Source organism: Sciurus carolinensis, chromosome 17 (genome assembly GCF_902686445.1).
Source record: "Sciurus carolinensis chromosome 17, mSciCar1.2, whole genome shotgun sequence".
NCBI classification, from domain to species: domain Eukaryota; kingdom Metazoa; phylum Chordata; class Mammalia; order Rodentia; family Sciuridae; genus Sciurus; species Sciurus carolinensis.
In genome coordinates, this window is record NC_062229.1 from 3574528 (window position 1) to 3675502 (window position 100975).

The 100975-nt window shown below is 53.0% G+C and overlaps 3 protein-coding genes and 1 non-coding gene across 8 annotated transcripts in view; 2 read left to right on the plus strand and 2 right to left on the minus strand.

The window, feature by feature from the left end:
• Positions 1 to 8201: 8201 nt before the first annotated feature.
• Positions 8202 to 21508, plus strand: LOC124968970 (long-chain-fatty-acid--CoA ligase ACSBG2-like). Its single transcript, XM_047531802.1, has 12 exons — positions 8202 to 9068; positions 12054 to 12142; positions 12585 to 12705; positions 14278 to 14358; positions 14524 to 14673; positions 14784 to 14990; positions 17720 to 17901; positions 17983 to 18216; positions 19557 to 19774; positions 19930 to 20069; positions 20593 to 20839; positions 21426 to 21508. Exons 1-12 carry the CDS (start codon positions 8202 to 8204, stop codon positions 21506 to 21508), a joined length of 2619 nt encoding a protein of 872 aa, XP_047387758.1.
• Positions 15455 to 15527, plus strand: Trnap-agg (transfer RNA proline (anticodon AGG)). The gene has a single exon. It is a non-coding gene; the product is annotated as a tRNA-Pro (tRNA).
• Positions 21509 to 24644: 3136 nt separating the features above from the next.
• On the minus strand, positions 24645 to 83061 carry Mllt1 (MLLT1 super elongation complex subunit). 3 transcript variants are annotated; one of them, XM_047531198.1, is made up of 12 exons: positions 82933 to 83061; positions 73705 to 73885; positions 66166 to 66248; positions 43691 to 43834; positions 40143 to 40268; positions 35895 to 36449; positions 31819 to 31906; positions 30131 to 30239; positions 27730 to 27829; positions 27523 to 27594; positions 27257 to 27328; positions 24645 to 27168 (listed from the first exon to the last, which is right to left on the minus strand). In XM_047531198.1, the coding sequence occupies exons 1-12, from the start codon at positions 82942 to 82944 to the stop codon at positions 27040 to 27042; spliced, it is 1671 nt and encodes a 556-aa protein (XP_047387154.1). In that variant the 5' UTR covers positions 82945 to 83061; the 3' UTR covers positions 24645 to 27039. The 3 variants fall into 3 exon arrangements, with proteins under 3 accessions (XP_047387154.1, XP_047387155.1, XP_047387156.1); XM_047531199.1 differs by lacking the exon at positions 82933 to 83061 and adding an exon at positions 80385 to 80706; XM_047531200.1 differs by lacking the exon at positions 40143 to 40268.
• Positions 83062 to 91393: 8332 nt separating this feature from the next.
• Acer1 (alkaline ceramidase 1) overlaps positions 91394 to 100975 on the minus strand; it is a 23149-nt gene continuing 13567 nt past the window's right edge. For 2 of the 3 annotated variants that reach the window (XM_047532474.1, XM_047532473.1), the window contains exons 2-6: positions 97018 to 97132; positions 96793 to 96934; positions 95935 to 96072; positions 92784 to 92921; positions 91394 to 92553 (exon numbers count right to left, since the gene is read on the minus strand). In XM_047532474.1, coding sequence (XP_047388430.1) covers positions 92385 to 92553; positions 92784 to 92921; positions 95935 to 96072; positions 96793 to 96934; positions 97018 to 97132 — 702 coding nt within the window. In that variant the 3' untranslated portion in view covers positions 91394 to 92384. Of the gene's footprint in view, positions 92554 to 92783; positions 92922 to 95934; positions 96073 to 96792; positions 96935 to 97017; positions 97133 to 99311; positions 99455 to 100975 lie in introns of all 3 variants that reach the window. The other variant, XM_047532472.1, reaches the window with a different exon arrangement.

Sequence of the window (100975 nt, forward strand, 5' to 3'; positions counted from 1 at the left end):
GCTGGGCCCCCTGGGTTAAGTTCAAACTTCGGAGGCTCAGAGGTTTCTTAATCCAGACAAGTAGACCCCCATCGCAGGCTGGCCGGGAAAGCTGGGTGAGATGACGTACAGGGATCACAGTGACTGACCTGCAGGTCCTCGGTACGGGTTGGGGTCACTGCCACTGGCTGTTGGTAAGAATGACGCTTGACCGCTCCGTCCTTCAGGATGAATTCTGCTGTTGTCATAAAGTCCCAAATAACCACCACCTGAAGATCACCGCCTGCCTGCTCCTCTCTCATCCCGAGCCCACCGTGAGCAGGCTGTGGTGTTAACCAGCTTCCCCTCACTGTGACAAATGACCTCAGGTGGTCGATTAAAGAGGAAAGGCTACCCTGGCCCCTGGCTTGTGGCTGTAGAGTCTGCAGCCCGGGGCTGCCTGGCCCTGTTGCCTTCGGGCCTGTGGAGAGGCAGCACCCCACCAGGAGCGCGGGAGCCAGGAGGCAGAGGGAGGAAGTGGAGGGGCGGCCGGGCCCCGAGAGCCGACTCCCCACCCCCAGTCGCACCTCTCAGAGGGTCCACCACCTCCCAGTGGCACCACCCTGGCGACCAACTCTAACACGTGAGCCTGTGGGGACATTTAAGATCCAAACGATAGCAAAAGCCAACTAGAAGGGAGAAGGAGTGACAAGGTCAGGAGGACGGAGTGGCTGCCAGTCAGCAGAGGCCAGAGGGGGCAAGAGGAAGGCTGCTGGTGTGGGAGGAAGAGGAACTCCAGCTGGACCAGGTGGCCACCCGTCACCAGGGAGGGGCAGGTCAACACCTGTGCCGCAGACGTTTCTTCACCTTTCTTTCCCTGCAGAAAGGGAGAGGGATTTGAGAGGAAAAGATGTGGCCATGAGTTCGCACCAGCACACGGAGCGCAGAGCTGGAAGTCCCTCCCGCACCAGCCTTACAGCCACCACCACGCAGAGCGAGGGGCCAGGGTCCCAGGCAGGAGGGGATGGAAAGGGCTGACTGTCTAGGTGGCATCCGACGCAGCACGCTGGGGAGCCCGATGGCAGCAGTGGGGGATCTCTGTCCAGGGCAGCTGGCGGGGGGGCAACGTGAGCAGGCTCGGGATGGCCCCCATCTCGCCCCGCTGGATTCAGAACTACTGATCTAAGAATTCAAGTTTGCTGCCATCTTCCTCTTCCGTGGTGATCGCTCCATTTGAGGGTGAGGTCGCAGTCACTTCATGTGCCCCACGGCCTATACGGTCACTCCTTCAAGTTAAAACAGGAGTGGAGTTTGGCTCCGCTGGGTTTTTGAGCTCAAGACCTAGACTGCTGGGAACACCCCGGCGCCAGCACACGGGTCCTCTGGGTCGTCCACGTAACCAGAGCAAGGCCTGAGCCTGGTCCTGAGTGGCCATCAGACAGACCAAGCTGAAGTCCAACCTGCAGAGTACGTTCTGAGCTCTGTAGGATCCAGGAACATGAGACCCGAGACCAGGAAAGGAGAGGAACCGCTCAGAGAGGAGCTGGAGAGGCGACACCCGAGAGCAGGAGGGAAGGAGGTGCGGCTGCACAGGGGCAGCGGGAGAGGCACGGGGTGCTCTGAACCAGTGCTGGCTCCCTGGTGTGGGGGGCCACGTGCTGCAAGGCAGAAAGTGTCCCCATCTGGGGACACTACATGCTGGCAGGTACAGAGGAGAGGGCACGTCTGCGGCTTCTCTGGGGTGGGGTGGAGGGCAGGACGGGGGGAGAGGCACCAGCTTCCCGTTGCTGTGGAAACAAAAACAACTCCTGGGGCACCAGCCTGTGAGGAGGGAAGGCTGCCGCTGCCCTGGGCGCCCGGTCGACGGGCTGGTCCAGGGTGGGTCTGCTGCCCTGGACCGTGGCAGAGCCCGGGCTGCAGCACAGCTGCTCCCCTCATGGCCAGCAGCAGCCGTGGGCAGGGAAGAGACCAGGGTCCCCCTCTCCCTGCCTCCAGGCCTCACCGTGTAGAGGCTCCACCCTCCCTGCACGTGCCAGCCCAGGACTGAAGCTTTAGCAGCTCAGCCTTTGGGGGACGCTGATGGGCAGCAGGAGAGGCAGGAAATGCGTCTCGTGTTAACAAGTAGTGAATCTCGGCAGAGGACGTGGGAGGTCTTTGTGCTACTTTGGCAACTTTTCTGTAACTTTGAAAATACTTCCACACATTATTTGGAGACATATTCTAAAGCCTGTGGCTGATTTTTAGCCACTTATTTTGTGAGCAGGCACGGCACGGACATCTTTCTCTGCGGACAACTGCCCCCTTCTTTCTAGCTCCTGCATAGTTTGCTGCAGCATGGACTGTGCGTGGCTTGCTGCCTGTCCCCCATGGCTGGACACTTAGGTTGCTGTCACTTTGTCACACCGCAGCCAGTAGCCTTGATGTCACCTGTGCACAGAGCACATCTATCTCTCAGTCCTTCACTACGCCAAGTATCCCGCTGCCATCTCAGCTGCATTCCCAAAGGCCAGGCTGGGCTTCAGCTGACCAGGCACAGAAGCAGGGCACCCTCCACAGCTCGAGCAATGCCCCCTGCCCTGGAAATGCCCCCTCCATTCCCAAGACCCCAGCCCAGGCGAGGGAAGTGAGGGCACGTCTGCTGGAGTGTCCAGGCAGTCCTCTCGAGGGACGCCGGGGGAATCGGCACACTCGCGGTGGCTGAGAAAGGCGCTTCCTGCATGCCTGCCAGTCCTGGTGCTGGTCCTACGGGGACGAAGCAAGCTAAGCTGGTGACATCCCTGCTCCTGTAGCCAGACTCACAAGTCTCTCCCTGTGGCAGCTAGAACAGAACGCTCTGGACGGGGACATGCTCACCGGGCCGCCACGGACAGTCATGCGGGATGGCAAGGCGAGCACCAGAGGCCCCGTGTGAAACACAGAAGCGCTGGGCAGCCAAGCCACGGCCACTGCACAAGCAGCTGTCCAGCCCGTCACCATCAGCTCTTCCCTAGAAGCACATTTCCACACACCTGGGTCTCCCGTCCTGTCTCCAGGTGTCCTCTTTGCTCTCTCGGCACCCACCCCTCCAGGTGTGGGCGGGACCACGCGCCCACCTCCACACATCAGCTGGTAAACAGGGCTTCTCCTTCCCTGGTGAAGCTCCTTCGGAATCCAATCCCACACTGGTCCCCAACACAAGCTAGCCAAGTCCTCTAAGCCACTTGCCAGTCTTCACCTTCAGGTTTTGACGTTGTGATCAGCCTCTGGGGACGTCCTGAGGCCTGACTCCACTGAGATAGGAGGCCATGAGGAGGGCACTGGTGGGTAGGGCAGGAAGACTGGCCAATGCTGGGAACACAGTGCCCCAAGGTCACCAGAGGCAGTTTCAGCAAGGCAAGACCAGCTTGGGCCTGGAGGAGGGGCTGCTTTGCTAGCATGGGCAGCTGGCGGGATCTGGGGACTCAGGGCACCCCGCCATCTGAGTCCTCCCAAATCACACCGTTCCAGTTCTCGGCACCACGCCTTCTCAACGCCCTGGCTCTCGTGAGAAGAGCCTGCAAGGCTGTGAATCTGCTCTACGTTACCCTTCAGCACCTGCAGCTGCGAGGGGCACTCAAGGCACTGCAGAAGACCCTCTGAGCAAGCCCAGAGGTGAGCCGGGACTGTTAAGGTCCTCTGGTGTGGTCATCAACACTACCCACAATCCCAGGGCCAGCTCTTCCTTCCCCTCAGTCCAGACCTTTGCCTGGGACAGAGGAGCAAGGGCAGCACACAATCCAGCATCCCACTAAGGGCAGACGTGCAGACCAGCAAGAGCAGGGTCCAGAGGTGAAACGCCTCACTTATGACCAACTGGTGTGGATAAGGGGGCCAAGGCAGTCCAACAGTGCAGTGGGGGAAGGACGGTCCTGTCAACTAATGGTGCTGGACTATGTCCAGAAGGAAAAAAAAAAAAAAAAGGATTTAGGCCTTTACCCCACACCATACACAATTAGAGAAACATCATAAACCTCAATGCAGAAGCTGAAATTATAAAATGCCCAGGAAAAAAATGTAGGAGAAAATCTAGATGCCCTGGTATTAAGTGAAGATTTCTTAGACATGATGCCAACGCACCAACCAGAAATTAAAAGAACTGACAGAACCAGGTTGCGCCAGCATCAAAGTCTCTCACCCCTCAAAGATCCTGTCAAGAAACCATCAACTTGGAAAAGGAAAGCAGAAGTATTTAAGAGCCATGCAAATGTTAACCAAATTTTTTGCTGCCTGAATATATAACGAACTCTTAGTTCTCAATGATAAAAAGAACTGCATCCAACTGGAAGAAACAAGGTTGACGGGAAAACAGTCTGAAGACACCCTGCTCCCTGACAGCGAGCGTGGCTAGCCTGTAGCCAAGACGACCTGTGGCCCCAAACGCTCTCACGTTTCCAGTCGGGTCCAACCGTACCCACAGTTCAAACGAGCTTGGTTTCTAGAGTCAACAGTTACCATGTAGGTACTTTTACAAATAGCACGAAGCAGGAACTTGACACACCTGAACTTGGAGGGAGGAAAGAGTAAAGGGAGAAGGTAACGTGCAAACCACACCTGAAAGTCACCTCAGCGTAACACCGTCATTACAATGATCTCATTTACAGACCCAATTTAAAAATGATAAAGGATTGGAATGTGTCTTATTATCATCATTATTATTTTGGTACCAGGGATTGAACTCAGGGGCACTCGACCACTGAGTCACATCTCCAGTCCTATTTTGTATTTTACTTAGAGACAGGTCTCACTGAGTTGCTTAGCATCTCACCTTTGCTAAGGCTGGCTCTGAACTCATGATCCTCCAGTCTCAGTCTCCCAAGCTGCAGGATTACAGGAGTGCCCGGCTGGAATGTGTATTTCTATTTAAAAAAAAAAAACAAAAAAAAACAAAAAAAAACTGGTCAATAAATACATGAGAAGATGCTTGACAGCCTCAGCCATCAAGGAAAGGCAACCGCCACCCCCACATGAGACTGTACTTCACTCTTCTAGCCTTGCTAAAATCCTCTTACACAGGGGGAGATTGAACCCAGGGGCACCTAACCACTGAGCCACATCTCCAGTCCCCACGTTCATATTTTATTGAGAGAAAGTCTCGCTAAATTGCTGAGGCTGACCTTAGAGGCTGAGATTACAGGTGGAGCAACTGCACTCAATCTAGCTTTGCTAAAATTCTTAAAATGTGGTGATACCAAGGCAAGGAGATGGAGGGACAGGGACTCTCACACATCCCGGTGGGAATGCAAATAGCCACTTTGGAAGTTTATTGAAATGTTAAAAATGGAGGTACTAAATGGCCCAGCAATTCAGTTTCTAGCTACAAAAATAAAAACAACTTTGTACCCAATGGCAGGAGGACATGTGAGAGGGAATCACTGGTGAGCCAGGAAGCCACCCTGAGGGAAGGGGCTGTTTTTACAACTCACTCGCAGGAGAACTCTCAGGGTTTCACTAGCCTTACCTTAACCTCCAGGGCATGCACTCCCAGTGATCTGACCACCTCCTACTAGGCCCTACCTCTTAAAGCTTCCCTCACCTCCCACACCGGGGACCAAGCTGCTCACACATAGGCCCTTGGTGGCAGTACTGGATGCTTGGGTCAGAGGAACCCCCAGTTCCCCAGTCAAGAAGGCTTGTGTCTAAGAGCTGCTGGGTCAGCAACCTGCTGGCCAAAGCAGAAGGCTGATGTTGGCGCTGCTGGCCCCAGAACCACACTGCTTCTGACAGGGCCCACCCTGGCTCCACCCCTCACGTGACTTACTCCCATCAGTCATGACCAGGGGAACCCGATCACGTTCAGAACCCTCCTGCATGGAATTCGAGGAAAGCAGCTTTCAGCTTCCTGGCCTCTGCTGCTGGAGGTGGGCTGGGCTCTGTCTTCCTGCAGGCCACTCCCATTCCTTGAACCTGTGCTTCTCGCTCTGCTTCGCTGAGCTACATCCAACATGCCCCCTTTTGTGCCTGGCTCTTCCCCCCAGTGTGTCTCCATCTGCGCGGTACCAGCGGCCCCTTCCTTCTCGATGGCTGAGCAGTGGGCGCTTGTTGGGCGGTACCACCTACGTCCACACGCATGTCTTCTTTGAAGAAATGTTTGCTCAAATTCTTTGCCCATTTAAAAGCAGGGCCATTTTTTTTTTTTTTTTTTTGAGTTGTAAGGGTTCCTTATGCCTCGTGGTAACGACATCCTTGTGCTTCTTTAGTTACTAGTTTTATAATAGAGTTTGATTTCGGTAGAATAAGGTCTTTTGTTTAAATCTTTTGTTGTTGTTGTTGTTGTTAAATTCTGAAACCAATTTGTCAAGTTCCTTAAAAATTCTTAAATTCTATTGACAACGTATTTGGGGGACACTGGGAATGCCGCTCAGTGGTAGGGTGCTTGCTTAGCATGCACGGGCCCTGGGTTTGATCCCTAGCATGGCCAAAATCAAAATTAAAAGGCCATTTTTATTGATTAATCTGAAGGAGAACATTGTTTTCAATACTGAGTTTTCCCATTCATTACATTCATTAATACAGTATCTGTTCCAAACTTTTAGCATTTTATCCATAACTGCCTTGAACAGCTTTTGGCCGACTTAATTCTGGCTACTGTTTGTTACAGCTGAGGCTTTCCTTCTTTTGGAGTGTTTAGGTGGTTGTGCTGGCGCACGAAAAGCTGCTGGTGTTTCTGTACGCCTGCAACGCACTGCTGGTCTACTTCTCAAAATGCAAACGCTTTTTTGCAAAAAATAGGCATATCTTGCAAATATTTTTCTCTTCCTTTTCAATCTTGGTTCCTCAAGAAAATACAAGAGGAAAATAAAGCCCTCCACATCAGTAGAGGAATCTGTGCATTTTCTATGATGGCTCGCTGTTGCCTTCTCTTCGTGGCTACCCTCTGAGAAACGACAAGAAGCCATTTGCTTCAGAAAGGTCTTTTGAATTTATTTTTAAATTGTGGTAAAATATACATAAAATCCACCATTTTAGGGCTGGGGTTGTGGCTCAGTGGTAGAGCGCTTGCCCAGCATGTGTGAGGCACTGGGTTCGATCTTAGCAACACATAAAAATAAAAAATAAATAAAGGTATTGTGTCCATCTACAACTAAAATTATTTTTCAAAAATCCACTATTTTAACCACTTTTCAGTATACAGTTCGGAGGTACTAAACACACTGCCCCTCTGTGCGGCCGTCCCCGCCACCATCTCCAGAACCTCCTCATCGTCCGGAACTGACTCTGCCCCCTCAACACTGACCCCATCTTCTCCCAGTCCAGCAGCAGTGCACCACTTTCTTCTCGGGCCACTTTAAACCTCCTGAGTGGGGTCAGAGCACCTCTCTTGCTGTGACTGGCTTCCTTCGCTCCACACAATGTCCAGGTGTCCGGATGTCCTTCCTGTCCTACCACAGTCCACTTATCCCTCCCTCTTGTTGGCTGCCACCAGCCATGAACGTGAGTGTGCGGCTCCCTCCAAGTCTCTGCCCTCGTCCCCTTGGCCACATACCGACGGTGGGACTGCAGGCTAAGATGGTCACCCTCTCTACGAAGACCCAGGAAGGCTTTTAAATGATTTCTCAGTTTGTCAGGCTCAAGAACCTCCACCAATATTTGCAATCTGTAACTGATCACGCTTTGGGAACCTGCTATTCGAAGTACAGACCACACCTGGTGGTCAGGCTGGGCCTCGAGGGGGCTAGGGCTCTCTGCTTAGCCTCTGGGACACTACACCTTTCTCACTGGCTCACTCTTTCCACTTCAGGCTCCACAGACAACAATGCACAGCAGTGACTCGAGTCCCTCCAGCTGCCAGACCTGAGACCAAGCCCCTGCCCCCAGCTCCTCCCTGAGCACCATCCCCTTGGAGACCCTTGCCTAGGGGGTGTGGCAGAAGTCCTCTTGCAGTGGACCTCCCCTTGTCCCCGGAGACTGGTCTCTGTAAAGGGACAGTAATTCAGGTTGCCATCATGGCCCTGGGCCATGGAATCAAGTGATGTCACAAGGGTTGGCCATCGATAGCAATGTTCTGGACCTCCAGTCTGGACACTGCCTGTCCCCGGTGGCTAGAACAGGGAGGGTGACAAAGCTGACTAAAAGAAGCTGGATACAGGAGTAAGCACCACCCTGGCAATGGCAGAGAGGGGTGACAAAGTGCTGTGGGTGGGAAGCAGGGGTCGGGGGCGTGTGTATTCCGGCTGCTCCTGGATGGGCCAGCAGCCCCCGGTGGGGGAAGGGCACAGAACTAGAAAATGATGCACTTGCTTCGCTTTCTCTGTGCTCCCCCTCCTCCCCGTGCCGGTTCCAAGGCCTTCACCAGGCGCTCCCTCTTCCAAAGGCTCCTGCTGCAGCTTTCCCGGGCCAACTCCCACCCACTCGGGAGGGAGCCTCCCCTGGCCACCCGTGACCAGGTGAGAGGCGCACCTCCGGATGGGTGCCTGCGACTGATCGTGTGCACGTGGGTCTGCCCAGCCCCTGGGAAGGGAGGCAAAGGCGCTCTGCACACCATGTCCTCCGGCAAGAGTCACAGGGCAGCAAAGAAGCGCCCTCAACACCCAGAAAGTAAAACCAAAGGTTGGGGCTCCGGGGCCGGGGCAGGGGGAGGTCTGGGCTCCCGGGGGCACTCGGCCAGCGCTGCAGTCCGGGGGTGCGGCCTATCCCTCCATGCAGGCGACCCCGGAGGGGATGCTGGGCTGGGCACGGGAGCGGTGGTCAGCGCTTGCCAGGCTGCTGGCCCCTGCGGGAGCCCAGGGAAGGGCCTGCGGGCCTCAGGCGGCTTCCTCTGCCTCGGGCCAGTGCCGCCCGTCCTCTGCCCGCCCTTCTGTCCACCCGCTTTCTCCGCGGGCCTCCGCTCGCTGTGGGGCCCGCTGGACATGCCCTGCCCGCCCGCAGGCCAAAGCTACTGGACCTCGGACTGCGATGGCCAGGTGCAGCTGCGGCTGAGCAAGAACTCGCTGAACAATGAGGCGCCGCTCACCGTGCACGACATGGTCATGGACACGGCCATCAAGTACGCCAACTACATCGCGCTGGGCTCCAAGCACAGGAACGGCTGGCACACACTCACCTACATCGAGTACTACGAGCAGTGCCGGCGCGCCGCCAAGGCCTTCCTCAAGGTACCGCCCGCGCCGCTCCTGCGCCTGCGCGCCGCTCCTGCGCCTGCGCGGCGTCTGTCTCCACCGCGTGCGCCTGGGCTTTTCTCCGAGGCCCCCAGAGAGCTCGGGATTGACAGCCAGTCTTGGGTCTTGGGTTCGAGTCCTAGCTCCGCCCCGGTTAGCTTCTCTGTGCCTCGGTTTCCCCATGTGAAACCATGTGGAACATAGAGATTTTCTATTAAAAAAGAGGTAGAATGTATAAACAAATACGTGCAAAATGTATTTACATATAAAATGGTTTATGTTATACATACATGAAATGCATTTTATATCTTATGCAAAAATTAAATTCCATAACTAGAAGAGTGAGGAGTTGTACTCCATTTATGTATGATGTGTCAAAATGCATTCTACTGTCATGTATAACTAATTAGAACAAATCAAAAAAAATTCCATGTTTTATGTTTTATATGTATAATATGCACGTGTGTTGTATATGTAGATATATAATAGGAATATTTTATATTCTATATACTTATGCGTATTCATGTATTTCTATATTATACACTTACATGAACATAATTTTATATTATACATGTATTTTATAGATTATATATGTATATTTGTTTTATATATTAGACATACATTTCTGTGTGTCTGTGTGTGTGTGTGTGTGTTTAACAGTACTGGGATGCAGATTACTCAAGCCCATGAGCATTCCACATTTTAAGACAGGGTCTTGGAGCTGGGGTTGTGGCTCAGTGACAGAGCGCTTGCCTAGTATGTGTGAGGCATTGGGTTTAATTCTCAGCACCACATGAAAATAAATAAATAAAATAAAGGTATTGTGTCCCTGTACAACTAAAAATATTTTAAAAATTTAAAAACAAGACAGGATTTCACCAAGTTGTCCAGGCTGACCTCAAACTTACGATCCTCTTGCCTCAGCCTCCCAAGTAGTTGGGATTATGGATGTGTACCATCAGGCCTAGCTAGATTAATATATATCATATGTAAATATATTATGCCTTATATATTATGCATATGTTTCTTTTATATATTATACATGAAAATGTTTCATATTTCTACTTATAAATATTTAAAATACATCTACTGTATACAGTATATCATATGTTTATGCATTAGCCTTTTACATTTGGAACTTGTGTATTAGACTTAGTAGATACCGTTGTTTACACATAAATATCTGAACACGGCAGCACCTAGCTCCCGGGTGTGCGGCTGCTGGCGTGCCTGGTGTAGCTCCCACACACGCCAGACTGGACATTGCCACCAGCTGCCATTCTGATGGTGGTTGCTCCTGGGTCTCTTCTCTGGGGGCATGTCCTTAGCCAGGTCTTTCCTGGCTGTCCTATCCCCCTCTGTCATGGCCCCTTTGTCACTGCCCAGCCCTGTGGCCACCTGATCCTGTGGTCATTTGTGTGTTTGGTTGGTCAGTCCCAGGAGGAGGAGAAGAGGGGACTGCCTGGTTCTAGCGTATCGCCACCTTCCGGTGTGTGTTGAACGCCTGTCTTTCAGGCTGGGAAAGGGACCCAAGTGAAGCCAGTCAACATAATGAGCGTCTGCCGTAGATGGACAGTGACCTGTGATCCAGGGGAAACTCAAGCAGAGAAGGGACTAGAAAGAGACAAGGATGGGATTGAAATTTTTAAATAGGGCCAAGGAGAGTCTCACTGACAGGAGGTGATGTTTCAACAAAGACCATAGGAAGCTGGCGAAAGAGCATGGGGAGATCTGGAGGAAGATGCAAAGGCCCTGAGGTAGGGTTGTCTGGCATGAAGGAGGGTCAGCAAGGAGCCCCTGTGACTGGAACAGAGGGAGCCGGAGGTAGGGAAGGAACAGGGCTGGTCCTGCAGGGCCTGTGGGCTGCAGAAAGGACTTGGACTTTGACGCCAAGGGAGGTGGAAGCTGTGGAAGGCTGTGGGACTGTGGGCAGAGGAGAGACAGGACTTGGCTTAGGTGCCCACAGGTGTCCACTCTGGCTGCTGTGGGAAGGAAAGCATGGTGGAAACCAGACAAAGTGGAGATGAAGATTGGCAGAGATGGAGGGGGCGGGAATGATCAGATTCTGAAGGTGGAACCAACCGAATGTTCCATGGGGTGAGCGTGTCAGACAACCGAGATTGACCAAGATTTCTGGTCTGTGCGCTGTGGAAGGTGGAGCTGACCATGACTGAGGTTGTGGAAGGTTGGAGGGGAGGGAGCCGGCTTGACAGGGGGAGGCATCAGCACTTCCTTTGTGCTGTGTGGGGTCTGGGCGAGGAAGCAAGAGGGCAAGAGTCTGGGATGGAAAGGAGAAGCCCTGCCTAGATCCCACGGGCCCGTTTGGTGCCCGGCGAGTGGAACCCCCGGTGCGCCATCTCGGAGTCTCAGTACGGCGCACAGGCAGAGCTTGAGCAACAGGGACGTCCACACCATTTTATCTGGTGAAAGTGAAAACAGTACAAACCTAACAACAGGAAGCCACCAAAACCTCGGCCGAGAGGGGGAGACTGAAATGACCATCTCTGTCTCCTGCACCATGTCCCTAAAGGCTTGGAAAACAGTCCAGGCGTGTGGCTTGTGACCAAAGGCAGGTCAGGATAACAGGCGCAGAATCGCCCGGCTCCCCAGCACTGTCCGCGTGAGAAGCCGGGGCGCTTCGCCCGAGTCTTCTTGAGCCCCTCAGTCTGTGCTGCTGGGCTTCGGGTCCAGAACTTGCTCTGTGGTGGACACTGACCTGGGCGGGTGGCATTCCCGCCCACAAGTTTTGACAGCAAAAAATGTTTCCAAGTGTCACCAAATGTCCCAGGGGGCAGAGTCACCCTGGCTGAGACACCCGAGGAGCATGTGGAAGCTTGTCTTTCAAGTGGGCGGCTCTCTCAGGGAAAAAGGATCAACGCTCCTCTGAGTGGCGGAGCCCCGGCTTCCCGACCCCAGGCTCGGGCAGGTTGGGGCTGGGGACAGCTGAGCCTGTCTGTGCCTCACAAGCTGTCCCTCCTCCAGCTGGGCCTGGAGCGCTTCCACGGCGTGGGGATCATGGGGTTCAACTCAGCGGAGTGGGTCATCGCCAGCATCGGAGCCATCTTGGCAGGGTAAGGGCACTGGTCTCTCCCCGAGCCGTTAAGGCAGGAGGTCTCACGGTAGAGTCCCCAGGACAAGGAGCTGACCCCCTCCAGTGTGGTCTTTGCTCAGTGGGATTTGTCTAAGTCCCAGTCCCAGGCATGCTCAACTCACCTTCCAGACATTCTGTCCCCAGCAAACTCATACACACCCAGCGAAGCCCAACCCTCGTGTTCCCTCCTCCAGGAAGCCTTCCCCACTCCCCAGTCCTTGGGATTCCCCCGCACCGAGCCCTCCTCCAGTAATCCAGAACGCTGGCAGAATCCCTTCAGGACAGGGCCCAGGCTGGGGCTGTCCCTGAGTCCCGCCTTCAGGGTACCTCATGGATGTTGGGGCATCGGTGACTCCCAAGACCCCTGCAGTTCCCCTAAGCCCTCACCCAGCAGGCCTTCAGCTCCTGGATTCTGCTTCCAGAGGTTTCTCTGTTGGCATCTTGTCCACCAACTCCCCAAAAGCCTGCCAGGTCATCGCTGAGAACGTGGAGATAGACATCTTTGTGGTGGACAGCGACAGGCAGCTGCAGAAAGTCATCCAGGTTAGTGACGCTCCGACCTGCAGGAACCCGGGGGCACCCACTGGGGCACAGGCCTTGCCTGGTGAGGAAGTGGAGTCCAACGTGTCCTCCAGCTATGCGAGAGGCTGTGGCAGAGGATCCTAAGTTCAAGGCCAGTCTCAGCAACTTAGTGATACCCTGTCCCAAAATTTTAAAAAGGACTGGGGGATGGCTTGCCCAGCATGGGTTCAACCCCAGATAAAGGAAAAGGAGAAGGGGAAGAGGAAGAGGAGTCAGAAGAGGGGGTAACAGGGAAGAGGAGGAGGATGGACCGGAGGGGGCTGATCCACTGCCACCAGCCTCGCTCTGTGGCCTGCCACCCTGGAGGCCCATCCTGAGGAGATCTGAGCCTGCCCAGCGTTGGCTCCGGGGCCTTCTCTGCAGCCCACCCCAGGGTGGGGGATGGGCCGCCACTGGGTAGATCAAGGTCAACTCTAACCCCACTAGGCGAGGGCAGCCCAGAGAGTTTAGGAACACCTGCCTATTAATACTGGTGGGGTGGTGACCTGCGTGGGGCACCTGCTGCTTACCAAGTGCCAGTGAGGGCTCTGTCTCCCGGGCACAGTCTCGTTCTGAGGCAAGCCTGCGCCGGAGCCCGCCTGACAGAGCTCAGGGACACTCTGATGCCTCCTGCTTGAGGCCGCGTGGCAAACAGAAGCCACCTGGCTTTCGACAAGCTAGGTGTGATGCGCCACTTACGATGGCACTGCGTAATCCGTATGGCTGGATCACTGCTTCGGGCTCCAGAGCATTGTCACTGCCCTGAGGGGACACCCCTGCCCACCAGCAGTCACTCCCCAGCCCCGGCAGCCAGGCTTCCGCCCTGGGACTTGCTTGTGCAGATTTGTCATCTAAATGAAGTCACGCAATCAGATCCGCCTCGGGCAGCTGACTGTCCATGGCCCCAGGCTGATCCGGTCCAGTCGCTCTACGCAGGGGCTCTGAGGCCTCCCGCCCACCTCTGGGTCTAAACCCAAGAGAACTGAAAATAGAATCTTGAAGAGATGTTCCTGCCTCACCCCGAGTCACGTCAGCCTGATTCATGGCATTCAGGAGCTGGAAGGAACCCAAGTGACCATCAGCGGATCAATGGACCAGTTCAGCGTGTCCACCCGCACACTGGAGGATTACTCAGCCATGAGAGAGGCCAGGCTGTGGCACGCTGCTGTGTGGGTGGACGTTGAGGACTTCGCCCTCAGTAAGGACCAGATAGACACAAAAGGACACACAGCGTGTGGTTCTACTTATGTGAAATATCTGAAATATATAAATCCATTTAAAAAGTGGACTTGTGTTTACCAGGGACTCAGGCAAGGGGAACAACTGCTAATAGGTATGGGGTTTCCTTTCTGGATGATAGAACGTTCTGGAATTAGGTGATGCACGCTACATTTTAAAGTGCTCCTGACTCATCTGCTTTAAAGTGGTCAAGTGTAGAACGATCACATGTTTTACCACATTAAGAACAAGGGGACCCCCTTGTCACCTGTGGAAGAAGCTCCGGGCAGCCGGAGCCTGCCGCGGTGCCCCGCTGAGCCCAGCCGTGTCTTCCAGATCCAGAGCTCCCTGAAGCACCTCAAGGGCATCGTGCAGTACACGGAGGAGATTCAGATGGTGCAGGAGAATCTATATTCGGTACAACCCAGCTGGGGAGGGCAGGGTAGGCAGCCACAGCTGGGCCGGGACCAAGAGCCCCCAGCCTCCGGCCTGGGGTGGAGGCTGCTGGGGTGTGCAGGGCACTGGGGGCCCTTCCAGGAGCCACTCCTGCCCCCAAGAGCCTAGCCACAGGTCTCTCTGCAGTGGAAGGAGTTCCTGAACCTGGCAGGTGACATCTCAGATGAGAAACTTGACCAGGTCATTGACTCCCAAAAACCCAACCAGTGTTGCACCTTGGTCTGCAGCGTGGGGTCTCTGAGCCCCTTGAAGGTCATGATGCTGAGCCATGACAACGTGAGTGTCCCGCCTGGGTGGGACTGGGACCCGGCTGTCCCCACTGGCCTGTGGCTGCTCCTGGGGTTGAGACTGAAAGGGCCTGCAGGTGATACTCAGTTGCCCTTCAGATTACCTGGACCACAGCAGCTGCCGTCCAGAGCCTCTGTTATAAGTGTCCCCCAGAAGGGCAGGAGGTCCTGGTGAGCTACTTGCCACTCAGCTACATCGGGGCCCAGATTTTCGACATGTGGGTGGCCATCTTGGTGGCTGGGACACTGTACTTCGCCCCACCAGAGGCTGGGAGAATGGGCATGATTCCACGTCCCCCTGGCACGGTGAGTCAGGCAAAGGCAAGCTCGGCGGTGGTGAGGGTGCTCGGGGCAGGGGGCTCGGGCCAGAACGGAAACCCTCACCCTGCACCCCACGCTACACGGCTCGGTCCGTCCCCTCTCTGGGCCTCAGTTTCCCCACGTGTGAGGCAGGGGGTGGAGCAGGCGGGAACCAGCCTCACAGGGCCTGGAGGCACGTGGGCCACAGAGGCAGCCAGAGCAGAGTGGACACAACCCTGGCAGGCCTTGGTGAAGAAGCCGATCACATCATGTGGTCCACCTGGGCGTGAAAATGTCAGCCTTAAAAAGGAAGGAAATTTCGAGGAGCTTGGTGGCCACGCCTGTAATCCAGTGGCGGCTCAGGAGGTTGAGGCAGGAGGATCGTGTGAGTTCAAAGCCAGCCTCAGCAATTTAGTGAGGCTCTGAGCAACTCAGTGAGACCCTGTCTCTAAATAAAATATAAAAGGGTTGGGGGTGTGGCTCAGTTGGTACAGTGCTTGCCTAGGATGCACGAGGCCTTGGGTTCAATCCCCATCACCACCAAAAAAAAAAAAAAAAAGAAAGAAATCTAAGTAAAATATAAAAGGCTGGGATGTGGCTCAGTGGTCGAGTGCCCCTGAGTTCAATCCCTGGTACCAAAAAAAAAAAAGGAAGGAAATTCTGACACTAGCTACATGTGCCGGACCTTGAGGACACATTGCTCAGTGGCAACCAGTCAGAGAAGGACACATGGCAGGACCCACCCTTGGGACGTCCCTGGAGGCTCTAGACCCACAGACGGGAAGCGGCATGGAGCAAGTCCATGTCGAGTGGGCACTCTGGGGAGGACGGTGGGGACGGCCGCATGGGCAGGCCACTGTGCTATTGCCACTGAACTCAGACACAGTAGATGAGGCTGGCACGGTGGCAAGTGCCTGTGATCCCTGCTGCTCGGGAGGCAGGACTGCTTGAGCCAGGAGTTCAAAGCCATCCTGGGCAACATGTTGACAACCTATTTCAAAAAAACTTAAGAAAAGAGGAAGTGGAAGGAGAGGAGACGGAGGAGAAGAAGCAAGCAGGTCAGCATGGTGAACTTTCTACACGACCATCAAAAAGAAAAGTAGCCTAGGGGTCCCCAGCACTCGCCCAACACCCCTCCCGGGTGCCCATGCTGAATACCCAGGTCGGTGCCCGTTACCGTCATGCGCCAGGCTGGCTGTCCTGGGGACCACGGGCCGCAGGCCTCCAGCGGAGGAGCAGGGAGTAGACGATTTCAGCTCTCTGGGCCAAGAGACCAACCAAAGGTGTTTTAGGGAAAGAGCAAATTTTCACACATTTCTCAAGGGGAGAAAGGCACATTTTTATGGACAAGAACACTGGAATTTCATATGGCTTTCACTGTCGTGGATGATATCCTTTTGCAGCATTGGGGGTGGAGCCCAAGACCTGGCGCACGCTAGGCAAGCGCTCTGCCCCGGGCCCCAGCCCCTCTATGGCAATATTCTTTTAAAATTTAAAAAGTGATTAATTGGGGGGATGGCTGGGGTTACAGCTCGGTGGGCAGAGCCCCTGCCTGACAAGCGCTGGCCCTGGTTCCCTCCCCAGCACCTCATGCACGTGCGCACACACACACACACAAGTTAGATTTAAAAAATTACTTTTAACAATTTTAAACAATACATCGCTGTCCGTGTTTACGAAGTACAGTGTGACAATTCAACACGTGAATCAGTGTGTGCAGGTCGAAGCGGGGCCATCAGCATTTCTACCTCCTTATGCGCTGGTTGTTTCTGGGTTGGGATCCTCAGGCAATTTTTTGTTTGTTTTTGTACCAGGGATTGAACCCACGGGCACTCAACCACTGAGGCACATCCCACACCTTTTTATTTTTTGAGACGGGGTCTCGCTAAGTTGCTTAGGACCTTACTAAGTTGCTGAGGCTGGCCTCGAACTTGTGATCCTCCTGCCTCGGCCTCAAGATTCACTGGGACTGCGGCCGTGCGCCACCATGCCCGGCTCTTCTGGCCATTTTTAGGAAGCACTTAGAAGTTCATAATGAAGCACTTAGAAGTTCATAATGGCAGAGCGCCACTGGGCCTGGCGCTGTGGGCTTGCGCCAGCCCGGGCGGGTCTGGGTCCAGCCTGGGTAACATCTTACTCTCCACCCTTCTGTGCTAACATTCTGACGAGGTCATGGCAGAATCTTTCCTCGTAAGAGAAGGCTTGAAAACGTGACAAAATCAGAGTTATCCCACCTCCGCTTCCCCGTCTCTCGCTGTGTCACTGTGCGTGTCTGTCCCCATCTTAGCCTGTGTCCCCTTCTTGGCGTGCTCTGTCTCTGCCTGTAACTCTGCCTCTCTCCCTCCCTCTCTTCTAGCTGCTCCTCTGTCTCCTAGCTCCTGTGTCTCTGTCCCTCCCTCCCTCTCTCCTCCTCTCCCCTTCCCTCCCGCTCCCTCCCTCCCCATTTCTGTCTTCCTCTTTCCCTCTCTCCTGCCCCTTCTTCCCTCCTCCGCTCTCTCCCCTCCTCCCTCCGACAGCCTTCACAGTTCTGTCTGGCTGCATCTCCTGCTCTGCCAGGGCAGATGCTCCTGGAGCCTGCTCCTGCGCTGGGGGTGGCCGCCACCCTGTCCCTGACTCCCTCCAGCCCCTACCCCAGCTCCTAGCCACCATCCTCAGGTTGAGGACTCCAGGCTGTGCTCCTGGGGGTGGGTGCTCAGCTGGGGACCGAGGCCGCCCCTCCACCCTGTCCCACGCAGGGCTTCCTGATGGACATGCTGCGGGAGGTGCAGCCCACCACGTTCTACGGCATCCCGTGGATCTGGGAAAGGATGCTGGACAACCTCAAGACCAGCCACCTGGACTCCTCTACCTTCCGCCGGAAGCTGGACCGGTGGGCCATGAGGCTGGGGCTCCACACCAACAAGCAGCGGATGTTGGAGTGAGGCTGGGCCCCCGTGGGGACACGGCGGGCAGGCGGGTGGGCGCGGCCACGCCGGGTCCTGTGGGTGTGCTTCTCCAGGCAGGTCCACCCCCCGCTGTGCTTCCGCCTGGCCAAGATGCTGACCTTCGACAGAGCCAGGAAGTTCTTGGGCCTGAGTCACTGCGAGCAGTTCTTCAACATGGGCATGGGGCTCCCCAGGGCCACACTGGACTTCTTCCTCAGCCTGAACATCCCCATCTTCGAGATGTACGGCCTGTCTGAGAGCACGGGCTTGCATGCCCTCTCCGGCCACCAGGCCTTCCGGCTGCTGAGGTGGGTTCTGGCAAGGACCTGGGTGCACTGGGGCGTGTGCAGGTCCCAAGTGCGGCTGTTACCCCAGTCAGGCCCCCGTCTAAGGAACTTGTGTCCCAAAGCACATGACCAGTACCCTTGCTAGGGAGGCCCAGAAGCCCCTTTGGGTTTGTGCTTTGATTTGAAAATCATTATGTGATTTTAGTTTTACTAAAGGCGCGTCATCTGGGACAACCTGGTATCTCTACGCGCTGCTGTGTACAAGTTACTCCCAGGCTCAGTAGCTCGGGACAGTGACCGTTTTTCATCTCATGGTTTCTGTGGATCAGGAATCTAGGAGCCACTTCCTAGTTCCTGAGGTTGGGGGCAGACTGCTGGCCAGGGCCATCTCACCTAAAGGCCACTGTGGCTGGAGGGGTCTCTGCTGAGAGGAGCCCTTGCATGGCTGGGGCTGAGGCCCAGCTTCTTGCTGGCTCCTAGCAGGAGGCCGTTCCTCTGCCTGTGGGCCTCACCACAGGGCTGCTCGAGGGTCCTCCTGGCACGGCAGCCAACTTGCCCCAGCAAGAGAGATGGAGGTGAAAGCCATAGTGCAAACCCACTCTGGTTGGGTGGCTGACCAGGGCGCTCCCAGCTGTGGGACACTGAAGGCGGCGGATCCTGACCGCAGTGGTTCATCCACCTGTAGGGGACATCCTGGGGCTGGGCCTGGAGCAGGTGTGGTCAGGCCGCTCGCTGTCCCCCTGCCCTGCAGCCTCAGCCTGATCCCTCCGCTTTCTTTCTCAGTGGCTTGCAGGTGGCAGGCCTCTCACTGCGTCCTCACGTGACAAAAAAGAGGTGGAGCGTCCCCTGAGGCCTCTTCCGTCTGGGCACATGTCCTACCTTGGGCCCCCACACAGCCTGATCTAACCCCGCCTCCTCCCGACCCTGTCGGCAGGGACCACCCCTCGGGGGCTCAGGGCTTCAGCACATGAGTTTTGCCAGAGAGGACACAGTTGGGGCCATAGCAATCTGGGGCGGGGGTGTCCACGTCTCCTGTAGGAACCTGGAGCGTGGTTTCCAAGGAGAGCAGCAGGCGGGCAGGCCCCTGTCCTGGCCTGAGTCCTATTTCCCGGGTATTCCAGAGTGGAAACCTGCAACAGCAGCTGGTTCACCCTTCAGGTGTCTCGCAGGGTCCCCTGGGCTGGGTGCCATGCGGGTGGCCCTGGCAGTCTCCCTTCTACCCTTGGCTCTGTGCCCTGTGGGACTCTAGGACCCAGAGGAGGCCAGGAACACTGTGCTGTGCACGGGGTGTGGGGAGCTCCTGGCCCTCCCTCTGGGGGAGGGGAGCCTCTGGCAGTGCCTGACACCCCCCTCCCCTCCAGCTGTGGGAAGGGGCTCCCCAACACCCACACCAAGATCAAGGAGGAGGATAAGGAGGGCGTTGGGCACATCTGCATCTGGGGCCGGAACATCTTCATGGGGTATCTCAACGACAAGGAGGGCACCCAGAAGATTATGGACTGCTACGGCTGGATGGACACGGGGGACCTGGGCTTCTTGGACGTTAACAGCTTCCTTTATGTCGTGGGCAGTATCAAGGGTGAGACAAGGTTGGGCCTGTAGAGCCGCCCTGGACAGTGGTACAGGAGGCAAACAGCACAAGGCCCCGTTAGGGCCAACACTCAGCGTGGGGGCAGGGGCACCCTGGCGTCCCCCGCCTGATGTGGATGTGACCCTCCTCCCTCCCACGTGCAGATACCATCACGCTGCGCTCGGGGGAGAGGATCAATCCCTACCCCATCGAGAAGCGGGTGAGGACGCACCTCCCCATCGTGCGCTACGTGGTGGTGGTGGGCCAGGACGCCCCGTACCTGTGCGCCCTCCTCACGCTGAAGGTGCCTCGGGACGCTGGGGTGGCGGCTGGCGGGCGGGAGCTGCTGTTGGCTCGGAGCTCAGGTGGCAGCTTGGCTCTGGGGGCAGCAGGGGGCTGGCATTTGTCCTACAGCCCTTCTTGGGGAGGGTGGCGGGCCACTGCTCTAGGGACACCAGGGCCAGGACCTCAGCCACACTGGTTGTCGGGGAGGCTGGGTTGGGGACCTGAGATGCTGGCCTCCAGGGACGGGAATTCCACCCATGCCAGGCGCGTGCCCTCTGCAGGTCTGTGCAGGGGGACGGTGCCCTCCCTCCCTCCTGGAGGCAGCGAGGGACTGGGTCTTGTGGCAGTCGGTGGGCCGGGCGGGGCAGCCCCTCCTGGGCAGGCCTCCCTTTGGTCACCTGTGCAGTGTGTGGTGGGGACTTGGCACCAGGACAGACGTGCCGTGACTGCTGATGGAGGATGTCGAGCCCCGGCGTGGCGCGGTGGGGGGGTGGCAGGTGGGTGCTGCCTGGGGAACGGCCTGACCCTGGCCCCTCCCGCAGTGCCAGATTAACTCAGAGACGGGAGAGCCCCGGACGACGCTGACCAGCGAGGCCATAGCTTTCTGTCGGAAGCTCAGGAGCCAGTCCACCAGGCTGACGGACATCCTCCACAGGCGCGACCCCTTGGTCATGGAGTTCATCAGCCAGGGCATCGAGGCTGCTAACGCGGAGGCGCCCTCCGAGAGCGCCAAGATCATCAAGTGGACCATACTGAACAACGACTTCTCTGTGGGCGGTGGGGAGCTTGGTGAGCAGCAGGTGGCAGGGGCTGGGCAGGCGTCCTGGCCAACACTCACCTCCTACCAGCTCCCGGGACACAGGCTATAGGACCTGGCCACCTGGCCTTGGCCAGCTAGTTCAGCAAAACACACCCCAACCCAGAGCATGTGTGGGGTGTGTTGCGGGGACCCCTGGGCCCGTTCCCGGGGCCTCCCCTGGAGTGGAAGAGGAGCTGCCCCCAGCGCTGCTGCCCACGGCGCGTCCGCCACGTCTGACCCCTGACTTTCACTGCTGTCTCCACCTAAGAGTGTCCAAGGAGTCTGCATTTTGTCCTTGAAGAGTGTCCCAAGGGCCATTTGCACCCTGGGCACTTGTCAGAATGCCCTAGACCTCAGATGGGGTCCCTGCATCTGCGATTTAAAGCCGCTGTGTCCCCCGGGCAGTGAGGGGTCCTGCCCCCTGCTGTGGTGGCTGTGGAAGGTGGGGTCCCCGGTGCTGTGAGGAGAACCCTCCCGCTGCCCCGGCACCTGCCCTCTGCACCCGTAACCCGGCTCGCCCTGCTGCGTGGGGACCTTCCAGGGGCAGGCCCACTCCAGACCTCTGCTCTGTCACAGGAATCACCACGAAACTGAAGAGGGCGGTTGTGGCCAAGATGTACCAGGCCGAAATCGATGGCTTCTACCAGGGATATGGTTAATGGCCAGGAGGCTCCGTGGCTGCCTTCTCCGCAGGTGGCCCAAGCCTCCTGCCTCTCTCCCTCCTGTTGACAGTCTGGCTGATTCCTGGAGGAGGGGAAGTCCTGCAGCGAGGGCCCTGGTTGGAGGGAACCTGGCTCTCTCCAGACACGTGCTCTACATTTTAAGAGAATAAACTTGATTCACAAAGCGGCTCTCGCCTGGGTTGATTCTGCCCCCAGGGGGTCTTGGGTAGTGTCTGGGGACCTGTGGCTCTCATGCCTGGACGCTGCTCAGTAGGAGGAATTGTCTGCCCAGCTCCAGAAGTCCCCGTGCCGAGGGGACCCCGAGCTAAATGGAGACCTCACCCTGGCTTTGAGTCCAGGTTCTGGGAGACCCAAGGACTGCCGAGATGGAGCCCACGGCTTCTTTTCTTACTCCTAAAATAACACATGTGAGAAGCTGCTGAGGGGCAACTGGAGGCTGGCTCTACAGACAGGAGCTGCTGCTGTGTGCTGTGTGCTGGTGCCTGAGGGTGGGCCCTGGGTGAGGGCAGAGGGCTCACCCAGGTTCACACACTGTACTCATGAGGAACGCTTGGGTACTCGTGGTTCAAATGGCGCACATTAAACCCCACCCAGCACCCAAGAAAACAGAAAAGATGTGGGAATGAGCTCAGAACCGGGCCTGGTGTTCATCCTTGTCATCCCAGTGACTTGGGAGGCTTAGGCAGGAGGATTGAAAGGTCGAGGCCAGCCTCAATAACTCAGTGAGACCAAAATGAAAAATAAAAAAGGTTGGGGATGTGGCTCAGTGGTAGAGTGCTCGTTGTACGTGCAAGAGGCCCTGGGTTCCATACCCAGTATTTCCAATGCCCCACTCCCAAAACAAGAAGACCTCAGTAGAGGCCTGTGGGGCTCAGCAGGGACCTAACTATAAGGCTGGCTCTGATGGGGCCGGGATGTGCCCACGATGCACCCAGGAAACCCTCGTGGGAGTGAGAAACACTGGGCTCCACCTAAGGTCCCACCACCTCCCAGCAGCACCACTGAGGACCCAGCCTGCAGCACAGAGCCCTGAGAGGCAGCCGCACCGAGTCAGCAGCAACGACGTGTGGAGGCCCACGTGGACCAGCTGGAGAGGCTGAGCTAGGCTGCAGGGCGGGGTGGGAGGCCCACTCTGAAGTACATCCACAGCCTCTGCTGTCCCTAGTGAAGGCCTGTCCTCGAGGGAAACTTTCACCAGCGCCTGCCCAGCCTGGGAGGAAGATGAGGAACACTTGTGAAGGCCACAGCCCTGGCACGCAGACTTAGCGCAACACTGTGCTGCGGTTTGCATGTGGTCTGTTCCCAAAGGTTCATGGACTGGAAGCTTGGTCCCCAGAGGGCAGTGTGAGGCCCATAAGAGGCGGGGCCTTGTGGGAGGGAGGTCTTGGGACCTGGGTTAGTGACTTGGAAGTGAATTGTAAAAAGAGCAAACCTGGCCCCCAGATCCCACCCGCTTCCTGTCTCGCCCTGTGATCTTTCCCTCTGGTTGGCATGTGCTCCCAGAACTGGGATGCCATCTGCCCTGAGACCCTCGCCAGAGGCTGAAGACATCATCGTCAGTCTCTAAAACAGCAAGCTAAAGAAACCTCTTTTCTTCATAAAGAACCAGCCTCAGGCACTAGGTTAAATCAACAGAAAGTGAAGCCTAATTATGGGACTCTAGAATGCTTTTCCTCCTACCACATTCTGCCATCACATCAGCAGGGTTTCTGTGTCATAAGAGGGGACAGTTGCAGATGAAAAGGACTTCAAGGCTCAGAGCCTATTTTAATAGGAATCTCTAGAAGCCCATGGCAACCGAGGGGTGAAAACAAGGAAGCCAGAAGAGACCAGAGCTTCTGACAACAGCCACGACCAGCAGGAAGCGCAGCCTGGTCCCACAGAGGTTATCCTCCCTCCAGGCTGCTTGCCTCAGTCTGTTACCAGCACGCCACGTCTGGCTTTCAACAAGGAAAGCCCAGTTGCAAGAGATGCTGCTCAGATGTGGCAGATATTCTGCAAGAATCAGAATATGGATTTAAAATAAGAATGGTCAATGTGCTGAGAGCTAGAAGGGAAATGAGGACAACATGCAGGAACGGGTGAGTCACACGAGTAGAGGTGGAAACGCCAAGAATCAAAAGGAATCGCTGGTCATCGAATTTAACCTTGAGTGCTCTCCCGCCATGGTGGGGCAAGCACTCCCCCACAGAGCCGGGTCCCGTCCTTTCCCAGCCAGGGGCTCACCTTGCAAAGGTCCCGCCTCAGTCCCTCGGGAGCTGGGATGACAGGTGTGGCCGCTGCACCTGGTTCAGAACGCCCCTGACGGTTCATGGAGACTGGATGTCACTAGGGAAGTGATCCATGAGCCTGAAGGGGCGCCATGGTTTGAACATGATCTGACCCCATCAAAGCGCAGGTTGCTAGGCTGGGTTTGCTTTGGCAGCGGCCGTTGGCATCATGGGGAACAGCTCCAGACCCTCGCTGACCCCACAGCCCAACTTCAGGAGCTGATCCAAAACCGCCCCCAAAGCTGCAGAACCTGACTCTGGAAGGAAGGGCAGAGGGCAGGGGAGGCCGCAGCCCTGATGCGGGGACTGTGCTGTTGACTTGGAGTAAGAAGACATGCCCCTGAGTGATCCAGGGCTCGGCTGTGCCGTCCTCTGGCTGCCACCTGCTGACGAGCGGTCTCCGTCGCTGGCTGCTGCTGTGGGCAGGGCAGTGGCAGAGGGCAGTGGCTGGCAATGTGCACCACTCAGGAATGGCACTCCTGCTCTCTGGGTGGGCAGCTCTGCTCCAACAGGACCTGGGAGAGCTCTGCAGGGTTCCACCCACAGGCGGTCTCCTGGACTCCCGACGGGGAGGGCTTTGACCCCATTTTCTTCTCCTTCCACCTCCACCCACCGCCTCCACCCTGTGGGCCTCCATCCTCCAGAGCCAGAAGCCGTGCTGCACCCGGGGCTTCTGGTGGGGCTGACTCCACTTCCCCAGGATGTCCACCCTGCCGTGCTGCCCGCCTGCCCAGAGGCCCGGCAGGGTGATGCCAGACTTCCTGCCTCTCCTGGTCACAGGCAGGCAAGCTCTGGGCGGGGTGGCACCGCAACGTGTTCTGGGCACACTCGCATGCAGGGGCTGCTTTCCCGTCTGACTTTATTCCACCTTTTTTCTATAAAACTCCTCCATAATTTCACAATTTAACAAAAAAAAAGTTTAAAATTCAGGACAGAAACAATCCTGTAACTCGTTACAAACACAATTCTCATTTCTTTTTCCCAGGAGTTGGTCTCAGGCCGATGGAGTGTCCCAGTTCCTTAGTTCCTGGGTTCCTCAGGACAGTCTGGTGGAAACCCTCAGGGTGAGAAGGGCTTCGACCCTCCCGCCATCCGGCGCCGGTTTACATTTTGCTCAGGAAAGTGAAACACAGGGATCTGCACCAGGGCAGGTGGCTGAACACAAGACGCGCGGCAGTCAGAGCGCTGGGCCCCTTCCTGTCGAGGTGCCCCGGGGCCCAGCGGGGGCAGGAGCCGCGGGAACCCTGCAGTCAGGCCCTGGCTGCCCGGCACCTCCACCAGTGGCCACCAGCCGGCCCAGAGCAGCTCTGGAGGACAGTGGCGAGGCTTCCGGTCAGAGGAGGTAACTGAGAAATGGGTCAGAGCTACCAGAGGCCACGGAACTGCAGAAAGGACTGGACACTGCTGTGGGGGCAGGCAGAAGTCCGCCCCCTCTGGCAGAGCAGTGGGCTTCCCAAGTTGCTATGTGAACCGGCCAATCTCCACAAAGGAGAAGGAACAGCCCCTGGGCGGAGGGCCCACCAGTGACCTGGCCGCCTCTGCGCAGAGCTGAACAGCTGCCATCCTCCCGGTAGCCCGTGCGGGCCAGTCTGTCCTGTCCACATCTTGGAGGTTCCCAGAGGAGGAGGCCTCCCACTGTGGAGTATTGTTGGCCTGCCCTCCTCCTGAAGGCAGTGGGCGGGACAGTGAGCGCAGGGGAGTCAGCACTGAGGCTTCCTCTGAGTTCTCAGGTCTTTCCCCGAGAATGTGGGGAGCTCCCCAGGAGAGCGGGAGCTGGGGTCCCCCCAAGGAGTGTTCAGATCTGCCCGACAGGCAGACTCAGAGCAAGGACAAGACGAGGGACCCCGGCGCCTCCTGCATCTGAACATCAGTAGGCGAGGAGGAGACAGCCACCAGCGGCTGGAGAACCAGGGGCCCACCCCAGCCCCAGTCCCCTTTCACACGTCGTGGTCAGGGTGCGACACGGGAACAGACTCTACAGCTGGGGGTGTGGTGTGGCGGAGTTGGCTGACTACGAGGGCTCCTGCGCCGGGAGCAGGGGCCGGGGAGAGGACACTGGCTCGGTCCTCAGAGAATCCCAGGCGCACAGTTCAGCTTCCGGGCTGCGCCCAGCGTGATCGCAGCCCTGGAGGCAGCCGCTGGAAGAGAGGAGCCCGAGGCCTGTGCCCGGCAGGGCCCACACCCCAGCCGCGGGCTGAGTGCACATGCACCTCCAAACCACAGACTATCCCGTCTTATTTGGCAAAAGCTCATTTTTTTTCCAAGTTCGAAGACTAGATTGACAGAAGGGGAGGAAGAGGATCCTACAGGAGGAGCAACCCCAGGGGCTCAAGTGTCTGACCCCAGAGACTGGGTGCTCACCTGAGGAGCTGCCAGTGGGGGGCGGCTCCTCCAGTGCCCTGAGGACTGGCCGCCCTGTGGTCACCTTCACTGGCCCTGGGAGCCCCAGCAGGAGGCAGTGGCATCCTTGGACCCACAAAGGGAGGGTTCCTCCATGCCCTGGGAGGCCACTGACAAGAAGAACCCACAGAGACATCTTAACCTATAAGCCCACCTTCCCCCCACCCCCATGTGCACCGCGGCCACAGAAATGCACACCGGAAATGGCTTCCGGACACACAGCGCGCACATATATATACTATACATAGAGCTGCACGGCACGCAGGCCTGGCACAGTGAGGGCCCAACAGGACGCAGTGCCGGCTGGCACGGAGGGCAGCGTGGCCCAGCCTGACGCAGACACAGACGGAGCCTTCCCAAGCCCCAGGCAGGCTGAGGAGGTGGCCCCAGCTGCTCAGAGAGGCCCAGGCAGAGAAACGGTGGCACACAGCCCCCATGGAGCTGGGGACAGAGCCACCATTTGTTCAGGGGGCTGGTCCCAAGGTTGGACAAGGGCCCCTCAGTCACACATGTTCCATGGAAGTTTCTTCCTCTTTCAGGAACGAGGCCCGGCGCTGCCTTCAACATAAACCGCTTTCCGAGGGGAGCCCCGGTGACGGTGCACATGAGGCTGGGAGCCGCAGCACTGGCCTGACGCCCGGGCCCCAGGCTCCCAACAGGGTGGTGGGTGGCAGGCTGGAAGCCCCCCAGAAAAGTGCAGCTGGCTGTGAGGGCCGAGGGCAGGGCGGTCACTAAGGCAGTGCTGCGGGCGGGCAGGTTGAGAGAGAGGAGGGCAGGCGGGGCCTGGACCTGGCCTCCCAGGACCCTGGAGGTGGGGGCCTGGCAGCTGGCCCAGGGTCATGTGGCCACGGCCTCCAGGTAGCTCTGCAGCTTGCGGACGGTCGTCTCATCCAGAGAGAAGAGATCAAAGTCAAAGGTGGTGTTGGTGACGTTGAAGTGGCCAGTCTCCTCAATCAGGTTCACGATCTGCAAGGCAGAGGCAGGCGGCCTTGGGACAGGAGGCTGAGGGTGGGTGGCCCCGCAGTACTCGCGCCCGCCCTGGGCCGGGCAGTACCTGCTGCAGCACGTTGCGCTCCCGCAGTGCCATCAGCCTCCGGTGCAGCTCCACCAGCTCGTCCGTGTAGGCCTGGGAGGGCGGGAGCCTCAGCGCAGCCCCCAGGGCCCGCCCACCCCGGCCCTGCAGCCCCTCCAGCAGAGCCTGGCCCCGGGGGAAATGCAACTCCTTGGCAGCTGTGGGGAGCCCACCCCTGCCCCGGGACAGTTCAGTTTTGGGGGCTCCGCACCCCCAGGCTGTGCCACCCGCCCCGCCCTCCCGGCCACCTTGTCGTAGGTGCCCTTCTTCAGGATCTTCTCTGGCTTGCTGCAGGGCTCGGGGCTCCTCCGGCCTGACGCCTGCGGGGACCCAAGGTCTCTGCTGAGCCTTTGCCCAGCCCTCTGGCCCACCGCTCCAGACCACCCAAGACAGCCGCCAAGACGGTGGGGTGAGTGAGCTCTCCGCACCCACCACCCTCAGCAGCCCGGGCTCACCTTGCTGTTGGGTGGGGGGGGCTTCTGAGGGGGCGGGGGCTCACGACCAGGCAGGCAGGAGTCAGCGCTGTTGTCGCTCTCGCTGTCACTGAAACTCAGCCTGGTGAGATAAGGGCAGCACGTCAGGCCCAATACCCACTGGCCTGAAGATGGCGCCCTGCACTCAGGCTGTGGGGCTGGCACCAGCCTGTTTTGGGCTCTAGGTGGCCAAGTGGGGAAAGGTGTGCCCGGTGGCCTGAGAAGTGAAATGAGGAGTCTGGCCCTACTGCAGAGCCTCCAGCCCTGCCCAGCAGGGCCCAGCACGCCCATGTGAGGTCACCACAGCCAGACAGGGCATGCCAGGAGTTTGCCCTTTAACCTGGCTCTGCCCCTTTGCTGAAGTGCAGAAGGAGCTGCTGCCAGAGAATCTGCTCCGTGCAGGGCCCTGATGCCCAGTGGGGCTGTCCAATGTGGGGGTGTCTGGTGGTGACGAGAGGCCCTGGGGCAGTTTCCTCCTCCCTAATAGAGGCTGTGTGATCACATGGGATGGTAACAAGCACGTCTACCGGGATGACAGCAGGCAGGCAGGCAGGAGGTGGCACTCCTGGGGCCCATGGCCATCACTCTCAGCCTGGCCAAAACACCCTGGCACAGCCCTGCTGGCCTTACCAACACCTCTTGCAGTATAGTAAGAGGGGTGTGTAGAGGGACCCCCAAATGGCCCTGTGGGTGCTGCCCATCCCTCTGCCCCCCATGGCAGTCTGCCTGGGATCCTTGTTCCATCCCGTCAGGGACTCTGGATGTGCAGGGAAGCCCCGACAAATGTGCTTAAAACACTTCCTCTCCTGCCTCAAACAGGCCCCCCTACTGAACAACGTGCCCAAGGCTGCGGCTACCCCTCTGCCAGGTTGGAACCAGACAGGGTGAGCGCTGAGGCCCTCCAGGCCATGGCCTGTTCTTCCCACTGAACAGGAGCAGGCAGCTAGGCTCCATCCGCAGCCCCTGCTCTGAGGCAGGGGCTGGAGCTGGAGCTCTCGTTGCCAGGGCAACATGACAGCTCCTGCTTACTCCTCACTTCTGCGTCTTCCATGTCCAACAGGTGGTGGCTGGACGCCATCACAGACCCTGGGTCTCTCCAGGGAGCACACCAGGATGGGAGGGGCCTGGCTAGCACCTGCTGCAGTCTCACAACCTGTGTGGTCTTCCCTGCCCAGCAAGATGTCACCAGGACCTTCTGCAAATACCCCTATAAGCGGACATCAAAAGGGCTTCTCATCAGGCCCCCAAACTGCTGTAGGCCCCTCCAAATGGACTGCGTCCGTCTATCTCAGCATGTGGCTCCGTGCATGCGTAGAATCCACACTCAGTGTCACCATACAAGGCAGGAGCCTGCTGCTTCTCCTGTCCTGGGGAAGTCATAGTCCTCCCTGCATCCAGAGACTGAGTCCCCCTTGGTGCCTAGGCCTGAATCTTCCTGGGCTCCTCTGTGCCCATGGGGTGGCAGGGAGCCTCAGCACATGTGGACCTGTGTACACACCCTGCTGGCCCTGGGGGCACTCTGGGGGGGGGGTGTTAGTCAGTAGCACAGAGGGCTGCACGTGTCCTTAAGCCTCCTGTGGTTCAAGAAGCCTGCTGGTGCACAATGACAGGCACCTCTAACTTAAAGAGGGAACACAGGCTCAGTGGCCTCAGCAGACCCCAGCCAAGCCATCTAGTTGGCACTCACTGCCCTGGCAGGGTCCAGAGCCTCCCACCTGATACCTAGGTCCTGAAGCCAGGCCAGAGTTTGTTCTAGAACATTCCTGGTCTGGAGGCTAGAGCACACAGCTTCCCACCCCAGATGACCTCTCCAAGGATCAGGGTATCCAAAGGACATACTTGTCCCCCACTGGGGGAAGGCCAGACACTACTCCCCATGCAGGGCGTCTCAGGTGGCCCTCAGCACACCACCCCACACCACACACGTGCAGAGGACCAGTGTGCTCCCCTCCCCGATGTGCCTCCTCCAGGGCTGGAACTTGGGCAGCTGAAACGGCTGTGCTGTCCCCAATATCCCTTCCTGGAGAATGCTGGGCTGCTCTTTGAACACCCCAATCCTTGCCAGGCAGCCACACCTTCAGGCGCAGGGAAAGATCCCTAGAAGGGAGGCCAGGCCCAGGAGGTGTCACGGCTCTGATAACTAGGAGAGGAAAGTCAGTTGACCCCAGGGCCCAGGGAAGATGTGATTGCCAGGGTCCAATTCCAGCTAGGAGGGCGTCTCCTCATGCTGGAGCCTGACCCTGGCTGGGCCCTCCCAGTAGACCTCTGGTCCTGGCCCCCCTCTGGCCTGCTGGTTTCTGCCAATGCTAGGCCCCATAGTCATAGCAGGCCCCGACAGTCACCCTGGTCACCACCAGTGCCCACTCCTGCTGGGCCCATTCACCTGGAATCCCGGCCTGGGTTTGCCTTCACGGTTGCCTCCTCTCCTGATGAAGAGTCGTCCTCGTCGGACTCCTCAGACTGCAGGTCCTCTACCATGGAGCGCAGGGGTCCTGGGGGCGGATGAAGGGGGAGGTCTCTGCTGAGCCTTCACAGCTGCCTCCACCCCAAGGCTGCACAGCACCTCTGGACACTGATGAGCCCCCCCACCCCCTGGCAAATGCAGTCTGCCCTGGAGGTCCCTCCTGCTAGGAGGGCTGCCAACCAATCCCTAAAACTGTTCCCCACCCTAAGGGACCCTCTGCATCCTCCCAGTCTCTCCCTACCTTCCTGGCCTTCCTCGTAGGTCTCAGGTCCCTGGCCTGCAGGGGGACCACAGGGCCCCTCCATCACCGAAGCCTCAGGATCAGAGATCAGAGGCTCCCGAGAGCCCAGGACAAGCCAGTCCTCACTGAGGAAGGTGCAGGGGCCAGAGTGTGGGCTCAAATGCTGTGCCCAGGGACCACAGGATCCCCCGTCCAGCCTACGCCCCTATTAGGGCCTAGCCAGCCTCACAGTAACCCTGTCTGTTGCTCCCAGCCCACCGTGGTCCTCCCCTTTCTCCAGAGGCGCCTGGTTCCAGTCCCCTACAGACGGCATCTTGGTTTATATTCCTGTTGCCAAGGCAACAGAGGGACACAAAGCCCTCAATTACCTTGGTCACATGATGCTGCTTCAGTAGGTTCCCCTCCCTAACCAGCCGATAAGAACGCTTGGATAGTGTGGGCTTCAAGGACCCCATCCCCCAGCCCACGCCTGAATTCCAGGTCAGACCCCTACACTCCCCCCCCCCCCCCCCAGGAAGGATTCCAGCCAGAGGGAGGAGAGTCTCATTCCCATCACTAGACCTGCTTCTGGTTTGAGGGTGGTTGCTGGGGTCTAGGCTGGGCCCCAGTTTTTTCTCACACCAGTGTACTGAAGGTTGCCAGTTCCCTCCCATCCTGGGGTAGCCTGTGGCGCTCAACTGGGCCTTATGCCCTCTCCCCAAAAGCCCCACATGGAGGCCTGCAGGGAGAGGGCAGACATGTAGAGCTGGTGGCCTAGGTCTAAGTGCCAGCCAAATGCCTGAGAGGCAGCAGAGCACTATGGGTCCCAGCTGGCAGATGGGGGCAGGGATAGGATGGGCAGAAAACACAAAGCTGCCCCCTTCACTTGGGAGGCACCAGGAAGGAGGGTTCCTGGTACCTCCAGGCCCCCATCAGAAGGGGCTGCAGACCTGAAGGCTATGGAATAGATGCCCGGGGCCACAGGCAGGAGAGGAGCAAAACGGCCCCAAAGGGGCACAGGTCTGAGAAGTACTTCTGTTTTGTTTTTGAATACAGATGCCCCACACCACCAAACCCCGCAGACATGGGTCCCTGGGGCCTGTGCAGGGCCAAGCTCCACACGTGAGCCGTGTCAGCCCAGGTAGGTTGCGTACTGCAGACCTGGCCTGCCCACCGTCTTCCTGCCTGAGGCGGCCGCAGCTGCCACTCTGTCCTGCCTCCTGCATCCCGGGCCAAGCCTCAGGCATGCAGCGAGCCCCTCAACACTCAGCCTCGGGAGGGAGTCCTGCAGGTCATCTCCTGGCAACGAACCATACACCTGCCAGCCTGGGGTGGGGGCTGAGGTTGCTCCACCTGCCCACCTCAGCCTCTGGACCTCATCACACACCTTGGCTGTGATTCTGAGAGGGCTCAAAATCCGAGTCCGAGCTGGAGTCCGAGCTGGAGCTGGAGTTAGACGGGCTGGACTGGGCGGACTTCACCCCCACGGTGGGGGCGGCAGGAAAGGAAGAGGAGGAAAACAGTCATCTCCCAGGCCAGAGGGGAAGAGCTGGGTACACCGCCCTCTGGCGGTGCAGACACCAACCACCCCCCTCCACAGTCTCCCCCAGGCACCCTGGCCCAGCACAGGACCCACCAGCTTGTGCGTGGAGTGGGCCTCTTTCCACCAAGAGGGCTCGGGCAGCAGCAGCTGCAGACCCCTGGGCAGCTTTCCACTGGCCTAGCTGGAGAACAGGAGCAGGTGCTGGCTGGTGCACAAGTGGGGACGGGAAAGCCAACGTAGAGACCTGGCTTCTCGTTCAGACCCATATGCCACCCTGGGTTTCTGGGATAGCAAAAAGCTCCATCTCCCACCCAAGTGTCACTACCACTCTCCAGCCACCCAGAAGCTGACCAGCAGAGTGTGCACGTGTGTGCACGCATAAGTGTGACAGATACCTATGTGGAAGCTGGCTGAGCCTTCCTCCTCTTCCTGCAGCTGTGCACCCTGACTCAGTCACCAGGGGGCAGTCAAGTCAAAGCAAACGAGGCAAGGGCAGTGGGCCGGGTGCCCAGCAAGGGGGAAGTCTGTGTGTGCACGTTCCCAGAGCTGCTGGGTGGACAGGAGTCACCACATGGGGAAGGGGCTGATCTTGGGTCTAGCCCCTCAGAGAACCTGCTCTGGGCGTGGGCTTCTGCAGATGGCTCCTCAAAGGTGTGTGTGGTGAAGCCTGGAAGGGCGAAGCTCTTAGAGCAGGAGTCCAGGCCCATGGTGCAGGGAGCTGCCCAGACCTTGGGGAAGCCACCTCAGACCACCAAACTGCAGCCTGCCCCTCAGGGGAACATGGAGCCCTCCCGCTGAAGGAGAGGGGAGGGGCGGATTCGGGAGAGAAGGAGAGGGGTGAGGAGGGAAGGGGAAGAGGCCAGCTAGTCTGGATTCTGGCAGAGGCACTGTAGCCATCAGACCTGAGAGAAGAGCCCAAGAGAGGAGTCCCTGACTCAGGGGGACCAGGACCTCGAGAGCCCAGGATTCCATGGGCCCCTCCTTTGGTGTGTGGGACCAGGGCAACCTCAGCCTATAAAAGGGGCACCAGGAAGGCACAGGTTTCTGTGCACTTGAACCCAGAGTGCAACTGGCCACCTGGGGAGGAACATACCCTGCACTCTGTTCTCCAGGGTGTACTGCAGCCTCTCCAAGGCCACATCCCATCAGTGTCCCTACTGGTCCCCGTTCCCCAAACTGCAAATGGTGTGGCCCCGAATAGTTTCCCATAGGCCACTGCTCACTGTGGGGACACTTGGGAAAGTCTGATAGCCGGCTGGGTTCTCAAGCAAAACCTGGATCCAGGACTGCCCCCGAACCCCGGCTGGGCCTGAAGCCACACGGGTCCTCCTGCACGCATCTCCTCACCCACTCGTGTGCACACATCTGAGGGTGCAGAATAAGTGAGGCACGACAGACAGCCACTGCCTTGGGGCCCTGTTCCAACCTCAGCTTTCTCTCCAACTGCCTCCGTTACTTGGGCCAAGGCAGTGCCCAGTTTTAAGCCTCAGTGTCCCCATCCGTAAAGGGCTGCCCTGCTAGCCTCTGCTGAGCACATCCAGGTTGGTGCCGAACCTCCTCTAGCTGCTGTGGCAGAGGGAGGTGTGAGCAAGGTAGGGAGCAGCCAGGGCAGGAGGCTGGTGCTGGCTCAGGCCCCTGGCACCCATGCCCATCTATGGAACAATGTGGGGGGCCAGAGGTGGCGGCCAGCCCGCAGGCTGCTCCAGTCAGCACGACTCAAAGAGGCGAGGGTCCCGGAGCCCCTGCTATGCGCTGGGCCCACCGTCGTCAGTGGAGCCAGCCACACTTGCATCTTTCTCTCACAGGAATCAAGGACAGGAAGAAAGGGAGCTGGAGGTGGTTCAAAGAGCCTTGAGGTGGCATGGCCTGGGGAGACGACACCACAGGAAGCCCAAAGTGCCAGGCCATGTCAAGGGTCCAGAAGGGGCGTGGCCTATCCTCCTCCCTTCACGGCTCTCCTGACACAAGACTGGCCCCGAGTGGACAGGACTGATTCAGGAACCCCAAGAGCCAAGGAGAACTCCAAGCAACCATTGGAGGAACTGGGGAGCTGGGCCTAGGCACAAGCCCAGCAGGCTCTGCGCAAGCTGAGCGCATCCCAGCATGGTGGGGGCAGGGGAAGGTTGAGGTGTGGTAGCCCCAAGGTTCTGGCAGAGAGGCCACCAGCAGCCTCCAGGTAGGGATGGCCTGCGATAGTCAAGAAGAGGCCATGCAGGCTGCCATCTGGGAGGCCTTACTTTGCATCTTGTGCCACAGAAGCCTGTGCTCTGCCGAAGCCCCAGGGCTGGGAAACGCCAGAGATCACTGGGCATGCTGTTGGTGGCCTAGGGATCACTCTGCAGGGACCATTCAGAAGTCACCCAGTGCATGGGCTGTTCTGTTCACCAGCCAGAAGCCTCATGTCTCCTGGGGCAGCTCTGGCCTTGGGACCACGGTGCTCTCAGGGCACAGAGCTCAATATCAAGCCCCCACAAAATGTCTGGGGGTTCGCTGATACCAGCATAGAAACCCAGAGTGAGGCCACCGGCCAGGCAAGGCCTGTGGAGCCCCGGCCTCCACCCCTTTCCGACACAGAAGTTGGGCTTTGGCTGTTTTCGCCTAAAAAGGCCTGCCTGTGAGATTGGATCTCACCTAGCACCTGCCTACCGACCATTTCCCTGGCGTGGGCAGGAAGGGACTGGGACCTGCCAAGAGCTCTGGTGGCTTGCACAGGGGTGGGGGGCAGCAGCCTCCAGTGCTGAGGAGGCTTCAGGACTTGCAGGGCAGGGAGGGTGGGCACTGAGGTGGTCCAGGGCCTCTGTGATGCCTGGGGCCCTACCACCTCTGGAGCACTGGCAGGTGACCAGCTGTGAGAAGCTGGGTACTCAGCCTTGCCAGTCTGCTATGTGCCCAAGAGCCAGGGGTGCGTGCCATTACCCACAGAAGGACAGCCATGCCCAGCGCCGTTACCTCCAGTGAGGAGCTCTTGGAAGCCACACACTCACAAAACCAGCACTGCTGACACAGCCCCTCTGACCTCTTCTCAGGAACCGCTTCCCAGGGCAGCTCCATGCCGCCCCTGGAGGAGGAGCTCCCACTTAAAGTGAGTACCATTTGGAAACTAAAAAAGCCACTGACTGGGGCCACGACCTAGTCACTTTTTCATTCAGGTAGCTGAAAGTCATATGGAGCCTTTGAAGGCAGAGCCACCACTGGAGGGTGACACAAGGTTCAGCCACAAGGCTGAGGGCTGGCTCTAAGGTCTGTGGTGAGTCGTCCCTGCTGGTGGTCTTCAGAGGGCCTCCTGGCCATGCTGTTGCAGGACAAGCCCAGTGCTTCACAGGGACAGGCTGCTCGCTGAGGGTGGGCCAACTACGAGCACCCATGTCCCTGTGTGTCAGCTGCACGGGTGGGTAGGAAGGGACCAACACTGGGTACAGTTCAGTCATCATCAACAAACATCCAGACAGGGACAGCAAGACTACACTCCCGGGTTTGCCCCGTTAGCAGAGGGAGTGAATTCCTCACCAGGCTGGCCACGAAATGGCTGCGAAGGATGGGATGGCGAGACATGGTCTCCTGCCTAGCCCCGAGGTGGCCCCTGAGGCCCTGGCCTAGGCATGGGGCTACAGGGCGGGAGCACTGACCCACTCACTACCGTCTTTATGGAGGCCGTTCTCCCAAGTGGGCCCAACTGCCTGACAGAAGGGGAGACTGAGGCCCAGTGAGGTGTGGTGGCTGGACCAGCGACACGGACAAGGCAGGACTGAGAGCTCAGCCAAGCCCTGAACTCTGGCTCTGGCCTGCTCCTCTGCCAGCACTCCAGCCATGGGCAGCCAGTGGCCCAGCGCCCCACCAACCTGCCCCGTGGGTGCCCTTTCCTGGCCGCCCCCAGCTGTGCAGACGCACAGACAGGGAGGGGAGGAAAGGAGGGCCCTCACCTCTGATTTGAAGGAGGCCTCGTCGTCTGAGTTGGACTCCTCCACCTCCAGGGCCTTCTTGGCCTCCCTGGACTCGCTCTCGGCTTTCATCTTCTCCCCTTTGGTACTGCTTTTATCCTTGGGTGGCTTCTTGTCCGGGAAAGAGGAAGACGACGTGCGGGGCGAGGTGCTAGGGGCGCCCCGGGACCCCTTTGAGCTGCTCTTCTTCTGCTTTTTGGCACTGGGCTTTGGGGAGTCCGCGGCAGCCGGCCGCTTGCTGGAAGCCTTGGGCAGGACTGGGGGCTGGGGTGCCCCCTTGGGGGACATGCTCTCCAGCTTGGTCTCCTTCAGGGCCATCTTGGGCTCCTTGAATGCGGCCTTGGGGGGCGGGGCCTTCTCTTCCTTGGGCAGCCGGCCCTCGCCCAGCTTTCGTGCAGCCTCCTTGGAGCCCTTGGCCTGCTCACGCTCCAGCTCCTTGGAGGAGCTCTTGCTCTCCGAGTCCTTGCGGGGCCGTTCTCGGTGCTCCTTGGTCACCTTGTGTGGCTTGGGGGCCTTGCTACTTTCCTTGTTGGCATCCTGCAATGCCAAGAGCAGGGAGGGCACGGGGCAGAGAGAGACATGGTTAGCTGGCATCTCGGGGCCACCCGGCTCCACCACCCCCAACCCCTACAAAGTATGATCCACCTGATTGAGACTCAGCTAGAGAAAATCTTCCATAAAGCGAAAAAGTAAGGCAGCAGGTGAGAGTTTTAAATGGAGCTGTCCCTTTAAACTACTGGGAAGTGTCAGCAGGTCCCGGGCGACTGCAGGCTAAGATCCCTTGGAACTGAGCTGACTTCCCTGAGGGATTCAAGAAGAAGAGCACAGTGAGTCAGACACGAGCAGGGCCACCTTGGCCGCCCCACCAATGCCTGTAGCTGCCCCCGGCCCAGGAGGTCCGAGGCTCGTTTGGTGCCAGAGGCCCCAGTGGCCTAGGGAGCAGGCCCTGCCCCATCTTCTCTGGCCCCAGCACACGTCCTGTGTGATCCCCGTTGATGGCTCTCGGCCTTCCTCCCTGGGCCCTGTGGGCCCCTCTCCTGCCCCCAACTCTCCAGCCTTGCTCCCGCCAGTCCTCAAGGCACGCCTGGGGCAGAGCCATTTATCTAATTTAGGCAATGAACACTTATTGAGCACCTGCTGGGTTCCTGGGTACTGCACAGAACAAACAGCTCCCAGGTCTCTCAGAATTGAACTGCCTGAGCTGTTCTCCTAAAACATGAAAGACATTCCCAGGTCTTTGCCTTGGTGAATTCAAGCATTTAGGGTGGAACTTGGATTGGGACAGATCTGTGATACTCTGGGGACAGGTGGAACACAGGTAAAAGCAGCCCTGTCCAAGTCCCCAGGGAGCCTGAGCAGCTGACCCCAACTGCGTGCATCTGTTACCTCCGTTATCTCAGAGGGCAAGGGCACAGGCCTGGTAAATGGGGAGTACTCTCGGTCAAGGGGGACACTATGGCCAGTGCCTGTGACTGATAGCATGGTCCACCACTAGGCTGAGCTCTTCTTATGTCTGTTTTGTCCCCGTGTTCCTTTCCGAACACAGCCGGTGGAGAAGGCAGGAGCCCCATCTTCCCTATCAACTCTCCATAATCACCCCACATATCCCAGGATCCTGAATGGGTGTCTTTGTTGTGGGCTGATGCAGGCTCCAGCCCTCAGTTGGAAAGGTGCACGGTGGGCCCCAGAGTTCTCCAGATGAACACTTCTCACAGGTGAGGAACCAACAGCAGCCCATAGCACCCTTGGAGGCTCCAATGAGTCAGCCAAGAGCATCATGGAGGAGAGAGGTAGACACACAGAGCAGACAGCTGGCCAGGTAAACACCCAACAGCAGGAAGGGCCTCTGCCACCTGCTCTCAGAGCCACCTGTGAATCCAGGGACAGAGAGCTATTTCACATCTCTCATCTGTGCAAGGTGCTGTGTCTTCTTGCATATCCACAACCCACATGATGTCAAAGGGTTCGAGACACATTTCCTGGAGAAGGGCAGGTCAAGTGACCGGGTCCAGCTCTGACAACCCACCGCAGTGGGAAGAGATGCACACACCACAAGCTTCCAGAGCCAGCTGAGACCATGGGCACTCCCCTTGGGGCTGGCACATGGAAGGGGACTCCAATCCCCAGCAAGCTGCGAGGGAGGCAAGAAACAGAGGAAGGCACATAAAATCCCCGCCTCTTCTCAGTGAGTGCATATGTCGGGCTACAGGAGCTGGCCCAATGTCATAGCCACAAGTGGCAGAAGGAAAGCAAACCCCAGGAGCATGCTGATGGGCCTCTCAAGTAGCTCCCCGTGGGTGCCACCAGGGCCTTCCAAGTGGGAAGAACCTTACCACGAGCCTGCACAGGTACCTGTGACCTTGGGTTCTCTGAATTCATGTTGGATTTTTAAAACACATGAAGGTAAAGATGAAGATCATGTAGTCTCGTTCTCAAAGATGCCCACGACCTCAAAATGGTTCAAAACTGACTTTGAGGGAAAGATCAACTGGACAACTGCCTGATACCCAACAAGGTCACACAGGAGCCCCTTTGTCTTCAGGTGGGCAGGTCTGGTGGCCAGGGCTCCTCCTAGTGTGAGCCCTGCAGGCAGTCCAAGGGCTCTTCAGAGGCTCACTCCTGCCCATCTTGCCACTCGGGGGAGGGAGGGGATACCAGGACCACCAGAGACTGATTCATCCCCAGAAGCAACCTCTGGATCGCCAACCGTACTCTGGCATGGGGGATTCTGATGGGTGAGGCCTAGGGTCCTTTGGCCTCAAGCATGTGGCTGGCCACGTGGGCTCCCTAGGCCCAGGTAGCAGAGAACCAATCTGGAGGCCAACAAGCCCAAACGAAGGGAGAGGCTTCTCATAGGCCTGTGCCTACAAGGATGGCACAGAGATGACAGTTCAGAGGCTGGGACCATGTTGGCAAAGCCACGGCTTCTTGGAGAGTTGTCAATGGAGAAGAGCCTTGGTGGACTCTTGCTGCCTGGGAACACCACACAGAGGCTCCTGAGAGGCAGAGGACAGAGTTGGAGAGCCTGCTTATTGCTCTGAGCCTGGCAGACATGCCCTTGGGTTGCAGATTCCCAGAGCTCCAGCAAGAGATGTGGCCCTGCCTCCCGAGCCAGCCACCAGCATCTCAGCCACCTGGGAAGGCTTTCTTCACAGGGCTTTAGGTGGCCTTCGTAGCAACTTCTTCCCTTCCTAGTTGGCATGGACTTCCAAAGAACTGTGGGGTGTCTGGAAGAGAAGCTGCTGAGATCCCTAGCAGGGAATGGTTCTGTCTGGCCCAGAGGCTGGAAGGGAGATCCCCAGGGCCACATCCCACACTCAATATGCTGACGTGTCTGAGGATTTCCGAGACCTATTGGCCTTTTGGAAAGAGCCAGATTGACCCTGCCTGGGTGGTGACTTCCCCAGCAGTGCTCATAGGTAAGACAGTTAAGACTTCCTAAGAGCTCTACTTGTCCCAGGGGGGTGCCCCAGGCTCACAGAACCCCACATTAAGTGAAGCAAGAAGAACGCAGAGAGGATAAGTGCACAGTGGAGCGGGTCAGTTACATGCTGACCAATAGCTGCCCTGAGAGCCACCCGAGCTCAGATTCCCAAGAGGGCTGAGTGGAGCAAGTGGTCGCAGAGGAACACAATGCAGGCTCATGGGTTTATATGCGTTTATAAGCACATCACAATACCATCCAAAGCATTTTCTAGCTTGTCCTTCAGGCAGCCTGAGTGCCACCAGCCCACCTGGGCCAAGATAAGATGATAGACATTTCTTCTTCAGAGGATTTCAGCTCAATCACCTACATCATGCCCCCACTGGCCACCCCCACGCAAGCTTTTCTCTGTGGCAAGCCGCTGCTGAGAAGCGAAGCCGGGAACAGCCGAGGGTGGGAACCTCACTCAGGAGACCGGAGAAGGTAGGCAGCCACAGCCTGCAATGGAAACTCTCTGTCCAACAATGGCCTTTGAGCTGAGCAGTCATAAGGCCCAGCGCTGGCTCAATGGGGAAAGGAGGGTGCTGGGTAGGGCCTACAGCCTCAAGAGGAAGGTGAAGGGCCCTATTCCTTGTGATCCTAGGGAAGCGGCAGTGAGCAGCAAGGTGGAGCAGAGAGCTCAAGGAGCAAGATGCCAGGGAGAGGCCAGGTGCACAAGGCCCAGCATGGCAGAGGGGGCGCCTGGCTGGGTCCTGCCATGGCTGGGCCCAGTGCTCTCACGTGACTGGGCCTTCCACCTCACTAACCTTGGAGCCGTGGGATGGTTTGGTCTTCTTGGGGTCAGAGAAGGCAGAGAGTGGAATTGTGGGTAACATGGGGTAGTCAGGGCTGGGCCTGGACACCGTTTCTGCTCCTTCGGGCATTACCATCACCTAGTGACAAAGAAGAGACAGATGTTATCAATGAGAAGGGGCGGTGGCAGCTGAAGGCCAAGGAGCTTGGTTCCTGGGGAGGAAAGAGGTGGAGCAGGAGCCATTTTCCCAAAAGAATCATGGAGGGGCTGGGTGCCAAGGGGGAGTGAAGCAGGCTCAGTGGTGCAGAGCAAAGAGAAGCCTAGGATCCCAGGATGGCTGGGCCCAGTGGGGGTCATATAGCCCCAGGCACGACAGACAGGAAGGCCAGGCCAAGAAGACTTGCAGAGTGTGCCAAGAGGCACTGAAGGTGGCTGCAGTCACAGCCGAGCCAAGCGCTGAGATTCAGAGCCCACAGGCACAGCCAGGAGAGGCAGAAGCTAGTCGGACACCACGATAAGTAAGGCCCACGGCAATGAGCAGCTTCTGAGGGGTCTGCCGGGATGCGAGGTCAGCAGGTCACATACGTCCTGGGGGATGAGTCTTCCTCCCTCCACCTGCAGCAGCTGAAGCTGACTCAATCAGAGCCTGAGGCTGCAGGGTCTGCAAAGCTGCCTCACACGCAGCTGCCTGCGGGGAGGGAAGTGCCGGTTCCTGCTCTTGCTTAGAAGGCTACAGACAAGGAAGGGCTCAGGTCCTTCCAGGAAAGTTGCTACCTGCCTGGCAGCAACTAGGCTTCAGTACACCTGCTGCAGAGACAGCGTGCTTGGGGCAAGGTCTCCAACACCAACACTATAGGTTAACATAGCGACGGGGCTAGCCACTCAGAGAAAGCCTTCCAGATGGCAGCGAGATGGAACAAAATAAAAGGCACTTTTAGAAGACCTTGACTCGGCGGAAGCCCCACTAACAAGCTTGAGCACCTGGGATTCCTTACAAGCCAATCCTTTCATCTGCAGATGCGATGGGACACTGGGCTTTAAATGGGGAGTACATGGGGCTGGGGTTGTGGCTCAGTGGTAGAGGCACTGGTTTCGATTCTCAGCACCACATATAAAATAAATGAATAAAGGTCTATTAACATCTAAAACACACACACACACACACACACACATATATACATATATACATAAAAAAGAGGGCAGTACAGCCTTGGGCTGTCCCATCTGGGAGCTGTTCATCAGAGCCCCAGCCCACAACACCACCATGGACATGTCTGCTCCCATCTGTGTCCTACCAGTCCAGTTCCCTGAAAGCATGCCATGTGAGATCCTCTGTGCCTCGGCTGGCAGCTCCACGCATACACAGCTTCACAGACAGAAGCCTGGCTCAGTCACAGATAGCTCCTGGAGGCTTTGACTGAAGCACTCCCAGATCTTTTTCTTCTACTCCTGTGGGAGTTCACCTTCCCTCCCTTCAAATTAACTGAACCAAATCCCTCCAAGGAGAGCATTCTCTGCCTTCCATGTGTCTCTTCTCTAACCAAGATCCTCAGAACAAAGGAGAGGGGCGGGTGCTCAGCCAGCTTGCTTCTTCCTCCACAGGGTGCTACTGTGAGGCCCTGGCTCCCTGACAGAAACGCAGGCCCTTGGCCAATGGGCAAAGGACAGAAGACAGCTCTAGGAGCATGGGGATGGCTCTGACTTGCTAGGACAGTGGGAAGCCCTGCTCCCGTTGCTCCCAAGGACAGCCTGAGTTCCAGATCACCAAGCGAGACCCAGTGAAGGGAGAGTACAGACAGCAGCTCAGCTCCTTCCTCCAGTTCTCCCAGCACCACCAGCTGCACAGACAGGGCTGGGGTCACTGCTGTGGGATGACAAACACTGTCCCTGAGGACACTAAGGAGACTGGAAGGTCTAGCACAGGGGCACAGTTACCTGGTCCTGGGAATCACCTGGGAGGGTCACCGTCCCAACCAGGCCGCTCCTAAGGCTAGAAAGCACAGCTCGGCTGTCAGCCCAGGAAGACCAGGAAGTTCCAGACTGGCCAGCCAGCTCCCTTGGGCAGTCCTCTCCAAGAAACAACAGCACCAGGCAGGGACCACTATGCAGACCACAGCCCAAGAGTCTCTCTGGGGTCCAGCAGGTGCCTTGGGCCACTTGCTCCCTCCAGACTGGCCCTTAGCAGACTGAACCAGACCTCCCCTCCCCGCCACTTGCTCACCTGCTCCTCCCCACCCTGTTTTATGTGTTGAGGTGATGCCCTCAGAGCCTCCTCTCTTCAGAGCACAGGAAATGCCTCTTGCAGAGGCCAAGAGGCCTAGGGACGCTGACTACTTCCTAAAGAAATGTGACCATGGGCCTTCAGGGGACGCCCACAAATGCTATGAGGAAAATACATGGCCACAAAAAGAAGGTGGAGAGCAGAGTGGGGAGGTGTCTGGGACCAGACCTCCCCACACCTTGGCCCCCTCTGTGTAAGCCCTCCTGTGTCTTGTGGCCTCCTCAGGCTCTCCCAGCCCTCACCGGACAGAGCAGAACCACAAACAGCGCTGTTACAGGAGCATGGCAGGATTCGGGACTTACTCAACCTTCAACCAGGGATAGACATTACTTTTATTTAAGAAGAAGAAAGCTCCTAAAAGACCCAACTGTACGAACAAGAAGGTAGGAGTTGTGCCCGAGCCCAAACGTCACCTGGAAGTGGGCCTGTCCAGCAGCACACACACACAGCCCGCACTCTTTACAACACACACAAACCACACATACATGACATACACACATCCTGCACAAATACACCGTCAACACAGCACACACCTAGGGATGCACACACCCCAAACACCCCACACAAATACCACACGATCTACCCCCCAGGCACACACACACCACACACCTGGATAGGCACACTCACACACACACACGTACACATGCCTGGCCCGACTGTAGCACGGAAACAGGACAGCACCTCAGCATGCTCGGTAACCTTGGATCACTAAAGGTGGCTTTGAAGTCCCTTGACCAAGCCTCAGGCCTCCATCTGCCTTCACAGATGGTACAGCTGGCAGCCACGTGGCCTGTCCTCCTCCTCATCAGCCATCAGCACCCTGCATGCCCTGCCTGTGTCCAGAGCCTGAAGAGGCACCTGGAGGGCTGTGCTCAGGCCACCACATGGAGATCTAGGACAGAAGTGGCAGGCAGCACATGCTGACAGGGTGCCTCCCGGATGGCTTGGTGCCCAGCACCAGCCCTGCCCCACCAGCTAAGGGTGGCACAGGCCTGGCCACGCGGATAGACAGGCCTTGCACCCGGCTTCACGCCACACGCAGGAAGATGCTAATTATCCACAGTCGCCCAGGAAACACCAGGACGGCAAGTGCCTCAACTCCTCGTTCACAGCTGCCAACACCCAGCGCTGGCTGGGGAGCCCCTGGGGCTAGCCAGCTCTGCTGGGCAACAGCTGCGCAACTGGCACTCATACATCCCAGCCCAGGAGCCAGCAGAACACCCTGGGCAGGCATGGCAGCTACTGGGCCAGGCAGGCAGCCCGCAGCGGGTCACACTCACCCCGCCAGCCATCAGGAGCTTGTACCGGAACTCAGTGGTGGGGTTGTTGAAGGTGAGTTTCTCACAGCGCAGGTGGTTCACAGGCGGGTTACCCTCCAGGTTCAGGAACAGGTCGTAGGTGAAGCACACCTTCCTCGGCTCCTCCTTGAACAAAGGAAACAAGGAAGTCCGTGTCAGGGGCGGGCAGCAGGCTGCGGCTTCAGGACAGGGAAAGCTGCCAGCTGCTGGCCCTGCTGCTCCTTCACCAGCCCTGTTTGTTTTGCCCCCAGATCCTCCTCTGCTGCTTCTCCTCTATTCCATCATTCAACTAAGCTAACTTACTACTTGCAGTGGACACAGCAAAGGAGGCCTCCCCAGGAAAAGACAGTCATCAGTTACATGTTCCCTGGAGCTTACAAGAAGTGCCTGTTGCTGGCATGCGGCCTTGTGTGAGCAGTCCCCTTCAGCCCTCGCTGCGTGGCTGACAAAAGGGAAAGTGAGACTCAAAAACACACAGTGGCAAGACTGAGGCCTGACCTGGCCAGAAGGAGCCCAAGACCCAACTCACAGGACAGGCTGCGGCCCAGAGCGACTGGCTGGCAAAGGTTAGAGAAGAGAAGTGAGACAACGCTCTGGTTTCCATGGCTCATGCACATCACCCTGCACTGGCGTCACCCCAGGCTTGGAGCAGCACCCAACGTGAAGCAGGCACTCGAGGGACTTGTGGGACGAGTGAGTGGAGCCTTCACAAGGGTAGCCACAAAGAAGCGACAGACTAAGGGCTCTGATGCCAACAAAGATCAGGGGTTTCCTAGGAAGCGAGCTCTCTCAGCAGCCCTGGTGAGGCCGGGGGTCACAGGGTCACTTTTCCACAAACCTGACAGAGCAAGTCATTTTCCTATTCTTTTTCTCAAGTCCCATCCCACCCCAATTGACATAATCTTCAGGTCCCACAAAACCTAGATCTGCTCCCGCTGCAAAGACAGCTCACTGGTTAGAAAAATGGGTAACTAGGGGAGTGTGGGGAAATCAAGGCATGAGAAGTCGCAAGGCCAGGAGGGGAATTCCTTTAACAGTCCCCTTAGCATCCATGGAGGATCGGCTCCAGCACCACAACAGAAACCAGAGTTGATGGAGGTTCAAGTCCCTCAGTCCGGTGACTGCACAGAACCTACACACACCCTCCCCTGTGCTTCCATCATCTCTAGGTGACTTCTGAAACCCAATGCCATGGAGAGTTATGTTAACAGCTGCTGCACTCTATTGTTTAGGAATGCTGACCGGGAAAACAGTCTGTACAAGTTTGCTACAGACCCACGTCTTCTTTTCTTCTGAGTATTTTTGATCCCAGGTCTGTAGATGCAGAATCTGCAGGTGCAGAACCCAAGGATTCAGAACCTGCAGATATGAAGGGCTGAGCATAAATGATGGCTATGCCTGCATTTATGAATAAGGGTGCCAAGGGACACTTCAACAGGGACAGAACAGTCTCTTCAACAAATAGTGCTCAGATTATCACTGGGTATTCACAAGCAAAAGAATAAAACTGGATCCTTACTTCAGAACATATATTAAAAAAAAAAAACTAAAAAATGAACCAGACACATAAATCGAAGAGCTCTCTCAGAAGAAAACCAGGGTACAAATCATAACCTTGCATTGGGCAATTTTTCTCACGTAAGATACACCAAAAACACAGGCAACAATAAAAAACCAAAATTAGACTTCATCAAAATTAAAAATTTTGTGTTATACACTATTCAAGAGGATGAAAAGATAAGACACAGCCGGGCATGGTGGCACACCTGTAATCCCAGCAACTCGGGAGGCTGAGGCAAGGGGGATCACAAGTTTGAGACAAGACTCAGCAACTTAGTGAGAGCCTAAGTAACTTAGCAAGGCCCTGTCCCAAAATAAAAAAATAAAAAGGGCTGGGGATGTGGCTCAATGGTAAAGCACCTCTGGGTTCAATCCCCAGCACACATATACAAAAAGACAACCAACAGAGTGCAAGAACATATTTGTAAATCATTAATCTGATAAGGGCTTACTGTTCAGAATATGTTAAAAAAATAAAATAAAATAAAAATCTTACAACTCAACAATAAAAAGACAACACAATTTAAAAACGGACAAAGAGTGTGAACAGATATTTCTCCAAAGATACACGAATGGCCCATGAGTCCATGAAAAGAAGAGCATCATGAATCATTAGTAAAATGTATATCAAAACTCAATGAAATAGTACTTCACACCCATCAGGATAGCTAAAACACACGTGCACACAAGGAAAATGAGTGCATTGCTGGTGGGAATGTGAAACGCAGCTGTCACTTAGGATAAACTGGCAGGTCCTCATCTGCTATGTGTGCAGTAACCAATGACCCAGACCATCTAGGTATCCAACCAAGAGAAATGAAGACATTATAGTCACACAAAAACATGCACACCTATGTCCAGAGCAGCAAAAGAGAAACGACCCAATGGCCATCAAAAGATGAAAGGATGAACCGTGGCTCCTTCACCCCAGGGGATATTACCAGCCTTAAAAAGGAACCAGGCACTGACATGTGCTACATGCATGACCTTGAAAATACTGTGGCTAGGAAAGAAATCAACATAGGAGGACACAGACTGACTTCACTCACATGGAGCAGCCAGAGTAAGCAAGCCCAGCAAGACAGAGGGGTTCGTGGTTGCCTGAGGCTTGGGGAGCAGGCACATAGGCAATGAATGCTGATGGGGACCAGGTTTCCTCTTGGGGTGACAGGAATATTCTGGAATTTTAAAAACTGTGATGATTACGCATTGTGAATATATTAAAACTCAAAGTGTGCGTACTTTAAAGGGATAATATTGATGGGGCATGAGCTACATCCCAGGCTATTAAAATACTGTACAACAGAGAGAAAAAACTCTGGGTACCAGGGGGTGGGGGGTGCGGGGTGGGACACTGCACTCAGGAAGTCCAAGGAGACTTTCCTGCTGCTCAGCCCAGCAGCTTCTGGGTCTGCTTTCCATTCAGCCTCTTCCTCTGGCAGCCCAAGCTCACAGGCTCATCCATTTTCTTGTGTGGGTGAAAGAGAAGGGGACAGAGTCAGGGGCTTGGGCTGCCACTTGGCTAAGTCTCCTAGGTCACTCTGTGTGGATAGGTCATGGTTTATGCACACACAAGTGCTGTTAGCCCTGGGACCAGTCATGCCTCAGAGTTAGGACTAGCCGGCAAGGTACCCATTTCAACAAAGAGAGGAACTGCAGATGACACCACCCTGATGGAAGGAGGAAGGAGCCTCCAGGAACAGTGGGTACAGTGAAGGGCAGACAGACAAGTGGATGGGCCTTCTCAAGATGACGCTGACCAGTGAGGCTGACTCTAGCCTGGTCTCGGAGGAGAGCCCCTGTTTTCAGAAAAGAGGGTTTCAACCCAGCCCAGTCCACACCAGACTTGGAAATGTCCTTTCCCTATCGCAGGTGGGCATGTGTCCTAATTTTGGGGTAGTGACAGAAAGTAAGTTGGCCTAGGGAGGGCTTTCCGTCCAAATCCAAAACAAAATTACAAGGTCTCTCACCATCTCTCTTCCTGGCAGAATGCGAAGAACAAGCAGTGGCCATCTCCACAGGATGACGCGGGAGAACCTCAGGCAGGTGAGTGCTGCCCACCCCACCTCCGACCCCACAAGAAACCAGGCCCTGGCTAAGCCCATCATGCACTTGCCAGGGGGAGACACTAGAACGTCACCAAGTCCTTCCTTCCTCTACAAAGTCAGGCAATGCTTCCTGACCAGATAGGAACCTCTCCTACACTCCCTTCCAGGTGTCTATCCATTTTACAAAGGGCCTGAGGGCTAGGAGGACTCCTCAGAGGCTTGGACAGGCTTGGAGGAGGCACGATCCCCATGGGCAAGACAAAAGGCGAGAAGCTCCAGGCCAGACCAGCAAGGAGCATGCAGGGTCTATGGAGGAAACAGCATCACAGGTCAGAGTCTCCTCACCAGGAACCCACATGGTTAAGGCTGAAAGGGGAGGATGGAGAGGGGTAGCAGCAGGGTCCCCTGGAGGGAAGGACCTCTGCTCTCTGTGGAGAGGGAGCCTGTCCCCAGAAGGGTGAGGGCATGAGCTCAGGCAAGACAGTCAGCATCACGTCTCAGAAGTCAGACCCTCTGTCCTATGTGCCAAGCACAGGTCACCGGACATCAGGGCCAGGCCCAGGGCTGGCATGACTCTGACAGGCCAGAGTGTAGGTGGCAGCCAGCACCCATCCCACCTTTCTCAGAAATGACAGCACCAGGTAGACACAGAGAAGGACAGGTGAAGAAGGCAAGGGAGGCAAGCCACACAGGTGTGTTCCGGAGAAGGCACGGGGAGGGCAGGGGCGTTGCTGTTGGGCCTGTGAGTGAGCAACCAGGGTTCCAATGTCCGCCTGGCCAGCTTCACAGACAGCACCAGACGGGATCTGCCCGTGAAGAGACTGTTTCCAGACTGGGGACCCACCAGCAGGTAGCACAGCTGAATACCCCCAGGGGGAGGAGCCAGTAAAGCCCAACAGCTCCAAACTCTTCAGAACAAGGGACCCAGCTTCTTCAGCAAAGTAACTAGCTGCAAAGGCAAAGAATGGAGGAAAGCGGGGGTAGGGGGAAATGTACAGATTAAAAGGGATCTAAGATCACAAGGTGGGGAACTACCAAGATCCTAATCCCAAAGGGAAAGAAGCAAACATTTTAAACACTGACTTATTAATGGATCAAGGATTGTTAATGATAAACTAAACTAATCAATAACAACAACAGATCACCTTTGTAACCCACTGGACCGTGACACCACCAATAGCAGGCTGGATATCTGCCTTGTCCCTGCAACCTAGACCTGAGCTAGCTCTCCTAGCTGGTGACCACTCAACACACATTCATGCAAACGTGGCGTGGGCTACAGCAGCGTCCTCAGCAGCGATGGAGCCTGAGGAGGCATGGTATCTCACCTGAGACACAGCAGGAGGGTTCAGGGTCCTGGCGGTGTTGCGCTGCTAGGACACTGTCCACCTCGGTCAGGTAACGAGGGTGGAGTCTGCACTGAGGCCAGGAGCTTTTCTGAGCACGTAACGTATGTAAGCTCTTCCACACACAGGCGTCCTACTGTTCCCATTCCGCAGATGAGTAAGTGAAGAGTGGTAGAGCAGGAGGCCTGGAGCCCGTGGAGATTGTAGTTTGTGCCCATTCAAGCAAATGCAGAAGGCAGGGGTGGCAAGGAGCAGCCAGGTAATGCTCTAATGGACACCTGAAGAACACAGCGCTGGACCAAGCAGGGAGGGCCATGGTCTGGACCTGGAGCACCAAGCACAGCCTGCCTCGGTCCTGGGACAGACTGCTGCCATAAGTCACTGCACACTAACAGTGGCCAGTGGGATTCCCTCTGGACTAACCTCAGGCCTTAGGCTCAGCATCTCTTGGGGGATTACACAGCTGTCCCTGAAATCGTGGCCTCCTGAGCGAGGGCAAGATGTGCCAGCACTCTAGGATGGAGGCCAGGCAGCTCGCCAAGTAAGGACAGGCTGAGATCAAGGTAGTCAGTCGGTGACCCCAGAAGTTCCCCTTTGTCATTCTGGCTGGACCCCAATCCAGCCCCCCTCTAAACAATGGCAGCCACCCCATCCCCAGGCCATAGGTTGTGAGCCAGCGTCTCTCCAACCTCAGCAAACTAAGATGCAGCTGAACTGGCCAAACCAGTGCTGGTGCCAAAACCCACAGTGCACACCCTGTCCACAGCATTTGGGGCTCAGCTGGGGAATTGATGCCATGAGCCTACAAGCCTCTTTGCTGAGAAGGTCATGGAAGCCCAGGTGCCAGCATGACCCTGGCGAGGCTCCTGGCCAGTGGCTAGCTAGCTAACCACACTGAGTCCTCAATGCTGCCTCCTCCCTGTGGAGGACTCCACACTGGTTCTTCTTCTCAGCCAGCCCTGGGGGCACCCAGACTCACTTTGCACACAGGGTGTGAGAGCAGAGAAGTTGGCCTCCTGGGAGGTCTCCCAGCTCCTGAGGCTGGGATGGCTCCTGGCTACCTCTGCCCTGCCCATGCAAGCCCTTGGGCCATTTGAACTTCCTCATGAGTTCCCCAGACACTCATGAGGCCTACAAAGACAGCTAAACCTGAATGCAACCATAGACCAGACCTAACTGCCACTGGAAGGAAATGCCCAGAAATGCCACCATGGGTGGCTCACATGCCTCACAACATCCCTACAAGATGAATAATCCAGCTTTTCGAGAACTCTGCATGAGGAAAGAACACATGCACACCAGGGAAGCTGGGAAGGCTCCCAAGGCAGCAACTGGGATCGACGAAAGGGGCTTACTCAAAAACAAAAAAAAAATAATAATATGGGCTGTGGGTGTGGCTTGGTGGTAGAGCAAGTGCTTGGCATGAGGGCCCTGGGTTCCATCTCTAGCACCAAAAACTACAAAAGTAAATGAACACATAGAGCAGATGACAAGGGAGACTGACATTACTGGCTAGGTGATGGGAAGGAACTGCTGACTTGCTAATTTCTAGGTATGATGATATCATTTTTTTAAAAGACTCTTTATCTGTTACAGACACTGAATTATGTACAGATTACAAGATATGATGTCTAGGATCTGCGCCCCAATGATCCTGGGGGTAGCGGTGAGAAAACCTCACACACGGCTCAGTAATTGTTGAAGCTGGATGCAGACAGAGCTGCTTGATTGCTTTGCCATTTTTTTCTAACTCTGTATATTTAAAATTTCCTATTTAAAATAATATTAAGTATATACGCTTGGCTCTGCCTCCAGCCTTCCTCGTGGCACAGCTCTTCACCGTCTGTGTCCCATTGGCCTGACTCCAGCCTGCTGCTGGGCGGTAGGCAGGGCCCAAGGCAAGCCCCTCATCCACGGTCCTCCAAGGTCACCAGGCAAATGCCTCCCTTTCTGCTGTACCACAGGATTTACACAGCGCCTGGTTTTGGCCACCAAAAAACCGAGACTGATTTGCTGTTCTAACCATATATCAGGAGGGGAAACTGAGGGGTTAGTGCCATCTGAGCATGAGTTGAAGCCACACGGAACCAATAAAGGCAAACACGCTAATCCACACATCAAAAGCCCCCCACATCCACAAGGCCTTGCCATTCCTTTGAACCAAGTTCTCCCATGCTAGGTTCTTGGGTTCCCTGGCCAGGTCCACAGCAAATGAAGGGGGCCGCTCTTGCTGCAGCAAGAAGGAAGTGGAGGTGGTTCAGTAAGAAAGTAAGGGAAAGAACAGAAAAAAGAGGTCCAAGAAATAAATGCCACCAAACCTGAAATCCCAGGAAGCAGTATGACCCAAACAGTACGTAAGCATGTAATAGAAGGACGGGGAGAGGCAGTGAGTGAGGCACTCCCACAACAGTGAGACATCTCACAGACACCAGAAAGAAAAGGCAGGAGCTCCATGTGCAGGCTCAGGAAGGTCCAGAGATGGTAAGTCTAAAAATACAACACACAGGGGCTGGGGAATGCAGCTCATTTGGCACAGTGCTTGCCTCACAAACACAAGGCCCTGGGTTCAATCCCCAGCACCATTAAAGAAAAAAAGAAAGCAACACACACACACACAACTAACTGCACATTGTGACTACTTCAAGGCCATCAAGTGGGCTGGGGAAAAGACTGCCATTCCTTACAGCCTCCACAGATCACCTCTGTAACCAACTGAACTGTGAACTCCACCATGGAGGGCTCTGCTCTGCCACCCCTGGAAAGAATTGATGTTACAGCAAGAGACAAAGAAGGCAGATTTGAGCCACACTGGCCTCTCCCCAGGTTGTGTGACTCTGAGCAGCTTATTCCTCCTGCTTGTGCCTCAGCATCCCCACCTGCAAAGTGGAAATAAGGGAACCCACTCCACATACAGGTGCTTAAAATGCTGCTTATCAGCACATACTCCATGGTAAGAGCACCCCACAGGGTGCCAGGAGAGAATGAGCTGTGAAAGAGGGAGCAGAGAGCCCACTGCTTTTAAAGAAATGCTTAACAAGTGAATGCAAGACATGCAGAAGGGTCTAGAACCTGGATAGTCAACCACTGACCTCCTGAGAAAGCAAGCAAACTAAGCAGAGCTGGCAGGGAGTTCGCGGTGTCTGCGGTACCCTGAATGTGCTCCCAGGCCCAGAAGCAATCAGAAGCAACAAGAAGGCAGAAGGGCAATCCCACCATGGCAGAGAGCATTCTGGGAATAGCCAAGCATGCTTAGGCTCCGAGTGAGCTCCCACGACCTGGAGCCCCTGCTCACTCATTTCTCCCAGGTTAACACCAAGGGGGAAGGAAGCAGCCTGAGATGCGCACGCATGTGTACAAGGGCAATGTGAGAAAGAAACCTGGGCCGGTGCCTGAGAGGGGGAAGGGGAGCCCAAGAGGAACCCCAGGAAGAGAGCAGCAGCAATGCAGCCAGGCTGACAGCACTGAACCTCAGTGTCCCTCTCTACAAGAAGATACCTCACCTGTACCACTGGGTGGCCATAAGACAAGGAGATAGGGGCCACAGCCTCTCTGTCCACAGCTCCATGGGTGCCCCGCACATGCAGGCATGTGCCCTACCCCACCCCAAGTGGCTGTCAGGCAGAGTCCAGCGAAAGGCCTGGTCCATTAAGGGCTATTGCCTGGCCTGCCTGCTCGCAGCCCCTAATCCCACTGTGGGCAGCTGCAGCTCAAGGGCCTTCAACTTGCACTTCCATTTTCTGCATGAAGCTGGTGATGGTTGCCCTCAGGCACATGGCCAGGGGAGCTTCCCTGTGGTACCCTAGCTTCCTCCAGGGACCCAGGAGGACACACTGGTGGAGGCAAGTCACGTGCCTCGGCAAGGACCACCACATAGGGCATACTGCTGGCCCCCTGTGCCTCCTCTCGTGTACTCCAAGGGCACCTTGGCCCTTTCAAGGGGCTTCTCTCCCTAGCTCCAGACCCCCACCCACCTGGAAGTATAGTAGCATCCTGGGTCCCACCTCAGGGAACAGAATGACACTACATGGAAAGACAAATCAAGTAAGTCGGCCTGCACTCATGTGGCCTGTCACAACTCGGCAGCCCCCTGACCTTTCCCTGTGTGTGCCACACAATGCCCCTTCTGTTTTGGCTCCTTCAGCAGCCCACTGGTAAGGCCTTCCCGCTCAGTAGCATCAACCAGTCAACTGTCCCTGGGAGAGAGCTGTGTAGGCTCAAGAAGGAGCTGCCCACCTCCTGAACTGTGCAGAGTCTCCAGGAGCCTGGGAGCCTGGGAAGGGAATACAGGGGCAGGGGGCTTCCATGCCTGCCAGTTCAGGGTGATGGTGAAGGGTATGCTGAACAAGGAGAACCTGGATCCCCACTTATGTCACTATGGACACGCTCTCTCCAAGGTTCAATCTAAATTAAGGGCAAGAGCGGAAGTCTGATCAGCCCTGGCCTGAGAAGGTTTTGCAGCCGTGAGCCTTTTCTATTCCAAAGAGGGTGGAGAGGGGTGCAGAGCATCTGGTGGCCCTGGCACATCACCAGCCACACCATATTGCCAAGGCAGCTGCCCATGGCTCTCCAATGCAAGTCAGCCAGGACATGTGGAGAAGAGGCCTCCAAGGGTGTCAGGGCTCTGAAGCAGCGCCATTCAACTCACTCTGCATGACACCATGCTCGCCTCCTCCTCAATATGCCAAATGCCCTTCCTATGCTTCAGAGGACTGAGTTTGAGGAAGGTCGCAGATACTTCATGACAGTGGCTCACTGTCCACTAATGGCTGGCTTTGTGAGAGGAGAATAACTAATATTAGCTGTGATGACCCATGAACTTCTTTTACATTTCAAAGTTTTCGACATTGAACTATCCCTTAAAGTCACTGTGTACATGTACCAAATGTGCCAGTGAATCCAAGGGATAGCTGGCAGTGAAAGGCTGTGCCCACAGAGGCCCCTGACAGGTGCTGTGAGGGCGGCAGCACCCAGGCCAGAGCTCACTCGAGGAACAGCCATGTGGGCACTTGGGAGGGGGCTGTGCCCCACACCAGCCGAGAAAGGACAGCAGTGTCTCTAAACTGGAACTGCCTCTCCCACCTGCAACTGACTGTCCCACCTCTCAGCTTTGTCAAGGGTTCCAAGCTGGAACAAGGAGGCAACCAGCTCTCATTTGAAAAAGAAAGCAGCAGATTTAAGAGGATTCCCAAAGGAGATTCAGTCACATCAAAAGTCCAACTGCTGGTCTTAGCTAATGACTCAAAATGAAACACAAAACCCAGCTATGCTGAAAGTGCTCCCACTGTGCCACAAAGCAGGTAAACGGTGGGGTCATGGAGTGACACAGCCAGAGGCCTCAGGAGCTGCCCCAATCAGAGGGAGAAAGGAGGGAAAGGGCAATGGGTAGGCCTGAGACTCGGGGCATGTGGCAGCAACTGGCTCCTGCCCACGCTCTTTCTCCCAGGACCAAGCCACATATGCCTGGGGACCTCCAGGTCAGCCCTAGAGCTCCCGCCCTGTGGATACTTCAGCACCCACCTTCTCCTGGCCCTGACCTGCTCTCTAACCAAACCCAGGACACAGACAAGTACTTCCTGTTTGGCAGTCACTGACTTCCTTTTGGGGAAGACTGAGCCAGGTCTGCTGTATAACATGACTGACACTACAGACGGAGGGCTGACGGGAACCTCACAGGATTCTGAAGCCACTAGATCTTATGCAAAGAGGCAAATGAGCCCGGAGGGTTCAGAAGAATCAACCAGTTATTGAGGGTCCAGAAGCAAGCATCATCACTTCACCCTAGCACAACATACTCCAGGGGGTCCCCAGTGTGTCCCCTGCTCAGTTCTCCACGTGCCCACCTCCCTTCCGCACCAACATCTGCATGCCCATCACCCTGGCTCTGCCCTTCATACAGCTGCCCCTTTGCCCAAAAGGGTCCCTGTCCTCACTGACTCTGTCACCTGCAGGCCTCTGCATCAACCTCACCTCCTACAGGAAATTCTCCCCTTTCTAGCCAGGTCCCCCAGTGCTCGGAGCACCCTACGCTTTGGCCTCACGGAGCTGAGAATGCTTTCTGATGCAGTCGCTTCCATGACTGCCTGGCTCTCCCTCGCCTTTTCAGCTGTGAACTCAAGAAATGGGGCCACATCCCCTTTGGCCATCAGGCCCTAGACTTAGTAAACATCTGTTGTGTAAATAAATCATCAAAACTCCAGCAAACGAAGGAGAATCTTAAGTAATTCCTCCTTCTCCTCACTGTACATTGAGAATTGCAAAGAGTACATGATCACCGCGGCCCTCGGAGCTCCACCTTCTAGATGGTTCCCTCTGCCTCCAGACACAGCATCTCTACATGGACTGCCAAGACTGACGAGAAGAAACCAGGGTCCTTGGGTCTGGCCCAGGGTTTTTAGATACAATATCAAAACACAACCCAGGAAAGAAAAAATAACAGTAAGTTGATTATCAAAACATAAAACCTGCTCAGCAAGAGATACTAAAAGAGAATGAAAAGATGAGTCACGGACTTGGAAAAAATATTTGCAAATTATACCCTATCAAGAACCTATACCCAGGCTAGGTAGATAGCTCAGCTGGTAGAGTGCTTGCCTCACAAGCACAAGGCCCTGAGTTCGATCCCCAGTACTGCAAAAAAAAAAAAAAAAAAAAAAGAACCTGTACCCAGGATATATAAAGAACTCTTAGAACTCAACAATAAGAAAACTAACTGAATTTTAAGAGAGAAGAAAACAGGTAAAATTCTGAACAAATACTTCATTGAAGAAAATATCTGAATAGCAAATAAGTACATGAAAGACATTGGATGTTCTCAGTCATGGGGAGAGGCGACTCAGCTCAGGAGATGCTGTTCCACACAGCACAGGGCAGCTGCCATCAAAGACAGGCCAACGACCATGAGGTGTGCAGCCTGGGCCTCCACGCTGGACAGGCCTGGAAACAGGAGCAGCCATCGTGGACACCTGGCAATTGGTCAGCTCAGCAGAGGATCGAAGGCCCCAGGAGTTCCCCTGGAGTAGATCGGTCATGGGCTGGCAGGGCACAGCTCTGGAGGCACTCCATGCTGCGGGACAGTGCATGTGAGAGGGAGGGGGTGGTGTCGTGGGGACTGCATCCCAGAAGAGCTATTTAGAGACCACTATACACCCACTAGGAAGGACAGAGGGGAGGAAGAGGAAGGAGAGGGGAGGGGAGAAGAAAACAGCACAGCCACTTTAGCAAAAGCTGGGCCACACCTTGTGAAGACTGAGAGACAACTGACACGTGACCCAGCAATCCCCACTCCTGGGTATTTTTACTCAAATAAACGGAAAACTTAAGTTCACACCAAGGTTGGAATGCAAGTGTTCATAGCAACTTTACTCATGGTTACCAAATCTGAACAACCCAGACACCCCTCTCAGGAGAAGGGACAAACTGCAACCCTTCACACCCCAGAATGCTACTCTGCAAGAGAAACAAACTATTCACTCCTGCCACAGCTCCAAGGAACTGCAAGCACATTTTGCTAAATGACAGAAACCAGACACAGGGCTACATGTTGTCAGATTCTGTTTATATGGCAATCTGGAAAAGGCAAGTCACAGGGAGGAAGAGATGAGGCGCTGGGGAGGTGGCTTCAAAGGGACAGTGTGTGGTGGTCTGAGGGCAGAACTGCTTTGCATGAAACTGTCACAGTAAGGCATGACTCCTGGCATGTCAAAACCCAGAATGGATTCCAATGAATATAAACTGAAAAAAATAATAGTGATAATAACCAGATGGAAGTGGGAAGGGACCCAAGACAGAACGTAGACTTGTTAATGAATACGTCACAGCTACAAATGGATGACAAAACACGCTGAGGAAGACTCGGGAAAGAGTTGCCACAGACACCTGGTAAAACCATGTCCTGACTAGATGCTGGGAGGCGAAGACAAAACTGCACACACACTGCACTCTGCTTGGTCTCTCTCACAGAACAGAGATAAATAAAATAGAGAACAAGAAACAATGAGGTGAATTACATTATTTAGTTCTTTGGAGAGATCAACTGAATGGGCTAAACTAAGCCCATTCTGAGCTAAACTAAGAAAAAAGTGAGAACACACAAATCACCAAAACCAAAAATAAAAGAAAGAACTACCAAGCTGACAGAAAGTGAAAGAATGTAAGAGGACACTCCAAAAATCAAATCTCAACAAATGTGAAAATGAACTATTTCTACAAATGAATTACCAACACTGAATCAAGAAGCAGTAGAAATTCCCAACAGATCTAGAACAAGAGAATGAATCAGTCATCAAAAACTCTCCCGAAAGTCCAGAACTGGATGGCTTCCCTGTGGACTCTACCAAATGTTCAAAGAAAGAGGGCTGCACTGGAGCTCAGTGGCCAGCGCCTGCCGAACATGCCCGAGGCCAAAGGCTCCATCCCTAGCTCCACACATAAAAAATACAATGAAATGAAGAATGACCACCAACCTACTCAACTCTACCAAAATGAGAAGAGGGAATCCTGCCTAACACATTCTATAATGTCAGCATTATTACCCTGAAACCAAAGCGCAAAGATGCCCAGGAAAACTACAGACCAATATTCCTTATGAACAGACACAAAAAAATCCTCAAAGAAACACCAGCAAGCCAAACCTAATAGCATCAGCCAAAAGGGACTGGTCCCAGGAATGCAAGGGCAGTGCGACAGAAAATCAGTTGACATAATACAGCACATTAGTAGCAGGAGAGAAAACACCCACAATTTTCTCAATAGAAGCAGAAAAAAAATATGAAAGAATTCAACATCTGTTCATGATTTTTTTTAAAAAAGTATACAAGTAATAGAAGATATATCTCAGTCTCATAATAAAAATGTTGAGGCACTGGGTTCAATTCTCAGCACTGCATATAAATAAATAAAATAAGGATCCACTGCCAACGAAAATAAAATAAAGAAAAAAGAAAAAAAAATGTGTTTGGTCTCTGCCCCCAGTCCTGGCACAGAGCTCCTAAAACCCTTGTAACTTCCTGGGTGATCAGGATGACACAAGCAGGTTTGTTGTGGGGAAACCAACACATTTGGTGTCAGAAATGTTGTGAGTAGAGAAAAAAAGTTTTGTTGGGTTTTTTCTCTCCTCTTAGAAGGTACTTCCTTAATCTGATAAAGGGCATTTATGGTAAAACCAACAGGTGACAACACAGTCAATTGTAAGACTTGAGACTTTCCCCTGGTGTCAGAAACTCACCAGGAAGTCCATCGTACCAGTGCCACTGGACACTGCTGGAAGCCCTGACCAGAGCAATGAAACAAAAGCAGAAACAAAAGGCAACCACACTGAGAAGGAAGAGGTCAAACTAGCTCTACTCAGAGAGAGCATGAGTCCATCACAGAAGGTCCTAAAAAGACAGACTACTAAAGGTAATGAACAAATTCAGCAAAGATGCAGGGTAAAAGGCCAACATGCAAAAAAATCAGGAGCATGTCTATCCACCAGCAATGCACAAACCAAAAAACAAATTAGGACAATTGCATTTACATAGCATTCTAAAGAACAAAATACCTAGGAATAAATTTAACCAAGGAGGTAAAAGACTCTCAAAAACAAAACGTTGCTGAAAGGAATTAAAGACCTAATTAAATGAAATGACATACCATGTTCACAGAACTGAAAGACTTAATATTGCTAAGATGGTAACAATCTCCAGATTCAATGCAATCCCTATCGAAATTCCAATGGAATTATTTGCAGAAATGGAAAAGCCAAATCTCAAATAGTCATATGGAAAGATGCTATGGTATGAATGGGGTTGTCCACTCCAAAACTCATGCTGTAACTTGACTGCCATTGTGGCAACGTTGGAGGTGGAACCTTTAGGAGGTGATCTGGTCATTAACAAGGAATAAGGCTTTTCTCATGCAACCAGGTTAACGCTGGCTCTTTCGGGACTGGGTTAGTTACTGCAAAAGCAGACTTTCATAAAATGAGGCCACCTGCCTGTTTCGTCTCTTACGCACACACCCTATTATCCTCTAACTTCTGCCATGTCTTGAAGCAGCAGATGCAGCTGCCCATTCTTGGACTTCCCAGCCTCCTGAACCAGAAGCCAAAATGAACCTGTTTTCTTTATAAATGACGCAGTCCCAGGTATTCTGTTAGAATACAGAAAACATAAAGGAGCCCAGAATAACTATAATCATACTGAAGAGGGAGGGGTAAAATCTGAAAAAGTTAAAAAAACTCACACTTCCCAATTTCAAAACTTCCTCGAAAACAACAGTAATCAAAACGGTATGGCCCTAGTATAATGACAGACATAGAAACCAACGCTATGGAATTAAGAGACTAGTTTTAAACCCAAACTCTAAGGTCACTCTATTTCAACAAGGGTGCTAAGATCACTCAATGGGAAAAGAATAATTTCTTCAATAAATGGTGCGGGTCATCTGGAAAACAGCATAAAAGATTGCAGCTGGACCCTACCTCATTCCACACACAAAAAAGTTCACTTAAAAAGGACCAACTTCATAAACATAAAAACTAAAACTCCGGGGCTGGGGAGATAGCTCAGTTGGTAGAGTGCTTGCTTTGCTAAGCACAAGGCCCTGGGTTCGATCCTCAGCACCCAAAAAACAACAACAACAACAACAAAAAAAAACTAAAACTCCGCGGGAGGCTGGAGGTGTAGAGCAAGTGCTTAGCATGTCCAAGGCTCTGGTGTGCTCCCCAGTTCCAAACAACAAAGCAAACACCATAAAACTAGTGTAAGTGAACATGAGGAGTGATTCTTGAGAACCTTGGAGTTGGTAATGGAGTCAGGGGTTTGAAACCAAAAGTGTGAGCAATAATCATGACAAAACAGACAATTGTACTTCAAAAAAACTTAATTTTGTGCATAAAATGACATTATCAAGAATGTGAAAACAACCGACAGGAAAGAAAATATTTGCCCATCACAAAGAACTTCTACAATGCAACAAGAAAAAGACAACCTGAAAATGGGCAGATGTATGCAGACATTCCCCAAGAAGGTATGCGAATAGCCAAGGATCACGTAAGAAGATGCTGAAGGTCACAGCCACTAAAACAGCTATAACGTGAGAGAAAACAAGCACTGCCAAGGACACAGGGAGACAAGAAGCTCATACACTGCTGGCGGAAACAGAAAATGGTACCCTCGAGTGCGGAGGACTTGGCAGTTCCTCAAAACTTAACGGAATCACCTCATGACCCAGCAGTTCCATTCCCAGGCATCAACCCAAAGTAGTGGAAAACTGGTACTCCAACAAGGCCACCTACCAAACAAAGAGAAGCTCCACTCACGGCAGCTAAGGAGCAGGCTGCGGTCTATCCCCGGACGGAGGTCGACATGTTGTAGAACAATTAATTCACATTATTCATGGATTCCATGCTTGTTAAGTCACCTACTCACTAAAGTTTATTTATAAACCCAAAATACTAAGGTTTTCATAGTTATTTGTAAACATATGCAGAACAGCAAAAACTCCAAGCTGCCCAAGGAACAAGGGACAAGGTGGTGCCGTCCACTTACAGCAGCTCACACTGTGAACACTGTTCTCACAGTACATTTAGTGCCACATTCTCCACATTTCTGGCCCCCCTCCCCGCCACACTCTGGCTGTTTAGAAGGAACTCCACACATACTGCCACAGCACTGTCCAGAGTTCCTGAGGCAAGAAGAGAAAATATTTGCATTCAACTATGAGCCTCGTGCAGGCAGGACTCACAGTGCTGGTGGCCACGGCTCAACATCAATGAACCAACAGTATAGAACAGGGTGTCTTTAAACAGAAACACACATAACCAAGTTACGTATTCATCAGTGGACAAAAGACTGTGACTAGAGGAACCTTTGCCTGCATTTCCCTCCGTACAACTGGGCAGTATTTGCTAATTCAGTGTTTGTTCTCAACTAATGAGAACTGACTGTATATACAGAGTGTACTCAGCCATGAAAAGACAGGTTGAGCATTTCTAACCTGAAATCTGAACCATTTTGAATTCTGGATTTTCACATTAGGGATGCTCTATGGGTGAAGTCTATACAAATAACCCATAATTCCCAAAACTCCAAAATCTGAAAAACTGTGGTCCTCAACCTGTCCTGGTACAGGCCACAACCTCAAAAGCAGGCTGCCTGAAAGCAGTCACCAGGTGCAAAACGTCCCATGTTCACATGATTCCACTTACCCAAAATGTCCGCACCCCATAAATCCATGTAACAGAAAGCAGATTAGCAGTTGCCAAAAGAGGAAGGAGAAATGGAGAGTAAAAGTTCCAGGGCACCCTCCTGGGGTGATGAAAAGCTCTGAAACTAGAGGAGAAGTGGTAAATGCCACTAAATCCAATACTTTAAAATGGTTAGAATGTGCATCATGCAAATGTCACCTCAATTTTAAAGAATTCTTTACGACACACATGCATGACCTGTGGGATCAGATGAAGGTTTCCTTGGGAGAAAGGAGCGACTTATTTGTCAAGAGCATCCTACAAACTGGTCAAAAAGAAAAATGCAGCCTCCATTAAAACCAGTGCCTGATACCACGTAAAGCATAGTTCCTTCACTTTACAGACTAAGCCACATTCAAAGGCAAGTACAAGCAAAAAGCTCATCTTTGTACTGTACAAGCTCATGTCCTGGGTCTGAGAAGGAAGCTTTTCTGCTCTGGTTATAGACCTGTCGCCCTCTCCAGAGAAGTAAAACAGCATCTTTTGGTTCCTAGGACCTCCACCTCCTTCGGGCTTCCAAAAGCCCCCAGAATTTCCTTCCCCTGCACTCCCTGCCTGGCCATCCACAGTAATACTGACTGGTGTGTGTGGAATGGCCACTGGGGTAAGGCCTCACCCACTGCCCTGAGTCTTCCAAGTTGATACAGGCACGATCTCCACTTTACAGAGAGAGAAATTGAGGTCCAAAGAGGTCCTAATTAGGGCAGAAACAGTTCCTGAAAATTGAATCCTGCTGTACCTGCCACCAACCTATGGTCTGAGTTGGTCTCCCCACCCAGGGTGGCCACTTGACTGTCTCCCTATGCTAAACTTGGTCATTGTCCCCTTTGTTTCTTACCTTACGTTCAACCTATCCTTTTGGGTCTTTTAATAGTTCATCAAATATACATTTACGATGTTACTTCTTTCATTCTTATTTAGATTACATTCAATTTTCATACATGTCTATCTTGTATTATATGTTGCATGCTTATGATAAATATCATAAAATACTCGAAGGCAAATTCTATGCCTCCTGAGACAATCTGTGAATCCCTAGTATGCTGCATGGTGTAGGCGCACACAGAACACCAAAGTTTGAAGACATGACTGATATTCTATAAGTAAATGATCACAGACTTTTATTTCATTACATCTGTATGCTACTATATATGTCCACATGCCCCCATGCAAGATACCTAATAGAGCTGCATGCCTCATGCAAGGTATCTGACAAGCAGACAACCCAACGCCAGATATCTAGCAAGCCCTCAATAATAGCTATTTGAGTATAATAGAGTTGAGTGAAATATCAATATTTCTAACTTGCTGCTGCTGAATAACCAGTAGCTTACTACCAGATACAAGCCTGGTTACCCCCAAGACAGAAAAATCAGCATACATACATTCACAATGGTCTTGGTTCAAACAGCTCTCCAAACCTAGATAAACTGTTTTTGTAATCAACCAATACTCATCTTTCACAACTGATCTTTACAACACTTGGGAAGTAGGGACTCACATTTAGGTGATAGAGGCAGAATGTAATACAAAGAATAATACTGTCTCATCACATAAGTATAAGCAAAAACCCAAATCTATTAACAACAGTCATCCTAGGTCACCTCTGTCTCAGTTATTTAAGCAACAGTGTGTCTGCTCATAGCTGGCTCCAAGCCCAGTCCCACCAATCCCTGTAGCCTTCCCCAGGAGATTTATATCCAAGAGCTCCTTGGTCCACAGACAAGGGTGGCTACCTTCCTCCTCCCTCTTCCACAGCCTGGGGTGGCTACCATCCCCCGGGACTTGTCTGGAGGCACTAGCTGGTGCACTACACACACACCACTGCAGTGGTGATTAGGGGTCTGAGTGCCTGCACCATCCGTGGCAGGGTCCCTCCTGGACTGCCTCGGTGCAGGACCCTCTAAAAAGCTCTATGGCAAAACCACAACAAAGAACACAGGATTCCCAGTGAACAGGGTGCAGAGCACGAGCAGGCAGCCAGCCCTGGTCCTGAGACTGTGCTGAGAACACACATGGCAACTCTCAGAAGAGGTGCAGCAGAATCCAGGCACAGCTGCCGCAGCCTCTGCAGGAATTGTTCAGACCAGTACCTGGCACTGGAACACAGCCTTCTCTCTTTCATTGAAACAGAAAAACTGGCCCTCCTCCAACAGGGTTCAAATAAAAACACATGCTGAGATTTAAAAAAATCTGCTACACCTAAAGCAGAAGAATTTTACTATATGTAAATTATACCTCGATAAACCAGATTTTTTAAAAAACACTCTGACCTGAAGCCAAAAGTTGCTGGGGATTGCTAGAGGCAACAGCAGTGAGCAGCACACCTGCCCTTCCAGACGGGAACTGGTGATGTGGTACTGTGTTGCGGCAGCAGCTCCGGGCCTTTCAAAGAGCAAGGCAATGGGTGCTGCAGAAGAACATGGCGTCCTGCACAGCCCACAGAAGCACAGGAGCCACCCTGGAAATGCGGCCCTGCAGGTCTTGGAAGAGTAGGCAGGAGTTCAGAGAACCCCTTCAGAGAGGATCTCTGCCTTCTTGAATCCCCAGTACGGGGGAGATGCTGAGCCCAGCTGGGGCAGTCCTCTGGCCAAAGGACTGCCCAGTCCCTTTCCCCATCAGGGGCAGAAAGTAAGGGATTAGTACCACAGAGAACTCAGGACAAAAACAGTCCTGAAATCTGGACATAAGGCCCAGGTCTGCACTGCTCCAATCTCCTGGGGCTGGGGGGGCGGATGGCCTGGGATTCCCCCCCTTCCCCCACAGGGCAAGGATGGGAAGCAGGAGTTGAACGAACAGCACTGCCAAGGCCCTGACCATCCTGCCTCCAAACACGCTGCTAGCCTGCGGAGGGAGGCCCTGAAGTCCATGTGCTATTCCCTGCTGCTGGGCCAGGCAAGAGCACAGGCCACTCCCAAAGGCCTGGAATACAATTTTCCCTCAGTGGGTTGCCCAGTCACCCTCAGACACAAGGGCTGAACAAGATGTCCATGAATGTGGGATGACAACTTGACCCTAGGGACACTCTGGAACATGGACCAAAACAAAGAAAATAAAGCAGACAGGAGAGGCCTCCTCCCAAGTACCAAGCATGCAGGCGCTGAAGTGCTCTCCCCCTAGTGAGGTGAACCTCCTTCCACTGTCCCCACTCCTGCATGTGCTGAAGAGTGGAGGACACCAGGCCAGGTCTGCTGGGGTCCCTGTCCTCAGCAGCCTCCATGGGGGCCTAACTGCAGTCTCAGAAATGAAAACACCAAACTGATTATTTCCTGTGGCAAGCATGAACCTGGACCAGGCCCTGGCGGGTACACGTACAAGATGGAAAGCAGCAGATTCCTGCCGGGAGTGGGGAGGTGAAGAGAGCTGCAGCCTCCTGGGTCTCAATCATGAAGCACTCCTCTCCCCTACAAAGGGCTCTGACTGGCTCACCAAGAAGCTGGGGCTGCTGGGCCTGTTCAGTAACAGACCTGTCTCCCTTCAGAGCACCACGCCTTCCTTCTGTTGGTATCACATGGACACCACATACGTCCTCCCACCCACAGAGAGCAGTCCAGGTGCAGCAATAGGCATACAGTAAACTGTAGAGGCCACTCCAAAGGCCAAGGGTGTCCCAGTAGGGTCCCTGCACTAGCACTGAGTGCTCTGCTCTGGAAGAGGTCGCTTGGCCAGGGTTCTCTAACCTAGCAGGGGTGATCTTCCCAGAATACAGGGTCCCCTGGGCCAGGAGAAAGGGCTCCAGGAATCAGCATCCACCCCAGCAGCCCCAGCAGGCTATGTGCTCAGCCCTAGGCAGGGAAAGGAAGGTCAAGGTGCCAGGGACCATTAAGTGTCAGAAACACAAAAAGCCCACAGTCCCATGGGACCCCAACTGCCTCTGACCTTAAAAAGGCACTCTAAGTCAAACCAGGGAAGTTTTAACCAGTTCCAGAGAATCTGTCCCCCACCACATCCTAAAGAATGCCAAGACAAGAGCACTTAGCAGATGGACTCAGTCCTCTCAATCACCCTGAAAGTCGCTGTTGGTGTTGCTCCCCCTCCACACACTCACTGAGGGGTGCTTGGAGAGGCTGGGCACAGGTCCACCAGGAGATTTGCCCCTTGGTCCTCAGGAGTCCACCTGCAGACTGGCTCATCTCTGTTCCCCATGGGGCCTAGTTACCAGCTTCCGTGGCCTCCATTCCACAAATACCACAGAACGAACCAGGTGTCTGGGAACAGTCTTTTGGATTTCAGGAGGCCTTGCATGTGAAACCTGGTTGTCATTCCTGCTGAAAAGTCATTGGGCTCCAGTCAGGTAGCACACCTGAGTGTCACCCAAGAGGGCCATTAGGCCAGGTGGTCTGTAGGAAAGTGTGATTCCTGACTCCCACTTCCCAGCGGGTGTATGTAAGGGACTCTTCACAGCAAAGTGGGTGGCACCAAGGGCCAGAGAGACCTACTTGTGGAAAGCCAGTTCAGTTTCCTGAGCCAGGAAATGCCACCTCTGGCCCCTTGATGGCATCTGTGCGCATCAAAAACAGGCTCTTTTTTCAACTACAGAGCAAAAAAAAAAAAAAAAAAGTTTTGAAACTACAGAAAATAGAAGCCCCAACATTGCATATCATAGTGAAGAAATGGTAGTCTACAGTTTATTACACATTTCAAAATAACTAGAAGAGCTTGAAGGTTCCCAACACACAGAAATGACAACATCTGAGGAGATGAAAATGCTAATTATCCTATTTGATCACCATGCATTGTAAACATGTCTCAAGTTACAACGATGCATCCCACAAATAAATGCACATTTATGTCAACTTAAAAATAATTTCAATATACTGGAAAAAATCTCCTGGAATCTTCCTGTCCATACTACCTTGTTGACATCGCTGACGCACGTAAGTCCTCCTCTCTATACCATACTCATGTCACACACGTAACTTGCTTCTTTTGTTCAATGGTATTAACAACTCCTTCCCCTGAGGGTCAAAGGTCCCACTCAGAAGAGGCACAAAACTACCCACCCAGTCACTATTGTGACACTGAGACGACTTCCAGTGGCCCAGTGACTGACCCTCCTGGACCCTCACAGAACCCGCCCCCCAGGACATGTCAAGCTTACTCATCTTCCAAGGCTGCAGTACTCCCCCCAGCAGCAGCTGCTTGCTGGCAGACCCTGCAGCGCACCTGGTGTGTACCAGCTATTTCTGCCTCTTCCCTATGAGCTGCCTGTGGCACTCTCTGCCTAGGGGTCTCTGGTGGGATGCACATCCTGCCCACTGCTCTGGAAGATCCTACCTTGTTTTTGAAGTACACCTCGATGGGCATGATGAAGCCAGCGTACCCCGACTCCTCCACTTTGTAGGGGGGCTCCTTGCACACTAAAAAGAAAGGGAAAACCATCCATCAGCCTCCTGCCCTTCCAAAGGCCCAGCCAGCAGCAGCAGCAGCTCCCCCAACCCACTGTCCTCCCTCCTTCTGGAGGCAGCTTTTCAGGAGGGCATGCTCTCCCAGGAAAGTCAGGAAAATTCCATGCCAAAAGGTGCCTGGGAAATTAAAAGGGGAAGAGCTGGACAGGAGAAAGGTAAGTGGGCCACTGGAACATCCAGCAGACAGAACAGGAAGGGGTGTGAGACCCTGTCTTCCAGGCACTTGCTCCGGCCAGAGAAGGCTGCACAAGTTCAACTGACTCAGGTCTGCAAGACCTGGGGCCTTGGTCTTCTCAGCAGGGAGCACCCTCAACAGTTCTGACCTCCTCATCACTGGCTACACCCTGTGCACACACCCCACTCTGTGCCAGGGACACGCACAACAGGAAACGCAGGGGGTCTGAGGACTCTGCTCCAAGGTTCTACTTTAGCACCAAATGAGAACAGTCCAAGTCACTCAGACAGCCTCGCTACCTCAAAAATTAAAAAATTAAAACAAATAGCAAAGTATATGTAAAATAATATATGCCTATAATCTCATCCAAAACAACCCATTCATGTTTAAAATAAAATCTTAAAAACATGGTAAATTTAAAAAATAAAAATTTAATAACAATCCATGTTCCAACATTCATTACACAATCATTATGCAAACACCATGAAAATAGTATTCCCCTGCTTTTAAGTAAAATCAGACATAAAGATCAAATGCCTTGTTCTCCATTCCTCCCTATCCAGAGGCTACCATTCCTGAGAGAAAGGAAGAATCCTGCCAATTGCTTGTGAGGTTTTTTAACCACTTTCCTGAGGTTGGAAGGATATGTGAAGTTGTGCATACTAAATGACACATCTCAGTGAGCTTGGGGTAAAAGTCCACACTCATAAAGCCACCATCACTACCAAGGCCAGAGGCATATCCTTCACCTCCCAGAGCTTCCCCCTGCCCATGGATTGGTTTTTCCTCTTCCTAAGAACATAAAACGTAAGACCTGCTCTCTTAGCAATGTTAAGTACACATTCCAGTATGGACAGTGATGGGTGCTGTGCTTGTGCTGCACAGATCTCAGAACTCACTGATCCTGCTAACTGAAAGCTTGTGTGAGTTAACCGTCACTGCCCCACACCCCGCCCCCAGCCCCGGGCAGCCACCATCTCAATCAGCTTCTCTGAGTTGGACTACTTTAGATGCAACGTAAGTGTAATCATGTAGTGTTTATCTTTCTGCATCTGGCATAATTCACTTAACAATATCAATTGTTAAAAAAAAAAAAAACCTTTATATGCATGTATCTGCACAAGTAAGTTAATTTTTAAGTGGGCCAGAAATTGCTGGAAAATAGCAGAACACGATGAAACATGACTTCTTATATTAAAACCTTAATTAGCTGGGTGCAGCGGTACAAACCCATAATTGCAGTTACCAAGGAGACTGAGGCAGGAGGATCACAAGTTCAAGGACAGCCTAAGTCACTTAGCAAAAACTCATCTCAAAATAAATGAAAAGGGCTGGGCGCTGTGGCACATGCCTATAATCCCAGCAGCTCGGGCGGCTGAGGCAGGAGGATCTCAAGTTCAAAGTCAGCCTCAGCAACAGTGAGGTACTAAGCAACTCAGTGAGACCCTGTCTCCAAATAAAATACAAAAAAGGGCTGGGGATGTGACAGTGGTCGAGTACCCCTGAGTTCAATCCCCAAACCATAAATAAATAAGTAAGACTGAAGATAAAGCTCAGTGGTAGAGCTCCCCTGAGTTCAATTCCCAGTGCAAGGGGTGAAAAAAAAAAAAGACTGTTCTTTCTTAAAAGAGAGAGAGAGAGAGAGAGAGAGAGGACTCTCAAGTATCAACTTTGTATGTATATCATGTATACACAGAAACAAAACTTGGCAAGCAAGGCAAGCCTGGAATGACTAGGGACCCTTGGAGGTAGGGCTAAATGGACAGCCTTGCCCAGAGCCCAGTCTGCACACTGCAGGGGGAAGAGCAGGGGCCTGTGGCTCCCCAAGCCTGGAGCTACAAAAACAGGCGCAGGGGTCAGCGATGCCAAGGCTCCCCATTACCCACCTCCACTGCCCCCCCCGATGCAGCCCAGGTTCCCTCAGAGCCCCAGCTCCACACCAATGCCATCACTCTCCCATCCCCTGCCTGCCTGTCCCTACAACAGTCCCGCCACTCACCTCCATGCAGTGACCTGCTCAAGCCTACAGCAGCCACCTTTGCCAGGAACTCTAGCAACTTTCACTGACATCAGGGTCTGCAGGTAAACCACTGAACTAGTGACCACACCTGCTCACTCATCCATTCCTTTAGTCCACTGCTCATGGTCTGACAGTGTCAGGGACTTGGAGGACAACAGAAGCCACATGGATACCTCCAGCTCCTTGTGGCTTACTCTTGAGGGGTTGTCACTCTCAAACTGGATAAGGTAGGAGCAGCTCTTTCCACTGGACAACCCTGGGTTAACAGGGAGAATCTTCAGCCTGGGGGGAGTTGTCCCAGGTGACCTAAATCCAAATCTCCATTCCAGCCTATCTCCTTTGGCCCCTTGGACAGCCTGCTGGGGATGTTGGAAAGGGAATTCAGATATCGCCCACCCAAACAGGCTTCTAATGCACCCCTGAATCTGCACCTCCCAGTGCACCAAGTCAGGGACCCAGGTTGCCCAATACTCACCCAAGGTCCTGAAGTGACCTAGCTCCTTCTTTTCCAGGGTTCACCTGTCACCAAGTGCTATCAATCAGGCTTTCAAACTTAAAACTGCCTGAGAATGAAGCCCTTGCCTACATGTCACAGCTCTCAGCAGGGGACACTTCCCAGCACCTGACCAGCTGCCAAGCCCTACGTTCTCTCCTGCACAGCTCCTACAGGGGCAGCCAGAAAGGTCTACACTTTTCTTTTTTCTTTTAGTTTGGAGAGGGCCACTGAGCTCAGTTCAAGCAATCCCCCAACTGAGTCTCCCAAGTAGGTGATGTGACAGGCACATGCCACCAAGCTCACCTTAAAAACAAGATACTTTTAAAAGAGAAAATAAAAGTATAGGCATGGGCTCTTAAGAAGATATTACAGATGCACACTATTTTTTCAATTCAATTGAATGAGTAGAAAATAAAGGAAATCTTCCAGGCAGCAGGGCGAAAAGACACATTTTGTAAAAAGAAAAAAAAAAAAAAAAAAAGTGAGACATGAAGAAATGATTCAGCAGATTAAATGATCCTGCTGACAGCAGCTGCCTTTCTAAGCAGCAACTATGCGGTGCCCACCTCGGCTCACTAAATGATCTTATAAGAAGATACAATTTTTCTCACTTTATAGATGGAAGATTTAAGCCCAGGGAAGTGAAGTGATGAGCATCCAAGGAGAAAAAAGAGGAAATAGACAGACGGAAGGAAACTGTCCCAGGTGTAGATAACTTTCCAGAACTAAAATAAAGAGACCAAAATGTCACGAAACACACCGAACAACAGTAACAAAAATCCCAGAAACATGTCACATGAAACATCCTAAGTGCTTCTTGAAAGAAAAACAGGACAGAGCAGCAGCACCCAGACCCACAGCCTCGAACTCTTCCGAAGGGCTGAAGGATACTTCCAGACTCCTAAACCATAAAATTCTAGTAATTCTCGGCCAGAATGTGACACCCAACCCCCCACATCACTCTGCTGCGAGGAGAGAAGAACTCAAAGAGGTCTCTGCCCACGGAGCTTTCCTAGGAAGTTTCTTAAGTCATCAGCCTCTTGGGATGGCACCTGAGAAACTGCACTAGTAAAAGGAAAAAATAAACCCAAACCAAGAGGAACAAATTAAATCCCCCAGGGGCACAGTGAAGAAAAGGGCCAGCATGAAAGTGAGAGAGGTGTCAATCTGATTAGAGGGGGAAGGGATGGAACATTCAGAGGTGAAGAAACAACATTCCCTATGACAAGTGACACAGTGGAGACAGGAGAAAACAGAAGACACAAAACAAAAAGCAGCAGCAGTTATTCAAAAAGTCACAGCCCAGGGGCTGGGTTGTGGCTTAGTGGTGGAGCATTCCCCTGGAACGGGTGAGGCACTGGGTTCCATCCTCAGCATCACATAAAAATAAACAAATAAATAAGATAAAGGTAACGTATTCATCTGAAACAGACATTATTACCTCATGTACATGCATGACTACATGACTGATGTGATCCTACAATATGTATAATCAGAAAAATGAGAGATTACACTCTTTACATATGATCTATCACAATGGATAAATGCATTCTACTGCCATGTACAACTAATTAGAATAAATAAAATTAAATATTTTTTTAAAAATAATAAAAAATAAAATAAAAGTCACAGCCCACACTTGAAGCTTGAATTGGGGCCAAATTTTAACCCAAAATGATTGAAAAGAACCAGTCTGACCTTGAGTGCTTTAGAGTTGGAATTAGGAACATGGAAAGAAACCTGGCATCCCACTCAATCACCCAGGTCAGTGCTGCTTCCAGCTTTCAGAGACACTCCCCTGAGGAGTGAAGATCTGGGTTTCAGTTCAACAAACTTAAACATGTCAAGAGCCGCCCTCAACAGAGGGGTGAAGGAGGCTCAAGGAAAAGCAGGGGCCCTTATCTCAGGTCCTTTTCATTCATGCATTCCTTCAATAAGCACTTGGTAAGGGACTACAGTGTCCTTGCGGGCACTGGGGACACAGCAGCAAACAAAATAGACACAGAACTCTTACTTACAGGTGGGGGAGGAGATAAATTAATATGTCAAGATGGTGCTAAGGAGAACAATGAAACAAGCCAAGTGGCACGAGGCTGTGTAGGTGTGTTGAGCAAAGAAACTGCAATTTAGACCCAGCAGCCAGAGGGTGCCCCAAAGGACCACAGGCTCCATCTGTGGAGGAGTCCAAAGGTAAGTGGGTCCAGGCTCACCTCATGCCAAGTCATAAAGAAGCTGCTGGAGGCCTAGCTCAGTGGAAAAGCACAGCCTGAGCATGTGCAAGGTCCTGGGTTCTGTTCCCAGCACAAAAAACAAACCCACAAACCAATGAAAAGCAAATCATTTAACTAGAAACAATGTAGAGAGGACGGTGGAGAAAAAGGGGTAATTTGGAATAAGTTCCAATCTTTCATGCTGGCAAATCAATAAACATTATTTACATCTGAAAAACAAATCAAGAAATAGTTAACAAATCAGCTGGTGTTAAGAACACACTCTGGAAAAGGCTAGAAAGATTGCTGGTGGGGTGAGGACTGGGAGGAGATGGGAATCTACCACTCTCTACCTCAACCATTTCTGCTCTGTTCACTTGTCATAAAGAATGTGTATTTGATGTGAAAGATACTTTTTAAGTACATGAAATATCATTCCAGAGGATGGAATCCTCTAAGGAGCTCACACCCTCTCCAAGAGCTGATCTACTTTACAGTGAACACTGGAAAAATGTGATTGGACACAGGGTCCTCCAACGCAGCAAAGAATGAACCAAGTATTTAGTCTTTGACAGGCTTGATGTCCTAGGCAGTTCTCTGTGATACATTTGAAGTGGCTGCCGTATGAGACACCCAGACAGACTGCAACAAATAGGTCTCAGTCACTAATGGAAAGGTGGCCACAAACTGACACTACAGCGGAATGGGCGTCACCCACCACTTCATCTTTCACGGACTTGGAGCTCAGAGAACATTCCCCCAAGCAGGTGCCTGGCCTGCTCTGTCTCATCCTTTTCCACGTCTTCCTCACAGGGATCCTGAGAGGCCCCAGACTGCAGGTCTGTCACCAGAAACACAGGCATTGACACCAGGCATGGAACAAAAGCACAATGAAGGCAAATTGGCACCACTGTGACTTCTGGAGCTGCTTGGGTATGCATGTAGGGAACTGAAGAGAAAACAGCTTCCAAGCAGATGGAAGCCATCATCCTGAGTCTGTACCCATGCTCCAAGCACAGGAAGAAGGGGAGAGGACAGGCAAGGGACCTGGGGAAGGAGAACGCAGGGGACGCTGCCAGAGAAGAGAGAGGGAGGCAGCTTAAGCTTGTGCTCTACCAGCATCACAGGTGACACCTGGACAAAGGTCTGTGGCCATGCCAATAATTAAACCAGTGGCTTGTGGCCCATGGGCAATTCGCAAACCTCCTCCTAGCCCCTTTAAAGCACGAGCAGCTGATCTGGCCCTCTAAGACTGTGTCCCCATCTGTAAAAGAGCAATGTGGTGAGAATGAACCCAGATCCTCCTATGCAGAACCCAGCGGGAAGTGCTATGTAAATGGTTCTTTTTTATTTATTTATTTATTTAATTAACAAGTGCTTTATGAGTATCTGCCATTGTCAGTAACCGCATCGGCCATCCACTAAGAGGCTCAGGAAGAAAGGAAAAGTGGAGAAGGTAAAGACAAAGCAGAAAGGAGGGAAAGGAGTGGCTGAATACTGAAGAAAGAAATTATAAGAAAAAGAGATGGCTGCCATTAGCGATGTCAACTGCACGTCCCTTCAAAGTGCAGGTTGCTACTTCCATGACATTTCATTCCCTGTTCCATAGCTAGCCACCTGCAGGCAAGTTTTGTGAACTCCTCCTGCAGCCCTGGGACCCCTGCACTGCAGGTGGAGGGGCCAGGGGCCAGCATTTGCACAGACACTTCTCTGCCATCCACACCCACTCAAGGAATGTTCGCTGGAGGCTGGGGCGTGGCCCGGCGGGAGAGCACTTGCCAAGCATGCAGGAAGCCCTGGGTTCATCCCCGGCACTGGGGGGAAAAAAGTATTGGACGCCCATAATGTGCTAGGCCCTGAGCCTAACGCTGGGGATTTGATGGTGAGAAAATCAGCTCCAGCCCCCAAAGCACTCAGAAGAGAACAACCTTGTCCCCAAAATCCTCACCAAAGCCTTCCCCAGGGTCCTTTTCCAGAAAACCAATCTATCATAAAAAGGGTTAATTTCACCTCTGCTTCATCAGACAGTGTCCTGCAGAATGGCCAGGGCCACCCTGCTACAGGTGGAGACGTGGGCGGGGTACATAAATGGAGCCCTTGTGTTTGATGAGCAGCAGCCTAAGTGGGGCACGGGGAGGGGCGACAAGACAGGGTGACAGGAGCTCTTTTTCTTCTTTCTGCTCCACAAACTATGAACTCTTAGAATGGCACCCTAATCCAACGTAGGCCCAGTGAGTAATGTCCTGATTACTCACCAGCTGGCTGCCATTTATGTGATGACAACAGTCACCACCTTCTTTCCATTCCCTTATGACCAACAACAGCTGGAGAAGGATCTCACACACTGTGTGGAGGAGGAGGAGGGCAAACCACCTCAACACCAGCCTGGGAAGGCACTGACATACATGGGCATGTGGGTCCCACGTCCAGGGAGGGCAGGGACAGACCTTTGGGGAAGAGAGGCTGGATAGCATAGCATTCAAGGACTCAAGCCTGGTGCCACTCACCACGTTTGGGTTTGGGGAAGCTGTCGTGCAGCCGGAAGATCACCTTCTCCACGAAGTGCTGGATTTCACATTGCTCTGGGCCACGAACAAACACCATCCAGTCGTGGGTGAACCCCTCCGTGGTGGGCTTCTTGCGCAGTTGGGCACGGTGCCCCAGCTCTAACTTCACCTGGACAGTGCACTGGGGGAGAGAGAGAGGTTGTAACAGGTCAGCACAAAGTTCAAAGCAAGGGACTTTGCAGAACTATCCTGCCCCCTTGCCCATAGGCACACTAGGTAAAAGCCTCTAAGCAGAAGACAGGCTTCCAAGCCAGGGAAAGGAACATGGATGCTTCCACCTGCTTCCTTCCAGGGCAGCAGCACTGTGCTGAGGGCCCACCAGTGCTGGCTCCTCAGCAAGTCAGCACAGGGCCCATGTGTCCTTCGTCCGCCTCCACCTACACAGCCTCCTCCCTGGTCTTCCTCTTAGTCAACTGACTCCTGCCCCAAGGTCCTGGCACTTGCAGGAGCTCTTCTCCTAGACTCACCTCACTAGCTCCTTTTCATCATTCAAGACTCAGCTTCACCTGAGGGAAGCTTCCCTGACCACCTAAGCTGACAGCACCCTGTCCTTCTGCATCACATACTGCATTCTTCTTCTTCTTCTTCTTTTTTTTTCATACTGGGGATTCAACTCAGGGGTGCTTTACCACAGAGACACATCCCCAGCGCTTTTTATTTTTTGAGACTCACTAAGGTTGCTGAGGCTAGTCTCCAACTTGAGATCCTCCTGCCTCAGCCTCCCGAGTTGTTAGGATTATAGAAGTGCGCAACTGTGCCTGGCTACATACTTCATTCTTCTTAGCTCTTCTGACCATCAGAGACCATCTTGCTGACTGCTGTCCACTTGCTCTCCTTTAATGTCAGCTCCTCCCAACTGTATCACTGAATACAGATATGCAACCCAGACTGCAATTCTGTGGATAAGGAAACTGAGGCTCTGAGAGCAAGCTGCTTAGTGGCACTTGTGAGGTAAGGAGCAGCAGCAGATCTGAGGCTGGGACTGTGTAGCCACAGGCCACTCCCCCGACTACTCCGCTATCCTGCATCCCTGGCAGGGGCGCCTAAGCACAAAGGCACACACACTTTCATTCTTAGGCACTTATGCGTGAGTGGGGGCCTTCCTTCCTTCCCTAGGTCATCCCTCAACACTGGTTTTCAGTTTCCAAAGCACCAAGGGCAATTCCCAGTGAGTAAGAAGCAAGGGCAGAGCCACCTGCTGACAGGACCCAGGTGGACCCACTGCCAGCAGTGGAGCTCCCTCCTCATTCACATGCATGACACCGTGTCCTGAACTACAAGGCAACTGGGGCCAGTTCCCCTCCACTGAACACAAAGCCACAAGCCTTGAAAGTACTCTTAACACCTAGGTCAGTCACCCATGGAAACGTATGGTAAACATCACTGTGGTTTGTAAAAACCTCCCCAGACATTTAATCGACACAGCCTGACACCTAGTATCAAATACAAGAATGTTACAGAATGCAACAGAGGTCAAGTGGACACTTGTTTGTAAGTACCAAGATAAGCAGGAGTGAGACATCCAGGGCGAGTCCTACGCTGCCTGAGTGACACTCCCACTCACTGGGCTCCGCCAGCCCTCCCAGGCCCTGACTCCAGAGCTCCCATCTGTACCTTCCACCTTCTTGTTCACTAAGTGACTGTGTGCGATCCCTGGCGCACCTGTCTCTGTTCAGACCTCCAGCACTGGCTGAGTGTTCAGACCTCCACCCTGGCTGGTCTCCTCCTTGCTACCCTCATTCCACAGCTTACCAGCCCTTCAGAATGAAGTGCAAGCTCCTGGCACCCCTCCTACCTCCCACCTATTTTCAAATGTCTAAAACACTCCTCTTTTTTTCACACTTTAATACTTTTGAAGTCAGAATCCAAGGCAGTTCCAGGTGTGTAAATTTCAGTTGAGGCCCCCCACCCTGCATGCATGTTCACACACGCACACACCTGGGTGCAAACACAGAAGCTGGTGCTGTCGGTGGTGTGTCTTAGAGTCCCGGGACTAAGAAAACTCAGGAGACACACACACCTCTGTCCCAGCTCCATCACAGGGCTGGCCAGCCCCAAACACACCAGAAATGCCCACCCATTTGCTCGAGTTTCTTCCAGCTCCACAGCCGAGGGTACCTTAAACTCATTTCTCTGCTAGCCAAAATTCTACACATACCTTAAGTCCCACCTCAAAGACTACTTCCTCCAGGGCCCCTTCTGATCACTGTGCCAGAACCAATCATCAATGAAGTCCACGGCCAATTCTTTCTGGGTGGTTTCCTGCTGTCCCCCTGGGGTCCCTGAGAAGTCTCTGACAGTAGGCACCACATCTTATTCATCCCTGTCACCTCTACCTCAGAAGCACAGTACACAGTGCCTCAACAACACTGGATTAATTTAGTCAGAGGACCTTCTACATCCAACAGTTCTGAGGAGCACCTTCCAAGAGGGAAGGACCAAGTGGCAGATGAGGACTGGTGGCTCCAGTGTGTGCAGAGCTGGCAAGAGGTTTGTGGTTCCAGGCACTGAGCAGCCTGGTGTAAGAAAAAGGGCAAAGTTTTGTCGATTTAAAAAATTAATTAATTTTTTAAAAAAGAAATGGGGCAGAAGGAGTTCCCCTGGCTCAGGGTGACGGTTCCTCTGGGGCTGCCAGAAAAAGAGAGCAGTGACTCACTTAGGACACTGCAGGGAGGGGCTGGGACAGAGTGGAGCGTCCAGATTGGACACAACAGGGATGATAACGGACTGTAAGTGGATGATGGACCGGGAACAGTATCTGAGTAAAAGTGCTCCGGCAATCTGTGTACAGCCAGGGCTGCAGGAAGGAAAGGCAAAGAGGCAAACGAGTCACAGCAGCCTGCTGGGAGGCCAGAAAGAGGGAACCCGAACCTGAAAAGGGAGAGCTAGCAAGAGCCCAGGGTGAGGGAGATTCCATACTCCTGAGACCTGCACAGCAGGGGTGGAGACCAAGGAGGAGAGAAGAATGAGAGGTCAGTGTACCCACACAGCCCAGGCACCTGAGAAACACGCAAGGGGAAACACCCCAGCAAATGCCAGAGATGAGGACTAACCATCTGGACAAATAAGTAACAATCAAACGAACCACAAGCATCTGTGCGAGAAGAGTGAAGAAGGGAGAATGTTCAACACAAACCAACCCAAGCAGTATCCATAGGACCCCTAAGGGCTGTAATCACTGCGTACGCCTCACACCCACTGGCTCTGCCTACTACCAGACCTGCTTCCACACTGAGAAATGGGGGTCAATCCTGAACGGCTGTGAAGGTCACAGGTGAAAATGATAACAAGGCTGTGCTGGAGAATGACTTCTGCTTCCCTGGAGTTAACTCCTGTGTGATGATGGTCTCCTCGGAATCAGTTATGCACCAACCCAGCTCCTACTCAGCCCTCGGCTGGTTTCCCGGTATTTTGATGACATGGAGTTCCCACCCAGGGCATGCCAGCGGCAGAGCAGTTATTGTGAAAGAATGGAAGACCACAGTTCCATCAGCAAGGGGGAGAGTGCAGGCGCCAAAACTGCAGTGCAGTGGCCAAAGTAAACAGGAAGGTTCCGAGGCAGTGATGGGTAATCTTTGCAGCCGGTTGGCAGTGCCCAAAGCACCACCCAGCGACATCTATGCCCCAGGGGCTGGTGCCAACTGCAGCCTGAACACCCTTGGTTAGGGGCACACTGGAGGCTTGGTGGTCAGTCTCAAGGCTCCCAGGCCCAACCTCCTGCACACTCCCCTGCAGGCTAGAATCTACTAAGAAATCAAAAGAGTGGGGTAACAGATTCTGTGCTACTGTCTTAGAAAAGGAACCACTGATTCTGTGAAACACTGGAGCCACATTACTGGAGGCCAGCAAGCTGAGCCGTGGCCAACCACTCTGACAGGTCAACTCATGATAATTTATTACCACAGTTAAGCCAATTCCACAGTCAATGGTTATGTCCCTTCCTTCCTCTTCTCCACCTGGACTCCCTCCATGGTCACCAGAACCCAAGACTTAAAGCAAACCAACCAGCTGGTTCTCAAGGAGGGCAGCCTGGCTGCAAGGGCAGCTGCTCAGGTTAAGCTCCCGACTCCTGGAATGAGTGCACTTCACCGCCCAGCAGCTTTCCCCCGCCCCCAGCATCTCACACAGATGCCTCAACACCAGCAAGTCCCTCCCAGGCACCAGAAACACCTGCTGCCTGGAGGCCACATTTGGAACTCCCAGAATGGAGGGCTGCAAGTGACCCCAAAGGGGCTCAGCCTGTGACTGTCACTTCGCTGCATATTTGGGAGTCACCTTGCTGCCCGCTCCCCAACAAAAGCCCAGAACAAGCCAGGCCTGCCCTGGAAAGTGTTAACCATTTTACTCCTGGAAAATCACCCAGAAGATAGCCAGTGGACAGGACGACCCAAGAGCTCTACGGGCCATCTGGGGACAGTTATGCTTAGGCAGGAGGCCTCAACTGGGACACTTCCCTTCATCCAGGCCAGCTGGCAGAGGGCACTTAGAACCAAAGGGCCAGAATCCTAATCCAGCAAGCCAGGTGCACAGATGCTAGAGGGCAGCTTCCCAGCCTTCTTCCACTGAAGAGAACAGCTCTCTTCAGGTGTGGACTGAAATGCCCCCAACTACCTCCACCCCCGGCAAAGAGAAAGAACCTTGTTCTGACAGTTCTATATGATTCCAGATTCCAGGCCCTTTCTTCTGATTTGGTCAGTCAGCTGGCTTCTCCTGAGTCCTGCCCCAAGTCTGGGACCCAGAAGACAGGTCTTTAGCATTGAGCATATCTTCAGGATTTCCCCTGATTTGGGAATCTGCACTTTATCAAGTGGCATAAGTACACCCAGAGCTTGACAATTGCACCTAATTCCCAGTGGCGCTCCAATTTGCTCCCCTCCCAGCAGACAGCACTAAGTCTTATCCCCCTTCAGCCCCAACTGGTTGTGCAGAGCTGTTGGACTAGTACACTGCTGGCCATGCGCACTACACACACACACACAGATGGGGCAAGGTAATGGGGCTCTGGCAATCCAGAGAATGGCAATCACCTTCTCCCTCCAGGCCCAGCTGGGGGCTCTCAAGGCAGCCATGAAATTAAAATATAAGAAGGGAGGGGAAAGAGTGGATCATTGCCTGTGACAATCTCTTAAGTGGAGGACTGCCTGTCCAGAAAGTGAGGCCAAAGCCAATCACTGTACCAATGGTCAGTGGCCAGCACCTCCATTCCTTTTCTGGCTCCATCTACTCTGGTTCCTCTGACCCAGGACACAAGGTTAATGACAAAGGGATAAGAAGGGGTTCAATGAATTTCTCTCTGGAAACCCAGGTGTACAAACCAAGTAGGTACACCCACAAATACACCCACAATCCTCAGTGTTCGGGTTCCTGGTAAGACATTACGGTACCTGACAGGGACTAGGCACTTATGTACAAGGTGCCCACTGATGTGTTGACAGGGCACCCAGTGTCTCCCAAGTTCTCCTAGGAACTAAGGGAACAGTCTTGGGGGATATTTTCTGAATGTGCAAAACCCAATCAAGGCATGTCCCCAGAGTAGGAAGGCCTGATTGCAAAGAGACTGATTCCTGGCTACTTTGATTTAACCAACAGTTGTCAAAGGGAGGGAAGAAACCTTGTGTTAGACACAAAGGGAAGAAGATACTGGTGCCTGCCCTCAAGTATTTTACAATGTAACAACTTTAGGACAAAAAACACAGTAACTTTGCAGTCTGTAGGACTGGGAGTAGGGTCAAATGTCACTCTACAGTTATTCTGAGTTTTTCTAGAAGCAGTTTGGGGAACCTCTAATAGCAGAGGTACCAGAAAAAGAATCCAACAGGACCTTGACTCATGTGGGGACCTTCCTGGGCCTGCATTTCCACACCTGTACAATGTCTGACTAAGGGGCTACTGGTGCCACCAACACCAAAAACAAACCTCCCTCTGGGAAGAGTGTCATCACAAGGCAGTCATTCTCCAGTCCACACGGTGAAGCCTTTGCATGCAAAGAATCAGCAAGCAGCAATTCCAACTTCTGATGTAACTGGGCTGTGACCACCTCAGAAGTCAGGCCACTGTGAAGGACTAGTCCTCTGTGAATGAGAGGCTACCTCGTCCTTTTGAACAGGAGACGACATGGCTGCTGACACCATTTCCCACCTCCCTGAACAACGCCAGTCCCCAACGACCTGCTCCCATATCCTTCCCCAATCTTTTCAGCATCCACTCAGTCTCCATTCCACATCACAACCCAGCCTCAGAGATAAACCACACTTCTCCCAGACATGACCCCTTAGTGAGCAAAACAAAGATCTCACTCATATCCCTGCCAAAGAAAATACAAATGCCACAGATGATACCAGTGCAGGCATAGAGAGTGAGCACAGAAGAATCACACATGTGGGTGCAGGTTAGGGCAAAGAGAACCAGAAAGATCTTTTCCTGCCCGTGGGGAAAAGATACCAAAGAGGAGATACTAGAGTAGAAAGGGAAATCCTTCTTAGCTGAACCTGAAAGGCCCCTGGGAAAGTCAAGACAATAAACAGAATCAAGGCCTCCAGGGAGCACTGTGTGGCCCACTATGAGGCACTTACAGGTCTGGGGTATGGGGGACAGGTGAGATGCTGCAGAGTCAAACTCACCTACTTAGTGACACCATTCTTCAGCCTCCCCAGGGGTCTCACTGTCAAGAGATGGGGCTACAGCTCTCCAGTCTCTTCCAAATCTGCATGAAAGCATGGCAGGAAAGGCCAACCAGACTGCAGACCCTCATCCTTCCCTCAGGGGCTGGTTTCACTTACAGATACTTTCGCACCCATCAAGACCAGTGCTGCCCAGTGGAACTTTCTACACGGATGGAAATGTCCTCTCTGTACAGCTGCACAAGGTGGCTGGCAACTCAGTGTGGTAGTTACTAGGTACTCAAAAGGGTGACTGGAGTGACTGAGAGACTGAATTTTTTAAGCTACATGGCTGAAACTTAAAATAGCTACAGGTGCTAATGAGTGGCACCCTGGGCAGTGCACAAAGTCAGTTCTCAAGGGCCTGCACCACCTGAGTAGGACCTATATCTTCTGTCACAGAGCAAGAATGTCACCTCTTTCCACCATCCCACTTACCTGACAGTCACCCAGACATCCAGGGTCCAGCCCATCACAAGGAGAATGGTCTAAGATCTCTGGGGACTAAGGAATAGGGACAGGGGCTATATTCTATGCCTTTTGTGGTACCAAGAGACATTCCCAAGGATGAGCTTCAGTGACAATAGACGTTGAAGGGACATTCCATTTGGTTAACTCAACAAGAATTACAGGCAGCAGGCTCTATGTCTCCAAAGGGAATCAACTGACACCACACTGCAAATCCACCAGCCAGTTGCCATGCCCTCTTCCTCACCTCCTGATACAGGAACACCAAAGATGGAAGGGACGCCACGGTGAGTGGGTGCCAGAAGCGTGAGCCACCTGCCTCAATGATCCTGTGCCACAGGCAACTGGACAGGCAGAAGGAAGAGTCCTTGCCCCTGGTCCCCTATACCACACAGCCACACAGCACCTAACCAGACAGAGCCGCCTCTGTGGCGCCAGCAGCCAAGGGACGCCCCGACCTGCCCTTGCTAACAGCAGAGATTTCAGCTGCCACCCCCACAAGCCCCACAATGCCTTTCCTGGCTCTGTGCCCCTGAAAGCCAGGGCAGCAGGAGAGGATGAAGACGTGATCCTGGGCTGGGGGGCAGCAGTGGCCCTGGGTTTGGAGAACAGAAGGAACCTGGATGATGAAGAGATACAGGGCTGGGTTAGAGGGGCACTGGGATCAGAAGGAACCAACAGGCAGCAGGCTGGTTTCCAGATGGAAGAGGGAGCTGCTGACAGGAGTTTAGGGAGCATGGGGAATCCACCTTGGGTTTGGACTGAGGCGCTAAGATGCTGGGGAAGAGATGGGAAATGAGGTGGAGAGGGGGGAAAAGTAGTGGTTAAAAGAGTGGGCCGGGGTTTGCACAGAGTGGGACACCCAGAATGTAACAGAGGGGCCTAGGGTTCTGGGGAGACTGGGACTGAGAAGCCAGGCCAGTGGAGGGCAGAGGAGCCAGACTGGGGGCAAGAGAGCTGGATGAGGGTTAAATGTGGGAAGCGCAAATGAGAGTGGGTTCTCCAGGGTTGGGATGGTGGGTGATCAGGTCAGAGAAGCTGCTCCTGGTTCTGGTCTAAGAGAAGTAGGCCTGAAGGTGGAAACGGTTCTTCAGGCCCTGGCGTTCAAGGGAGAACTTCCATGGCCTGATACCAGACAGGAACCAAGGCAGCATGGTGGGTCAAAGCAAGCTGAGGACACAGGTCCAAAGAGAGGGGACGCTCTACAACAGACCTGAGTCCTTGTGGCCAAAGACTGGGGTCCGGGGAAGATGAGGAAGGTCAGGTCAGGGTGCAAAAGGAAAGAGATGCTCAGGAATGGTAGGGTGGATCAGAGGGGACAGTAGCCCAGGCCCAGGCCCAGGCCCAGGCCTAGGCCCAGGCCCAGGCCCAGGCCGGGACTGTGGCCTAAGAGGGAAGGAGTGCTGGCTGAGGGCAGTTCTGGGGCGACTCAAGCCCGAGTTAAGGCTGCGGACGGAACAGGCAGCAGGTTGCGGGGAGCGGGTCAGGGAGTCTGAGGCGACTCAGGTCCAGAGGGGAAAGGAGACATGGGCTGGCCCTGGACCCGAAAAGGAAAAAGGGTTGGGCAAAATATGAGGAGGGTCCCCAAAGAGGCCTGAGAGGGCTCCTGCGCCGGCACGGGGCCCCTAGAGCTGTCTGCGAGGACGCTGGGCCGAAGGCGGGTCCCCAGAGGCACCTAAAGGGCTCCGAGTCCGCCCGGTTCACAGGGGCAGCACAGGAGTCCTGGGCCTGTCGGGGCCCCCGGGGCATCCCGGGAGCGTCTGGGTCGCACTGGAGTTCCGAGGGGCGCCCTAGGCGGCGCTGGGCCAGGCCGGGGCCCCCGGGGGGTTCCTGGGCCGCCGGGGCCGGGCGGGGGGCGCGGATGGGGGAGGGGCGCGCCCGCCCCACATAAAGGCCCGGGCAGCGGCGGGCGCGCACAAAGCGGGCGGGCGGGCGCAGGCGGGGCGGGGAGGCCGGGACCCAGGAGGGCCGGGCGGGCGGGCGACGGGAAGGAGGGAGGGGGCCGGGCGGGCTGCGCCTGGGCGGCGCGGCCGCTCCTCACCTGATTGTCCATGGCTGGCGCCCCGCCCCGCCCCCGGGCCCCGCGTCGCTCGCCGCCGCCGCCGCTGCTCAGCGCCGCCCCGCCGCCCTCATTGTCTGTCAGGCGCCGCCGCTCCCGGCCGCCCGCCCGCCCGCCAGCCCCGCGGAACCGGAAACCACCGCCAGCCCGGGCCGCTCATCGACCGCGGGCCCCCGCCGCCGACTCGGGCCCGCCGCCCCGAAGGACAGCCACCTGGGCCAATCCGCGGGACCGACAGCCGCTGGTACGGCGGGACTTCCGGCCTGGTGGGGGCTTGCGGGGCTGCTGTCGGAGGGACGAAGCCCTCAGCCAATGGGAGGTCGGGACCGGAGGGGCGGGAGGAGGGAGGGAGGGAGGCGCGAGGCCAGCGCAGCCGAGGGGAGCGCGAGGTGTGCGCCGCACGTGGAGGGGGGCGGGGGCGGGGCAGGCGCGCTGCGCCTGCGCATTGCGGCCAGGCTGCCGGGCGGGAGTGTCCCGCCTGCGCCTCTGAGGTTGCAGGTTGGATGCTCCAGGGAACGAACCCCAGGGACGCTTGTTTCCTGACTGCGTGTCGCTACTGTGTGATGGAATGAGCTCTGCAACTGGGGATTAATTTTCAACCTTGAATCTGCGTGGCAAGCCGGATCAGCCCTGTGCCCCCTTCTCCCTGAATCTCAGATTCTGCATCTGTAAAATGGAGACAGGAGTAGTAACGGCTAAAGGAAGGAAACATAGTTGAAATCGTGCTACACCAAAATAATCAGAGCCTCATTCAGTTGGGGGCAGTAAATTCTGGTATCTTTTGCACAGCAAGGGGACCATAATTAATAATGACGTACGTTTATTTATTTAGAGTCTGGGCTTTCGCTATATTGCCAAGGCTGAGTATCGAATTTCTGGACTCAAAACATCCTCCTACCCCAGTCTCCTGAGTGGCTGGAACTACGGGCACATGCCACCATGTCTGGCAAATAATGACATGTATGTAATATATATATTCGAGTGGGGGTGAGTGCAGGTTATTGGAGGGTGAACTCAAGGGCACTCGACCACTGAGCCTCCTGCCCCGCCCTATTTTGTATTTTATTTAGAGACAGGGTCTCACTGAGTTACTTAGCACCTCACTTTTGCTGAGGCTGGTTTTGAACTCACTATCCTCCTGTCTCAGCCTCCCGAGAAGCTGTGATGACAGGCGTGTGCCACCATGTCCCACCTACATATATTTTTAAATTGCAAAAAGAGTAGGGCCTTTTTTGTTTTTGGGGTTTTTGTTTTGTTTTGTTTTTTGGTTGGGAGAGTACTGGAGATTGAACCCAGGGGTGCTTTGCCACTGAGCTACATCCCCAGCCCTTTTTATTTTTGTTTTGAGACAGGTCATTAGGTTTCCCAGGGGGCCTTGAATTTGCAGTCCTCCTGCCTCAGCCTCCCAGATTGCTGGGATTACAGGCCTGTGCCACCGCACCAACAAGAGTGGATTTAAATGTTCTTGTTACAAAAACAATACATATGAGTTGATGGATCTACTGATTAACCCAAGTTTCTCATTCACAGTGTATACATGTCTGGAAGCATCACCTTGTGCCCATAAGTATATATAACTATGTCAGTAAAACTAGTTTAAAAAATCTCATTTTATTCATAAAATTTTAAATAAAATTGATCCCTCCAACAAGTGATTTTAATTTGTAGTATCACAAATTTTCAGAGGAACTTGTCAGCGGTATTTAGGTTAAACAGACACACCCTGGTCTTTCTCGTGAGTCACCAATCTTTGGAACCTTAGGACTTCTATGTGCAATTAAGGGATCCTTGTTTATGTATTTTAAATAATTTCTTATATCTAAAAAGCAGGTGGTTTTGGTTTGTCGGGGGAGGTTTGCCCTCCAATTCTCATTTAAGTATCAGGTAAGCCTTTGTTAGGTAGGGACCAATGCTTTGTCCTGAAGAACAACACCGACAGCAACGAAAAACAGTGGAATGGAAGTTAGTCCAGATAAAGATTCTAAGAAGGCCAGATCCCTGTCATGATAGTACCACCATCCTTTTTAATTTAAGTGCAGGTCAATCTGAAAATAAAAATAGATTGAAGGTGATGCTGAGAAAAGAAGTAGCTACTTTAATGTTGGTACAACTATTTATTTATTTTAGTCCTTACACCTGAATGAAGTAGATCAGTAGTTCTAGGTGGTCCCCAAACCTGCATGTCAGTACCACCTGGGAAATGTTAGAAATGCAGCTCCCATCTCCCTCCCCTGTTTATGGAATCAAAAACTCAGTGCTTGCTTAGCACTCAGTGGCTTAAGCAGTCCTGCTGATAACTGGGGTGACTGGCCTTTCAGAACACTGCCAAACCCCAGGAAAAGGGGCAGAAGTGGGGAGAGAGTAGCAGTCTGTCTCTGAAGGAAGCTTTCAGGGGAGAACCTTGAGCTACAATTGTTACAAAGATGAGCATCAGAAAGCCCTCTCCTTACTCAGCAGGGAGTTTTATCCTTCAATTAGGTTCTGAACTCTTACTTTGAAAACGCATCCCTGAGGCTCCTGCTGGCTGAGTCCAAAAGAAAAATGAGAAGGAACACCAAGTGTTGGATGGATAAACACAATGTGGTTATCCACATTGTGGATATATTCAGTGGAATATAATTCCGCCTTAAAAGGAAGGAAATTCCAACACATGCTACAACAGGGATTAACCTTGAGGGTTTCATGCTCCATGAGACAAACCAGTCACAAAAGGACAAATACTATATGGTTCCATTCATAGGAGATTCTTAGAGGAAGCAGCAAGGTGAGTGCAAGCAGCTGGGGAAGGGATGGGGGGTTATGTTGAATGGGGATAGAGTTTCAGTCTGGGAAGATGGAAAGTTCTGGGGGTGGGGGGGGGTGAGTGCACAGCCATGCAAATGTGCTGAAGGCCACAGAACTGGACTTTTGAAAATGATTTAAAAGGTAAAAAAAAAAATAGCTATAGATACATATGGAATGACTATTCAGCCCTATAAACATATAACTATCCATGAGTCCATATAGAAATAACAAAATTCATTCACAACCTTAGAAGGTGACCATTGTGTCTCTACTTCTAACTTATCATGACTTTACAGCCTGAAACCAGCCCCAGTGGATGAGCAAAAGCTCTTTTTAGAGAGAAATGCCAGCCAATGGCATTTCCAATGGTAGAAAGGATAAGAGGAAACACCACTGTGAAATCCCTAATATAATAGCTGCTCTAGGTAAGAGTCATCAACAGATGCTAAAGCCACCATTCTGCAAGGTTGAGGGGAAACTGTTTACCAAAAATCTTCCTGCAGACTGCCTGCTAGATGCCAAGAAGAAGGTAAATTTTCAACAGAAGGATCACGTTGGTGTCATCTTTGTTCCAAGAGCATTCTTAGCAACACAACATATTTGTTCATGCACCTGCAGTTTGGGCAACATGGACAGCTAGGACAGCCCCTGAGGCTGGGGAATCGCCATTCAGCATGGCTTGATCATCCACAACTGCCAAAGTTACTGCTGGCCATCAGTTCTTCCCCATCTGGTCTTCTCCTCAGGATGGCTTGGGCTTCCTCATGGCATGGCGGCTGGGTTCCAAGTGTGAGTGTCCCAAGGGAATCAGGCAAAAGCTGTGTGGCCTTGTACAAAACAACCCTGGAAGTTATGTGGAGTCCAGTCCAGGCATAGCTGGTTTCAAGGGGGATGGAACACAGACCCATCTCTTCATGGGAATGTAAAAGTTGTATTATAAGAAAAGCATGTGGGCCAGGAGGAGTGACCACACCTGTCATCCCAACGACTCGGGAGGCTGGGGCAGGAGGATTCCAAGTCCCAAGTCAGCCTGGGCAACTTAGCAAGACTCTGTCTCAAAATAAAAATTGAAAATTGCTGAGGATGTAGTTCAATGGTATAGCACCCCTGGGTTCAATCCCTAGTACCACAAAAAGAAGAAAATGGGGGAGGAGGAGGAGGAAGAGGAGGAGGAGGAGGGGGAGGAGGAGGAGGGGGAGGAGGAGGAGGGGGAGGAGGGGGAGGGAGAATGGGCATGTGGGATGGAGATACTGTTGTGATCATTTTGGAAAAATGTACAGTTTTCCAAAACATTATCTCCAAAACCCTTGCCCTGGGTAATTAAAGATGATGATTACAAAAAAAAAAAAAAAAAAAAAGATGATGATTACAAATGTTATTTAATTTGCCCTTAAATAAAGTAAATCTCAGTCTGCAGTGTGGTCTCAAGTCACAGACAGGAAGGGTGTCCTAGCGCAGACACCCAGACACCTCCCTCTTCCATCTCCCCTCATGGTCTGCTGCCTGCTACTTCCTGGACATACGGAGCAGCCTCCAGCCTTGATGTTCCCTCTGCCTGGAACAGTCTCCCCTAACATGCTACTTGGCTCCCTGCTTCACCTCCTCCAAGTCTTTGCTCAAATTGCCTCCTCAGTGAGATCTCCTCTGACTACCTTCTTTAATCCTGTCACCCCACCTTAGTCCCCCAACGCTCTGCCTCCTTTTTTAGTTTTCCCGTTTCCACACACTTACAGCCTACTGATACACAGGTGCTTATTAAGTTCATTGTCCATTTCCTTCAGTTGGAATGGTAGCTCCCAGAGAACAACAACAACAAAAAATTGTTTCTCTTTTTCACTGATGTATTCCAAGCACAGTGCCTGGCACATAGTAGGTGTTCAATAAATATTTGCATAAAATGAAATAACACTGAATAGTGAGAAACTTAGCTTCTTGTCATTTTTTTGTAGTCCCCCTAATGTCTTATAAAATAAAGTATTGGCTTGATACTTGTGCATCTTTGATGTCTCCCTAGCAACTTTTTAAAATTGCAAATTTGTGAAAGAAATAAATGAGTGTTATTTTTTTTCTAAGTCACTTGTCTTGACAACAAAGAAAACAGCCCTGGGTTCAGAGTCTGCTGTAGGTGATGGTTTCTAGCCCAAGGTTTCCCAACCTTGCCTGACCTTGAAATCTCCTGGGGATCTCAGTGCCGAGGCTCTGCCTCGGGAATTCTGGCTTTCTTCTTGGGGAGCAACAGAGAACACCCCTCTGCTCTTTTTCCAGCTCAGTGAGGGATTCCAGTGTGCAACTGGTTTAAGAAGCTCTGAGCTACAGTTACTAACCCTTTTTGTGTTATTATATCTAGTTTTTGGTTTTGGTTTTGGCTTTTGTACTGGGGATTGAACTCAGGGACACTCGAGCACTGAGCCACATCCCCAACCCTATTTTGTATTTTAGTTAGAGACAGGGTCTCCCTGAGTTGCTTGGCACCTCGCTTTTACTGAGGCTGGCTTTGAACTTGCAATCCTCCTGCCTCAGCCTCCGGAGCTACTGGGATTAAGTGCACCAACGCACCAGGCAACTGTGACTAGTTGTATGGATACTTTTGACTTATGACAAATCACGTTTCAGGATACTTTTGACTTATGACAAATCACGTTTCAGAGGATACAATGTTTCCTATTCCAACACATCAATGTAAGCATAGAGAATAGATTTATTAAAACACAGAAGAAATGATCATTTGAGGATCTATAATTGGTCATGTTAAATCTATTTAGCAGCAGCATCCTACATGTTATCTCAATGTCACAAAAAATTAAATGGATATAGGCAAGGCATTCCACCCTGGCCCCCCAGGTCGCACAGCTAGCGAGTGGCAGCGTGCCTGCTATTTGACATCTGGTCTGTATCAGAGCCCTGGCTACATTCAGTCTCTACCGCCCTCTAGTGATCGGGTTTGTTTGCACCCAAGGGGAGGACCTGCCGTTTCACCTACATTTCACCTTGTGGACAGTCCAGCCCTTGGGGAGACTTTTGGGACCCTCTCTCTGGCCTCCCCTGTGCTCTCTGTACCTCTCAGTTTTGCTGCCAGCCACAAAGGCACAAACAGCACACGTCACAATGTTGAATGTGACCAAGCTGGAGCAGAGCCCAGTGGCCAGCCAGCAGAGACTTGCCGGAGTGTATGCAGGTCTTCAATGTGGAGAAAGTCCTAATTGTCACAGCAAGGCCTTGGACACCCCATAGGCGATGGGGAACCCTGGATGGTTTGGGAGTGAACCAAAAATATATAAGCAGGAGCCATTCTCCAGACGGACTAGTACCCTGAACATTTGCAATGTCCCCACTTCAACGCCCCCGCCTTTTTTTATGGTGACGGTCTCTGATTTGGGAGCACCTTCCTCCCAGAGTCAGTGTGACCATTTAAGTCACCTCTGTGTGACGTTCTAGTGGCGGCACCCTCCTGGGCGAATGCCAGCTGATGGTAGGTCACAGGGCTTGGGAGAGGGCTGCAGCCCTCAGCTGCCCCTCCCCGACCCTCAGACCTCGTAGCCAGAGTGGCACCCACCCTGTCCCCACTCCCAGGGAGGAAGTCCAGCCCTGGACTGAGTCATCCAAGGCATATGTCCCTCTGGCTACTGGGATTGGTTTAAAGATGGGCCCATGATCTAAACTTGTCTATGAATGACTGGAGGTTTCTTAGATTTTCAACTGAGGTCAGATTTACCTGACATAAAATTGACCATTAACCACATTAAAGTGTCCAATCCGTGGTGTCTAGGACTGTCATGATGTTGTGCAAACATCACCCCGATCTGATTCCGAGATGTTTTCATCACCCCAAAAGGAAACCATGCCCATCAAGCCCTTAGTGACTCTCCTGTCCCCTCCCCGCTTTCGGCAACCACAGAATGTTCTGTCTCTGTGGATCTGCCCGCTCTGCACACTCCTGTGAACAGAGTCACCCAAAAGGTGCCCTTTTATGTCACCTATTGGTAAGGATTGTTTAGATTTTGCACCATGGCCACATAAGCCAGGAGAGATGGGGAAGAGACATGGGGAGAAGCTTCTCTACCACTCTACCCCTAGCCACCCTGGGAGATTTCTGAACTGAGGTCCTTAACTTTTTGAGGTGGGGGGCAGGTACTGGGGATTGAACCCCAGGGTTGTTATACCACTGAGCCAAGGCCCAGCCCTTTTCATTTTTTATTTTAATTCTGAGACAGGGTCTTCTTGCTAAGTTGCCCAGGCTGGCCTTGAACTTGTGGTCCTCCTGCCTCAGTCTCCTGAGTACTGGTATTATGGGTATGCACCAGAGGTTCTTAACTTCTAGGGAGTCAAACAGCCCTTTAGGGAATTTCATGGAAGCACATCTCCTATGCCCCCAAATATACCCAGACGCACGTTTTGTAGATAATGTCACAATTTTGCAGAAACTCTTCTCCTTCCACTACCTCAATCCAACCTGGCACTACATGTGAAGATCCTCTGGTTTCTAAAACTAGACAATAAGAAGGACCCAGAAGCAGGAGACCCAGAGTCCAGGTTCAATTCTACTGATGACTCAGTGTGAAGCAAAGCCTTTTGGGAAAAAGCTGACTTAGCTTCAAGTCCAGGCTGTACAGTCTAGGGCAAGACACTTGCCCTCTCTGGGCCACGACTATAATATGCGAGAATTCATGCCTATCTGAAGTCATGCACTCCAGAGGCCGAGGTGATTTGCTCCAACACCAATCTTTTTTTTTGGGGGGGGGGGTGCTGGGGTTCGAACCCAGGGCCATGTGCGTACAAGGCAAGCACTCTACCGACTGAGCTATCTCCCCAGCCCCCAACACCAATCTCTTGCTGACAATGTGAAGTGGTCATAGACACTGAAACCCATTCAGGGCTCCCAACTTAAAAACCTCCAACCATGTGCTCCTCCTCCTCATTTAAGCCTAGGTGGCAGTTTACTTTCTGTTGCTCTTGGTTGCAAGCTCACTTCCTCCACAGGGGACACTTGCCATTCCCTGGGCACCTGTCTGAGCATCCATTTTAGAGGGCTGTTCCCCAGCCCATCACTCTCTGGAACATTGCTGATCCACCTTCTCTGTGGATCTCTGCATCTCTGTATCTCTTCTCTCTGTATCTCTGAGTGTCTTGGTCGTGTGTCTTCTTGTTTGTCTAACATCTGGCTCTTTCCTTTGGTTAGGGATTCCATTGTCTGCTGTCTTGCAAAGAGCCTAGTGTCTGGCCTGTAGCTGGAACTCAATAGGTACATTTGTTGAAGGGAAGGAATGAATAGGAGGAAAACATGTGGGAGGATAACTGGATAATTTGGACGGATTAATGAGTAGACAAACAAGGTGGCTAAATTGGATGGATGGAAGGATGGACAGATGGATGGATGAATGGGTGGGTGGATGGATGAAGGGATGAATGGATGGAAGGATGGACGGATGGATGGATGGAAAAAAGGATGGGTGATGGATGGGCATTTGCAAGACTCTATACATACATCAACTTGTTTTATTCACACAGAAACCCTATGAAGGAAGAAACACTATTTATGGACAAGAGGCTTGAACTTCAAAAGTAGGATAAATCACATCCTGAAGATTATACAGATAGACATGGAATTCAAGGTTAGTCTGTGTGGCCCCAGGCCCTAGGGTTTTTTTTTTTTTTTTTTTTATTTATATGCAGTGCTGAGAATCAAACCCAGTGCCTCACACATGCTAGGCCAGTGCTCTACCACTGAGCCCCAGCCCCAGCCCAAGGCCCTAGGCTCTTAACCACCATGAAAAGCATCCTCCGAGCACCACCCCACCATGGCTCCATGAGCTGCCCAGCTCCTCTCTCATGTCCCATGCTCCCCAGCACTCAGATTGTCATGTGGGCCTCCGTATCCCTCAGCTGTTAGCCACTCATGACTTGCTCCCCATCAGTTCAAGGGCATGTGGGGGGGATGGGGTCTGTGAGATCTCTGCATGTGCCTGTGGGTGTAGGATTGGGTGTCTGGGTTGGGCACAGTGGTGTACCCATCAAATCCCAGCCACTTGGGGGAGGCTGAGGCAGGAGGATGGCAAGTTCAATGCCAGCCTCAGCAACTTAGTGAGACCCTAAGCAACTCAGTGAGACCCTGTCTCAAAGTTAAAAATAAACTGGGCTGGGGATGTGGCTCAGTGGTAAAGAACCCCTGGGTTCAATCCCCAGCACCAAAAAAAAAAAATGGATTGGGTACCTGAAGGTCATGTATGCTCTCTGGGATGCTCCCAAGTACCCAGGACATTGTTGTCACAAAGCAGAACCAAATCACCAATGCATTCAATATGTCAGACAGCAAGCTTCAGCCTGGGGTCATGCCAAGCAGGTGCCACATGACCCTATCATCCCAGCCTCTGGTGATCCAACCCCACCAGATCATGTGACATCTGTGGACACAGAGGAGGAAGTGAAAGAGGCCGGGGCAGATCACGGCAGGGAGAGATGCCAGGCAGCAATCCCCCCAGGTCAGCAGACTGCTACTCAGGGCACCAGGAAGTTCACCCCCTGCCTCGGGACAGAGAAGTGCAGGACAAGGGGCCTGGGCAAGGGGAAGGAGAGGAACCACGAGTGTCCCTCAGGCTGGGCCAGATCCAGGCCTCTGCCCTCAGATCCAGGTGACTCCACAGGTGGCCACAGCCTCAGCAGCTCTTGTCATCGCCCTGGACTTCTACATAGGGCAGCCCCACGGGCCAAGTGTCCTGCGGCCAGTATCGGACTTTGAGGGTTTGGCCTGGCATCTCGTAGTTGGCATCCACCAAGGCCATGGTGACCATGCCATAAGGGAAGGTGACGCTGATGAGCACGTGCCTGTGGATGCAGGGAGAAGGTGCTGAGGGTACAAGGTGCTCCGTCCTGCCTCCGCCTCATGGATCTGACTTTCCCAAGGGGCCTCAGGGTCCAGTCCCCCACTCCTGAGCCCCAGGATCTGGATCTCCTCCACCACTCTGCTCCCCACCCATTTTCCCCGGGCTCCTTGTTCTAAGCTCTGGCATTGTGACTCTAATTGTGGGGTCCCAGGTCCCAGGGCAAGTGCTCACCAGATGCTGTGTAGGTAGGAGAAATGAATCCGCTGCCAGAAACTGCAGAAGAAGCGATCGCTGATCCAGCTCGTCAGGGCAGAGGCCCACAAAACCACAGACATCTCGATCAGGTGTCGAAGCTCCTTATTGCTGGTCCTGGAGGGGAGGAAGGGAGGCCAGGCTGGGCTCAGAGGGCGGAGCCAAAGGGCTGATGGGAAATTCCTCCATCCCAGATGAGGCTGAGGCTGGGAAGAGGAGAGGAGTAGGGGTTAAGGGTTCAAGTTGGTGTTTGCTCTACTTTGGATCTGCAATATTCCCCAAAGACCTATGTGTCAGAGGCTTGGTCCCAGCTTGGTCCTGTTGGGAGGAGCAGAACCTCTGAGAGGCAGGGCCCAGTGGGAGGAAGTGTGCTCATTGGTAGCATGCCCTTGCGGGGATCATGGGACCCTGGTCTCCTCCTCTCGTCTTTGCCTTCCGGCCATGAGGAGAGTGGCCTGTTGCCACTCCAAGTGCTCCTGCCGTGACGTGCAGACTCACCACAGACCCCAAACCAGCAGGGCCAACTGATGGTGGCTGAGACCTCCACCGCCATGAGCCAACACGCCCTCCTCTGTAGGCCGATTCATCTTGGGTGTTTGTTCCAGGAGCAGAAAGCTGCCTAGTTTGCCCGTGTAGCCAATACTCGCTGAGAAGTGACAGGACCCCAGGTGCAGGTGCTAACCCAGTCCTCACAACACCTTTGTACCTGAGTAATCTGAGGTACGGGTGACAATGTCATGTCCCGCCCATGCTTACCTGGCAGGGCTGGGATCTAAACCAAGTTTGTCTGAGTGCGTAATCTGTATTTGTAAGTAGCAAGTCCTTCTATGCTTGTGTATTTGGGGTTATAAGTGTGTGTCCCTGTGGGTCAGTGCATGAAGACATGTGTCTGTGTATTGTAGAAGTGTGTCTTGTGTGTGTCACAGTGAGCGTGTGTCTGGGGTGGGGGGTACAGTCTCTGGAGGCCATGACAAGTCAGGAGCAGAGAGCTACCCCAGGGTCCTTGTTAAAGAGAGTAACCAGGATGAATGAGATGGCAGCTCCTTTTGGTTAAAAGCTTCGACTGTGTTCACTCACCTAGAACTGAGCAGCTTGAACATCAAAGTGCATTGTGAGTAAGAACTGGAGAGATCAGAATAAACCCTGCCGTCTAGTTAATGGCATTGTATCAACATCAATTTCTTCCTTTTGAGTTGTACTTCAGTTGCATAAGATGTTTCCTCTGGGGGAAACTGAGGAAGGGTACATGATAATTCCATGCTATATGGACAACTTTCCGTAGATATGTCATTATTTAAAAATTTAAAAGTTTTTAAAAACAGCCTAATGTCTGCCATGCATTACAACACGTCGGAGGTATAAAAACCTGTGTGTTCATAATGAAAAGAAACCTGCTTCATGGGTCTTTACTAGAGATGCCCAGGGCACCAATTCATTACTCTAGAAGTTGATAGATAAAAGGAAAAACAATTATCTATACATCTTGTTCAAACTGGATTTCGAGGTTGATTTGTGACAGACCTTCTGGATGGATGAACTCCAGGTAATGGAGGCAGAAAGGACAACAGAATGTGCAAGACACCCTTTCACAGCCTCTAGCGAGGTCGTGGCCCCAGGTGACTTGTGTCAAGCTGCTGAAACTGGGTGGTGAAAGTTGGTGGAGAAGCATATGATGAAGGACCTGGTGAAACTATCCGAATCCCCTAGTCAGCCCTAGCCCTCCATGGGGGATGGCCACTCACTGCAGGATCTGGGGATGGAACAGGAACCACCCAGTGTCACTGCAAAATATTCTGGCAAAAACAAAGAAAGAACGGACCTAGAGTTAACTATTAATTTGCAGGAAATACAAGATAAGAGAACACTTAAAAATGCTAGAGGAAGAGGCTGGCCAAATTTGGAACATAAATTGTGCTACAGACAAATAATTCCCTAAAAAAAAAAAAAAAAATTCAGAAGCATGAAGAAAGTGGATGGAAGAAGAGACTTAGGAAATAAAGGGCACCTGAAAGACCATGGCTAGATCTTGATTTAAACACAACTGGGCACCTCTCAGAAACTGAGGCCATGTCCACACACACTGAGTGTTAGGTGATGTCTTGAGAAAGCACCATTAACTTGGTAGGAAGTGAGTGTACCATACCGCCCATCTGTCTTTCGAGACTGCCCCTTCCTTCTCCATCTATCTCTGTGCATCTGGGGAGGGGTGTTGGGATGCCAACCTGTGCAGACCAAACTCATAGGCTCCCTGTCCTTGAACTTTCAGTTGAGTCAACTAATAGTTTCCAGTTGGCTAGACCAAAGTCTTCCAGATGGCTTGGCCAATGGTTTCTACTTAGATTGGCCAGTGGTTTCTACTTGGCTTAGCCAATGGTTTCTACCTGGATTAACTAAAGGCTTCCAGTTGGGTTGGCCAACATGGAGCCCTGGCAGGGGCAGGAAATCAAAGGAAAAAAGGAAGGTACTGTTATAAGATTTACTTCTTCTAACAGGGTTGCCTCAGGCTGGCTGCAACCAGCAACTGAGTTCCTGGCAAGCACACTCTCTCCTGGGGTTGCTCCTGTGGAGATCCTGCAGCCTCTTCCTTCTTCCTCCTCTCCCATTACCCCTTGCCCCAGGTCTCCGGATGGTCGTGGAATCCCTCGCTTATCAGCACAGAGATTCTAAACCACTCCTGGTGATTTTCCTATACTCTGCCTTCTCTTTTGGAAATAACTTTTATTCAGTTTTCTACAAATGACCCCATTTGAGAACCATCTCTCTCTCCTTCTAAGACCCAGTGTGGGTTAAAAACAATAATTATCAAAGGAGTTAAATCCTAAAAAATTTAGAGATGAAATTTGGGGGAAATAATGTAACACACATCAGCAAAATGTCAGTGGTTGCTGGGGCTGGTTAATGGGTGTGGAGGTCTGCGGGCTGTTCTCTCCTCTCCTAGGCATGTTTAGGGGTTCGATGTAAAAAGGACAAACTCTGCAGTCGGACAGACTTAGGTGTGTGCCGCTTGCTGGTGGGTCATCTTGGGGAAGGAGCATGCCCTCCAGGGCCTGGAGTCAAGGAGTCAGTGCCTGGAGCACACGGGTTCTCGGGGGTGACTCGGGGGACACTAGCGCCTGCGGCCTCCACTTACTTCCGGTACTCCCGGTACACGATGTACAGAATGTGTATGGCGATGCTGTTGAGGGCGTACGCGTTGACCGTGGGCTTCAGGAAGGACAGGAAGGTGCTGATCATGGTGGTGGCGATGACCAGGCAGGTGAACTGGGACCTGGAGGGAGAGGGGTTCAGCTGCAGGCCAGTGGAGGCCCTGGAGGGTCAGGCAAGGTCATCTTGTGGTGGCCAAAGTGCGTCAGGAAAGGGAAGGGGTCTGGGGAGCCCAGCTGGGCCCAAGAAGGGCTGTGTAGGAGGAAGAGAGGGTCTTGGAGATCCAGGAAAGTGTCCAGGAGCCAGTGAGTTCAACAAGGGACTCAAGAGAACCCTGGTAGGCACAGAGGAAGGCTCCATGAGCCCTGGCGAATTAAGGAGAGGTCCGATAAGAGATCTCAGGGTCCCTGGAGGGACTGTGACAGGGGCGTCTGGGGTGGTGAGAGAGAGGGGTGCTAGAAGCCTCAGGTGGGTCAACAGGATTAGGACAGGTTTGGAGGGGCCTAGGTGGGGATGGAATCAGTCAAGTCCTGGAGTCCAAGGACCCCAGGTGACAGACTGAGGGGAGGGGTCCCTGGGGCCCAGGGAAGCTTAGGCACGGGGTCCTGGAACTCCCCAGGTGACTCAAATAGAGTTTGGAGAAGGTCCCAGGCTATCCAGGTGGGATCAGGGGAGAGGGAGCTGGAAGTCCAGGTAAGTGAGGCAAGTGGGGAGAAGCCCAGGGGTCCATCCAGGGATTCCAAAAGGGCTCAGGGGCAAGATCCAGGGTGGGGGGCGGGGGGGCTCACACAGGATCCACTGAGGCTTCAAGCCCCACCCTGTCCAGACAGACCGCCCTGCCCACCTGTTCCCCGCAAGGAAGGTGGGGAAGTAGCAGCGGGGCATCCAGATGCTGTAGCTACTGGCCAGTAGCCACAGAATGGCGATCTCATCCAGCAGCTGGCCCAGGAAGCTGAGCGTCATGTGGAAGTACATGGAGAACAGGCCTAGGGTGGCAGAGCAAGGGGAGGTGTTCAGGGGGTGACCCGTGCCCACGCCCACCTCCCCTCAGTCACAGAGCCACACCTACCGATGACCATGAAGAGGACCAAGGTACCATAGATGCAGCGGGAGCGCTTCTGGGCATAGGGGTGCATGAGGAACATCATGAGGGGCCCAAAGACCAGGAAGGAGACATTGCTGAACTGGAACAGAGACGCAGGAGGGGGCGCGTCAGACGGGGAGGCAGGGGAGGGCCACCCCCAGCCCAAACCTGCAGTCATCAAATGATGGATCACCTGCCACCTTGCAGGCAATTCATCAGCCCAGGCCTTGTCAATCACTCACCACCCCTCCAGCTAACCTTTCCCTCCCTCCCTCCCTTCCTTCCTTCCTCCTCTCTCTCTCTCTCTCTCTCTCTCTCTCTCTCTCTGTTCTAGGGATGGAACCAAGGGCCCATGCATGCTAGGCAAAGACTCTACCATGAGCCACACACCTGGTCCTCAACTGATGTGAACAATCCATCGTTTGTCAGTAAATCTGTTACTCCATCCATTATTCTAGGGGTTTCTTCATTCACTCAGAGTGTGGCAAAGACTATATACTGACCTTCTATATATATTCTGAGAAACTCTGTATCCACAGATTCTGTAACTGTGGATTGAACCAACTTCAGAATGAAAATACTCAGGAAAAGAAAATCGCTTTTGTACTGACCATGTATGGACATTTTTCTGGTCATTTGTCCATCAATAACACAATGTAAGAATCAAACACTATCATCCTATGTAAATGTATGACTACACAAATGGTATGCCTCTACTTCATGTACAAACAGAGAAACAGTATGTATCCCATTTGTGTACAATTAAAAATAAATTTTTAAAAAATTAAAAAAAAAATAACACAAGTACTATGTCCACATCATTTACATTGTATTAGGTGTCATAAGCCATCTGGAGATGATTTCAAATCTACAGGAGGATTGCGTAAGTTCTATGCAAATAATAGCGCCATGTAATATAAGGGTCTTGAGCATCGGTGAGTTTCATTACCTATGGGCGTTCCTGAAACCAGTCCCATGGATATGAGGGACCATCGTAGGATCTCCCAGGTTTTAGCTGAGCACGCAGCTTCCACCTGCTTCACAACTCTCTGTGACCTGGCGACCCAGTCTGGCTTCTGGGATAAGGACATCAACAACATCTCTGCTTCCTGGTCAGTCCTTAAGAAGCCACTTAAGGCTTGCCCTGTGTGGGTCTCCCCTTCCCGTGGACTGAAATGTTGACGTGTGGTCATATGTTACCTTTGACCTCACAGAAACCAAGTAAGACGACGCAGTGCCCTAGTGACTGCCTCCTGACAGTGTGAAGCAGAGGTGACGCTGTGCATTTTCTGAGGTTAGATCATAAAAGGAGCTGTGGCTTCCACCTGACCCTCTTTACCTTGGAGCACCAAACTGTGGGGCCCTGGCCACCAAGCAAGAAGCTCAGCTACCCTTGAAGCCACTAATTTGAGAGACCACACAGGATAGAGAGAAATGCCAAGAACATCTGCTCCAATCCCAGACGTTTGATTCTCCCCAGTTCAGTTGCAGCACAATTCAATGAACCTTCAGATGATTCTGGCCACCGCCAAGCCTTCCAGCTGATGCCAAGTAGAACAGAGATAAGCTGGCTCTGCTGAGCCCAACCCAGACAATAGATGGATTCATGAGTATAATCAAAGTTGTCCTTGTTTCAGGTCATCAAATTTGAGGATAATTTGTTATACAGTATTAGCTAGCTGAGACAAAAAGGAAAGATCACGGTGGCTCAAGATAGCCAGAAAAAGCTTCCTGCCAGAAGAGGAGGAAAAAGAGACACCAGAAAATATGACCGCACCTGTTCAGAGCCCCAGGAGGGCATAGTTTTCTGTTTGATAAGGTTAGCTGTGGCTTAATAACCCATCTCCCTATATTTAGACAGCCGCTATGTTTCAGGTCCCAGGAAGTTTAATATTTCCAGAATTTTCTTCTAGTCCTCAAAACAGCATTTTAGGGAAGATTCTGATTCTCAGAGTGATCTAATGGTCTAGCCCCATCACCAGACTAGCAAGTGAAAAATCCAGAATTTGAGACCAGAGCCCAAGAACGTGTGAGTTTCTTACAAGATGGATTAGAGTTCTATTCACCAGAGCAGTGGAAACTGCTGCACATCTTCCAACTGATGTTTGAATGAATAAAAACTAAGTCAGAGAGGCTGGGGTTGTGGCTCAGTGGCAGAGCACTTGCCTAGCATGTGTGAGGCACTGGGTTCAACCCCCCAGTGCCGCATAAAAATAGATAAAAGTATTGTGTTCATCTACAACTAAAACAAATAATAATAAGTCAGAGTAGTAACTAACAATAAGAGCACCAAGAATGCAGCAGTTAGGACAGAGGGTGGGATCCAGCAGTTCCGCCATCCACCTCCCTCTTTCCTCACTAACCAAGCTGATTTGGTTCAGTGTTGGGAGGACTCGTCATTCTGCAGAGACAAACCCCATACCTGGGGAGGAAAAAGCAATCAGAGTAAGTTGAGCTGATTCTCCCCTCCCTTCTATGAGAGCAGAATTCTTTCCCAGACTCCCTTGCAGCTACACATGGCCATGTGACTGAGTTCTAGTCAATGAGATGTGAGCTGTGAGCACAATTGTGGTTCCAGGTAAAGTGAAAGCATATGACCTGTCTTTACCTGCTTTCTACTGGAATGCAGGTGTGACAGGGGACTTCTTGGGCCAAGCATATGAGGGCAATGGCCTAGAGATGGCAAAGTAATTATAGGGTTATCCCTGGGTCCCTGGCACCAGGGATTTTCACACCAGTCCTGAAAGCTTATAATTAGACACAAGAGAAACAGCCGGGCATGGCATCACATGCTTGTAATCCCGGCAACTCTCTGCAGGCTGAGGCAGGAACATCGCAAGTTCAAGACCAGCCTTAGCATCTTAGTGAGACCTTGAACAACTTGAAGAGACACGGTGTCAAGATAAAAAAATGAAAAGATGGGTTGTAACTCAGTAGTCGAATGCCCCTGGGTTCAATCCCTGGTACCCCCCCAAAAAAGAGAGGGAGAAATATACCCATATACTCCTATCTTTATTAAACCACTATTTTATCTTTGCCACAACAATTTAACCTATGTTGTATATATATGCATTCCCATTTCTTTTTTTATTGAATAAGCTCAAATTTTGCTCAACCACCAGGAGGACATGGACTTTAGGGGGACAGATCTTAGCCCCAAGGCATGAATCATCCCTCACTGTGAAGGATTGATTAAGGAATAGATGTGTAATAAAATTCTGGCCAAAGAGTCTTGAAGGAAGGTCTGGTGGGGGACTTATGGGACAGTTCTCTTTATTAAAATCTGCACCATCAAGAGAACTTGTGCACAGTGTTGCAATGTTTAAGATGTGGCAGCTATTTTGCAACCGTGAGAAAGCAAGGTAGGACAGCAGTTCTCAAACTTGTGGGTCTCAAGACCCTTTTATATTTTTAAATATAAAGAAAAAGCTCCAAGAGAGTTTATTTATATGAATTCCATCAATCAAGATTTGCCATATTAGAACCTGAAATCAAGAAAATTTTTTAAAATACAGGACTGCGTAAGCCTACACTCCCTGGGCTACTAGAGAGGACGGTGTCATTATGCATCATGTAGCCTCTGGAATATTCCATTGGGCCTGCATAAGAGAACTGGAGCAAAAAAGGCAAATGACATCTTCATAAGATCATGAAAGCAACTGTGACCTTGAGGAACCCCTAAGAAGGTCTTGCCCCTTCTGAGGGACTGGATCCCTGCTACCTTGTTCACTAGGTAGGTGATGCCTTCAAAAGGTAACAAATACACTCACCTCCACCTCCGACCTGTGAAATACACACAATGCCACCTACCCTCCCTGCTGTTGACCCAAACAGCCCAGGTGTCACTAGCTACAAGTAAAGTTAAGGTCATCAGACATTCGCAGCAGATTTTCAACAATCAATGGCTCCAGGCCCCCATCTGCTGATGCAGGACTTTGACGCC

What these genes read in the sequence shown, in the direction of transcription:
- LOC124968970 (XM_047531802.1), top strand. Translation starts at nt 8,202, where the DNA reads ATGATGCACTTGCTTCGCTTTCTCTGTGCTCCCCCTCCTCCCCGTGCC. An exon ending in TGCAGGAGAATCTATATTCG is followed by an intron (nt 14,359 to 14,523) that starts GTACAACCCAGC and finishes GTCTCTCTGCAG; the next exon opens with TGGAAGGAGTTCCTGAACCT. An exon ending in CAGGCCTTCCGGCTGCTGAG is followed by an intron (nt 18,217 to 19,556) that starts GTGGGTTCTGGC and finishes CCTCCCCTCCAG; the next exon opens with CTGTGGGAAGGGGCTCCCCA.
- Mllt1 (XM_047531198.1), bottom strand. An exon ending in AACCATCCCACGGCTCCAAG is followed by an intron (nt 36,450 to 40,142) that starts GTTAGTGAGGTG and finishes TTGGCATTGCAG; the next exon opens with GATGCCAACAAGGAAAGTAG. An exon ending in CTCTCAGAATCACAGCCAAG is followed by an intron (nt 30,240 to 31,818) that starts GTGTGTGATGAG and finishes ATCCGCCCCCAG; the next exon opens with GACCCCTGCGCTCCATGGTA.